This window comes from Hyaena hyaena, unplaced genomic scaffold (genome assembly GCF_003009895.1).
Source record: "Hyaena hyaena isolate Hyena2069 unplaced genomic scaffold, ASM300989v1 scaffold_584, whole genome shotgun sequence".
NCBI classification, from domain to species: domain Eukaryota; kingdom Metazoa; phylum Chordata; class Mammalia; order Carnivora; family Hyaenidae; genus Hyaena; species Hyaena hyaena.
Window position 1 is genome coordinate 968281 of NW_024081205.1, and position 142064 is coordinate 1110344.

Below are 142064 nucleotides of genomic sequence, written 5' to 3' on the forward strand. Positions count from 1 at the left end.
AAGGACACGCATGGGCACGTGTCCATGAGAAGCTCTTTGCAAACATTTCTTAAGATGGCCGTTCTCAGAAGACAAGGATGAGGTAGCCAGGTCCTGCTTAGTTCCCAGAAATGGTCTTCTTATGATAAATGCTCCTTATACGGTTCTCCCTGGGGCATGACTGTGACAGGGATTGTGGTCACCACCTGATTCTGAAACACAAATCTTTTGATTCTTTCGAAAACCCAGAGGAAGATAAGCAGGATGCTGACATACTGGATCCAGGCAAACTTAATCATTTCCCAGAACCCTGGTAGATAAGTACAGACAGTTAAGGAGTCACAGATGATCTTTTCTAAGTGGAAGTTAAACTAAAGGTTTCGTTTAGACAGGAAATGGCCAAAATGTTTCAAATACCCTTATGATAAAAGGGACGACAGAAGAATATTAAGACATACATATGAATGATTCTGGCCTGAAGAATTGCCCAGAAAGAGATATGAAGAGGAAATGAGGTGGTTTTTTTTTTTGTTTTTTTGTTTTTTTTCTTTTCTGCATGAACAAGCAGATGGAATCATTTAAGCACTTTCCAATCTGAGGCTTCCCATATCTGTTCCTTCTTGGGACAAGGGAGTCACCTTCCTTTTTTTTGAAACTGAGCTATTACGGCTCTTTCACAGAAAGGATATGAAATGACCTCCACTGGGTACCGGACGACAGCGTCAATCACAAATGGGGCTCCGGCAGCCCTTCCCACCAGCCAGATGGGGTGGGGGTCCATCAGGACGGTGGTCACTGCAGTACAAGCAGGGGTTAATCAGTCCGCGAATGCTCTCTCGATAACATAAGAAGGGCTATCCAAGTACTCTTTGACCCCTCATGCAGATTCTGCGCACCAGAACTCTTTCCAAAGAAAAATGACTCAAAAGGAAAGGGAATTGAATATGCAAAGCTGCTCACAAATTATTTGTTAAAACACTTGTCAAAACATTTATGTTAAAAACTCGGAACAATCTGTGTGTTCTTCAACTGTTGGATGGCGGAGCAAAGGAATACTATGCTACCACTCAAAATAATACCAATTAAAACTCTGTAGCAGCGTGGGGAAATATTTACATTACGAAGTACAAAAAAAAAAAAAAAAAGAATCCTAAAATGTTTTCTGAGCTATGATAAGAGCTGTGTGAAAAAAAAATCTGCATATGGACAAAGGCTGGAAGGAATAAAGAAAGAAAAGCTGTAGATGAGTGTTTTTGTTTTAAAATTCCTCTGGCTTGGGAATAATGTCACCAGTGTGTTACAAAACTTCAGGAAGAAATACTGAAATTGTAGCCCTCCCTCTTGATAAATGTGTGTGGATAGTATCTCTGATGTCCAGCTGCCAGGTGATGCTTCGGATGCCTTTAGGGAAAACCTCAGACCGCCAACCAGACCAATGTGCTGAGCCAAGCACACGCGCTGGCCTCAGAGCCTTTCCTCCGTAAGGGATGGATACACTTTGCCCTCCAGCGAGAACGCTGGGCCCTCTGTTCTTCAACCGCTCATAGGGGGTAAGTCACTCCCATTCCCTACTTCTATCTGAAAACCAGGGATAGCAATTTGTCTTTGGCTTCTTTTACAGGTGTGGTGTGGGGAGCAACTCAATTAGGCGTTTACATAAAAGAAGAAATCCATCAAGCGAGTAATCAATAAATATGGCACATAAATGTGCACTCACCTGCTGGACCATAAGAGTAGTGGGGGTGTGGGTGGGGTGTGGGTCTTCAGATCAGGAGGAAAAGGAGAGATTCTGGGTAGCCTGTTCCCCTCCCATCACTGAGTAGCCACTGCTTTGGACATTTTTACCATGACAAGGTCTCCAGTTCTGGTTTTGTCCAAGGTTCCCACTAACCCGGAAGGTCCCTGAGAAGCGGCTGAATGGACTGTACCCATCACTCACCATTCCTGTCCTGGTAAGCGGCAACGATGTGGGTGAGGTCATAGTCACGGGCAAAAGGGCTGGTCCCGTTGATTACAGACACCTGGGATATGACAGGAGGATGTGGGTGAGCCCCAGCCCCCTTTCCACTCAGCCTTTCCTCCTCCCACCCACCCGGGGCTGAGACCGCCCTCTTGGGCCTGGTGGCCTACTCAGTCATCAGTAACCTTTTCTTCAAGGATGGATGACCCCTCACCCTGCAACAATTTTTTTTAATGGTTATTTATTTTGAGAGAGAGAACACGCAGGAGGGGCAGAGAGAGAGGGAGTCACAGAATCTGAAGCAGGCTTGAACTCACGGACCGCGAGATCATGACCTGAGCCAAAGTTGGCCGCTTAACCAACTTAGCCACCCAGGCGCCCCAGTGATTGAAATTATCTATGTTCAATCTTCCCATTTGAAGGGATAGAAAAAGGGGTCAATATCCACCTTTCACAGGTGGATACCCCTCTCTATTCCAGGGGGAGCAATAATTCCTTAAAAATTTTTTGAGACCATACTTTCAACCCTTTTGTCTTTTATTTGCTCTTCCTTGGATGCTCTGTAATTCACTGCTTTTAAGTGTAGAAATGGAAGTAGGATAAAGTACAAATAATAAGCATATGATCCTTTGAAGAAGGAAATGATCTCCTGCCTTCTAATATCACATTCCTGTTGATATAATCTACTATATAAACCTGCATATAAAATGGTTATATCTTGGGGTGCCTGGGCGGCTCAGTCAGTTGAGGGTCAGACTTCAGCTCACGTCTTCAGCCCCGTGTCGGGCTCCGTGCTGAGGTGACATTGCCAAGCGTGCTTGGGATTCTCTCCCTCTCACTCTGCTCCTCCCTGCTCATGTGTGTCTGCTCTCTCTCTCTCTCAAAACAAATAAACTTAAAAAAAAAAAAGGTTTATATCTTACAGTCCCCTTCCTCTTAAAAAAAAAAACAACTTATATTGATTATAATTAAAGTGACCATAAATACGTTTATCTGGACCAGTCCTAATTATGCCTGTAATAACTGATAACATTGAATTTCATTTTCTTTTTTTTTTTTAATTTTTAAAAATCTTTATTTATTTTTTGAGAGAGAGAGAGACAGCGTGAGCAGGGGAGGGTTGGAGAGAGAGGGAGACACAGAATCTGAAGCAGGCTCCAGGCTCTGAGCTGTCAGCACAGAGCCCAATGCGAACCCACAAATGGTGAGATCATGACCTGAGTTGAAGTCGGATGCTTAACCGACTGAGCCACCCAGGTGCCCCTGAATTTTATTTTCAAAAGTAGCCCAGCCCAACTTATATGGGCCCCCCATGTGATAAAAGAAAGGTTAGTAATGAGTGATCATATGCATGAATTCCAGCTCCAGCCAGCCAGTTCATGATTCTGTTATTTACAAGCACCAGGATTTGGGGAAAATAGATTAATCTCTTTCTGCCTCAGTTTCCTCATGTGTAAAAGGAGAGTTCAGTCTTTCAACAAATCTGTCTGAGTGCTCACAGTGTGCCAGGCCCCGTTTTAGGTACTGGAGTGACTGTATAGAAGATGTCACTGCTTTTACCGCTGGGGGAAAACAGCTAGCAAAGAACTGAAAACGTATCTTCGCTATTTCCTGCGGGAGTAAGGAAGATACATCTGGGTGAGGGATGATGGGCAGGGTGGAGAATGCTCTTAGAAAGGAGTGTCAGGGAAGGACCGTGCTCAGGACATTTCAGCAGGGACCCGAATGCAGTAGCAGAGCATGCTGTGTGGACACTTGGCAGAGGGAAAGGCCAAGTGCAAAAACTGGGGGGGGAGTGGCGGGCAGGGGGGCAGGAACTGCTTTGCAGGCTTGAGGAACAGCAAAAGTGCCGGTGTGGCTGGAAAGCAGCAAGGGAGGCTGTGACAGGACCAGAGGCTGGAGAGCTGGGAACTGACAGGGCCAGGCGACTCATGAGGCTGCGGTCATGACCCATGAGATGATATATTTAAACCTTTTAACTCAGGCGCCTGGGTGGCTCAGTCGGTTAAGCGTCTGACTTTGGCTCAGGTCATGATCTCACGGTTCGTGGGTTCGAGCCCCAAGTCGGGCTCTGTGCTGATGGCTCAGAGCCTGGAGTCTGTTTCAGATTCTGTGTCTCCCTCCATCTCTGACGCTCCCCTGCTCATGCTCTCTCTCTCTCTCTCTCTCACTCAGGAAAAAAAAAAATTAAAAACCTCTTAACTCAGGGCTGGCATGTTACATGCTTAAAAAACGGTGGTTAGTATGATTCCCCCCGAGTTTTCCATGAACTGCCAAAGACCGCTTGCGACATGCCTGTGAGTGCACAGATACTCAAAAATAACAGTTTAGTTCTTTTTTTTTTTTTTTAATGTTTTATTTATTTCTAGGAGAGAGAGAGAGAGAGAGAGAGAGAGACAGCGTGAGCAGGGGAGGGTCAGAGAGAGAGAGGGAGTCACAGACTGAAACAGGCTCCAGGCTCTGAGCTGGCAGTCAGCACAGAGCCCGACGCGGGGCTCGGACCCACAAACCGCGAGATCATGACCTAAGCGAAAGTCGGACGCTTAACTGACTAAGCCACCCAGGAGCCCCAAACAGTTTAGTTCTTAAAGACAGATGTCCCCCGCTCTTTTTAGATGTAAATACCGGTGTATCTGTCTCTATATTTTGAAAGAATTCCCGCAAGAATTCTTCAGAAATCATCTTCTGCGTCCCCCACAGGAAAAATGCTATTTCTAACTTCCATGTCTCCCTCTTCCAAGAACTTGATAAACAGTAACAGAGAGAAACAAAAGAGAGGGACAGTAAAAAGTATCCTTACGTTGTACCGAACATCGAGGCCACCACAGCTCAGGGGATGCTTCTGCTGCAGCCTCAGTTCTCCGTTCACATAGAGCTGGGACCCTGGAACAGCGAAGGAGGATTGGAGGAACGCCATGCTCTGCATCACGAATGTCGACATCCTCTGAAATCATTCCATGGAGAGACAATACCAATTTCAGGCGGATCGGAAGGCTCTGGGTTCCCAGCATCCCTGTGTGTGGTTGCAGCCAGTAGTCTCTTAAACACCAGGGTGAGCCATGCAGGAAGCCCCCTGCGCAGAAAACCCTCTGAGCTCTTAATATCTCACATACATTAATAGGGCCTCGATGAGAAGCATTCCATTTGCCTCAATTAAAACCCAAACTACACCTCAGAATAGAGCCTTCTGCAGCATGGATTTTCCTACAAATCAGAAAGAGAGCTCAGTTCTATTAAAAGACAAAAGGGGAGGGATGGGCTTTCGTAAGGAATCGACTCACGTGCAATTGGTAGGAGAAAGTCAAGATGAGCTGCACACCAAGAACATGTTCTGTGGATTGCAGAGGAAGCTCCAGTTTAAAATGCAGCACATCCATCTTCCCATCCTGGTTCTTGTCTTCTTCTCTAGTCTAGGAAACCCAAAGAGGGCCAGTGACCCTGGTCCTTAATAAGTCCAGGAAGAACACGCTGTTGTACACGTGACCCATTCCTTTGCTATACACAGGATTTATCTCCCCCACCGAAAGAAAAAAAAAGAATAAATTGCTATAAGTGGATCGATATCAGGGAAAGAGACACGATGTATGTGGCCCTGACCTTTCATACCAGCGCTTCTCAGTCAAGAGCCACACTGAACCGGAACTTGAAGTGGCAAGATCAACAACACCTGGGTGGCATTTTTCTTTTCTCATTGTCTCCTTCAATCTTTTTTGTTTGCTGTGTTGCTGGTGTTCTCTTTTTTCTTTGGAAACACATCTGAGTTTATATGGAATATTTAAATAGCACATTAGAATCGCCTTCTACTTCTCTAGAAGTCAGCTTTTTAAAATAGAAAAAAGGGGTGCCTGGGTGGCTCAGTCGGTTGAGCACCAACTTCGGCTCAGGTCACGATCTCACAGTTCGTGAGTCTGAGTCCCGCATTGGGCCCTCTGCTGTCAGCGCGGAACCTGCCTCTGATCCTCTGTTTCCCTCTCTCTCTGCCCCTCCCCTGCTTGTGCTCTTGCTCTCTCTCTCTCAAAAATAAACATTTAAATAATTTTTTAATAGAAAAGAAATGAATCCTACTCATTATGTATTCTCCCAAACAGACTCAGAAGAAAAGCACCAAGCTCTATTTATACTTTATTTAAACACAAGTGTCTTTGCTTCAGACTATCGATACTGGACCTCATTCTCATCATTGATGTCGGGGCTTGAAAGCCGAGTGCATATTTTAGTACCAATCAATACAATGAAAAAGGAAGCTATGTAAAATCAGCAAGGCATTAAAACTACACAGATGATTTACAAATTATGGACATGAAAGTAGGGAACACAGAGCTCTACAGAAGGAAAATGGCAAATGATAGCTCATAGAAAACACCAGAATCCAGTCTCACCTCCCATAGTCCGACCCCATACTGACCCTAAAATGAGTAACAGGGAAGATGGTCACTGAAATAAGATCACTGTGACATGATTCCTTGGGACAGCTCTGGATCCTGTTGCTACAACTGACCCTTTCCCCTGTAGGTTCTCAAAGGATTCTACTACGGTATATCACCGTTCCCATCTGCATGCTCTGTGAACAGATTCATTTTGCTTTCCGCCATTACTACTACGCAAGGAAGAGATTCTTTGTTCTTTTTCAGGCTACTAAGGTTGTTCAAGATGGAGCGATCTCAGTTTTCAGGACCTTTCAATCATGTCCTTCCTTCTAGACAATAATGTCCTTATCCTAGGCCTTGTTATAGAGGAACCAACCCCCGCTCTCCTGCCGGATTTTGTTTTCTCTGTCCTGTTCCATCAGCTTCACAGGTGTAGGGGAGGGATATCTGTTACAGGGTTGGCGATCAAGTTCCTGAGGCAATTAGGTATTAGCAGTTTTGAGTAGAATGGAAAACAGGCTGCCTTGTCTTCCTGTGAATTTTCTTCGGTTGGGAAGACTTGCAAGACAAAGTTGGGTTAACTCTCTGTAGTGGACCCATGCCTTCTGGATCTTTCGGGTTGGACAGGAAGACAAAGATCAAATGTATGTCTCCACTTGCAGGACAGGATAGTGGTTGGGGGGAATTGCCAGAAGAATCCAGACCCCAACACAGTGTGGGAGGGAGAGAAATGTATTTTTTCATTTGATCTTTACAATAAAGCCTGAGGTAAGCAGAGCGAGTATTATCCCCACTGTTTAGATGAGAAAATTGAGGTTCAGGGAGATGGAGGGATTTGTCGTGTGTGGCTAGTAATGGTAAAGACTGAAATCACATCTTTGACTTCAAATCTCACTCTCTTTCCAGGACTAAAACGTCCAGACTTAAAAACCAAACCCCCCAGGGGAAGGTGTTAGGTAGGACAAATCTTTTTGAAAAACGCCAGCATCAGAGTTTGTAAGTCTGTATTCTGTCTGTGCACACACTTTTACTTCAAGTTCACACAAGATAGGAATTTGACACAGCAACATAATTTAGTGTCTGCCTGTTAAATTCTCACATTACTCTGTCAAGTATTTTTTTAGGGGCCTACTAGGTGCCAGGCACTGTCGGGTGTTGGACACATATAACGGCAAACAAAACAGACGAACTCCATACCCTAATGGGGCTTATGTTCCAGTCCAGGAAGGCAGAAAATAAATCAATACACAAATAAATGTGGTAAGTGCCACAAAGAGAGATGAAGCAGGCTTAAATGAAAGAATGACAAGGTAGGATTTCACAGCCACTTTTTACAGGAAATATTCAGGAAGATCTGACTGTGGGAGGCTGGAATCAAGTGAGGTGGCGAGGCACAGAAATATCTATGGGAAGAGTGATCCCTGCTGACAAAGTTCACTGGCTCCGAGCTGTGCGCAAAGTGGGTCAGTGCTTAAGGGAGCGAGGAGGCCGGTGCAGCCGAGGGGGTGAGGAGGCAGGTGGAAGCTGAGGCCAAGGCAGCCGTGGGGTGAACGAATGATGCAGGCACTGCATCTCCCGCAAGCGCCCATCGCCAGGTCTGGCTTTCATGCCCACAGGGCTGGCAGGGTGGCTGCGTTTCCGTGCCAGCACTTGGCCCACTGACAACACCCACCATTTCATCCCACTGAGTTCAAATCAAGCTTAACGCATGTGCAACAGCTCTAAAGGCAGGCATTCAGAGAGCTAATACTTCTTTAACACAAGTTCAAGGTTAGTACCTAAAACCCCATTGGTGTGTTTGGCTAAGAGAATTCATAAATTACACCGGCACCTTATTTTCATAAGGCATATGTGCAGCTCGAAGCAGCTTGTATATCCATTGATTGTCCCATCTGATTCCCCTGCATATATCAGTTATAGTAATAATTAGCAATAATTAAAAAGCTCTTTACAGTGTTACATTGAGGCTCTAAGAGAGGGTACGGGACCCAGTGACAGAACTGGGGCTAGGACTTAGGTTTGCAGGCTCTATCCAGTGCTCCTTCTACCAGAGCCTACAAGAACCCTAATTTCAAAGATTTCTGGTGGCTAAAGCAGGATAATCCTTTAGGAAATGTTAAATCAATATGAATATACTAGATGAGATAAATGCAGGCATTGGTAGGTTTAGTCAATTCTCTTCAGGGTGCCTGGATCCTTCGGGGGCCAATCAGGGAGGCAGAAACAAAAATAAACAATAACTTTAACAGAGGGAGTTTAGTATAGGGGACAATTAGTAACGAAGGCGTCAGAGGACCAGAAGGGCAGGAGGGGAGCACTGAGGTAGGATACAGAGGGTGAGAGCAGAGAGCGGCGCCGCCTAGGGCTGGAGAAGGAAGGGGAGAGGCTGGCGTTACCTCAAGGAGCTGGGATCCAGACCTCAGGAGCCTGGAGGAAGGAACCCACCAGAGGGAATCAATAGGCCTGGAGGAGACATCCCCCTTCCGTCTGCTTCACCCGGACAATGGTTCTTTCCTCTGGCTGCGGTTTCCAGTTTTCTCCCACTCCGAGAACTGGGCTCATCATGCCTCCTACAGGCAGAGCCTCACAGAGACGCAGAGGGCAAGGGAGGATGTGGTTTTCAGCAACTCAGCATGAGCAGGACAAAGCAGGGTGCGGAAGGACGGGTTTGGGACGGGAACAAGGCCCACTAATCTGCACACCACCTGTGAGAGTTGCTGTAAATTTAATCACTGCCATTATTTCTGGCTGCACCGACTTGTAACATTTCCCCCATCAGGGATTCTACAGTATTTGATGGTTTGTTGGAATTTTGTTAGGCTCCTGTTTGTTTTCATACCTTTTAATTCTTTCATATCATAGTCTTTTATCAAAGGTTAATTTCTTAATTTTTTCAAAAGATTTTATGTTTAAGTAATTCTATACCCAATGTGTGGCTCAAACTCAAGATCCAGAGTTGCATGGTCTACCAACTGAGCCAGCCAGGCACCCCAAGGTTAATTTTTTTTTCTTACGAATAGTTTATTGTCAAGTTGGTTTCCATGTAACACCCAGTGCTCATCCCCACAAGTGCCCTCCTCCATACCCATCTCCCCCCTCCCCCCCCCACATCCATCAGTCCCCAGTTTGTTTCTCAGCATTCAAGAGTCTCTCATGGTTTGCCTCTCTCCCTTTCCCCCACCATTTCCACCCTTCTTCTCCCCCATGATCCTCAGTAAAGTTCCTCCTAATCCTCCTATACGTGCAAACATATGATATTTGTCCTTCTCTGCCTGACTTATTTCGCTCAGCATAACACCCTCAAGGTCCATCCATGTTGCGACACATGGCCAGAATTCATTGTTTCTCATTGCCATGTAGTATTCCATCGTATAGATAAACCACATCTTCTTGATCCATTTGTCCCTTGATGGACCCTTAGGCTCTTTCCATGTTTTAGCTATTGTTTAGAGTGCTGCTATGAACATTGGGGTACATGTGCTCCTAGGCCTCAGCATTTCCGTATCCCCCAAGGTTAATTTCTTAGTGCATACCAGTGTCCATCATACCATATTCTTGTCATCGTGGGGTGTTTCATATTTTTCTTTTAATGTTGAAAGCATTCTTTGGCACCAGTCTCTCGGTCTCCAGCAAAGTAGGGAACAATACTTTATGGCTCCTAGACTCATCAAATTCTTGCTACTTGTATTTCAATGAGTCTAAGATACCATCAATTATAAAATGCACCATTACTTTATATACCAGCACCTTTTATATGAGCACCTGGATGGTTTGGTCAGCGGAGTGGCTGACTTGATTTCGGCTCAGGTCATGATCCCAGGGTTGTGGAAATGAGGCCCATGTCAGGCTCGGTGCTGAGCATGAAGCCTGCTTAAGATACTCTCCCTCTCTCTCTCTCTCTCTGCTCCTATCCCCTGCTAACACACTCTCTCTCAAATAAAACTATACACACACACACACACACACACACACACACACACTATAAACAAAATAAATTGATCTAGGGATTCCTAAAACTTCTTTACATTTTGATATATTTGCATCACTTCGTGACTCCATGATAGCCGTACCTTTCTATGTAATTTTGTCCTTTGTACCTCAAGCACATTGGTGATAAAATATTTTTTAAAAACCCATAAAGGGACTAAAATCCACTGGTCTGGGCTCTTAGGCAGGCTGTAAACTAACCATTGGCACCTTTGCACATGGGTAGGCAATGAGGACTATGCCAAGCCTGTTTCCCGGCAGCAGCTGTTGTAAGATACCATAGAGAGGACACCGTTTGATTTCAGAGCTGTGAAAAAAAATGGGTATCTCAGATGCATGATGCTCCCCACTCACCTTCCTGCATCCCCTTATAGCTTCAGCCCCCATATTCTGTGGGTCCACACACGCCTTAAAAAGCTAAGTCAGGCTTATTGAAGAGAGAGGTCACCCTGTGCTTTTTTTTTTTCTTCTGTCATTAACAACAATAGCAACAAGAAACTCAGACTGGGAAAGCATTAAAAGCATAGGAACTTCAGAGACGCTGTCCAAGGTGAGCTGAGCAAAGGAGAAGCAAGACCATTTCTGACTTCTGAGGCATTTCCCCAAATTAGCAACCACAGAGCCGCTCCCCTGCATTTGGTCAAAACTTGACCTAAAACCACGGCTTCCTTGGCTTCCTGGGCAGTTTCTCAGGCGGTAGTTAGTCCAGCTTTATGTAGGGAGTTCAGGGGAAGAAAGTATTTTGCTGCGATAAGGGTTCAGAGGATACAACATAGAACGAGAAACCCTTGGGTTGTAGTCCTGACTGTTCCCTTGAGAACAAGGCAAATTATGTCACTCCTCTGAGTCTGGGTTTCTTTACCTGTAAAACAGGGGTATAAACCTCTACATCACAAGGTTAATGTGAGGGTTAAAGACATAATATATGTAAAAAAAATCGGGGTGCCTGCGTGGCTCAGTCAGCTAAGTGTCCAACTTCAGCTCAGGTCATGATCTCGCAGTTTGTGAGTTTGGGCCCCAGGTCGGGATCTGCGCTGACAGCTCAGAGCCTGGAGCCTGGAGCCTGCTTTGGATTCTGTGTCTTCCTCTCTCTCTGCCCCTCCCCGATTCATGCTCTGTCACTCTTTCTCAAAAACGAAAACATTAAAGAATATATATGTAAAAAATTAATACTTAATAATGAGTGAATATCACAGCCCAAGTACTACGTAAAGGGCTTTAAATATATTATTTAATGACAAAATGCTAAGCATATATTTCAGACATAGTAAACCAACAGTAATTTTTTTTTTAAGTTTATTTATTTACTTTGAGAGAGAGAGCATGAGCAGGGGAGGGGCAGAGAGAGGGAGAGAATCCCAAGCAGGCTCCATGCTGTCAGAGCACAGCCCAACACAGGGCTTGATTTTACGAACCATGAAATCATGAACTGAACTGAAATCAAGAATCGAACATTTAGCCAACTGAGGCATCCAGGCATCCCAACAGTAATTTTTATTACTATGGCTTGCAAGTGAATCACCAGAAGATCACCCGCCTGCTTTAAAACAAACCTGAGGGGCGCGTGGGTGGCTTAGTTGGTTAAGTGTCCAACTTTTGCTTAGGTCATGATCTCGCGGTTCGTGGGTTCGAGCCCCGCGTTGGGCTCTGTGCTGACTGCCAGCTCAGAGCCTGGAGGCAGCCTATTTCAGAGTTGTGACTCCCTCTCTCTAGATCCCTACAGCGCACACACGGTCTCCCTCTCTCTCTGTCTCCTAGAAATAAATAAAACATTAAAAAATTAAAAAAAAACAACAAACCTGAGACTTAATTCACGTATCCAATTACGTATAATTCACATGTATCATTCACTAGATTTTAGGATATTCAAAAGTTGTGCAATTATGTCACTATCTAAATTCCAATTTCAAAACATTTTCTTCATCTGGAAAAGGAACCCTGTGTCCATTAATCACTACCCATCTCTCCCCTCCAATTCCCCAACCCCCTGTAACTCATAATCTAATTTCTGTCTGTATGGATTTGTCTATTCTGAACATTTAATATGAATAGAATCATACACTGTGCTGCTTTGTGTTTGGATTCTTTCACTCAGCATGTTTTGAAGGTTCATCCATGCTGTAGCACATATCATGACTCCATTCCTTTCTGTGGTTGAATAATTTTCCGTTATATGGTTATAACACAATTCGTTTATCCATTCATTTTTTTTTAATGTTTTATTTATTTCTGAGAGAGAGACAGCGTAAGCAGGGGAGGCTCAGAGAGAGGGGGAGATACAGAATCTGAAACAGGCTCCAGGCTGAGCTAGCTGTCAGCACAGAACCTGACGCGGGGCTCGAACCCACGAACCGTGAGATCATGACCTGAGCCAAAGTCGGATGCTTAACCGACTGAGACGCCCAGGTGCCCCATCCATTCATTTGTTGATGGACGTTTGGGTTGGGTTTTTTGCTATCAGGAATAAAGCCTCTATGAACATTTGCGCATGAGATTTTGTGTAGATATAGGTCTTCAATTCTCTTGGGTACACATATACCTAGGCATGGAGGTGCCAGAAAATATGGTAATTCTAGTTTAACTTTTTGAGAACTGCAAACTATTTTCCAAAGCAGCTATGTCACTTTATATACTTAGCAGCTGTTAATTGTTTTTGGTTTGTTTTTGCCTTACTTGGGCACTTTCTAATTTTTTTTCCTTTAAAAATTGTCATTATAGTCCAAAAGTCTTTTTTTTTTTTTTATTTCTAGGAGAGAGAGAGAGAGACAGCGTGAGCAGGGGACAGTCAGAGAGAGAGAGGGAGACACAGACTCTGAAATAGGCTCCAGGCTCTGAGCTGGCAGTCAGCATAGTGCCCAACGTGGGGCTCAAAACCACGAACTGGGAGATCATGACCTAAGCGAAAGTCGGACGCTTAACCGACTAAGCCACCCAGGTGCCCCAGTCCAAAAATCCTGAATATGTATTATACTCTTATGGCACAGAATTTAAAAGGTAAAAGGATGTATAGCAAAAAAATATATAGTAAAAAATTTCTCTCTCACTCTAACCTTAGCTACCTAATTCCTTCCCCAGAGCAATCAGTGTTGTCAGTATCTTTTGAATCCTCCCAGAGAAAGAACATGCATGTATGTATATGTATACACAACCACACACACATATGTTGCTATTTTTTCTATTATTTTTATATGAATAGAAGCTTACAATATACAATTTTTGGTTTTTGTACTTATCAATTTCTCTTGGAGGTAATTCAATATATAGAGATCCACTTCATTAAAAAAAAATAGCTAGGGGCAACTGGGTGGCTCAGCTGGCTAAGCGTCTGACTCAGGCCATGATCTCACAGGTTGTCGGTTTGAGCCCCGCATCAAACACACTTCAGCGCAGAGCTTGCTTGGGATTCTCTTTCTCCCTCTTTCTCTGTCCCTCCCCAACCTGTGAGTGTACATGCACGTACTCTCTCCCTCCCTCCCTCTGTAATAAAAATTTTAAAAAAAAAAAAAAAAAAAAAAAACCTATGCCAGGCACATGGGTGGCTCAGTTGGTTAAGACAGACTCTTGATTTTGGCTCAGGTCAGGATCTCATGGTTCATGAGATTGAGCCCAGGACGGAGTCTGCTTGGGATTCTCTCTCTGCCCTTCCCCCACTTGCACACGAACTCTCTCTCACTCAAAATAAATAAACTTAAAAACAAAAAAAGCTATGCGACTCTCCACTGGGCAGGTGTGCCACAATTTCTTTGCTGAGTCTTCTTTGCTACACGGGTTGTTTACGTTATTACAAACAATGCTGCAATAGGGAACTTTCTATATACGTCATGTCTTCATGTCTAATGTGTGCACAAACCTTAGGGTACCTCACTTGAAGTGGAAGCAGGCATGAAGCAGGCCTGTACATCTGTAATTCTGATAAATATGGACGTGTATTCCTTCAAAGAAGTTGTTCCAATCTACATTCCCATCAGTGACATACAGGAATGCTCACACGTTTCCCTACATCTTGACCATGGTGTTGTCAACTTCAATTTTTGCTTATTTGATAGATTAAAAAATGGCACTCAATATATTCTTTGCATTTCTCCAATCATTCTCGTGATTTCATATATTTAAGAGTCAAATGTGTTTCCTTTTCTCTGAACTGTTTACCTTCTTTGCTTGTTTTTCTAGCGGGTGGTTGGTTTTTTCATTATAGATCTATAGGCACTTTATGTTAGGAAAAGGAGCTTTTGACAAGTGATGCAAATAATAAAACACTTTCCTAGTAGTCATTTGTGTTTTGATTGTGCTTATGGTATTACCATGCCAATAGTTTTAAACAATTATTTTTAATTTTATAGATGAATTTACCAAAAATGTTTCTTTTATGGATTCTAGATTTCATGTCATACTTCAAATAACCTTTCCTATTCCAAGATATAAAAGCTTTCACCCACCATTTGTTTCATTACCCTTATTATTTCATATTTAAAATTTTTTCATGTTTATTTTTGACAGAGAAAGAGTGCGAGTGGGGGAGGGGCAGAGAGAGAGAGGGAGACACAGCATCCGAAGCAGGCTCCAGGCTCTGAGCTGTCGGCACAGAGCCTGACACGGGGCTTCAACTCATCGAGATCATGACCTGAGCTGAAGTTGGATGCTTAACCAACTGAGCCACCCAGGAGCCCCTTATTTCAAATCTTGAATTGAATTTTTATCTATCTGGACTTTAATTCTGGTGTACAGTCTGGGCCCTGGCTCCATCTTAACTTTTTCCAGATGGCTTCCCCTTTGTCCCTGCACCATTTTATTCTATAAGTCAGCTTTTGTCGCTGATTTAAAATGCCACCTCTATCATATTTGAGTCCTTTTCTATACTTTTTATGTAAGTTCTTGAAACCACATTGCTTTGCTAGTTATGTCTTTAAGGTATAGTTTATATCTGGTAGAGCTATTCTCCTTGTATGACCCTTCTATTTCTCCTAGAGGTTTTCCTTCTTTTTCCATATATCTGTCTGTCCCTCCAAACTGTCCTGTTTTCATTGAGAATACATTGAAATTATAGATTAATCAAGGGAGAAGAGATATATTTATGATGTTGAATTTTCCTATCCAAGAATATGAAGAGACAGGGAGACACAGGGAGATAAAGAATCTGAAGCAGGCTCCAGACTCTGAGCTAGCCGTCAGCACAGAGCCCGACGCGGGGCTCGAACCCACGAATCATGTGATCATGACCTGAGCCGAAGTTGGACGCTCAACCGACTGAGCCACCCAGGCGCCCCAACATTACCATTTTTTTAATCTCTTGTGTCATTCGTCAGTCTCTTTATTTATATAGATCATGTACATTTTTTGTTAAGCTTATTCCTAATGAGTTTATTTTAGGGGTTCCTGTTGAGATCTGTACTTGCACTATACCTTCTAACGCATTTACTTATACCTTATGATTGGAAACTATTCTTAAACCAAGAGCCCAGCTAGGAACAAAGCAAATCATTTACTGAGAAAGAACACAGATGACATAGTCATAGATTGCTTATAGACACTGGCCTAGAATGGAGGGAAAAGAAAGACTAGGAAAAAAGAGCTTTGGCTTTGTATTTCATAGTGTAAAATTACCCAGTATTAAAAAGGATTAATAGTTCTGGGCACCATAAAAATAAGAGGTTGTTTTGGTTTTGTGGATCAAAAACGGGCACACATACATTAGAAGTAGGGGAACATGGGCAGTGCTCTTGAGGGAGTAGTTTCTGGCTACAGAGGTAATAGCCTAGCTAACTAGCAGTCCAACTCGGGGGACAGTCAGTTGGTGGATGAACAAATGAAAAGAACAAATGAATAAAATCGAATGCTATATCCTTGTTTTCATGATTACTTTATGTTTTCATAATTATTTCTTAGACTCAAGTAACCAGGGACCATGGTAGAGAGGAATACACAAAGGTGAAGAAAAAAACCTTGTACAAAACTTAAAAGACAGGGAGTACTAATCTAAAGTAAAATGAGCAAGTTAATTTTTTTTGTTTGGAATAAAAAAATCCTTTTGCTTCCACTGTTGGACAGTAAACACATGCACGTGGAACACGAGAACGATAGGGGGTATAGAGGGAAAAGTAAGCATACGCGGGGCTCGAACCCATGAACCGTGAGATCATGACCTGAGTCGAGGTCAGACGCTTAACTGATTGAGCCACCCAGGCGCCCCTCCAGTTCTATGTTTTAAAATCAATTTAAAAGACATGATCATTTGAAGAATCAAAGGAATTCAACAATGTTTGTTACAAAACGCAGCAGACTTCCAGCCCCATGGCAAATATTTTCATCTCATTTACCTGATTATGTAGAAATGAATCTCCAGGTCTTTAAACAGCATTGGCCCAGGCACTTCTGGATTTCTCAGAGTTGGGCATTCTCTGAGGACTCTCCACAAGGAGAGATGAAGGGTTAGTTTTCTGCCCTCCACTCCTCAACTGAGTTTAACTCTCATTTTGGTTAGTCAATCAATATTCAGTGTTCCCACAATTATGACTATGTAAATCCTTTTCCTTTCTCCCTCTGAAGAGCCTGAAATTAAGGCCTCCATTAAGAGAAACCTCGGGCTGCACATAGCCCCAGTCCCAGTCCCAGGAAAAGCCTCAGATTGTTCAACGCTAAAGCCATCCTCGGACGGCCCTCAGATCAGCTAAACAAAGATCATTCCTATGGTCTGAGTCAAGGCTGGGAACTGCAGACAGTTATTTTATACAAACCAGCCAATTTCTCACCGCTTGCCTGACCCTCACGTGGACCCTCTGAACTCACGTCATTTTTGGTCATTTTCAAAGGATTCTCAAAAGTTATGATTGGGTCCCACCAAAAGTAATGAACACCTCACGGATACTGAATGGTCGAAATTGTTACCATGGGTGCTGTACAATTGTAATTGGTGCTTATGTGATGATGCTACACATACTGTAACACCCCCAACCCTTACTCCTTAAAAACCCTGTTCGCTATTGTTCTTCGCTTCACCTTGCTGCCAGGGCACTGGTAGGCAGGCGGGTGAGCCCCTGCTCGAGCTTGTAATAAAGACCCTTTTGTATTGGCATCGGTGCCGGCTCCTTGGAGGTCTCTGGGACTCGCGATTCGGGCACAACACCTCTTCCTTACTTCTTATTTCGCTGGATTTAATAATTATTTGCTTGCTTAGTTTTCTGTTTACTGATATAATTTCAACCAACAGTTTATAATTCCTCACAATTTGATGTTTAAAGGTGCAAGATTTACTCAAAATCTGGTTCCCTGCAGAATTCTAACAGTGAGAAAGTAAAAGCACATCAAACATCCACCAACAGAGAACTGTTAAATAAATCCATTACAGTTTTTCCATATCGTGAAATACTATGCAGATTTTAAAGAGAAAAAGGTTAATTAACAAGTATACATATATCAGACATGTACTCTAATTTTGTCATTATATATGCTTTACTATTTTACAATGAGCATGCATTTTTATAATCAGAAAAAAAAGTTAAAGGAATCAGAAAAAAGCAATCTGAATCCTATTTTGTTGTTATTCATACGTCCAATCAGATTAAAAAATGTTTGTGTGTGTAAAGAGATTCAACTTTGGAAGAAGAAAAAACAGAATTTTTACACTTCCAAAGGAAAATATTTTCAGAAAATGAGCAGAAAGGGGGTGAATACAGAGGAAACACCCATCCTGAACCAAATACTAAATTACAGACAGTAAAATGTTTCCTTTTCATCCTGGACAGCTGCAAAATGGAGCAGCATCCACCGTTACAAATCCAGGGCGGCAGGACAGGGCCCCTAGCACTTTCTGGGGATGTGGCTTGACCAATGAGCACCTCGGCTTCCACGTGTTAGGTCTGCGTAAAAATGCATGCTTGTGCGGGTCTCTGGGGCGATGCACAAATGCAGCGACACAGTGGGGTAATTAATAAGAACACTTTTCGGCCTTTGTGATTCATAAAGTAATTTTAGCGACCACCCATCCATCAGGCCGGGCCCACGGAAATGACGGGGACGAGAGACAGGCTCCCCAGGCCTCGGGTTTCTGTGTTGGACACATGCTGACAGCAGTGGCTAACTTTCTTGGGGTTGGGGACTGCTTGGAGAAGTCAAATGAGTCAAGAGAGTCACCTCCCGGGAAATTCAACATAGGCCAATGCGCTTGTGTACACAATTTTCGTGGGTTCACGACCCTTAAGACCCAAGCTGGGCTTCCCCAGGCGGGGCCTGCTCACCCTCCCCCCCCCCCCCCCCCCCCCCCCCCCCCCCCCGGCACCCCTAGCCACCCTCTTCCAGTCCCGGTGGCCTCTAGGCCCGAGGGAGAACCACCTACCGATACCAGCGGGACGCGCAGGTGATCCCCCTGGAGCCGGTTGAAGGCGGGGAACGTGCTCCAGGCCAGGAACCCGCCGGGATCGGGTCCTAGCAAGGCCACGAGCAGCACCTGGTGCTGGAAGCGCACAGTCGGCTGCTCTTCGTAGCTGCTCCGCTTCAGCCAAAACCCTAGAGATAGAGAGGGCGATGTCAGGAAGGCGGGCACCAGCACAGCGGGCTGCGGGGAGCAGTGCGCGCAGCGGCCGCGGGCAGGCTCACCGTGGCTCCGGAAGGCCACCAGCAGCGGCGGGATGTACGTGAGCACGGCGGCCAGCAGCAAGAAGAGCGCGGCCTTGGAGCAGAGCCCCGCGCGGTAACCGCGCTCGACAGGGTGAGAGAAAAGCTCGTAGAGCGCCATGAACCCGGCGCGGAGTCCAGCCCCTTGTCCTGGAGCGCTCCGCGGTTCGGGAGGAAGGACCAAGTTTGGCTTCTCCTGGTTGCCATAGCCTTGGTCTCCACGGCAACTGACGGCGCAGGGAAAGGAACCAATAGCAAGGACGCGAGGCCCTGGTAGGGGTGGGGCTCAGAGGGGGCGGTGCCCACTGGTGGGCGTTAGACCCAGCCTTCCGCTTTACGTGCTTTTTCCAAACGCTAAGTGGAAATACGATGTTTCGCTGCCCAGAATCGTCGCCATCTCCTGTGTTAATATTTGTGCAAAATAAGATTTCCGAAAAGTTGACTTGAAGTAACTGCCTGCTTATGTGTCAACTGTTAATCCCCAACGTTGTTCATACTTAAGTCCTACCGGACACAGCACACCATACATTACGGGAAAACACAAATGTGGCTGTAGTTCTGGCGGTGGCCGGGCTAAGACCAAAGTCAGGTCCCTTTGTCTCCTAAATTTGTTGCTTTCACTATACTCTGTAACAGGACAGACAAATCTGTCGGCACTTCTCGACACAAATCTCTGAGATCTTGGAGGAATAAAGGATAATCAGCACATGGTTCTCTACTATACTTCATTACCTTATACTGGACACAAGGTTGGCCACCGGTTTTAAGGGAAGTTGTGGTCCTTCTCAGAGACGACACTGGCTCATCACTTAATTGAATGCTTCCACCACAATCACCACCGCCCCCCCCCCGCCCCCCCCAGTATTTCATGGCAGGAGGCCCTGAAGGATCACACTGCAGTGCCAAAAGGTAGTGTAAGGTTTGTGCTCAGAGCAGAATCCAGTAGTTGCTGCCTCTGTTTTGAAGGCAACCTAGAAATGGCTTTTAGATGAAGAGAACAGCTGAGATCCTAACAGCACAGTCACCTGAGAGGTCAAGACCTGACCTTTTGGGAAAACTATCCAGGGTCCAACTATCCCCACAGTCCAAGATGACAATTCATATCAGCCATAAGATTTTGACATATCTAGTCTGGTACTACTCATCCTTGCTTTAAAGCTTTTCTGAGCAGTCCCTATCAAAATAACACCAACATTCTTCATAGAGATGGAACAAAAATTTGTATGGAACCAGAAAAGACCTCAAATAGCCAAAGCAATCCTGAAAAAGAAAACCAAAGCTGGAGGCATCACAATTCCAGACTTTAAGCTATATTACAAAGCTGTAATCATCAAGACAGTATGATACTGGCACAACAACAGACACAGTGGAACAGAAGAGAGAACCCAGAAATGGACTCACAAATGTATGGCCAACGAATCTTTGACAAACAGGGAAAGAATATTCAATGGAAAAAAGACAGTCTCTTTATTTTCCCCAAATAATGTTGGGGAAACCGGACTGCAACATGCAGAGGAATGAACTTGGATCACTTTCTTACACCATATACAAAAATAAACTCAAAATAGATGAAAGACCTAAATGTTAGACAGGAAGCCATTAAAACCCTAATGAAGAAAACAGGCAACAACTTCTTTGATCTTGGTTGCACAAACTTCATGACATGTCTCCAGAGGCAAGGGAAACAAAAGCAAAAATGAACTATTTGGACCTCATTAAGTTAAAAAGCTTCTGCACAGCAAAGGAAACAATCAGTAAAACTAAAAGGCAACCAGTGGAAAGGGAGAAGATATTTGCAAATGACATATCTGATTAAGAGTTAGTATCCAAAATCTATGAAGAACTTAATGAAACTCAGCACCCAAAACACAAATAATCCAGTGAAGAAATGGGCAAAAGACATAAATAGACACTTTTCCAAAGAAGATACCCAGACGGCTTACAGACACATGAAAAAATGCTCAACACCACTCATCACCAGGGATATACAAATCAAAACCACAGTGAGATACCACCTCACACCTGCTAGAATGACTAAAATTAAAAACTCAGGCATCAACGGATGTTGGTGCGGATGCAGAAAAAGAGGAATCTTTTGCTGGTGGGAATGCAAATTGGTGCAGCCACTCTGGAAAACAGTGTGGAAATTCCTCAAAAAAAAAAAAAATAGAACTACACTACAACCTAACAATTGCACTAGTTGATATTTATCCAAAGGATACAGGAGTGCTGATTCAAAGGGGCACATGCACCCCAATGTTTATAGCAGCACTATCGACAATAGCCAAAGTATGTAGAGTCCAAATGTCCATTGACTGATAAATGGATAAAGAAGATGTAGTGCATATGTACAATGTAATATTACTTGATGATCTGAAAGAATTAACTCTTGCCATTTATAACAGCATGGATGGAACTAGAGTGTATTAGGCCAAGTAAAATAAGTCAGAGAAAGATAAGTATCATATGATTTCACTCATATCTGGAATTTGAGATACAAAGCAAATGGACATAAGGGAAGGGAAGCAAAAATAACATAAAAACAGAAAGGAAAACAAACCATAAGAGACTCAAATACAGAGAACAAACAGGGTTGCTGGTGGTGTAGTGGGTCGGGGGATGGGCTAAATGAGTGAGGGGCATTAGGAGGCCACTTGTTGGGATGAGCACTAGGTGTTATGTGTAAGTGATGAATCACTAAATTCTATTCCTGAAATTATTATCACACTATATGTTAACTAATTTGGATTTAAAATTAAAAAAAACTTTTCTGGGGTGTTAACTCAGCTCTTAAATACACAATTGTAAGGCTTAAATCTATATTATGATTCCGATTTTATACTGTATCTGTGATTTAAGTGAATGACTTTCATTTATTTAAATAACTATTAAAGCCATATGATTTCACTCATGTGGAATTTAAGAAACAAGACAAAAGATCAACGGGGGATAAAGAGACATACTAAAAAACAGACTTTTAACTTTTAATAGAACAAACAGGTGGTTACCAGAGGGGAGGTGGGTGGATGGGTGAAAGAGGTGAAGGGAACTAAGAGTGCCCTTACCTGGATGAGCACTAAGTAATATATGGAATTGTTGAATCGCTATATTGCACACCTGAAACTAATATAACACTGTATGTTAACATCGCTGAAATAAATAAATAATCACTAAAATAAGATTCCAGAATAGATGGTGCTAGTGTCAGCTCCTGAGGGGGAGTCTACACTGAGGAAGGAGGTGTTTGACTTCTAAGTTCCTTCTTTCAACAGAAGGAAACACAAACTGTCAGCTCAGTCACTGCAGAAACACAGAGAGGTGACGGCTGAGAATCAAGGTGTTTGAAGTGCCTCCCCTGAGATGCCATGAACTTTGCAAAAGTATTTAATAATAATGGATACAACGGACGCCTGGGTGGCTCAGTCGGTTAAACTTACGATTTAAGCTCAGGTCATGATCTCACGGCTCGTGAGTTTGAGCCCCATATCAGGCTCTGTGCTGACAGCTCAGGGCCTGGAGCCTGCTTTAGATTCTGTGTCTCCCTCTCTCTCTGCCCCTCCCCCGCTCATTCTCTGACTCTCTCAAAAATAAATAAACATTAAAAATGAAAAAAAAATTAATGGATACAAATATTTACTCTTTGATTCCATGATTTGAACAAGGTGGTTTTTGTGATTTTGATTCTTTAAGAGGGAATATTAGTTTTTTAAAATGCTGAAGGTCTGTGTATATTGTGCCATTTTCATATATCTGTAACTGAGAACGGACTTCTCAGTTTCCATTTCCCTAATTGTCTCACGTTTCATACACTTTACCCTTAAGGACAAAGAGGGTTGTTCACTTAAAACGACACATTTTGACCATGTTCTAAGCTTTTCTAGAAGCTCCCATTCAGGATTATCTTGAAACAGTTTAGAATGCCTAAATGTTTGCTTCAAGGCTTTCCAACATTTCTTTCAGCAGTATTTATCCATATTGCTTCCCAATTCCCTCTTTCAACCCCAGCCTTTGTTTCTATCTATTAAGGGAAGTTTACCCTTTGGAAAATGTACCCTTCTCCCTGAAACATAAGATTCACATTCTCTGTGAAGTCTTTCTTAATAACCTGACTTGGTTTTGTGTCAGCCCCCATTGCATTAGGCATCTCTCAGCATCTATGTTCACATATCTCTCCATTATTTGAAACTTATTCTGCATGTTTTAGAAGTCTGTTAATATGTAATTGCAAATTTTCCTTATCCTATTTTTTCTTTTGACTCACCTTTTCGAGTCGTCACCCCCTCAGTGAAGGCATTCAGTATCTTTAGAACATTAAATAAGCTAAATATAATGACCTGATAGGTAAAGAAGGTGATGTGTATCATTATGGCAGATCGAAGAAGCCAATTAGAATAGTGAAATGTAAAAGGACATGATCAAGAAAGTAGGTAAAATAGAAGACAGAAAGACAGCACACATTAGTGAGACCATCAGGTTACATGCTTATAAGTTGGTGAGTGATGGGCTCTTTCCCTTGAGAAGTACACCAAGGTCTTCCAGGTGCAATGTAGTATACACACACCTTGGATTAGGACACAATGACCCGCTCTGTAAAAGGAAGCAGGGGTCTTCAGTCTAATTTCCAACTCCACCACTTATTCCCTATCAGATGGTGAACATTCACTTTCATTTCATTCCTCAGTGTTTAATTCTATTTGTAAAATAGTTTTTTTTTTTTTTGCTTACTCTCTAGATGATCTCATCTAGTTCAATAGCTTTAAATACTTTTTCTCTTGAACTTGAGAGACTCATTGATCTCTTCACCTACTCCACAACTTCACTTGGATGCATCTCTTGGGCATCTCAGACTCAATGTAGCCAAAACTGAACCTTGATTTTCACCTCTCCCCCACCCCACCAAGTGGGCTCCACCTTATTTCAGTAAATGACAATTCCATCCTTGCAAAATCCTTGACTTTGACTTGTTCCTCACACTTCATATACAATCTATAATCAAGCTATACCTTCAGAATATATCTAGAATACAACTGCTTCCCACCGCCTCCACAGACACCATCTTGGTTTAGGCCAACATCATCTTCTACCTGGATTACCACAATAGCCTCTTAACTGTTCCCCTGGCTTCCATTCTCAACCTCTTATAGTCTAAAAAGAAGCTAGCCCGATTACTTAAAAAAAAAAAAAAAAAAAGCCATAAAATGTCACACCTCTGCTAAAACACCTCCCCTGACTTTTTGTTAAATTAAAAAAAAATGTTGTTTTGAGCACTGAGTGTTATGTGGAAACTAATTTGACAATAAACTATTTGTAAAAAAAAAAAAAGTTGTTTTTCATGTTTATGTGAGAGAGAGACAGAGAGAGAACAGGCGCGGGGGAGGAGCAGAGAGAGACACACACAGAATCCAAAGCCCACTCCAGGCTCTGAGCTGTCAGCACAGAGTCCGAGGCAGGGCTCAAACTCACGAACTGCAAGATTATGACATGAGCCGAAGTCAGACACTTAACTGAGTCACCCAGGCGGCCCCTTCCACTGACTTCTCACTTCATTCTAAATAAGATCCAAAATTCTTCACAAGGAATTCACAGCTCAGCAGTTTTGTTATAGATCTCTTTGATCTCATTTTCTAACACACTCCCCCTTGTTTATTCAGCTCCAGCCACAAGGGCTTCCTGTTGCTAGAATATGCCAACCACTTCACCTATTTACATTTTATTCTACCATCACTCTTACCACCAATCCTGCTTTATTTTCTAAACAGCACCTACCATTACCTGACACATTTATTTTTTGTCTTGTCCCACTAGAATGCAAACTCCCTGGGAGCAGAGGTGTTTTCAGTTCTGTTCACTGCTTTCCCCTAACACCTAGAACAGTGCTCCTGTTTGCAACAGTAATAACTTCTAGGTATGAAATTCAAAGGATTTTTCACTTCAATTGAAGCAAGCAAGCAAACAAAAATCTGTCTTGGTTGCTCAGACATACAATCTTAAAATAACTAAAATACTTCTAGAATGAAGCTAGATTCCACAGCATCCATCAGGAATTACAACTGTAGGAAATGATGAATGACAATGTTCAAACATACAAGCCTTTCAGATGCATCAGAATCACAAGCACATGGCAAGGATCATGTGCCCAATTAAATGAATATTCTTATTACACATTCACCAGCTCATAAACAGATGTTGACCCAGAGCAGACTGTCCTGATGACTCTGCTAGGAAGAAAGGAGTGACATCATTGGAGAATCTCAAGTCATACGCTCAGGCAGGTCACACACACACACACACACACACACACACACACACACACACACACAGACACACACACACACAGCCCAAGCTGTGATTGCTGAACTGCCAAAGAAACCTGTCTTATGACCAACCCTCGTGGGAATTCTCCCAGCCTCACAATCACCTCTAACTCCTCTGCAGTTAAGGTTAAGGGGTTCCTCTGTGATCAGAGCGATGTTACCTTCAAATGCCTAATGTTTCCTCAAACATTTATTCATGAATAAAGGAAGGAAATGGAATCTCTTTAAAATCAATTTCTTGGTCCAAGACAACCCATTAGGGTTCTCCAATACTGAACACGCAGCTTGTCATCAGTACCTCTCCCCACTCAATCCCCTCAAACTAGTCACACTTCCTGTATTGAGTCCCCCTAACCTGTTACCACTCCAAACAATACTCCCCAGACTGTCAGTGCCATAAATAGGCTCCCCTCCCTGCCACCACCAACCACCACTCTCCTCTTCTGGCATTCATACCTCCAAAATCCCTCCCCTTGTCATCAATGAGACTTCCCTCATGAAAAGTCCTCTATAAGAGCCCTATCCTATCAGCCAGACCCCCAAACTCCTTCTTGTGAACGTCCACCGAGACTCCACTCTTGTTACCAGTTCCAGACATCAACTCCTTCCCAATCACCAAAACCCCTCAAAAACGGCCCTGTAGCCACCGTCGTCATCCCCACTTCCCCCGGCAGCCCCCAGCAGATCCATCTCCTGCCCCGCCTCCTCGAGTGCGGCGGGGCTCGGTGGCTCGGCGTCCAGGCGAGGAGCGCCGGAAGCCCCGCCCCCGGGTGGTTGCTAGGCTCCGGCAGCCGGAAGTCCCGCCTGCCGTGTAGTCGCCGCCGCTGCTGCCACTGCCGTCGTTGTTGTTGTGGTTGGTGCGCTGAGCTCCGCGGCTCCGAGAGCCGGCTGCATCCCTTTCCCGCCGCCGCCATGAAGTGGATGTTCAAGGAGGACCACTCGCTGGGTAAGGGCTCCGTCAGAAGCCGGGGGTGGGGGTCGGGGCGGCGGGTGGGACCCCTCCCCCACTCGGGCCGCCTTGGGCTGGGCCGGGCGGGGCGGAGGCCGCGCTCTGGACTCGGGTCGCCGAGGCCCGGGTGCCCCCGGCGGCTGTCCATGGACCCTGTGCCGCCTTTCGCCCCTTTTCCGGGAGGCTGGGTACGGAGCACCGAGGCCGCCGGGACGCCGGAACAAGGGCCCCGGGCGTACGCAGGTCGCTAGGGGAGGAGGACCGGGGGCCCGGGAACCGGCCGACGGGCAGGCGCGACCGTCCGCCGGGTGTGTGTCTCCCACAGAACACAGATGTGTGGAATCTGCGAAGATCCGAGCGAAATATCCCGACCGGGTTCCGGTGAGTGCACTCTCCCCCCCCCCCCACCTCCCCTGCTCCCCCTCAAGACTGCTCTCTCATGAGTGCTCTCTCATTTTCTCACTCGCCCAGTTGCGCGCCCACACGCACATACACACGCGACAGCCCACACTGGGTTAGGGGACTTCTGGGGCCCGGACGTGAGGGGTCTTGAATTGGTGCTGTTCAGGGCGCCTCGGTGCTGAATCTTCGATCTAGGCCAGCGAGCTGCCTGCAGCCTCTCGGCTCCCTCGCCAATTATGTAAGGAACGATGTTCTAGGACAGGGCAACAGGTCACTGCCACTTTTGGGAACAGTGGTGGAGGGAGACTGTCACTTTGGTCTTCGAAGTGGTACTTGAGTCGCAGGACACTCATCTTTAACTTTGAGCCTCCATCTTTACCTGCCTTTTAGCTGCCTTTCTTCACCTTGACCCTGCCGTCCTTTCCTTTCCTGACCAGAAAATCTGAGAAGTGTCTGAGAACTCCTTCTTCCCTGGTTTCTCCTTAATCAGTAATAAATATGTTCCTATATTCCATGGTACGGGATAAAGTTTCTGTAATCCTTACTGATTTTTTAAAGGACATGCATGTCTTACTGTAGCACTTTGTTTGAACAGTTCCTTTTAGGGAGAGGTCAGGAGGGACACATTTGAACCCTAGTTGAGACTGAAGCAACAGGCCAAATGAGGAGCTTGGTTCTTGGCTGGCTGGGATTGCCACTCATTCCCATTAGTCCATCCGTTCCGGTTTCCCGTGTTCCTTGGGATCTTACTTCCCCTGTAGTGCGAAGGCAGATCCATTCTGAGGTCCTGGAGTAACTGGCTGTAGAGGAAACCCTCAGCAGATATTCTCAGCTCTACTCAGACAAAATGTGGAAAAGCTTTGAAGTAAGGGCTGTGTTTCTCTCATGCATGCTGAGATCCAGGATTGTAAATCTAATGACCACAGAAAAGCACTTACTGTTTGCCTATCACATTTATATCAGTTCTTAACCTCCAGAGTTAAAAGTTTGTGGTTTATTAAATCAGGGGAATATTTTCCAGTGTTGTACCGTTTCCCTACCCACTTCTTTCCCACATACTATTCATCAGCTCTCTGACAGGCCAAGGCTAGATCCTCACTTTAGAAACCCAATCCTGACCTCTCTTTGCTTCCCCAGGTGATTGTGGAAAAAGTCTCAGGCTCTCAGATTGTTGACATTGACAAACGGAAGTATCTGGTTCCATCTGACATCACTGTGGCTCAGTTCATGTGGATCATCAGGAAAAGGATCCAGCTTCCTTCTGAAAAGGCAATCTTCCTGTTTGTGGATAAGACAGTCCCACAGTCCAGGTAAGAGGTGTTTACTGGCATTGGCTATCTGCTTGGCTCCTTATAGAACTCAAAACTTTGAAGGTCAGAAAACTCTTAGGGGTCCTGACTGGAAATCTGGATTTTGTGTCCCCTGACATGAGAAGCTGAAGGAAAATAAGAAAGAGCTGCAATATACAGGAATGTACTTTGGGTTAAGAAAATCGAACAAAGTTGAACTTAAAAAAAGAAAAGAAATGCAGCCTCAGACCCTCATGAATCCTTTAACACAGTTGAGGACTTAGGCTTAAGCCATCAGTCGAACTGAAGCCTAAATTTAGTGAGGTTTTCTTCAAATGATCCATGAAATAAGTCCTGGCATTCTCCACTGGGAGCTTGTGGGCCCTCCTGAGGCTCAGCTTTGGTTAATCACTCTGCTGCTTTGCTCTACAGACTTATTTTGGTGCCACTGTCAGAGTGTGTGGCTGCCTGATCCTCAGGTATGCTAAAATGGCTGCTGTCCAGCAAAAGCTCTGAGGTCTCTTTCCAGACCTCCTCCCTTATAGCACCTGCTCTGACAGAGTAACCGCCCCCTAGCTTCTGCTCTCGTGCTGCCTGGAAGCATTCTTTGGGATAACTTGGGGCCTGAATCAAGGCAGGGGCATTACACTACCCTTCTTCTGTGTAGTTGACAGCCCAGCTTTAGTTGCCTGTGGAAAGAAGAAAATGGACTCATTCTAAATTCCTGATCAGTCCTTTGCCATTACTGTTTGAGTACTTCTAGACCCTGAGCCACATGCTAGTTCCTCTCCTCTTGAGTGTGGGTTCCTGGCTACATCTCATACTAGAGTCCCAAACTAAGTCTCATTTGTTACCCCTAAAAGTAGTACTTCTAAAAGCTACGGCTTTCAGAAGCCCTGGGATCTAGCCTAGTGTGGCCAAAGTATGTTCCCAGTGAAAATCCTTGGAAGGTCCAGAAAGGACCTAAGCCAAACCCCAGTCCTTTTCCTATAAAAGGTAGAGAGCTCTGGCTACCTTTTGGTCTGAAGTTTTGCTTTCCCAGCCTCCACTGCCTCCATTTCCTGTGTTTGGCAGAGAAGCAGGATAGGGGAGAAATGAAAAGTTCTTCAGTGAGGCCAGTTCTTGCCTGAGAAGGTAGGCCGAGCCCGGCCGGCTGGGTGCTTTTGGTGTCCCGCAGCCGTAGTTCGGGAAAGGCAGTCTTGCCACCTGGTGGGCTCTTCCACCCTCTCTTCCCAGGCCTCTCGGTAGTGTGGTGCTGGGTGTACTTTTCATCAGGGCGGAAGCCCTCGGCATCTGTGGTCTTATTCAGCTTCCCTTAAGGCCGTGGGGGAGGTAAATCTTTACTCCTACCACCTGCAGCTTCTGTAGAGCTTTAGTGACCCTGTGTTTCCTCCTTCCTGGAGGTGGCTTCTTAGGTGGAGGAAGTAGATGACGAAGACCCGTGGTATTGTATTTATTTTACTCAATTCTGATCCTCTGATATTTCCTGAAGGAAGTGAAGTAGGCTTCTGGAAACATTGTTACTCTGACGGCTCCATGTTAATCTAGCAATTAAAACGGCTGCAGATTAGCAATTGCCCCCTCCCTCCATTATCCCTGAGATATAAATAGAACTGGAAATGAAGAGTGATTCTCAGGGCAGCAGAGGCTGCTTCATTTTCTCTCCAAGTCCCATTTGCCTTTCCAACCTGCTAAGAATCTGCCCTAAAGCAGATGATGCAGCAGCGACCCAAGTCTGGATTTTAGAGTCACTAACCAGGCTTCCTCTGCCCGGGCCTGTGGCCCTAGTTGAAGGCTTTCTGCTTCAGGTTTAATGTAGCAGTTCTCTGCTAGGGGGGTTTATTAAGAAAAGTTGCTTGTACGGTACCTGGGTGGCTCAGTTGGTTGAGCCTCTGGCTCTTGATTTCGGCTGTGGTTATGATCTCATGGTTTGTAAATTCAAGCCCTGCTTTGGGCTCTGTGCTGACAGGGCAGAGCCTACTTGGGATTCTCTCTCTCCCTCAGGCTCTGCCCCTTCTTCTCTTGTACTCTCTCTCTCAAAATAAATAAATAAACTTAAAAAAAATTGTTTCTAAACCAAGAGGTCTGTGACATTGTTGGGCTTTATGCAGATGGTAATCACCTGAAGGTAGCACACACCAAATTGCCACTGGGTCTTCCCCTAAAGCTTGTGTGTGACCTAGCTTTGCTGTCTCCTTCTTGAGGCATTTTAGCAGCAGCCTCTTCCTCAGCTCCTTCCAGCCTCCTTAGGGAAGCACAGGGCCCTTAACCTTCTGCCAGTGCTTGCAGGCTTCAGAGAGTGGCTGGAGAAATAGTTGGGAAAGGATGAATCCAGGCCGACAGGAGACCTCCCCCTCCCCCGACAGATCTGCGTGAGGCTCCCTGGGGGAGCGGGAGGTGGAGCAGGAGCAACTTCAGTTACTCTTGCCTCAGAGTGGAACTTTGGGAGAGTGTTGTAGAACACATCTGAAAATTGTGGTCCTAAAAATGTGGTCATTGTTTAGAGTAGTTAGTATTAAATATTGATTCTAGAAATAGAGACCAAGGCAAGTCCCTGAGAGTTTTACTTCCTAAATTCTTTGAGTTCTGTTTTTTTTTTTTTAAAGCAGGGCAGAGTGGGTAGGATTTCCACTCCCTTTTCTCATTTAGCTTGGGAAAGTTAAATTCTCTGCCTACGGGCCTGCATCCAGAATCAGGCCAAAAATGAAAGAAGTGTGCCTTGATGCAGACAGAACTCGAGAAAGAGTATCCGTGTGCACGCTTCCCAGTCATGGCCTTAGAGGGGAGCCCAGACCTGGCGATGGCACCTACCTTTTGGTCTTTGTTTAGAACACAGAGTCTTGTTAATCTCTGTTTAAAATAGAAACAGCAGTGTATTATTAAGTAAAATATCTCTAAGATGTTATAATTTAGGAATGTTACATTTGGAAACCTGTGTTTAAGATTGTGGTGCTTAGTTGCTTCTTTGCTCTTAAAGAGATACTGAGTAAAAGGAAGCTGTGAGATCTTACAGTCCATTCATCCTTTATTTATTTATTTATTTTTATTTATTTTTTATTATTATTATTATTTTTTTTACATTCATCCTTTATTTAGAAATGTACTTAAATTAAGCACTTTTGATCATTTCTAGGTAAACACTTCTTCAAGAACAGGGTTTATTCCAGCAGTAATGGAATTTATATCAGAGAAAAATCTGATACAAGGAATAGCCAGTAGTTAATTCTTATGTTTTAGAATGTCAGGGAGCCTTCATGGCTAAATCAACTTTCCCTTTGAGCTGGTTGCCTTTCCAGGATCCACAGCAGTGGCCACTGTCCTCCCACCTCACCCCATCCACCCTCCCCTGCTGGAAAAGAGAGAAATCCAGGTCCAGTGGAAGCACGTGGGCTCCAAGGCAGATGGGTGACCAGGTGTGTGCCCATCTGTCCAGCCGGTTCATGAGTCAAGCTGGATCCCGCAGCCTTCATGACCTGCCCTTGCTTGGCCCTTACCCGTTGGTGGAGGTTCCGCAAGGATCAGGCACCCACACAGTTCTAGGTCAGCCTCCCCCAGTGCAGAGGCTCTTGAGTAGCTTAAATCTAACATTTGCCCTCAGCAACCCGGCTGTTTCTGGACGTGGATCCTTATGAAAAGTACTCTTATGAAAGGTGCCGTTATGAAAAGCTGGTTTGTCTGGATCTGTGTGACTCTGAATGGAGGGGTAGATGACAGAGTTTTAGGGATGATTTTAGGTTTGTTAGACTTAGTACTTGAGGGTCCCACCCTTAGATTGGCTTCGTGGCTTACAATCTGCCATTGGCTTTTCCCATTTCTTTCCTTGTGAGCCTGAAGAGTTTGGAAGGCAGCACCGCCCCTGGAGCTTGGCAGCACCCTTCTGGGATGAGTGCATGTATGCAGTAGTTGATGCCATAGCGGTGTGCTTTAGTGTCAGGGACTGGAGGTCATCTGTGGGTGTGACAGCGGTGTGCTTTAGTGTCAGGGACTGGAGGTCATCTGAGGGTGTGACAGCGGTGTGCTTTAGTGTCAGGGACTGGAGGTCATCTGAGGGTGTGACAGCGGTGTGCTTTAGTGTCAGGGACTGGAGGTCATCTGAGGGTGTGACAGCGGTGTGCTTTAGTGTCAGGGACTGGAGGTCATCTGAGGGTGTGACAGCGGTGTGCTTTAGTGTCAGGGACTGGAGGTCATCTGAGGGTGTGACAGCGGTGTGCTTTAGTGTCAGGGACTGGAGGTCATCTGAGGGTGTGACAGCGGTGTGCTTTAGTGTCAGGGACTGGAGGTCATCTGAGGGTGTGACAGCGGTGTGCTTTAGTGTCAGGGACTGGAGGTCATCTGAGGGTGTGACAGCGGTGTGCTTTAGTGTCAGGGACTGGAGGTCATCTGAGGGTGTGACAGCGGTGTGCTTTAGTGTCAGGGACTGGAGGTCATCTGAGGGTGTGACAGCGGTGTGCTTTAGTGTCAGGGACTGGAGGTCATCTGAGGGTGTGACAGCGGTGTGCTTTAGTGTCAGGGACTGGAGGTCATCTGAGGGTGTGACAGCGGGTGTGCTTTAGTGTCAGGGACTGGAGGTCATCTGTGGGTGTGACAGCGGGTGTGCTTTAGTGTCAGGGACTGCAGGTGGTGGTCTGTAGGTGTCTTCCCCAGCCAGTGACTTAGGCAGGAGGCCTTGGACTTGTAGTGTTGCCTGTAAGTGATCAGGCCACTCAGCAAGTCTGTGTGGCTTAGCCTGACAGGAGCGTGCGTGTTATAGTCCTCTGGGCTTTCTGGCAGCAGCCTGCCCGGCGCTGTGTGGCTCTGGCTCTGTGACCTCTGAGAGGGAAGCGCATCTTCTCAGAGGCTTCTGGAACTTGTCCCAAACCGATGTGCCAGCCTCCTGCTGTTTTATTCCTCTCCCTTCCATTTAACTCTTTTTTTTTTTTTTTTTTTTTTTATGGACTTAAAATTTAAACTGTTTGTGGCCTAGCTCTCTGGGGCTCCAGGCCAAATTATTTTGACTTTGTATGTGTGTTACCCAATCCCATAAGTGCTATTTGAAATCATACTGAAGAGATGTGTCAGTTGTCTTTCACGGCGCTCAGTGATACCTCGAAACCCAGCATTCGCTCACAGGCTGCTGAAGGGAGTGTTCAACTCCCAGCACTGCGTTTCGTCACTTTCCAAGTTCCTGCCCAAGGGGTGTCCTTAGCAGTGCTGCCTTCAGCTACATAAAGTTTCCACACGAGGCTCTGTGACAGAAGAGGAGGACAGGAAACGACTCTTAGAATCATTAGGCACAACAGTTGTCACGTTACAGGATCTGAAGGAGAGACTCTGTGTGACGCAGAGGCTGGCAGTGGCGGCCTTACCTGGGAAGGTGTTACAAATGTGGAACCTCAGGCCCCACTCCAGCCTCCTGAATCCAGCTGGGCACTTGACCCGGAGTGCGAGTGATTTCGTATGCGCGTTTGTGTGCGTGAGAAGTGCTGTTCTCGGAGAGCTCTGCCAGAGCTACAAGATGCTTCCAGTTCAGCCAGTAGAACAGATCTGTGTACTCACTCGGAGGCAGCCGGGCTCAGTGGTAAAGTGTGTCCCAGCTGTGTGATCTGGCGTGTCACTTAACTTCTCTGGGGCTCACTTTTATTATTATCTCTAAGCTTGTGCTGGCTCATAAAATTGTTGTTAGGATGAAAAGAGTTAATATAAACATTTAGAACAGTGCTTGGTACATAGGTGCTATTATAATTAGGAGTTTTATGATCACCCTCTGTAGCTGCTGGGGCACTGGTTTAAACAGATTTATAAATGCAGGTTTTACTTAGAAGACGATGGAATTTTTTTTTTTTTTAATTTCTGAGAGAGAGAGAGAAAGAGAGAGGCAGCGTGAGCAGGGGAGGATCAGAGAGAGAGGGAGACACAGAATCCGAGAACAGGCTCCAGGCTCTGAGCTGGCTGTCAGCACAGAGCCTGACACAGGGCTCAAAGCCACAAACTGGGAGATCATGACTTGAGCTGAAGTCAGACACCTAACCGACTGAGCCACCCAGGCGCCCCAAGACGATGGAATCTAAAGCCAGGAAGGAACAAGAGCCACATGATGATGAGCCTCTGTGTTCAGAGTCTCAGAGCCTACCTTAGACAGCAGTGACTCCGGTGGTCATTGGTCACGGCAGGCAGAGTCCCGGGTTGGCTGCCGGTATTTATGAGCTCCTCGAGTATTTCTAACCCAGCAGTGGGATTTAGAGTCATTGCACTGGGGCTGCTAGCTTGCTAGAAAAAGAGCACACTTAGTCTTCAGACGGAGCCAGACTTGACATTGGCATCAAGGGGTGGCCGCCTTTGAAATGCACAGGGTCTTTTACTTCTGCCTCTAAATCCCTCTGGTACTGGCAGTGGGGAGAGGGGAGGGCAGGTGCTCGTCATGGTCATCCTGGATACTAGGACGAAGTGGGGCTGAGAGAGTTGTGGCAATAGCTGTAGCTGTTTTCCCTGCAGCCTCATTCCGAGGAGGCTCAGAGGAAAGCAGGGTTCCTTGGGGCATTCCCACCACCACGGTAAGAATCTTCCTGAGAGACGCAGCTACACGTCAAGCCTTTCGCTAGCCACTAGCTCCTCACTCCACTTCCAGGGCACATGGCTCTTTAAGTGAGCATCTCAAACAAGCAAAGACCAGCATCTGTCTGCCTGGCAGACAGACCGTTTCTCAACCTAGCTGCACCTGGAATCATCTTGGGCATTTTATTTATTTTTTTTTTTTTTAAAGAAATCTTTTTTTTTTTTTTTTTTTAATGTTTTATTTATTTCTAGGAGAGAGAGACAGAGACAGCGTGAGCAGGGGAGGGTCAGAGAGAGAGGGAGTCACAGACTGAAACAGGCTCCAGGCTCTGAGCTGGCAGCCAGCACAGAGCCCGATGCGGGGCTCGAACCCACGAACCGCGAGATCATGACCTAAGCGAAAGTCGGACGCTTAACCGACTAAGCCACCCAGGCGCCCCCATCTTGGGCATTTTAAAACACACTGATGCCTGGCTCCTACCTCCAGAATTCTGATTTTGTTGGTCTGAGGTGGGCCTTGGGCATGGAGAGGTTTTAAAGCTCCACAGCGATTATGCTGTGTAGCTGAGGTTGAGACCCACCACTCTAGGGGTCCCCATGAGGGGGTTCCTCCGTCTCCCCACCGTCCCTCAAGTCCTCACGTGTTCCCAGGGCAGTGCTGTCGAGAAGTGGCATGTACAAAGTAAATTACAAATGTAATTTAAAATGTTCTAGTACATTTAAAGAGAAATAGATGAGATTAATTTTAATAATTTGTTTATCCAGTATATCTAAAATGCCATTTCAACACGTAATAAAAATTGAGATTTTACATCCTTTTTGTCATACAGGTCTTGAAATTGTATGTATGTTTCACACTTAGAGTACATCCCAATTCAGACAAGCCTTATTTCAAGTGCTGAATGTAGCCAGTGGCTACTGTATGGGACGGCAAAAATACAGGACGTTTCTATCATAGCAGAAATAGCGCTAGTGGATAGGGCCATTCCAGGAATTCCTCATACAAGTGTCAAGTTAGGAGATGCTCACAGGGAGCACTGTTTACCGGGTGTTGTTGACAGGTCATTTGTATTCATACTCATCCACCCCCGTGTTGTTACTTAAGAATTCTCATCTGCCCACATAGCCAACCAGGTTGACCTTGCAATTGGGCAGGAAGAAGAGAAAAGGAAAAAAACTCCCCCTATATAAATGCAGCCTGTACCCCTGTTTATATGGAGGTCCCACGAGGCCTGCTAGGAACACAGCAGCAGGGTGGGGCTGTGATTGTTTCCCCAGCTTGAGGCCTTGGACCCCTCTATCCCCCGCCCCCCGCCCCAGTTTTACTGAGTCCTGCATGTAAACATCTCTTGTGACTTGTCCAGCTAGTGACTTCTGGTGTCTTCGTCTGGCTCTCAGACTGGTATCTTCCTGCTGGTTCTGGTTGGCCCCACGTGTGTGGTCACACTGATGTTTAGCACGTCTGTGCCTCCTGTTCATCTCGCCTAGTACAGTCATGTGGCCGGAGTGTGCCCGGGCTTCCCCGTGTTACTAGTCTTAGCCGAGCCAGTATAGCTTGGTTTCATGGCAGAGAACTAGATTAGGTCGCCTGTACCGCAGTCTGTTTTATGGCTTAGGGAAAACCAGCTTTCCCACCCACACATGTTTAAACAATATCTATTTCTGGAGGGTTCTTAGGAAGGTTGGGCAGAGTTTCTTTGGATTCCAGATACAATCTGAGAACTTTTTGCATTACGTGTGAGGAAAATAACTTCTCTTTGATCGCACTGATGCTGGTCTCTGGGGTACAGGGTGTTTGGTGGGGGAGCTTCTACAAGAATGAACCCACTTTGGGGCGCCTGGGTGGCTTAGTCGGTTGAGCGTCCGACTTTCGCTTAGGTCATGATCTCGCGGTTCGTGGGTTCGGGCCCCGCGTCGGGCTCTGTGCTGACTGCCAGCTCAGAGCCTGGAGCCTGTTTCAGTCTGTGACTCCCTCTCTCTCTGACCCTCCCCTGCTCACGCTGTCTCTCTCTCCTGGAAATAAATAAAACATTAAAAAAAAAAAAAAAAAAGAATGAACCCACTTGTACTTACCACGTTAGGTACAAATGATAAACCTACAAATAAGCTTGAAGGAGAAGCACGCTCCATGTACACTTCCTCACCTTGGCCCTCCAGCCGCCAGGGATGGGCTGCTTGGGCTTTTAATTCTGCTTAGTTTTTTGTTTTGCCCTTGGAGTCCAGAAAGCATTCGAGTACTCACCAGAGCTGGCCTCTGAAGGAATAACTTGATGTGACGGTGGGTTAAATGGCCTTGCCTCAGGGCAGGAGGAGGATATTTGATTCTAGTCTTGTCTACTGATTGCCAGAGGCCTAATTTTCCTGGCTCCATTTCCCCTCTCTAAAGCTGGAGTGTTGGCACACAGCAGTGCTGAGATTGGAGTTACTTTTCTTGTCTGCCACCGAAAGTACAGTAGAGCAGTTAGGTTGTTTTTTTTTAATTTTTAAATTTTTTAAAATTGTTTAATGTTTTTTATTTTTGAGAGAGAGAAAGCGAGCAGTGGAGGGGCAGAGAGAGAGGGAGGCACAGAATCTGAAGCAGGCTCCAGGCTCCGAGCTGTTAGCACAGAGCCCAACATGGGGCTTGAACCCATAAGCCATGAGATCATGACCTTGAGCCCAAGTCAGGCACTTAACCGACTGAGCCACGCAGGTGCCCCAGGACTTTTTAATGTTTATTTTTGAGAGAGAGAGCGAGCACATATGAGTTGGGGAGGGGAGAGAGAGAGGGAGATACAGAATTCCAAACAGGATCTAGGCTCTGAGCTCTCAGCACAGAGCCTGACGTGGGGCTCAAACCCATGAATGGTAAGATCATGACCTGAGCCAAAGTCAGATGCTTAACTGACTGAGCCCCCCCAGGCGCCCCAGGCAGCTGGTGTCAGTAGTCAAGTCCCTTCTCCTCAAAACCCGACTTTCTCCCAGCACCTAGACTCAGTGACCAAACCCAGTTTTCAATGTTGTTTTTTGTTTTTCTCTTTCAAGCCTAACTATGGGACAGCTTTACGAGAAGGAAAAAGACGAAGATGGATTCTTGTATGTGGCCTACAGTGGAGAGAACACTTTTGGCTTCTGAGGGCCAATGCTGGGCTAGGTGCACCGTTCCTGCTTGTGTATCTTGTAAATAGCCGGCCATTTTCAGTTACCAGACCTCTTCACATAGACCTCTTAGTGCATTTGTAACTGGATTTATTTCTTAATATATTGGAAGGTTTTGTTTCCTTAGACTAGTAAATTATCATACAGAGTTTTATTTTGAGTTTTCCTTTTTGTGCACTGTCCTCATGGCTATATTCCAGGGATCTTGTTCCTCTGGGGATCATATTTAATGAAGATATTTCCATATTAAAATGAGGTAGGTGGGGTATTAAAGTGAAAAGGAGGGAGATGATGCATTTCTTCTGGATTATGTTTGAAGTGTTAAAGATGGCTAAGTATTAAAAGCACCCAAATTAAATCCTTAGCAATCAGAACACCTGCTTCACTAGATTTCGCCAACTGCCAATCATGTTGGACTGAGCTAATCTGTTCCTCTTTCTGAAAATATTAAGGTAAATAATTAACAATAAAACTTCCTCTTATAAAGGCATTGCAGTGTGACGATGTCCTTTATTTGCTTCTTCCAGGTGGGCCAGAGCAGTAGCCCTGTGTCTGCTGGGCCGGCAGGAGGCTTTGGGGCCCATAGCACAGCCTGGGATAGAAAGGAGGGGTCCGTGTCATAAGAGGGGCTTTTTTTTCAGTGGTTAACATATCCACATGGTTCAGCTTTAAGCATAGGAAGGTAGACATTGAGAAGTCCTGCTCCCACTACTGTTTTCTGACTCCCTAACCTTCCGCCTTGTGGGAAACTACGTTTACTTCTTGTTTCTTACTTATTTTTGGAAGTACAATCGAATGTGAATGTACGTCCTTTTCTTCTACGAAAGAAACCATATATATTTATGTACGTTGTTTTTTTCTCATTTAACAATATATCCTGGTGACCTTTCCATATCAGTTCATAGGGAGCCTTTTTGTTCATTATCACAGCCAGAGTATTGCGCTGTGTGAATATACCATTATTACGTGGTTGTTTATAGGCTTTCACTCTTACGTACGGTGTTGGGACAATAACCGTACACTGTAATGCTCTCTTAGATGTACTTGCTCTCTTCATGGTGCTGCTCTCCAGTCCCTTCTTCCTAAAAGTCACAATTAGATTTCCTGTGTCCGTGAATGTCATGATTTCTCACAAATTAGTATAAATCTGGAGGTTTGCCACAACACACTTGCATCTAAGAGGAACACTTGGTTACTTTCCCAAATTTTCTTTAGATTGATTGTGTTGGAGGCTAGAGCCCTACATAGATAATGAGAATAAAGCAACTAGGTATCAGCCCACGATCTGGGAACGTGTCGTTCAAATGACTGCCTTCAACCTTCTACAGGGGAAATAGAATTTTACCAAGTTATATAAGCAAAGCTATCTACTGGTCTCAGCTCCCCAGGTGGGATCAGAAGAAACACTTGTCGTTAAGCATTGTGTTGGTCTTTCCGAAACCTGACCCAATAAAATCTGCAGTCTCTTTGCTGGTAGTTTTAAACTAGAAGCAGGGAGAACCTGACCTCTGAGTGGGCAAGGAAAAAGGAAGGAACAAGTTCTGTGTTAAAAGGAATCTTGTTTGCAGTGTCATACACCCAGCTCAAACTGGCTTAAGCTCCAAAAAGGCAATTGATTATTTCAGTTATTGTACAGGGATGGTTCACTGGCTTCAGACATAGCTCGAACCAGAGAAGAAATGGTAACATCAAAGCCCCTTCCTCTTGGTTTTGTTTCCCTCTGTGTTGACTTCATTTTCCAGCAGATTCCTCTCGTGTCATGGCAAAGTGGCCCCATCAGCATTTCTTCTGAGGACAATGTTAAATGTCCCCACAGGATTCTGGCCTCACTTGAATTACCAACTGGCCTCTCGCCCAGCCCCGCCTGAGGCAGGAACTGGTGGGAAGGAGTGGTAAGACCCTCCTTAACCATATGAACAGAGCAGTGGAGGAAGGATAGCTTTCCAAAAGCTTCCTTCTGATCCAAAAGCTGCTTCAGATTCTGTCTTCCTCTCTCTCTGCCCCTTCCCTGCTTGTGCTCTGTCTCTCAAAAATAAACATTAAAGAAATTTTTAAAAATAAAACTTAAAGTAATTTACAGGGGTGCCTGGCTGGCTGAGTTGGTAGAGCATGCCACTCTTGACCTTGGGTTGTGAGTTCAAGCCTCACGGGCATAGAGATTACTTAAACAAATATTTTTTAATCTAAAAAAAAGTACTTTATAACTTTTATTAAACACTCGCTGGATACTGGATGATTTACATACACTATCGTGGCTAGTCTTCAGAAAGCACTTACGAGACAGGTAGTGTAAATCTCAGAGCTACACTGCTATCAAGTGGCAGAGCTGACGAGATTTAAAACTTCAGATTCAAGAGGAAAGACAGTTGGCAATGTGAAATCATTTCATAATGCTTTTTTTTTTTTTTTTTCTATTTACAATATGCCTCACACTGCTGGACACTGAGGCACAAACAGGAATAAAACATTACTCCATCTTTCAGAAACTTACATTTTGGGGATAAACCTATACATATAAATCAATCTATATATAAATAAGTAATTACAAAGCTAGATTAGAAAGTATTCTTGGAACAGAGAAAGGAGTAGCTATGATCTATAAAACAAACTATTGAAGAAAACAGCTTTATTTGTAATACTAATAAAAAATGGATTTGTCAATCTTGCCTTTAATTAATTTAATTAATTTAATCTTGCATCTGAATAAAGGTTTGAAAAGTTACAAAAAGTAGCATCCAGTTTTGCCCAATTAAAAGACACTAGCAAGATTTTACAGATGAATTTTATCAAACTGTGTAAGGAATCCTTAACCCTTTCTTAAACTTGCAGAGATTAGAAAGAGGGAATAATTACAGATTCATTTTGAGAATTAAAATCTCAATGCCCAAAACTTTGTGAGAGAGAAAAATTACCAACTGATGTCATTTATCAACAGAGAAAAATCCTAAATAAATACTAGTAAAGAAAATTTAGTAGTGTACTAAAACAATCATGACCAGGTAGAGCTTAGCTCACAAATGGGTTATATAGTCCATCAATGTGTCTATGAATAAAATATTCCAAACTGGGGTGCCTGGGTGGCTCAGTCAGTTAAGCATCCGACTCTTGATTTTGGCTCAAGGTCATGATCTCATGGTTGGTGGGATCCAGCCTCATGTCCTTGGACTCTCTGCTGTCAGTGCAGAGCCTGCTTGGGACTCTCTCTCTCTCTCTCTCTCTCTCTCTCTCTCTCTCCCTCCCTCCCTCCCTCCCTCTCCCTCTCCTCCATTCACATACATGCTTGCTCGCTCTTTTTTTTAAGGTTTAAAAAATGTTTATTTAAAAACATTTTTAATTAAAATTTTTTTTTAATTTTTAAAGTTTATTTATTTTGAGAGAGAGACAGAGAGACAGCAAGCAGAGGAAGGGCAAAGAGAGGGAGACACAGAATCCCAAGCAGGCTCTGTGCCGCACAGAGCCTGATGCAGGGCTTGAACTCATGAAACCAGGAGATCATGACCTTAGCTGAAACCAAGAGTCAGATGCTTAACTGACTGAGCCACTCAAGTTCCCGTTTATTTATTGTTATTTTAAAAATTTTTTTGTTTAATGTTTTATTTATTTCTGAGAGAGAGACAGCATGAGCAGGGGAGGGTCAGAGAGAGAGGGAGACACAGAATCTGAAATAGGCTCCAGGCTCTGAGCTAGCTGTCAGCACAGAGCCCGACATGGGGCTCGAACCCACGAACTGTGAGATCATGACCTGGGCTGAAGTCGGATGCCTAACCAACTGAGCCACCCGGGTGCCCCTCCCCTGTTTATTTTTGAGAGCAAGAAAGAGAGACAGCACTAGTGGTGGAGGGACAGAGAGAAAGGGAGATAGAATCCGAAGCAGGCTTCAGGCTCTGAGCTGTCAGCGCAGAGCCCGTGGGGCTTGAACTCAAAAACCGTGAGATCCATGACCTGAGCCAAAGTCAGACGCTTAACCAACTGAGCTACTGAGGTGCCTCCCTCTCACTCTTAAAATAATAGATAAGCTTTTAAAAAAAATACACCAAATTAATTGGAGAAAAACTATATGATCATCTCATAGATGAAGAAAAATACCAGAAATAACTCAAATCCATTCATAATTTAAAAAAACCCTCTTAGCAAGTTAAGAGTAAAAGGGCACTTCTTTTTTTTTTCCTTTCATAGTTTATTGTCAAGTTGGTTTCCATACTTCTTTAACTTGATAAAGGGAACCCATAAAAAATCTACAACAAAAATGACTGTTATTATTTTTTAAATGTTTATTTTGAGAGAGAGGGTGCACACACATACATGCTCTGGTGGGAGAGAGAGAGAGAAAGAGGGTGAGAGAGAATCCCAAGCGGGCTCTGTGCTGTCAGTTCAAGGCTCAAACTCATAAATGGTGAGATCATGACCTGAGCTGAAATCAAGAGTCAGATGCTTAACCAACTGATCTACCCGGGCGCCCCTACAGCAAATATTTAAATCTATGGTAAATAAGGTAACATGATAGGTACTGATACTGGATAGACAAATACACTAGTGGAACAGAATCCAGAAATAGATCTGTATATAAAACATATGTCAGAGGTGGCATGACAAATCAGTAGTGAAATGAAGAACCAGTCAACACATAGAAGTGGTACTGCGAAGTCTGAAGGGTGAGCTTTATCTCAATATTCTCAATTAAGGCTGTTAAAAAAGATTGCTATCACTGCTCTGCTTCTACTCACGTTATTTTGGCATAAAACCAATACAATAAGAGAGGAAAAGTAAACGAGAGGCATAAAAATCAGAAAGGAAGACTAAACTGTTCTTAAATGTAGACGGTGATAGTCTACACAGAAAAATCCAAGAGAATCTGTAAGAGAACAAATAAGAAAGTTCACCATGGTTGCTGGATACCAGATGAGTTACAAATAAACAAATACAAATATCAGCTATAAACAATTAGAGAATATAATAGGGAAAAAGATCTCCTTCTCAATAGAAGCAAAAGTCTGTAAGTGCAAAGGAATACATTTAATGTGATATGCAAGACCTTCATGGAGAAAATGACACAAAAGAAGATCTAAACAAAAGAAGAGATACACCAATATACCATATTTGAGGATGAGAACACCCAATATTGTAAAGATGTGTATTGCCCCAGATTAGCCTATAATACAATTCCAATAAAAATCCCAGCCAGTTTTTTTGTTTGTTTCTTTGTGGAATCTGACAACTGATGCTAAATCCACCTAGAAGAGCAAAAGGCCGAGAATAACCAAGAAGTGATCAGAAAAACAAGCTGGGGAGACTAATCTCAGCAGTAGTCAAGTCATTAAGACTGCACCATATGGTGATAAAGACAAGCCAGGGAACACAACAGTAACCCAGAGGCAGGCCTGTGTTTAAAATATAACAATGACGGGGGCACCTGGGTGGCCCAGTCGGTTAAGCATCCGACTTTGGCTCAGGTCATGCTCTCATGGTTCATGGGTTTGAGCCCCATGTCAGGCTCAGTGCTGATGGTGTAGAGCCTGTTTGGGATTCTTGCTTGCTCCTCTCTGTCTGCCCCGTCCCCACTCACACTTTCTCTCACTCTCCTAATAAAATAAATAAACTTAAGAATTTTTATAACAATGATGGCATGAAAACAAAGGGAAAATTATAGGTTAGTTAATTATATTCTATATTGGCTGTATATGGAAAAAATAGATCCTGGGGCACCTGGCTATCTCAATTGGAAGAGTATGCAACTCTTGATCTTGGATTTGTGAGTTCGAGCCTCACGTTGGGTGTAGACAGAGATTACTTAAATAAGTAAATACTTTTAAAAAATCCCCATATTACATCACGCAACAAATAACTTTAAGAGTAATTAAAGATCTAAATGTGGAAAAGCAAAACTTAAATTTAGAATATCTATGACCTAGGACTAGGGAAGGAGTTCTTAGTCAAGATACAAAAATACAAATGAAAAAGGGAAAAATTGATAACTTTAAGTACATTACAATTTTTACTTAAAAAATGACTTTCGTACAAGAAAAAAAGTACTGTAACAGAATAGGAGCCACAGAGCGATCACGTTTGCAACAGATACAAATTTTAAAAATTCACATCCAGAATAAATTAAAAAAACCTCTTCCAGTTAATAAGCTATAACAGCCCAATTAGACCAACAGGCAAAAGAGAACAACAGAAAATCCTTAACTTTACTCCAGGCCACTGTATCTGCAGCACATTTGCACCAGCTCTAGAGTGTGCTTTTCGCAGATTACAGCGTGAACAGAGCCCCCTCGAGTTGTGCAGTGCACAAGCTGTCTACTAAAAGATAAACCTTGCACTATATGGTTGGTGGCACTGTGAAAATGCAAAGGAAAGCCAACTAGGGGATATCACTGCACCCTCCTCAAATTGGCCAAATTACGTTGCAACATATAAAAATGGTGGGTTGGATGTGACACATCTGGAATTCTCATAAACTGCTCCTATGAGTGTAAACTGGTACCATCACACTGGAAAGCAATTTCACAATATCCAGTGAAATTAGAAATGCAGAGAACCCATGACCTAGTAAATTCCACATCTAGGTATATAGCCTAGAAACATCCCCACCGGTGTACAGTGTTCATCAACAGGAGAAGGGAGGGGATAATACGTGGTATATTCATATAAAGGAAACTACCACAGCAGTAAAAATGCATTGGAGCCACATGTGTCAACACAAACAGATCTCCGAAGTGGTGCTGATGAGGGAGAAAAGCGAGATGCAGAAATACAGTCAGCATATCATCTCCATAAAATTTAAAAACGTGAAATAATCGTAGGCGTTACTTACAGGTGCAGACTTCTGTCATGGAACTGAGGAGGGTGGCTACCTAACAGAGGGAGGGGGACAGCCTCAGGGAGGTAAATGTGGGATCTCAAATACAACTAGTCTTATTTCTCCACAAAATAAAAACGTGAAGCAAATACGGCAAGACGTTTACCACTGATTGTGTGGTGGGTGTTATTCTTTTTATTGTTAGGTTTGAAGTATTTCATAACTTTTTGTTTCTGAGTTACATCAGCAAGAAGAGAGACCAGGTCCTTCTCAGGGAAAGCGCACATGGGGGCCTGCATCTCTCACTTCCCCTTCCCTCCTCAGCCCAGGAGACGCTGGCTCGTACTTCCCCGACCCTGCACTTTCCAGGGATGCCAAAAATAACCTTGTCCCCCAGTGGGGGAGGAAATTATTCCCCCCTTGAAACTACTAACTGGCTGGTCACACTGTTTTCTGTGCTTCGCTTTCTCCTGAGCTCTCCATCACCTCCAGGGCTCAAGCCAGGGTCCCCGTTTCTTCTCATTCCACCCACATTCTCTCTTTACCTGAACTCACATCTTCACGGGCTTCCTAGAAATAGATGGCCCCCAGCCTCCATCTGCAGTCCCTCTCTCTCTCCTGGGCCTCAAACCAGTCCCTGCGAGTGCCTGCCCCCGGTCCTCATCCCGAGGTAGCACTGAGCTCACGGACCCCGGCCTGCAGCTCCTCTTCCTGGGTGCCCTTCCCTGATCCGCGGCGCCACATTCCGTCCTGTCACCCAGCAGTAACCTGGGAGCATCCTCAGGCCTCCCCCCTCCCCATCCCCTACCTGCAGCCAGCCAGTCAGCCTCGCCGGCTGCTGTGTCTTCCTTCCTCAGGTTGGCCTCTCCGTCTGACTCCGAACACCAGCACTGTCTGGGCTTCATCATTTCTGACTACTCCAGTTACCCCCCAGCTGGGGTCTCGCCACCGCCATCCCTGCCCCCGCCATTCTAGCGTCCCTGGCGCGGAGGAGCGCGCGCTTTCTCAAATGCAGCTTCCATCCCAGCACCTTTTCTCATAATCCCTCAAGTGCTGAGGCCTCAGGAGAAAACCCCAAGTCCTCCCCGCCTCCTCGCCCTCCGCGGCCGGCCAGCCGTGCCCTGCTCTCCTCGCTGGCCTCTGTATGTGCTGATTCGGCCTCAGATCTTTTCTCAAACTGTCCCGCAGGCGCCACCACCTCTCTTTGCCCGCTAACCCGTGGTCCTACCTTCTGCCTTGCGCCCCTCTCCCAGATGGGTGCTAGGTCTCTACCGCGGCCACGGCCACACTCACGTCGCACCGTGAAGGCACCGGCCCGTCTTCCCTCTCCGTCAAGGAGGAATAAGAGGACTGTCCCCTCCCTGTGCCTCCCGCGCACAGCATCATGCCTGGCCCGCTGCTGGTGTTCCGAAGGCATCTGGGGCTGGTCGAGCTGGGGCCGAGAGCCCATGTGACAAGCACTAACGCGTCTTGATTTTGCAGCAGTGGCGGAAACACACAGTGGCCACATGGAGGGCAGGGGCAGTTTAGGGCACCCAGGCACCAGTCCCAAAGGTGGCCCAAGGATCTCCAAGGAGAATCTGGAAGGAGGCAATATCAATTTTCTTATTCTCAGAAGGCTTGCTCCTCATTAGAGCAAATGCCGGAATGCTTTAAAAAGTGCAGTTGGTTCCCCTTTTCATCTTTATTTCCTTAGGGAGAAAAAGCCCAATCCTGGTGGTTGACATCATGGAGGCAGAGCCTCAGAGTTAGTGGGAGGATCTATAGATACCTCCATGATCAACAGCTTTGCTTCCTCGCCCCCTTGGCAGCCGGGGAGAGGCCGCTGCTTCTTTTTTTTTTTTTAATGTTTTATTTATTTCTGGGAGAGAGAGGGAGAGAGACAGCGTGAGCAGGGGAGGGTCAGAGAGAGAGGAGTCACAGACTGAAACAGGCTTCAGGCTCTGAGCTGGCAGTCAGCACAGAGCCCGACGCGGGGCTCGAACCCACGAACCGTGAGATCATGACCTAAGNAGCTGGCAGTCAGCACAGAGCCCGACGCGGGGCTCGAACCCACGAACCGTGAGATCATGACCTAAGCAAAAGTCGGACGCTTAACCGACTAAGCCACCCAGGCGCCCCGAGGCCACTGCTTCTTGATGCAGAGTGGGGATGGTCCACGCTGGCAAAAGTGCGTGCCTGGTGTGCAGCAAGAGGCTCTGCAAACAAGTGCCCCGCGGGCCTCTCCCAAGGACGGTCTCTTATGTTCATTAGCAAAAGCTCTGGAAATCAGGATTCGCAAGCTGAAGAGTCACTTGTGAGCTGAAATACCAAGGCTGGAGTTTCCTGTGTGCCTGGTAGACAGCCCTCCTCATGGCTGTTCTACAAGATCTCATCTTTTTTTAATTTTTTGTTAACATTTATTCATTTTTGACAGAGACAGTGTGAGTGGGGGAGGGGCAGAGAGAGAGGGAGACACAGAATCCGAAGCAGGCTCCAGGCTCTGAGCTGTCAGCACAGAGCCCGACACGGGGCTCTAACTCACAAACCACGAGATTGTGACCTGAGCTGAAGTCAGACACTTAACGGACTAAGCCGCCCAGGTGCCCCTACATGATCTCTTCTTATCCCTGAGACCCTGTTGCTGCGGGCGGCGTTGCCCTGCTTCAAAGAGGACAGTGACACTCTGAGAATGTACTGACCAATCCAAGATCACACAACCAGCATGTCCTGGAGGCGCAGTTCAAAGTCTGGTCTATGGCCACAAGCCAGCCTTGTCCTGCTACGATATGCATTGAAGGTCTCTGTGTCTATGCAGCCCCTAGACATTAAAGTAAACATCACACTTTCTTGCTTCTCCTGAAAAAATTCTGAACTTCTGACAACAATCAGCTGGAATAAAATAATGGCGCCTCATTGGATAAGGAATACTCTTCTCAGCTCACTGCACCCACTTTCTTTAAGAAAGTTTCCTACTCCTGGAAATATATGGGTTTGCAACCACTGCACCATAGTTTATGCAACATCCTTATTTAATTAAAGTGTATTTATTTTGAGAGAGACAGAGGCAGCGCGAGCAGGAGAGGGGCAGGGAGAGGAAGAGAGAACCCCAGACAGGCTTCGCACTGTCAGCAGAGGCTCAGACTTGGGAACCATGAAGTCTTGCCCTGAGCTGAAACCAAGAGTCTGACGTGTAACTGACCGAACTGCCCAGGCGCCCCACCATCCTTCATTTGAGGAACAGAATTCCTCCAAAGTTTATGCAAGCAAAAGACTAAGCAGTGTTGGCCCTCATCTTTCGTGAAGGAGGCACAGAGGTGGGATGCATGGTCTGGTCTGCCCCTGTCCACACAGGCAAGTGAATGCTGTCATCTGGAGCTGTCCCCTCTATCACCCCGAAGCCTGGTTTCTCCCAGGTTCTCCCTGGTTCTCAGCCTGGCGGCTACTGATAGGCCAGGACGGAAGGGTGTTCACAGTGGCACTAGGTAACGAAGAACAGAAAGTACAGCATGGAAGCATCACCTGAGGGGCGCCTGGCTGGCTCAGCTGGTAGAGCATGTGACTCTTGATCTTGGGGCCATGAGTTCGAGCTCCATGTGGTCCTAGAGACTGCTTCGGGAAATAAAAAAATTACACACACACACAAAACCCAGCAGAAAAGGGACTTGCTTTTTATGGAGACCAAAACAATCCATAAGGAGTAGGAATAAAAAAGGAATCTGGTGAAATCTTGGTGGGGACGAGGGAATGTACATCGAGAAGAGCTCTTTTCTCTCAAATAACAGAATCTAATTCAACCGGGACAGGGGTGCCCTGGATTGAGCGTGCACCTACTGCTGAGCCAAGCTGGGGTTGCCCACGGTGTAATTTCTCAGAGATCTCCTGAGGTTGCACAGAAAGGTCTTGTTGTTGAGCTGAAGGAGGATGCCGGGAGGGGCACCGTTATCCTGCACCCAGGGGCCCAGCGTACCTCCCCCCGTGGAGACGTTGCTGAGTTTCAATGCGCTTTTCATCCCCCTGGCTGCCCGAGCAAACAGCCATCACTGTTTCCATTGTGAGCTCTTCTCCTTTTGGAGCCAAGCCCAAGTTCAGGGAACATGTGCTTGAGACCAACATTTGGCAGCCTGGGTCCCCACTTGGAGTGACTCTGTCTTTGCCTTTTTCCGATTAAGACATTTTGCTGAATCTGGAGATTGAAAGGCAGTGCTGAATGCGCTTAGTTCTAAAAGCTGGTTCCCCTGCTGGCTCATTAGCAGACGAGACAAAAAATCCACACCCAAATTCAGAACCCAAGTTACTAGGTGAAGACACGAATTATTTTCATCCCTCTCTAGTTACTAACGTGATGGAGGCCATATGTACCTGAAAGTGCCAATGGGCTCAGTTTCCTGGAGAAAATTCCTCTTTGCATTATTAAGAATTTTTAGGAGAAATCCTACCTCACATTTGAAAAAATTGAGCGTCCTAACTGCTGGGATCCCATATGGTACAACAGGTGACAGGTTAGAAGGCAGAGATTAAATATTTTCCCCACATCCGCACAGAAGTAATGGCAGAGTTGGTACTAGAACATAATTAGTTGGTTAAGTGACTCTTTTGATTTCAGCTCAGGTCATGATCGCACAGTGAGTTTGAGCTCCCGCTATCAGCGCAGAGCCTGCTTGAGATTCTCTCTCCCTCTCACTTAGCCCCCCGCCCCTCCCCCTCATGTACAACACACATGTGCACTCTCTCTCAAAATAAATGTCTAAAAAAAGATTTTAAAAAATGAAAAATAAAAAAGAACATAATTACTTAAATATCCAGATCAAAGTTTATTCTACTATTGCAAATGAAAGGACTAGGTTTTGGGGGTTTTTTGTTTGTTTGTTTACACTTTCAAGTTGAGGTGTAATTACACATAATAAAATGCACAGAGTAGAGTTTAATACATTTTGACAACTGTTTACACCCACGTAATCAACACTTCAATCCAAATAGATTATTTCCATAATCCCAGAAAGTCCCCTTAGGCCTTTTCTCCCTGAACTCCCCCTCCCTCCCATCTTCCCCCACCAGGCAACAACCACTCTTTGATTTCTGTCCCCTTTCATTAGTTTTGGGGCTCCAGTTTTAAGAAAAATTGAATGCATGCAGCTTTGCCTGCAGCCCTGAAGTGTGTCTGCACATTTTCCTCCTGTCGGATCACAAGTACTACTTAAGATTTGTTTTGGATCCGTGCCTTCCAGGAAGTCAGTCTTAACCCCAGTGCATTTAGGTTTAAAGGGATTCACGTTTGCGAGATGTGAAGGCCAATTACGAGTCCTCAGTATGCAGGACAAAAAGAACTTTCGGGAAAGTAAAGTTTTTCTTCACAGTATCTGCTTTCTTGGCTCTTTTCTGTATCCCACCTCTTCTTCAGATAGCTGCCTTTGTGTCTGTGGGAAGACCTGCTTGAGCCCTGGAAAGTGAGCACACATGCACATCTTCCTACTTCGAAGCCGCTCCCTGGTTTGGGTGACCCTCCTGCCACACTGGGCCTCCTCTCACCAGCTCATCTGGCTTCCCCACATGGCATCACAAGAGGACTGTGGTAGTTGAAGATGTTAGCGTTGTCCTAAACCACTTAACTAGCTAGCAAGGGAACAGGGGTTTAGAAACTGGAAAACTCTGGCTAGGGCTTGCTCCGAACACTGTCTTTACGCCAGCAAGTATTGCCAAGGTCCAGGTGGAGGCGGCTTTCCACCGGCCACAGCCACGGCCCGATCAGACGGGGCCTGCTTTTCTTCCAAGCTGAGCTGGCAGCCAGGGTGGGCCATTTGCTCCGTAGCTGCTTCGTTGCCCCAGACAGTGAGCTAATGCTTGGCAATGGCGGCAAACTCCATAAAACAAGGCATTTCACCCCATACTTTAAGGCAGAAATGACTACATGGAATACAAACACACAATTATTTAAATCAAGCCACATTTTAAAAATTCTAAAGAAAGATAATTAAAAATTATGCAAACAGGCACATTAGAATCCACTTGTGAACAAGAACAAAGGAGTGACACTGGAATGTAAACTTCCCAAGGGCCAAATTTCAGAAGATGTTTTGTTAGACAGTTCTCTGGAATTATAAGCAGAGCTGCCTAAAATATGTTGGGAGAGTCCCTCTTCCATATACAATGCCACTTCTGAGGACTTTCTGCTGTTTCGACAGTTTAAAATACAGAAAGGATTTTCTGTTTTTTTTTTTTAATGTTTTTTTATTTATTTCTAGGAGAGAGAGAAAGAGACAGCGTGAGCAGGGGAGGGTCAGAGAGAGAGGAAGTCACAGACTGAAACAGGCTCCAGGCTCTGAGCTGGCAGTCAGCACAGAGCCCGACGCGGGGCTTGAACCCACGAACCGTGAGATCATGACCTAAGTGAAAGTCGGACGCTTAACCGACTAAGCCACCCAGGCGCCCCATGGATTTTCTGTTTTTTAAAAATGTTTATTTTTGAAAGAGAGAGAGAGAGTGTACAAGCAGGGGAGGGGCAGAGAGAGAAGGGGACAGAGGATCCAAAGTAGGCTCTGTGCTGACAGCAGAGAGCCTGATGCAGGGCTTGAACTGACGAACCATGAGATCATGACCTGAGCTGAAGTCAGACGCTTAAACCACTGAGCCACCCAGGCGCCCCCGCATAGTTTTTAAAAAAGCACTGACCCCCGCCCCCAACAAAAGAAAAGAAAAGTGAAACAAAGTTAACTGTGTATAGATTTGGAGCAATAACTACAACAGGAACGGTTTCATGAGACCTGGAAACTCCATCTGTACATCAGGGTTTCTCAGACTGAACACTCCTGATATTTTGGGCCAGATAATCTTTTGTTATCGGTTTGTCCTGTGCACTGCGGCATGTCAGCAGCACCCAAGGTTGGCAACACTTGGCGCATCCTGTCACACACCATTGCTGGGGGAAGTAAGTGCTGCATGTGCGACTCCACTGGGAGACAGTTTTAAAATGTAGGAGGCAAGGATGTTCCAGGCCACAAGGAGTCACTGGAGAGGGACCAGGGTTGGTCAGGAGGCAGAGGCAGTGAGGACATGTGCGCAAGAGCCATTATTGTAAAGGGGAAGGAAATGATGGGGCAGGGTAGGCTGACTTGGGACCGGCTAGTTGGACTCATTTCAGTGGTCTCTGAGGCACAAGAGGTGTCCCTGGTTTTCTAGTACCTGGACCAGGGCGGGGAGTGGGCTCAACTGTTGTAGGTGGAGTGTGGCCGAGTGGGAGAGCCCTATAAAGCAGGTGGCTGGGGTATGAGCTCTGGAGGCCTTAGTTTCTTTACTTTGTGTGTGTGTGTGTATGTGTGTGTGTGTGTGTGTGTGTATTAGAGATAGAGAGAGAGACAGACAGACAGTGGGCGAGCAGGGAAGGGGCAGAGAGAGATAGAGACAGAATCTGAAGCAGGCATCAGGCTCTGAGCTGTCAGCACAGAACCTGACGTGGGGCTTGAACTCACAAGCTGTGAGATCATGACCTGGGCTGACGTCGGACACTTAACTGGCTGTGCCACCCAGGTGTCCCTGGAGGCTTAGTTTCCATCTTTTACTATCTCTGGGAGTTGGCTACCCTCTCCGGGCAGTCTCTCCAGGGCGAGTAAGGCCCCGGATGTCAAAGCAGCAGAAGCACACGGCTGATAAGGGAGGACAACCAGAGTCTTGCACCTGGACTGCGCCCACGTGCATTTTCTCTCGGCCGCGTTTAACCTGTATCCTTTCAGGGGCACGTGGGAGGCTCGGCAGGTTAAACATCCGACTTTGGCTTGCAGTTTGTGAGTTTGAGCCCACAGTGTGAGGCTGTGAGAGCAGAGCCTGCTTCGGATTCTCTGTCTCTCTCTCTGTGTCCCTTCCCTGCTTGCTTGCGTGCATGCGCATGCTCTCTAGAAATAAACATCCGGAGCACTTGGGTGGCTCAATCTGTTGAGAGTCTGACTTTGGCTCAGGTCATGATCTCACGGTTCACGATTAGGAGCCCCACATAGGCTTGGTGCTGTGAGCCTGTCAATGCAGAGCCCCCTTCAGATCCTCTGTCCCCTTCTGTCTGCCCCTCCCCCACTTGCGCTCTCCCAAAAATAAATATTAAAAAAAAAAGATTAAAAAAAATATGTATCCTTTTGCTGAGTGAAACAGTAACTACAATAGCTTTGCTGAATTCCAGGAGTCTGTCCAGTGAATCTTTAAACCTAAAGGTGGTCTTGGGGGGTCCCTGACCGCTGCTAAAACCATGAGGTGAAAGGGTGATTGGGAACTTCCTAACGGAATAGATAAGACTGAGCCCACGGAGCCCACTGCTCACTCACTGACAGTAGGACAGCCATATGTTCTGTCCCTCTTGAAGGATGCGACAGAAGTGCAGAATCACCTAAGAAGCTTTCTCGGCAAATCAGCAGAAACTGAATCTAATCAAGCATCTACACGAACTGCAAATTTATAGGAAATATGGGAATAGAGGAACCTGTTAAACAACACTGGCAGGGAATAAGTGGCTGAATTCAGAATGTGAGCTTTTACACAGGACAAATGACCCATTTGTTAAACACATAAAAAGGAATATGAACTGTTAGAGATTTAGTGAGACAAAGACAAATCAATCACATACACAGTGTGGAACTTTTTTTGGGTCTTAATGTGAACAAATCAGTAGTGAAAAAACATTTTTGAAACAACAGGGGAAAACTAAACACAGCCTGAATATTAGATATTAAGGAGCTAGTGTTAATTTTATTGGGTGACATACAATGGCTAGGATTTGCTTTAGAAAGCTCCAAGCGCCTGGGCGGCTCGGTTGGTTAAGCCTCCGACTCTTCGTTTCAGCTCAGCCCATGGTCTCATGGTTCTTGAGTTTGAGCCCTGTGTCAGGCTCTGTGGTGACAGTGTGGAGCCTGCTTGGGATTCTCTCTCTCCCCTCTCTCTCTGCCCCTCCCTGCCTCTCTCTCTCTCAACATAAAAAAATAAACTTAGAAAAAAAAAAAGCTCTAAGGGAAAAAACTGGAGGAGTCAGGGGAAGAGCAGCTCAGGTAACAACAGCACAGGCTGGTGGTTAAGTCTTGCAGATGAGTACACGGGGTCCACTGCCCTGTTCAATTTTTGTGTCCATTTAACATTTTCAAAAACCCATTTTAGAAGAGTTAGGAGAAAAATAAAGTTAAAAATTAGAAGCAGTTATCAGTGAAAAATGGGTTAAGAAACATTAAAAATGCATGACCTAATGAAATGTAGGAAATTTGAGAGCCTGCCACTATTTCAGAGATGTGATTTTAAGGCATAGGTGAGATCATAAGGGTTTTAGGAGGCGAAAGTGAAATGCAGGAAGTTGGATGTCAAAGTGCCACTTTTAGCTCTTGAGAAGACAGTTAGTAAAGAGCTGCCTTTTGTCCGTAGCCTTCGGGGTTCTCCCAGTTTCTATTCTGAAGTCCAAATGTACGGGTGGTTTTTGCATTTAGTTTTTTTTGCTACTGATTTGACAAATTTACCGTAAAATTTAAGAGTAAAAACACATCGTCTCTTTCCATTCTCATACAAATCTTTACCCTTTATTTCTTTTTAACTTTTTAAAAAATGTTTATTATTTTTGAGAAACAGAAAGAGAGACAGAGAGCAAGCGGGGGGAGGTCAGAGAGAGAGGGAGACACAGAATCCGAGGCAGCTCCAGGCTCACGGCTGTCAGCACAGAGCCTGACGTGGGGCTCGAACCCACGAACCGTGAGATCATGACCTGAGCCGAAGTCGGACGTGTAGCTGACTGAGCCACCCAAGCGCCCCCAAATCTTTATCCTTTGAATAGCATCACATAAGAGAGAGGTTACGACCTGTGGATAAAAGCTCCCGCTAGTTGCTACACTAACTGCTGTCATAAACGTGAGGCTTGGGGTGAAGTAAAGAATCTCTCTGATTACAGCAGCATATGGGAGAGCCTGGCCTCCAGGTAGTGGTGTTTTTGCCTTTCTTTTCTGCTATCTGAAAAGACTTCTTATGGAAAAACACTCAAGGATAATTTGTTATGACAAGACTTGTACTACTTCTGTAATTAAAAGAAAATTAAGAACGTATGCTCACATACAACCTTGTACAGGAATGTTCACAGCAGCACTACTCACAATAGCCAAAAAGTGGAAACAACCTATGAATGGCTAAATAGGACATATGGGATAAATGCTGTTTTTATCCCATAAAAAAGAATAAAGTACAGGTGGCTTCTAAGCATCTGACTGCGGCTCAGGTCATGATCTCATGGTTCGTGAGTTCAAGCCCTGCACTGGGCTCGCTGCTGTCAGCACAGAGCCCACTTTGGATCCCACTTTGTTTTTTTTTTTAAATGTTTTTTTATTTATTTCTAGGAGAGAGAGAGAGAGAGAGAGAGACAGCGTGAGCAGGGGAGGGTCAGAGAGAGAGGCAGTCACAGACTCTGAAGCAGGCGCCAGGCTCTGAGCTGGCAGTCAGCACAGAGCCCGACGCGGGGCTCGAACCCATGAACCGCGAGACCATGACCTAAGCGAAAGTCGGACGCTCAACCGACTAAGCCACCCAGGCGCCCCTGGATCCCACTTTGGATCCTCTGTCCCCTTCTCTCTCTGTGTCTCTCCCGCTCATGCTCTGTCAAAAATAAATAAAACATTTAAAAAAAAAAAAAAAGGACTAAAGTACTGATTCGTGCTTGTGCTACTGTTTCATGCTGTTAACATCATGAATCTTGAAAACATTATGTTAAGCGAAAGAAGCCAGTCACAAAAGACCATGTATTATATGATCCCAGTTAAGTGAAATGTTGAGAACAGGCAAATCCTATAGACAGAAAGTAGAACCTGGTTGCCCTGGGGCTGGGGTGAGGGTGGGGCTGACTGGAAACGGGGAGCACCTGCTAAGGGGTACCATACTGGATTGATGAGGGTCCCCCCACCTCGAATATAGAACAAAATATTCTAAAATTATGGTGATGGTTGTGCAACTCTGTGGATATACTAAAAGCCACTAAATTGTATACTTTCAATGGGTAAATTTTATGGAATATAAATTAGATCCCAACAAAGCTGTTATTAAAAAACATTTAAAGCTATACAAGAATGAGAGGAGCCTGGCTGGCTCAGTCAGTGCAGTGTGTGACTCTTGGGGTCATGAGTTCAAGCCCTATACTGGGTGTAGAGACTACTTAAAAATAAAATCTTAAAAAAAAAAAAAAGCTATACCAAGATGCTAAAGAACTTTGAGAAGGGCTTTGGGTAATCCTGACGTGAAGATCTTCCCTTTCCATCAATAATTTAAGGAGCAGAGAGGTTGAGAGTTAAATATTAGATGTTGGTTAAAACAGGATTGGTGACTAGGTCTGCTGCTGATTTGCTATATGGCCTTTTGGACAGAACTGTTTGATTTGAAAGCCATTGACAACCTACTCAAACAGGCTTAACCAAAACAGTCATAGGAATTTATCTCACATACTTGGAAGTCCAGGGTGGGCACTGGCTTCAGGCATCCAAACAAGGTCATGGGAGCTGACTCTTTTGGTGGTTTCCTGTTTTACTGCCTTCGTTCTCAAGCTGGCTGCCTCTGTGTGGCGGCAAAGGCAGGCACAGACAGACAGTCCCACGATGCTGTGGCCCGTAGAGCTCCTGAACCGAGAGGAGAGAGCATCTGTCCTGCTCGCTCTCACAGTGGTGCCAGGATTGTACGGGGCTGCCTCACAACCTGAGAGCCGGGGAGTGAGGTCTGCTTCAACCAAGCCCCGTGGAAAGAGCAGGAAAGGATGGCCATCCAAGGGAAGAAGTGGCATTTGTCCACTATGCCAAGGGAGCCCTAAAACTTGCAGAGGTTCGAACACCATCTCAGCCCAAGAAATACTTGCCAGATCAATGCAAGAACGCACAAAGTGGAGCTACTGCAGAGTACCTTTAAGCGTCACAGTCCAAATTCTTATTCCATATTTTAGAGAAGCAATAACACACAAGTCAGGACAGATGCCAAGGGCATCAGCAAGATGAGGTTTTAGCAGAGAGAGATGTCAGTCAAGTATAGATAGTTCTGTGTTCCAGAATTCTGTCCATATTACACAGAAGAGATATGTCACTCTGGCAGATGGCAGACTTTTTTTCCTGACTCAGCCACAAGAAAAGCTAAGTCTTGTCCAGCACAAAGGAAGAAGCCGTCCAGTACAAGCAGCGGGAAAACACTCTGCTACCAGTGTTTGCAGTTTGCCCTTCTTATTTAAACTGGTGGTAGTCCGGTGGGTTTCTGATCCAGGATCCAAAGGCCTGCTTCCGGAGCACCCTCCAGGCTTCCTGGTAAGTAGACGCAGCCTCCTTGTACTCGTGGTACGTCTCCAGCGTCTGCGCCCTAATGCACACACACCAGCAAGCACACAGGTTCTCACTAATCAGCTCAACATGGGGGCCCACAGAGCGATCAGCTGGACAGACGTCTCACCAGAGACTAGGAACAGACCTAGGAACGGGAGATTTCGGTAGGCTTTCCGACAGCTACTCTCTCTCCAGTGTAGGAAATTCACTAGAAAGCAACATGGAGGGGCGCCTGGGTGGCTCAGTTGGTTAAGTGTCCGACTTCAGCTCGGGTCATGATCTTGTGGTCCGTGGGTTCGAGCCCCGCATCGGGCTCTGTGCTGACAGCTCAGAGCCTAGAGCCTGTTTCAGATTCTGTGTCTCCCTCTCTCTCTGCCCCTCCCCAGCTTGCGCTCTGTCTCCCTCTGTCTCAAAAATAAACGTTAAAAAAAATTTAAAAAGAAAAAAAAGAAAGCTATATGGATTGAAACAGGTGAGTAAAGGGGGCACCTGGGTGGCTTAGTTGGTTAAGTGTCCGATTCTTTTGCCTCAGGTCATGATTTCCTGGTTCATGAAATGGAGCCCCACACGGGGCTCTATACACTGACCATGTGGTCCCTACTTGGGATTCTCTCTATCTGCCCCTCCTCTGCTTGCACGCCAACTCTCTCAAAATAAATAAACATTAAAAAAAAAACCAGGTGAGAATAAACAATGCTAGTCTTGTCTGGTCCTCTCGGAATCAGGTAAAACAAGAATAACTACATTTTGGTTTATAGAGTTCTGGGAAATGGCTTCCTGCACAGTCCGTTTCCCTGTAAGGCTCAGATAAGGTTCACGGATGTCCCCTTGGTTTACCTATGATAGACCCTCAAACTCCCATTCTCTGTCTCATAATGACTAGCTGAACTCTTTCCACGCACACACCAATCTCGACAAAATTCTTGCTTCCCTGACCAACATTAGATACGCTTCTGTCCTTCCCCCAGACCCTGGGCTTTGACCCACCCGCAGCCTGGGCCAGCGTCACAATATGCAGTGACCTATTCTTAAAGGCCCCTCCTGACAACTGATCTCAAGAAAAGATGTTCCGTCTACTTGTCCCATCGCACCAGCTGCGCATCCCAGGCCCCCGTCCTCTTCTTTCCGGCTCTGCTCACCGCTGCCCCCGAAAGGCATACTCCCTCCGCCTGCCCTGGAGGCTTACAGACCTTAGGACTGGAGTGTCCTCACTGTCATCAGTCCTGCTGCTGCTGGTAACAGCCCCTGCAATGATCCTTTTGAGTAAAATCTCTCTTGACCTTAGTCCACGTTTGTTTTCACTGACACACAAAATGTACGGAAACCCCCTGGTTAGTGTGATTCATTTTTCCAGACAAAAAAAAGCAAGCAAAGTGACTACTGACCAAACTGACTGGAGCTCATCATTACCAACTGCAGTACGCAGGACGGCCACAACAAGCGGCCAGCCTCTTCAAATAGCCTCTTCTAGCAACGCCTTGGCTTCCCCCCTGCTGTACAATAAAGAATTTGGCTGGTCTTGTTGCCGGTTCCTGGGAGGCAACCTTCAAAGACTCAGGATTTCCCAAGGGACAGGAATGTCTTTGTTATTCGTGGCAGACCCCTCTGATCACACCTGAGTTTATACTTAGTGAGGTGACTCCTGGTGGGCCCTAGATAGATCAGGAAGGGGCTGGCCATGCCAGAAAGACTAACCACAGAGTAGACTTGGGTCTGTGATACCCGTCTGACCCTCCTGATGGGAGGCGGAGATGGAGAATGAGTTCAGTCACGTCATGTGGCCAGCGAGTCATTCAGGTGTATGTAATGAAACCACAGTGAAGGCGCTGGACACTGAAGCTTGGGTCCCCCTTCTGGTTGGTGATACACAGTAATGTGCTGGGAGGGTGACACATCCTGAGGACATAGACGCATTGTGTTTGGTACCCCCTCAGACCCTGCCCTGTGTGTCCCTTCTTTTAGCTGGTCCTGATCTATATTCTCCACAATAAAAAGTAACTGTAGGTACAGTGCACTCCTGAAGTTGAGCTGTTCCAGTGAATTAGTGAACCTAAGGGCGTAGCAGGAACCCGAGTGTGCAGTCAGTGGTCACAAGCGTAACTGGCTTGGGGGCCCTGGAGCTTGCATCTGGTGTACGAAGTGAGGGCACTGACCGTGAGTAGTTAAGTGCCTGAACTACCCACCCACCTGCCCCTGGAGTGGTTTTATACTTCTCTCCATTCCTGTCTGGGAGCAATTTCAGTCGTAAAGCTGCAGCAGAGAAACAGAGGAGTGATGTTCCTAACAGACTCTATTGCTCTCTAAGCACTCACACGTCCGCCCTGCTCTCTGCCTGGAGTGGGGAGAAGGGAGGGCCCGGAACAGGCTGAGCCCTAATCCCCCCTCAGTCTTCTGTAACCCTGCACCACCCATCCCGCACACCTCAGATCTGCATCTTTGGTCAGAGCCCAGGGGACAGAGGCACATGCGGGTAGCAACTAAGTGCCCACTGGCCTGTTAAGCCACCACTACTGCCAAAGCTTCCTGCCACTTGTAAACCAGAATTAAACCACAAGTCACCCTAAAAATGAAAAAAAAAATGGGTCAACAGCATCACCTGAGGGAGTCTGGCCACTGGTCCTCTGAAATGCTGCTTAGCAGTTTCTGAAATGATCTAAAGAGTTCCACTTTGCTGATTCGGGATCTGTTTGGAAAGAGAAGACAAAGATTTATCATGAGTGTTTGATATGTACCAGACCCCTGTCACAGACACCGGGATTCACGTGGTATCTTTTTTAAGTCTGAATGTGTAGGAACCCGCCTCCCATTTGTACCTGTTCTTTACATGAAGAAAATGTAGACCAGATTGGGGTGAGGTTAAAAAAACCTCATCTTCAGAAATGTCATCAGTAGTGAAATCATGAAGGTGACAGGCTCAAATGGGGTGATGACAGAGGTGAGATTACTAAATCTCACAGGACACAGGTCTCAGGACACCTGCCAGCCATGCTGGGCTACCTCCTCCTAAGGGAGCTGGCCTCGTGGGTGATGCCGCTCACAATGACACTGTGGTCACACAGACTCTAGGTTATCAAGTCCCCTTGGACAAGCACCCGAGACAGAGCCTCCAGACTCCCCCAGGGGCACTGTGGGCCTTCCTTTGCTTCTGACATGAAGCTTTGTGCAGGCCACAGCTCGGAACCATGAAGGAAGCGAGTGCGGATTCCTCACTGGCCCACCTGGGCCTTCCTGATTCGGCGCATCCGTGCTGCTGTGATCTGGACCATGTGTGCCTCTTCCTTTCCTTCCTGTACACAGTTCACAAGCTGATTCAGGGTAGGGAGATGTGTGTGCCAACAGGTGCTGTCTCATCTTTACACACCGTACCCTTCACCGTCCTCACAAACTGTCCACCTGAGCTTTCCATCAGCTCGGACCCCCGGGGGCCATAGCAGGTATATGTGTACTAGGGAAGTGTACAGTCTGTCAGAAAGTTCCTTCAGCTGGTGGGCACCTAGGCTATACTACAGCAATCACTGCTTCGTGGGGCCCTCCCGCTCTCCCTGGGCTTGAATGGGGCCTGTGTGGCTGCTGGCGCTTGGGAAAATAAGGTTCCTTTAATGTTAAAAAGAAAGTCCAAAGCCAAGAAACTAATGAAACTTAACTCACTAACAGATTAAAACAGAAATGCAATATAATTATGAGGAAAAAATATGCAGAGACGCATTTGTTAGAATTCAACATCCACAGAATGATTTAAAACCTCTTAGCAAACAAGGACTAGGAAAGATAGCATTTACGTTCATAAAGGGTGTCTATAAAGACCTATAGCAAATTCATGTCCTTAAAATCAAGAATAAAACAAGGGCATTGCTTTCACAGCTTCTGGAGACCAGATCTGTAAATGTTTCCAGCATTCTTCCCTCTGGAGGAACAAGCAGCACTTTCTCTTATGAATGTTTTTGGCCTAAGTCAATGGCCTTGTGAGAGACGCTACAGTATTATAGCTATAAAGACAGACGGGGGATGCTGGGAACCTCTCCTCTGCTGACCAAGAGCCACCTCCAGAGAAGAAAGACCTTTCTCAAGACCTAGTCAACAGGAGAACAGAGTGGCCATCCAAGTAATTCCTCTGTCAACGAGACCTACTCACTAATAACCGCTCACATCATCTATGGGGCACAACGATTCTCCTGAGGGCTGCGAGCTACAGCTTTCCAAGGAGCCCCAGTTCCCTGCAGCAGCAAGGATCGCGTTCTTGGATATCGGGTTCTTCCTGGTCAGTTGGTTGACACTGCTGGTTGGGGCATCAGAGAGCTCGGAAAACTGTACATACATAGACAATTTCTTTTTTTTTTTTTTTTTTTAATGGTTTTTTAAAATTTATTTCTAGGAGAGAGAGAGACAGCGTGAGCAGGGGAGGGTCAGAGGGAGACGGAGTCACAGACTCTGAAACAGGCTCCAGGCTCTGAGCTGGCAGTCAGCACAGAGCCCGACGCGGGGCTCGAACCCACGATCCGCGAGATCATGACCTAAGCGAAAGTCGGATGCTTAACCGACTAAGCCACCCAGATGCCCCAACCCAGTCCTATCTTTTAACATACTTAGGCACACAGGTTTTTTTTTTTTTTTTTAATCCCTCCCCCTTTTCTTTTTATAATTTAGTGAGCCATGTAATGATCTCTCCAGGATGCTCTGGGTTGGGGGTGAGGGGATGAGGATTTGCCACTTCAGGGAAAAGAGCGAAATAAAGCTTCTTAAGAATGAGGGTCTTTTACCTGGTGTCTGTTATCATCGTGTTGTTTGTAAAAGAACACGATGACTTAGGTGAAGTGTTTTCTTCTCGTCTTGTGTTAGTATATGAAATGTCTCTAACATCCCAGTCTGCGTTCATATGTCCCGCAGTTGTAAAGAAGGTGGTCTTAAGATGCCAGGGTGTGGGAATGAGCAGTGGGAAAACCTGCTCTCTCTCCAGCAGCTGTAAGTTGTTAGAATAAAAGAAATCCTGACTCTTCTGCACATAACATGAAGCTTCACTGGGCAACTGAAGGGGAAACCAATCTTAACAAGGAGTTTGCTGCGAGCTTGCACACATATGCTTTTTAAAAATTTTTTCTTAATGTTTACTTATTTCTGAGCGACAGAGCACGAGCAAGGGAGGGGCAGAGAGAGAGGGAGACACAGAACCTGAAGCAGGCTCCAGGCTCTGAGCTGTCAGCACAGAGCCCAGTGCAGGGCTTGAACCCACGAACTGTGAGATCATGACCTGAGCTGAAGTCGGACGCTTAAACCACTGAGCTAGCTAAGCGCCCCACATTTGCTTTCACATCTCACCATGTTCCTGGGTGATACATACTCCTAGTTACCCTTGCTTTGCTGTTGGGGAAACAGAGGCTCAGAGAAGTAAAATAATTCGCCCAAGATGTCACACACTGGGGAGAAAGGGAACGAGGAATTAAACATCAGTCTCTTGGACTGCAAAGCTTCTGCTCTTTCCCCCATACACTTCCTCCCTGCATGGAGTCTGCCTCCTAAATGGAGAGACATCTACAACACGGCAGGGACCTCAGATCATCTATTCCAATATCCCCATCTTACAGATATGGACACACGGAAGCCTGGAATGCAACCGGACATGTTCAAAGTCATGCGGGTAACTGGAGCCAAAGCGAGCTTGGGAATGCGAGGTACTCTCCATCAACAGAGAGCACTGACATATTGGGATAAGCTGGAGAATCAGCACTACAGGAATTTGAAGAGAGGATGGGAATTGTGAGTCAGAAGGCAGTGGTGGCTAAGCTGAGCCTTCAAGCTAAAAGAGGGTGTGGATTCCTAGGAAAGAAGAGCATTCAGACCTGAGCAGAGCACAAACAGGAGCCACAGTCAGGTGGGTGGGGCCAGGACAAGCTGCTGCTGACCTGTCACTACGGCAGAGCAGAGCCAGAACTGCAGGAAATGTGGTCCCTGTGAAGGCAGGACGTGCTCTGCTCACACACCCTGGTCTGTGGCTAAGGGCTGGTCCCCTGAGAGATGTAAACAGCGGCCTGAAGCTAGGAGGCCCCCAGGGAAAAACTGGCCCCAAAATCTCCACCCTGAACAAGTTTATTAATTTCACTCCATTCAACAGCCTGGGCTATCAGGACAGGGTCTGGGTCTGCAGACTGGGCCATCCGGACCCTGCTGAGTGGCTGCAAAGAACAAAACTTTCTTTTTTAAAGTCTAAAACTATGTAAGTTGTTATTGTTGTCTGTGTTGAGGCTGGCAAATTAAGCATATTAAAAAGAACAAACAAATCCACCTGTGAACTTTAATTACAATTTTTTTTTAAGGGAATAGTAAAGAAACGGAAAAGCAACTCAAGAGTGAAAAGTACAACAGTTGATCCTTGATTAACATGGGTTTGGACTGTGCGGGGTCCATGGACACAAGGATTTTTTTCAATAAATACAGTATTGTAAATGTCTTTTCCTTATGATTTCCTTAATAACTTTTTTTTTCTGGTTTGCTTTACGGTAAGAATCCAGTATATAATACCTACAACATATGAAATACATGCTATTCAACTGTTTGTGTTATCAGTAAGTCTTCTAGTCAACAGCAAGATATTAGTGGTTAAGTTTTTGAGAAATCAAAGTTATACATGGAATTTTCAATGGTAAGGGGGGGGTCAGAACCCACAAACTCCCCATTGTTCAAGGGTTAACTATACCGTAAATGGTGGAAATCCTACCAGAGTCACTCAGTGGCAGCTCAGTCCATCTAAGATGTAAATGCCTTTGGTGGAGAGGCTGTTTCCCTGGACCCCATCCCACGCACAGGCTATTGAAGACTACAGTGGCTCACTGGGAGGGAAAAGGAGAGTGGGATCTGCTGAGCATTTAGAAGAAGAAAAACCAGTAAGGCGGATGCATGAACCTTCAAACACACATGGAGTCTCAGGTCTAGCAGACTACATGTTCTACGTTTCAGTAGAAGCCAATATGAAGACACAAAGTCCTGCTTTCATGGTTCCCTTTCTGCCAGTCCAATCACTGTGGAGCTTCAGAAATGATTCTTGGCTTCCAAGCTTGACCTATGAAACCAGAATGCCTAGTGGTAAAGTCCAAGAATGTGTTGTTTTCAAAATCTTCCAGTGGAAAGAACAGTGTTTAAAAAAAAAAAAAAAGGTGGCAGGACAACTGGATATCCCCATTCAAAAGAGTGAGGGTGGACCCCTACCTCACACCTTACAGAAAAATTAACTCAACAGGGATCAAAGTCATCAACCTAATAGCTAAAGCTATAAACTGTGAGAAGAAAACAAAGCTAATCTTTGTGACGTTGAATCAGGCAGTGGTTTCTTACCCAAGACACTAAAAGCACAAACCATCCACGATACAAAGAGATAAAATTTGACTTCATCAGAATTTAAAGGACAATTTCAAAAAGTGAAAAGACAAGCCACAGAATTGAAGAAAAATATGTTAAAATACATCTGTGATAAAGGACAAGTATCCAGAATATATCAAGAAATCTTGCAACTCAATAATAAAAAGATAAATAAAACCAAGTTAAAAAATGGGCAAAGGATCAGAATAGATATTTCTCCAAAGAAGATATACAAAGGACAAATAAGTACACGATAAGATGCTCAACAGCAAAAGCAGCTCAAACAATTAGGGAAATGCACAGCAGAACCACAACGAGATAGCACTTCACACCCACAATGACTACAATTGGAGGCAGAGCCTCCAATTCTGCTGCTGTCTCCAGTTCCTGGCAGCTGCGTGTAGGGGGGCCCATAGGTGGGGACCGAAGTGGGACCAGGCATGAGCTATCTGAGTGCAACCTTGGATCTGACAGCCCAGAGAAGGGCTGGAGTAGGAAGGATGGGGCCATGGGTTGAGACCAAAAGTGGACCTTGTGTGAACCCTTAACCCCAGCCTGCTCACCTTGGAGAAGCCCCCAAAACCCCAGGCTATATCAAACTGCGCAAGATGCGGGCAGCCCAGAACATCTCCAAGACGACCGCCAAATCACAGCACCGTATCTATCTCACTGCTGACAACCTTGTCCCGAACCTACAGGATGTAAGGTTTACCCAGGCCAGTGACAGCCTCATCAAGGGTAGGAAATGTGCCTGGTGACCAGGAACCCCACCACCAGAGAAGTGGATCTGTCTCTCTCCTGGTTTTTGAGGAGCCATCTCGGGGTCCATTCCCCATCCTCCTCCCCAGTATCATACGATGGTCCCTTCTGCATCTGGCCTCCCAGCCCTTCTTGGATGAACAAATCCTGACCAATTTTGGGGGGAATGGTTTTGCTCCTCCCTGTGCTGGCTAGAGGCGTGGGAACAGTGTGATTTCTGAGTGATTTCCTACGGTGTTTGTTCCTCCCTCCAGGTCGGGAGGCTATAACTACTATCCCAGGAATTCTCAGTAAATTTTTATTTCTTAAGCTGGAAAAAAAAAGACAATAACGAGTGTTGTAAAGAGATGTAGAATAATTGAAACCCATACATTGCTGGTAGGAGTTTAAAATAGTGCAGCTACTGTGGGAAACAGTTTAGCAGTTCCTCAAAAAAGCAAAAGCCAAAAAAACCCCCAAAACTCCCAAGGTTATCCTATGACCTAGAAATTCTATTCCACCGTATACCCAAGAGAACTGAAAACATATGTCCTTCTCAAAGGTTCTATAAATGTTTGCAGCAGCATTATTCCCATAGCCCCAAAGTGAAATGACCCAAATGTCTATTGATGGAAGAATGGAGAAACAAAAAGTGGTCAGATCCAGACAATGGAATGTAGGAATGAAGGATGGATACACGTTATAACATGGATGAGCCTTGAAAACTTAGGCTAAGTAAAATAAGTCATATACTGTATGATTTCATGTAGTGAAATGTCCAGAACAGACAAATCCACATAGACATAAAGGAGATTCATGGGGTTGAAGAAGGGCATGGGGAATGACAGCCAGTGGGTGCAGGGTTTCTTTCTGGAGTGAATGAAACGTTCTGGAATTAGGTAGTGCTAACACTATCTAATGACTGCACAGCCACCATCTCCTTCTGCCCCAATATGCTGTACCTGGCCTGAAGGCACCTGATTCCTTTCTTTGTTGTTCCCTGTGGAAAGCCATTGGCAGTGACATCCAGTGGCTGCTCAGGAACTGCACTCCAGCTGATGGCTGTGAAAAGACAAGATTTTGAAGTTAAGACAGTTTAGTTTCCTGCGAACATCAGAGGGGTTTAACAAAAATATTTCCCTGCCTCTGCAGATTCATGAGAGTTGGATAGGACATCGGTCAATGGTTGCCACTCTGATGGATGGCCTCCAGAATATGGTATATAAAGTGGCTTGTGTTTCATCATCATCATCATCATCATCATTATAAAATCTAATAACCATTAAGCATTCATCATATACTGGACACACAGTAAATGCTTGAAATAGTATTTCTCATTTAATCTTGATAAAGCCCAATAAGGAAGGATAGATTTTTCCTTCACTCTTTAATCCCCATCACCTACTTTCCCCATCCTCCCTCAAGCCTCCCCTCTGGTAACCATCAGTTAACTCTATAGTTAAGAGTCATTTGTGGCTTGTGTCTATCTTTTTTCCCTTTATCGTTTGTTTCTTAATTCCACATGAATGAGATCATATGGTATCTGTCTTTCTCTGACTTATTTCACTTAGCATAATATTCTCTAGCTCCATCCATGCTGTTGAAAATGGCGAGATGTCATTTTCTTTTATGACTGAATAGTATTTCATTGTATATATACACCACCTCTTCTTTATCCATGCACCTGCCAGTGCATAATTTGGCTATTGTAGATAATGCTGCAATAAACACAGGAGTGCATGCAACCCTCTGAATTAGTGTTTTTGTACTTCTAGGTAAATACCCAGTAGTGTGATCAGTGGATCATGGGGTAGGTTTTATTTTAAATTTTTTTAGATTTTTTTTTAATGTTTATTTATTTTTGAGAGAGAGAGAGGAGGCAAAAAGGGAGATAGAGGATCCAAAGTGGGCTCTGCACTGACAGCAGAGAGCCTGATGTGGCGCTCAAACTCACAAACCATGAGATCACGACCTGAGCTGAAGTCAGATGCTTAACCGAATGAGCCACCCAGATGTCCCTATTCTTAAGTTTTTTGAGGAACTTCCATACTGTTTTTCATAATGGCCACACCAGTCTGCATTCCCACTAACAACAAGGTGGTTCCTTTTTCTCTACATCCTCGCCAACACCTGTTTCTTGTATTGTTGATTTTAGCCATTCTGACAGGTCTGAGGTGATAGCTCACTGTAGTTTTGATTTGCATTTCCCTAATGATGAATGACGTTGAGAATCTTTTCAGGTGTCTGTTGGCCATCTGGATGCCTTCTTTAGAAACATGTCTATTCATGTCTTCTATGCATTTTTAATTGGATTCCTTGTTTAAGAAATGATATTCTTGGGGCACCTGGGTGGCTCAGTCAGTTAAGTGTTGGACTTTGGTTCAGGTCATGATCTCACGGTTCGTGGGTTCGAGCCCCACGTTGGGCTCTGTGCTGACAGCTCAGAGCCTGGAGCCTGTTTCAGATCTGTGTCTCCCTCTCTCTCTGACCCTCCCCTGCTCACGCTGTCTCTCTCTCTCTCTCTCAGAGATAAATAAAACATTAAAAAATTAAAAAAAAAAAAAAAGAAATGATATTCTTATCTGAACACGCAGAACTTGGGGCTAAGACAGGACATAAGTTGCCCAGGGTCAAGGACAGCATGAAGCTGGCTCCCAAGCCCACACTATTGACCACTCAGGTAATAAACTGCCTGCCCAGGCTGGGTGGACATAGGCCCTCCCAGGCCAGCCCGTGGTCTGGGGAAAAGTCACTCCAGAGCAAGGGGAACGAGGACACCTTACCTGCGCCACAAGGGACAAGCCGGCCTGGGCTGTCAGCCCTTTTTGCCTGCACTGCGCTGCGGCTCTGTTCAAACAGTAAACCCGACTGCTGTATTGTCACTTCTTGCACTCCAAAGCCTTCAGGTAAAGCTGAGACGTTCTGACACCTGAATGTGAGGGAAAATGCATTCGGTTTAGGCCTTCTATTCGAAGAAGAGAGTATGAAGGACCGTGGACCACATCACCCCTGAGTCTTGGTGAGAGGGTGTAACAGAACAGAATCTAGATCATATGAACCTCATGGCTGGAGGAAGATCTCTTACCATCACTTTGAAGTGAAAACGGTGAACTGAGTCACCACTCCTTAGTGACTTTAGGGACTCTGAACTCTACTCCTGGTACCGGCTTTGAAGATTTGAAAAGCTTAAACAGAAATATTAACTTGTGGCATCTGCTTCCTAGGGAATCCTTCAAACACACCAGAAACCAAAACTATCCTATAATATAAAAGCTTCATTTTTACTTCTTGTATCTTTCACACAATCTACATGCCAACATGATGCTGCTTTGGAACTGAGCAGAGAGCAACTTTAAGGTCTCAGAATAGGGAAAGCATGGGAAACTCAGAAAATATCTTGCACACAGCGCCCAGAGTTGCCTTTTTTAAAGTTTATATATTTCTTTTGAGAGAGAGAGGGTGTGCATGCATGTGAGCATGAGTGGGGGAGGGGCAGAGAGAGAGGGAGGGAAAGAATCCCAAGCAGACTCCATGCTGTCAGTGCAGAGCCCGACGTGGGCCTTCAACTCATGAACTGTGAGATCATGACCTGAGCAGAAATCAAGAGTCTGATGCCTAAGTGACTGGGCCACTCAGCTGCTTCGGGTTTTCTCCCTCTGCCCTTCTTCCTGGCTTGAGCATGTTCTTTCTGTAAACTAAAATTAAATTTTAAAAAATCTTATTGGGGTATAATTTACATACCATAAAATTCATCCATTTACAGTATAAAATTTGGGGTGAGGGGCGCTTAGGTGGCTCAGTTGGTTGAGCGTCTGACTTCAGCTCAGGTCATGATCTCACGGCTCATGGGTTGGAGCCCTGCATTGGGCTCCGTGCTGACAGCTCAGAGCCTGGAGCCTGCTTCGGATTCTGTGTCTCCTTGTCTTTCTGCCCGTCCCCTGCTCATACTCTGTGTGTCTCTCTCTCAAAAATAAACATTAGAAAAATAAAGTGTAAAATTCAACATTTTTTTAAAGGATATTCACAGAATTGTGCCAATGTCACCACAGCCTAAGTTTACAACATTTCACCCCTTCAGTAAGAAACCCTGCACCTGTTGGCAATCACTCCACATCCCCTTCTCCAACCCCTGGCACCCACGAATCTACTTCTAGATTTACCCGTTTAGGACATTTCATTACATAAAATCATACACTCTGTGGCTCCTCTTAGCATGAAGTTTTCAAGCTCACCTGTGTTGCAGCTTGTATCTGGCCTTCACTTCTCTTTGGGGCTAATATTCCACCATAACTGTCTACCCCCTTTTGTTTATCTGGCTGACATACATTTGGGCTGTTTCACGCTTTGGCTACTGTGACCTACCTTGCTATGAACATTCATGTACAAGTTCTTATGTGGATGCATGTTTTCATTTCTCCTGGGTACGTACCTAGGAGTGGAATTAGTGGGTCACACCCTGCGGCTGCACCTTGGGCTCAGCCTCGGGGGGGCAGTACATCTGACACGACCGGCCTCCCCTCCAGCCATGGCCTCACCCTGCCCTCAGTTACCATAGCCATAATTAGGTCTGGCTGCCCTTCTTTAGGGAGGCTACACTTCAGTGATCATCCTGTGTCTTTAATCTTTTAAAAAATTAACACTGATGTTGACGGTTTTGAAAAATTATAATAGCAATATATATATGTACTGTAGAGAAATTAGAAAATAGAGTAATTGCAAAGAAGAAAAAAACACCCATAATATCACAACTCAGAGGTAATCATTCTAACAATTTGGTATATATTCGTCCACAATTTTTTTGTATGTGTATATATACTTTAAGACCAGGGATGCCTGGGTGGCTGAGTCGGTTAAGTGTCCGACTCTTGATTTTGGCTCAGGTTGTGATCTCACATCACAGTTTGTGGGTTTGAGCCCTGAGAAGAGCTCTGTGCTGACAGCATGAAGCCTGCTTGGGATTCTCTCTCTCTCTCTCTCTCTCTCTGCCCCTTCCCTGCTCATGTGTGCTCTCTCTTTCAAAATAAATAAACAAACTTCAGTAACCGTGAGATCATGACTTGAGGTAAAATCAAGGGTGGGACACCTAACTGCCTGAGCCACCCGGGGGCCCCAGTACGGATATCTTGGAGGCTCAACTGCCTGAGCCACCCAGGCACCCCCATACGGATGCCTTGAAGGCTCTCTGGACAGACATACTCCCAGACTGCTTCTCAGAAAGACTGTTCCACTTGAGCCCTCCCTGCCTGCCCGCTCACCTCCCAGTCAGAGCTCTCCGCATGGCTTCCTGGCTGTACGGGCACCTCCCAATGACCACAGCTGACAGGTAGACGGGCTCTTCTAGAAGGTGCATCAACAGTGCCCCCTGGCAACCGAGGACATTCCACCGTGCCAACTTGTCACTGCAGGACATGGAGCAGGTCCTGTCTCCCCGGCCGGGCTTCACCCGCAGCAACCCCACCTGGTGATATGCTGCACCAGGCTTCCCCGAGTCTCCAGCTTCTCCCGGCACACATTTGGCTCCAGTTCTATAAATGTCCACCACTTTGGCACCACTGGGGGCCATTCCGGTGACAGTGGCCAGTTCCTGTGTGGTGAGATTAGAGCTGCTGACAGTTGGTGGGTCTGGACCACTTTCCTGATTGTCTAAACTCTGACAGTGAGCCGCACCATCAGGAATCCCAAGCCTCATCCTTTTGGTCACAGGACCACCCAGGTCTTCACATTTCTTTTCATTTTCAGAAGTTTCCAGGTTACTATTGGCTTCTTCTGATGGCTTCTGGGCCCAACGTCTACTGACGGGACAGCAGGGCTGATCTTCAAACTCAAGCATTGGAATGATGGAGGCATCCCCACCTGCAGGAGAAGGAACCCCTTAAAACCAGTGGTTCTCAAAGTAAAGCCCCCAGGTCAGCCACATCAGCATCCTTTAGGAACTTGTGAGAACTGCAAATTCTTGGGACCCACAGTGGACCTGCTGAATTGGAAACTCTGGAGGCGGCACCCAGCGATGTGTGTTTTAACAAGCTCTCTAGGTCATTCTGATGCAGGCTCAAGTTTAAGAACCACTGTCTTTTTCATTATTATTTTTTATTTTTTTGAAGAGAGAGAATAGGGGGTGCCTGGGTGGCTCAGTTGGTTAAGTGTCCGACTTCAGCCCAGGTCATGATCTCACAGTTCCTGAGTTCGAGCCCCGCATCAGGCTCTGTGCTGACAGCTCAGAGCCTAGACCCTGACTGTAATTCTGTGTCTCCCTCTGTCTCTGCCCCTCCCCTACTTGCACTCTATCTCTCTCTCAGAAATAAACAAACATTAAAAAATAAATAAATAAATAAAGAGAGAGAAAAGGGGATATGGGCAGAGGGAGACAGAGAGAGAATCTTAAGCAGGCTCCACACTCAGCACAGAGCCCAACGAGGGCTTCTATTCCAGGACCCTGGAATCATGACATGAGCTGAAGTCAAGAGTTGGAAGCTTAACCGACTGAGCCACCCAGAAGCCCCACCAAGAACCACTGTCTTAAATGGAGTTTAATTCTATCTTCCAGCTGACCTGAGATCAATTAGGAAGACTTGCCCAAACTTCCTGAGTAAGAATCCTTTGCGGCTCTATCCTACTGAGACCCAGTGAGTTAGAAACGCCAGGGTGGGGGGGGATCTGGAAAACTGAAAATGTTAAGAACCTTGGTTTACAATAAGCACAGTTTCCCGAGTATATTCTGTGGGATGTTATCCCGTAAGTTGGAAAACCAAAGTGGGAGGTTGATTTCATGCTTAAATATGTTTGGCAAAGGGGTACCTGGGTGGCTCAGTCAGTTGGGCGTCGGACTTCGGCTCAGGTCATGATCTCACGTTCGTGGGTTCAAGTCCTGCGTCAGGCTCTGTGCTGACAGCTCAGGGCCTGGAGCCTGCTTCAGACTCCATATCTCCCTGTCTCTCTGACCCTCCCCCTCTCATGCTCTCTCTCTGTCTCAAAAATAAATAAGACATTAAAAATTAAAAAAAATACGTTTGGCAAAAATGTTCACAATTTCCCCACCTTGGAGATTTATGGGCATGTCCTCACAGTAAAGACTGCGGTGAATTATACAGCTGGCGTTTCCCTGTGCTAAGTTACAGATTTCTGACCTAACTCTGTGCTTAAACAGAATCAAAGAAAACCAGAGGTTAGTTAAAAGCACAGCTTCCCCATGAGAAAGGAGCTCCTTCTTCAAACACTAACCTAAAGCATGTTGTTCTTCTAATGCATGTAAATAATACATTTGTAGTCTTTAGACCTAAGAGTGGAAAAGGCAAGAGAGGTAGATGTGGGCGTGTTGCCAGAAAGACTGGCTGGCAGGCTTCCAGAGGCCTCACAAGGTGACAGTGACTTTGGAGAATGAACTGGGGCCCACCTCCCACTCAGAAAGCTCGGAGATTTGATATGCACGGATGCCTAAACTCGAGAGGCTGACTCATGCTAATCAAACTCACAAGTAAGGGCCGGAAGTAGCTAACCCAGGCACCAAATTATCAACCAGCAGTGAGGAATAAAAGCCAAGGGAGCCGGACAGTCACATTCTCCAGGTAGTGTACTTTTCCTCTTGCAGACAAACCATGCACGGGTGGACATCACATTTGAAAAGATTACCCATGAGCCCAGGGCAGTTAGACCCATGGTTCTAGATTTTGATTTCATAGGCCAGTAAAATTTCCAACAGACTTTAAGATCAACAGATTACTTTGTATTCCATTAATTAAGATCTTTCAAAATCCTAATTACCACTATTAAAAATAAAATAAAAATCTCATAACCTTCACATAGAAAGAAATTAGCTTCCTGAAAAACTCATTATATAGTCCTGATGTTTCCCATCTGGCTACAGGGCAGCGTGTGGTTTATGTGGTTTGATTAGGCGGTCAGGCTAGCTGTGATCTGCAGAGGCTTCTCTCTCCATGATAAGGCTATGCCTGCCACTGGAGCAGCCAAGCCCTGGCTACTCAAAGTGTGGTCCACAGGCCAACACCACTGGCGTTGTGGGGATTTGGTTAGAAATGCAGACCCTCAGGCTTCATTCCAGAACTAACGAATTTCAATCCATGTTTTATTAAGATCCATGATTGGGGCACCTGGGTGGCTCACTTGGTTAAGCATCCGACTTTAGCTCAGGTCATGATCTTGCAGTTTGTGGGTTTCAGCCCCGCATTGGGCTCTGTGCTGACAGCTCAGAGCCTGGAGCCTGTATAAGACTCTGTGTTTCCCTCCCTCTCTGTCCCTCCCCTGCTCACGCTCTGTCTCTCCAAAATAAATAAACATTAAAAAAATTTTTTTAAATTAATATCCATGGGTGATTCATATGCATATTATTGTTTGAGAAGCACTGAGTTAGGAAACATCCTTTGGTTGGACCAGGGCATCCACAGCTAACAAGAAAGCATGGGTGAGGCCTGCCTACCTCACTCTGCATGTCATTTTTCTGGCCTTTGACTCAACTAATTCTTTTCTGATAGACTCATTCTTTCTTAAACTATATTACATTTTTGATTTGAATTGCTGTCTACAGAGGGTAGAAATTATTCTCAGTTTTCTAGACAAAAAAAGAGTGGCCACCCCCAGGTCATGTCTGGTTTTCCTAATAAAACCATAGCACCGGAACATCTCCTTATAACTCATCAAAATTTAACTTAACTAATCATGACTGTCTACATTCCCTAAAAGACTCTTTGAGGCTAAGCCAGGGGCCAGTCTTACTCACTGCTATATACCCAGTGTGTCATACTGTATGTCACAAGTAGTAGAAAACATCTGTTGAATGAATGAATGAATGAATAGAATGAGTTTCAGCATAAATCTCTATAGAACTCAAGGCTTTGGATTTCTAAGCCCTATTGCTGGTTTCAGACCTTGTGTGTTTTAGGCTTCACAATCCTGATTGGGAACTGAGAACTGAAATGCCTTTCCTTGGTAGAGAAGGGATTAGGCACAATGGCCTGTTCAGAAAAAGGCACTGTCCACTGGTTGTAGCTACACTTCAGCCAGAAGAGCTATTTTTTGAAATGTATGAATAAGACATGAATAAGACAAACATCAAGAAATATACAATATAACATTCATTCAAAGCCTTGAAGATACTTACAGGGTGTATGGCTGGAGAAAAACACAAACAAGAGGCCTGGTCTGAGTTTCCACAGCCCTCTCTGAGTTCCAGGGACAAAAATGCTATCCTCCTTCAGGGAGGCCGCCAAGTGGAGCTGATGGAGAAGGTACCTAACAGGGTGCAAGATGTTATCAGAATGAACAACCAATCACTGAGGTAAAGGGAAAGACTGGCTGGGTGATTTTCTAAGAAAGAAAGAGCTACTGCAGACCAATGGGACTGGCACTGGAATCTGGAATTACGAGAATGGTCTAGACCAGTGAGTCTCAAAATGTGGCCCTTGTACCAGCAGATCAGCATCGTCTGGAATTTGTTAGAAATCCAATCTGGACCTGCTGAATCAGAATCTCTAGGGGTGGGCCCGGTGATCTGGGTTTTCACAAACCTAGGTAATTCTGATGCACTTTGGGCATGAGAACCACTGCGTAGACCAGTACTATTCAAGGTGTAGTTCACAGACTGACAAGGTCAGTATTACTTGAGAGCTTATTAGAAATGCAAGTTCTGGGACCCCCCCCCCCACCGATGGCAGGCTGAATCGGATTGTCTGGGAAGGTGGCTTTACCTTTGGAAACTCCTCCTGGCTATGACCTCAGCATGGCTATCATTGAGGATGTCTCCTGTGACAAAGACAGGACACTAGTGAAGACATTTAGAGCCTGGCCCTGCCTCCTAGAAGCAGAACACAGCGATGTCCCCCAGCGGCCAGGATGGCCACAGAGCCCCTCAAGGACTCTGTCAAAGAGCACTGCAACGATGGCAGTGCAGGGTTTTCTCAACTCAGCACTACTGTACATTTTAGGTTAAAAAGTTCTTTGCTGTGGCGGTCTGTTCTGTGGAAATGTAGGATGCTTAGTAGCATTCCTGGCCTCTACCAGAGGCAGGTAGCACAGCATCCCCCTCCCCTAGTTTTGACAACTGAAAAGATCTCCAGCCATTGCCAAATGTCCTCTGGGGGCAAAATCTCCCCAGAGCCAGGAACTACTGATTTATAGGAAGACTGGAGGCCAAGTCTTTTGTACTCTGGTATCGCACTTGTTCTTGTGGTGATATGATTTCATCAGATTCAATCCATGTTGGTCCCGGAACACAGGAGGCAAGGCTAGGAAAATGGGGAAAGCAATCTTGAGAGGGAATCTGTTAACTGGAAGCAGAGGTGGAGATGCCAGATCTCTAAGGGATTTCCATAATCTTGTTGGTGCCCAAATCTCCATTTGATTGCTTGTGGAGGCTTCAGATATAATGTGGAGCTGCTAAGTCTGGGGAACTTTTGGTCTGAGCATGAACATACTGGCCAAATTTCAATCTACTCAGAAAGCAACGTTCCTGGAGGCCTTTGCTTTCACAGTTTATTTCATGCTTCAAATGAATTCTATGGGGCACCTGGGTGGCTCAGCCAGTTAAGCCGCTGATTCTTGATTTTGACTTAGGTCATGATCTCACGGTTCATGAGATCGAGCCCTGCATAGGGCTCCGTGCTGACAGTGGGGAGCCTGCTTGGGATTCTCTCTCTCTCCCTCTGCTCCTCTCCAACTCAGGCATACATTCTCTCTTTCTCTCTCTCAAAATAAATAAACTTAAAAACAAATGAGTTCTGTTCTTCCATCTGGAGTGATAGTCAGTGGGAACATAAAGGTCGGCCACCACAGCAGTATGGCCCCTTTGCGGAGAAGAGGAGAAGACAACATAGACGGGGGTTTCCAGACCCCACTCGGGCTTACCGCTCTTCCTCATTTTGGACTGGCCTATGCATTTCGTTCCTGTTCCCATCGAGACAACTTCCTTTGTCACTGAGGGGAAAAGAACGAATCATGAAGTGAGCTCTCATGATGTGAACGGTCCCCCATGCTCAGGTTTCGTGTCTGCACATTCCTCCAGAGCATTCGTGCAGGCTGACCCAGCCTAGGGCTGTGGTTCCAGCACAGCCATCTCCCACCATGGGAGGGACCGTGGCACCTGGTGGAGCGCAGGGGAGCATTCGCACCACTGCAGCTGACCCAGCCAGGACTGTCCCTGCATGGCCGGGAACAATTCTGCCATCTCTGACAGGGAGAGGGGCCATTCGGAGGTGGAAAGGTCTCACCTTGTACCGGTTTGTTAGCGCCATCACAGGCTTGCTCAGCGGCAGGCTGTATCTTCACCACAGCTGCTAGTAACGTCCACTCACGGCTGGGCTCGGGCTTCCCCTGCTTGGGCAGCCTGGTCCGGTAGTGCTCGTAACACAGCCGCGCAATCTCGTCTGCGGTCCACATGGTCTCGGTTAGCGCTGAGCCTGATCAAAAACCGCAACCATCAGAAGTACAGAAAGGATAACCAATACAAGGTGCTACAACTTGCCGGGGTGCTTCAACAGGCTTTCAGGGTGGCCCAGCCGCGTTCATGCTGAGGTTTCTCTATCTGCAACTTCAACGGTCACGTTCTACTACGTCCCTTTTTCATTTTTTTTTTTAAAGTTTATTTATTGAGAGAGAGGGAGACAGTGCACACCAGTGAAGGAGGGGCAGGCAGAGAAGGAGAGAGAGAACCCCAAGCAGGCTCCACACTTGAAGTGCAGAGACCAAAACGGGGCTTGAACTCAGGAACCATGAGCTCACAGCCTGAGCCAAAGTCAAGAGTTGAGCACTTAACCAACTGAGCCACCTAGGCGCCCGTTCCCTTTTCATGTTTAAGGAAAGATCAAAGAATCCCAAATCCCACCACCCCCAGAAGACACCCTATTTCTTAAAGCTGTTTTTTTTTAAATGTTGGATATCTGACATGAATCTATGAATCTGAACCTACTACTCAAAATAAAAGCACATGAGAGGGAAGCATTCTCATTACTCCAACTTTCATTTGGAAAGTAAAGTAGTTCGTTTGCACGTAAAATACTGCAGACCTTAGCTGGTGCTGGGAGCCGCACTGGCCTTGTTGGATAACACAGTCACAGAGCGGAAATGGCAGCGTTTGCACAGCTCCTGCCATGAGAAGCGAAAACCGGTATCTCCTTCTGCTACTACTGGCTCATGTTGGAAATGAGCCTGCTGGTATTGACCAGGCCTCACAATATTCCAGATCAGACCGATATTCCCCACACAGATACCTCATGAGAAAAGGCATATTCCTGCCCCTACAAAGGAGAATTTTAGATAAAAGTACTGTAGATATTTGTCAAAAGGCTCTTCCTATGGGCCTTGCAGATCCAAGACATACGTAATAAAGGGGGTTAAGAACACAAGAGTTACAATTAAATCTGGCCCGGAGACAAAGAATCTAATTTAGAGATAAAGAACAGATAAGGGCAGAACATAAGTTAATACATATGCCTTTGCTAATTGGTGATGTCCCTTCCCTAGGGCCTACATTCTACAAATACCTTCCCTTACACTGGCATCTATTATAAGAATGGGTAAGAGTAGTTAAAACATAAACCCAAATACTAAGGCTGACACATTTAGGGCCCCCATGGTGTTTACACATTCAGCATCAAGTAAAAAAGTTTGCACAGGCAACCTATTAACCAGCTCAAACACATTCTTCCTCTTGTGAGCCAGACAGAATGGCTCCTAGCCTATCTATATGCAACTTAACTTATGATTTCAACTTAGTGTACTGACTTAAACAAATGTGTATGTTATCCTGTTTTTCCCTGTTATTTTCTTAGTTGGAAGATTTACTCAACCTCATTATGATTGGGGTAGTTCTGCAAGAATCCTTCTGTGAAATCTGTTTCTGTACACTTTCCAAAGCATCTTATCACAGAGAATTATCCATCGTAAAAATTCCATTTTCTGATGTCATGTTATCACTTGACCTATAAATAAAGACACCAAAACCGACAGGACAGAGATGCCTGCCTGGTGATTAGAAAAAATCTTGGGGCTCTCTCATCACTCTTTCGCCGACACCGTCCATCCTTCAGGGACCCCTGGACTGGCTAGAGCTGGAATCCGGCAAGCTGGCAGAGGTTTATCTTTCTGGGCAGATGTTCTTTTCCACCCTCTTTCTCAGACATTTTATTTTTCTTTTCTCTGCCTTCTCCCCACCTCCCAGCAGAATGACTCTTCCTCCCTCTAGTAAATCTCCAATGATGCCCCCATCAAGAAAACAACTCTTTAATTTCTTCTATAATGTTTTATGAGGCAGAAGGGAGAAGTGACAAAGCCCAGAGCTTTCTAACCAGTCAAGTATTCTCCTTGTAGGAGTATGTGCTAGAGTGTGGACTTTGGAGTTACCCTTCTTGGGTTCTAATCCTAGCTTTGCTACCAGTTGTGTGATATTAGGTAGAGGACTTAATCTGTTTATCTGTTAAAACAGAGATAACAGTAGAATTTAATCTATGGGCTATTTTGAGGATTAATTTTTATAAAAACCAATTGCTGGGGTGCCTGGGTGGCTCAGTCCATTGGCTTCCAACTTCAGCTCAGGTCATGATCTCACAGTTTGTGAGTTCAAGCCCCATGTTGGGCTCTGCAGATGGCTCAGAGCCTGGAGCCTGCTTTAGATTCTGTGTCCCCCTCTCACTCTGCCCCTCCCCCACTCATTCTCTCTCTCTCTCTCTCTCTCTCAATAATAAACATTAAAAAATTTTAAAAAATCAATTGCTACAATATTTCTTTTTTCGTTTGTTTGTTTACTTTTGAGAGAGAGAGACAGAGCATGAGTGGGGAGGGGCAGAGAAAGGGAGACACAATCCAAAGCAGGCTCCAGGCTCCGAGCTGTCAGCACAGAGCCCGACGCGGGGCTTGAACCCACAAACTGTGAGGTCCTGACCTGAGCTGAAGTCGGATGCTTAACCAACTGAGCCACCTAGGTGCCCCTCAATTGCTACAATATTAAGCATAATTAATGTCAACTGTGATTAATATTCCAAAAAGGAACATTTCATGTTGCTAAATGATTTGTCCTAAGCTCCTTGGGGTGCACTGCTGTAACAACAATGTAAAGCCATGAATAAAAAAAAAAAATCATTAAGCTGATTAGATTTGAGAGGCTACTTTGGACTTAAATGTATGAAAAGCTTCTTAGCAGAAAATGAGATCATATGGTGACGGATATAGCTAACCATGAAAAAAAGGGTTTGAGTCCCAATGCATGCAACTTCTGAAAATTATGAGTTCCCTGCATTGGGTCAAATTAATTAAACAAGGAGGCTATTAGATTGATGTGGCTGTGGTGGTCTATTTAAGCAAACCATGCTCTAAGTGTGTACATGCTTCTAGATTACAAAAGCAAAATGCTAAAGAAAACCAACGACTAACAGCCACCTATAAATATAGCCACCTTTAAATAGCCACCTTTAAAATATAGCCAATCCTAGTATCCAAAATCTATAAGGAACTCAGCAAACTCCACACCCGAAAAACAAATAATCCAGTGAAGAAATGGGCAGAAGACATGAACAAACACTTCTCCAAAGAGGACATCCAGATGGCCAACAGACACATGAAATGATGCTCAGCATCCCTCATCATCAGGGAAATACAAATCAAAACAACACTGAGATACCACCTCATGCCGGTCAGAGTGGCTAAAATGAACAAATCAGTAGACTAGATGCTGGCGAGGATGTGGAGAAATGAGCACCCACCTATACTGCTGGTGGGAATGTAAACTGGTGCAGGCTCTCTGGAAAACAGTGTGGAGATTCCTAAAAAAATGAACAATAGAACTCCCCTATGACCCAGCAGTAGCACTGCTAGGAATCTACCCAAGGGATCCAGGAGTGCTAATGCCTAGGGGCACATGGACCCCAATATTCATAGCAGCACTCTCCACAATAGCCAAAGCATGGAAAGAACCTAGGTGTCCATCAACTGAGAAATGGATCAAGATGTGGTTTATCTACACAATGGAATACTACACGGCAATGAGAAAGAACGCAATCTGGCCATGTGTAGCAACATGGATGGAACCAGAGGGTGTTATGCTGAGTGAAATAAGTCAGGCAGAGAAGGACAGATACCATATATTTGCACGTATAGGTGGATTAGGAGGAAGCTAATGGAGGACCATGAGGGAGAAGGGGAAAAATAGTGGGGGAAAGGGAGGGAGGCAAACCATGGGGGACTCTTGAATGCTGAGAGAACAAACAGGGCTGATTGGGTGGGGGAGAGGGGAAGGGGGGAGATGGGCATGGAGGAGGGCACTTGTTGGGATGAACACTGGGTGTTATATGGAAACCAAGTTGACAATAAACTAAGAAAAAAATACAGCCAATCAAACACTTTCCTTTCTTGCTGCACTTTATTATGTCTCTCTTCTAGTTCTGATCTGCTGAGTGCTCCTAACCATTTTTGGTTTGGTTCTAACTGGAATTGATTTTTGTTCAAAAACTCTAAAAGTTTTAATACGCTTGTTTATCTTTTAAGAGTTACAATGTGGAGGCCTGCTGCTGCTATAAAAAGTCATGGTAAATCAGACCACAGTGATTTGAAAAAACAATTTGGCAGGGACATAAATTGTGCCTTTTAAGTAAGAGAACCAGCACGTCATGTATGTTCTGAAGGAAAAGAAAAGCATGGGAGATCCCAGAATCCTCCATTTGGAAGGAACTTTTTCCCTCTCATTTCGGGGGGAAGTTGGGATGGGGGGGGATAACGGCCATCACAAGGCAATCAACCTGAAATTAAACAAGAGGCACATACCACCAACCATAATAGCCAGGGAAAGCCAGAACTTGCCAGAAGTAACATCGACTCCCTAAGATGATGCAGCCCAGAACTGTAGCATCATCTCAATCACGAGGTTGTATGAATGAACGTGCACAGCAGTTGAAATGAATAAAAGTTTTGCTAAACTTGGTCCACTAAAATTCAAATACATTCTCCTGTATCTTGAGTAACTTCATAGGAAACAATAGCTCAGTTAAACAGGCATTTCTTTGCCCACAAGATCGCACATTACAACAGTTCCAAGTAGCGTTAAGAATTCTCAAGAAAAGTTAAAGCAGGTCGGTTGCCAGGGGAGAAACGGCTTTCGCCTTCGGCTCCCCCTCCTCGGTCTGCTCTAGAACCGGGGTGGCACCCATTGTGCAAGTTACGGGAGAGGTTCTGGGCCTGAGAAGCAGAGACAATGCGCACGCCTGCCTCCTCTTGTGGTGTGGACGCTCCCGCGAGGCCACACACCCGACGCCCACCCACAGCGGACACGGGCACTTCCGGGAAACCAGCCGCTCTTTCCACGTGACGCGCGCCACGGGAAGAACGATCCTCACGACCGCTTCGGACCCAACATGGGCGGGGGAAGTCAGACCGAGGGCAGCTCACCCAGCAGGCTTGGGGCCCCTCTTCCCCCACATTTGCGCGCCCTCCACCCTGCTACCCTACCACCTCCCAAATGCTCCCCTCCCACCTCCAAGGTGAGCGCCCAGGGAGGGCGCGAGGAGAAGAGCTCGGCGTAGCGGACGTGACGTCACAAAAACCCGCTCTTCTAGACCCCACCCCTAAAGGCACGCAGTGCACACTGGCCATTGTAGTCCCGCTGGGTTGGAGCCGGAGACTGTTGAACAGAGGCTTAGGAATCCAGCCTGTTGGAGCGTAGGTACCGGTGAAATGGTCTGATGATGTGATGCAAGGAGTAGAATGATGCCGTATCATGGAACACTAGTCTGAATTTCTGTCTAAAATAGCGCTGTCCAACAGAAATATAATTTAAGCCAGATAGTGTAAAATTTTCTAATAGTTACGTTTAAAAAAGTAAAAACTAGGTGCAATTAATTGTAGGCATATATTTAGCCCAATATGTCCAAAGTATTATCATTTTAGCGTGTAATCAATATTTTAAAAAATCGAGATATTTTACAGTTTTTTTCATACCTAAGTTTAAAATATGTTAAGAAATCTGTCATTGGCTTGTTAAGAGTGCAGTTTACTTGACCCTGTCCTTCTCTCTCATTCAGAAAAGGGCCACAGGATCCCTCCAAGGCTGAGGACTCTGCTCTTCTTTCCTCCATCTCCAACATCTTTAATCTGCAACTGTCTCCCTCTTCTGTCTTTAAAGAAGCACTGATCATGCGGGGCGTGGGGGAGTGGGGATTGGGGAGAATCATCAATCTCAGGGATTAGTACCACCATCAATCTAGTTGTATAAATTGAAAAGTGAGTCACTCCCCTTGTCATTTTCCTTCCTGTAACCCCCACAATATAATTCACTGCCAGCTCCTGGTGATTTTACTTCCTGTCTCTTGAATCCATCCACTTCTGTCCACTTCCATGGCAACAGCCCAGTCTGTCTCCCTCTTGGATTGCTATGCTAACCTCTAGACTTTCACTTTTCCTTTCCCAACACTGGTTCTTTTTCAGAGAGTAGCCAGAGTGATGTTTTATTTTTTTTTTATTTAAAAATTTTTTTTTAACATTTTATTTTTGAAAGGGAGGAGGGGCAGAGAGAGAGAGAGAGGGAGTCACAGAACCCAAAGCAGGCTCCAGGTTCTAAGCTGTTGGCACAGAGCCCTATGCGAGGTCTCAAACTCACTAACTGTAAGATCATACCCTGAGCCTAAGTCAAAGTTTAACCGACTGAACCACCCAGGTGCCCCAAATTGATGTTTTAAAAACACAAATGTGTTGTTACAGCCCTGCTTTAATACTTCACTGGCTTAAAACAAAATCCCATAGTAGGGCTCAGAGATTACACTAAATGCCATCATAATAGGCCTTATACCCCTGTATGACCTGCCTCCTACTTCAGCTGGTAGCTTATTTTCACAGGCTTCTGTCCTCTATCTTGTGTCATTGGCCTTTTCTATGCTCTTTCCTACCTCAGGGCCCTTGCACTTGTTGCTACATCATGGAAAACCCTCTTTCTTTGACTAGTTAATGCTCTATCTTCTTTCTGCTCTCAGATTCTCATGTCCTCGGGGAAACCTTCCTTAACTAGGTCTGTTAGAGTTTCTCATACTCCACAAACCTCTCTCCTTCAAAGCATTTATCAGAGTTGCCATGAAGTTTGGGACCATGCCTTTCTGTTCACCCCAGTATGGCAGACAGTACATTGAGCCTTCAACTGTTTTAAGAAAGTAATGAGGACTTTATAATTACAATCCTTCTGTCCCTTCTAGCTTACATCCTGTTTGTCATTTTTCCTGTTAAATCCCACAGACAAGTTGTCTACTGCTTCAGTTCATCTCTATCTTGTCTTCTTGAGGTTAGAGACCTGGCTTCTCCCCACAACCTACTAAACAGCTCTTTAAAGGGCACTTGTGGGGGTACCTGGGTGGCTCAGTCGGTTAAACATCTGACTTCAGTTCAGGTCATGATCTCATGGTTTGTGGGTTCAAGTCCCGCGTCGGGCTCTGGGCTGATAGCTCAGAGGCTGGAGCCTGTTTTGGATTCTGTTTCTGTCTCTCTGATCCTTCCCTGCTCTCTCAAAAATAAATAAAACATTAAAAAAAAAGTCACTTGTGACCTCATTGTTCTTGTTGCTTTTTCCAATGGTAGTGTTGCCTGAAGTCTAGTACCATTGTCTTGACCCTATACTCTCTCCTTTGGGGAGTGATGGTTTTCACTTAACACCAACTTGGTGAGGGAGGTGCCATATGGAAGGGTTTCTTCTGAAATTACACCTGGTCATCTACCAGTACTGCTGAGTGCTCCTAGAGCCTGTGTTTAAACACCAAGGTTGAAGATGCTCAAAACTCTCTGAAGTAATTCCCAGGGAGGTAATTCTGCATGTTCTGATCACTGTACCAGCTACTCAAGTGAAACCTTGCTCTGTGAAGACTTAAACTGGGCTGTTTGCAGTCTTTGCTAAGAGGCAAAAGACAAGTCCTTTGTGGTAGGGCTCATTGGAAGGTTTCCCCCAGCTGCCTCATGCATCAAGGGTCAGGGACTCCATTATACCAGCATGCCCTGTGTCATTCCCGGTCCAGATAAAAGGAGCTCAAAGTAATGAGAAAACTCGACTCCCATTCACCATCGTACTTACTGTTCCCACCTGATGTCAAATCATGCCTAAAACCCAACACTACTTTTCCTCTCAAACTGCACTTCCCGTTGCTTCCATTTCAGTAAAGGACAACTCTTCTGTTGTTTAGACCCCAAACCTTGAAGTCATCTTTGACTCTTCTCCTGACCTACATCCCATCACCAAATTCTATCGACTTGAGGAATAGGCAGAGTCCAGTCACCTGTAAGCATCTCCATTAATGTCAAACCATCATTGGCCGTCCTCTCCTTCACCGTTGCCCTCTGTGCTAACCAGAATAGTATTTTGAAAGCACTCTGCTCAAAACCCTCCAATGGGATCCCACATCACTTATGTTAAAACACACTCCTTGGCATGGCTTACAGGGAACTTTCCTTACTCCTCCAACCACACCAGACCCTTTGCTGTTCCTTGAAAACGCAGTCCTCCAGTCTAGATAGTCCTTTCCCTTAGATGTGTCTCCAGTTCTCTACTTAAATGTCACCTAGAAGAGTCCTCACTGATCACATATTTAAAATAGCACTGTCCTCAACCACTTCTTTCTAGAATAGCACCTCTGTCCCCTTACCCCCTTTTCTTCTTAGTATGTAGCAGAAATATGTATTTATCTAGTTGCCCTCAACCCCTAAAAAATGATTAAATGTTCCACAAAAGCAGGGACTTGCCTTTTGTCCACCGCTGTGTCCCTAATCCCTTAGAAAAATGCCTGGTACGGAGCAGATATTAACATAAACTGGTTGAATGAATAAAGTGATATAATGCTAACCATGCACCATGCCAGCTGTCTGAGTAAAAGCTGACATTCCACGGTAAATAGTCAGGAGACAAGAGTAGAGACAAATGGTTTATTTGGGAACAATGAGTAAAAAGGAATTCTTAATTCCTTTTTTCTCTTCTGGCAGCCCAACTGAACAGTGATCGTCAAATGGACAGCAACACACAAAAATTCCCCTGCAGTCCTTGATCTTGTGCAGAAATGCAGAGAGGCCTGAGTTACACAACATAATAATGGGATTTTTCTAGACAGCAGTGCCAGCTGTTGTGCTTTCCGATGTATCCGTCGTGGCTCCACTCTCTTTCTTGTCTTCAGGTTTCATGGCAGGAAACAGAAGTACTTCCTACAGGAGAGAACATCGCTTTGAAGGAAGCAGCACGCTGTTTTTCACAGCCATCCACCCATTCCGTTTGCTTCTGGTTATTGTTGCCACCCTAATCCAGAGATCTGTGCTTTTATTTCAACTCACAAGACAGAAAAGAATGAGTGAACACAGAATTCTCTTAAAATACAATTTCCCTATCTACAAAAAGGGGTAACACGTGTATCTTATAGGGCTGACTTAAGTGAAGTGAGATAATGGGTGCAAGAGGGCCTGGTGTTCTTTGGATCCTCAAAAAATGCAAACAATGAGTATTCCTTCTGCCTCAGGCAGAGAAACCCCAAATCCCATAATGTCAGATCCTCTGATGGGCCTCCTGTGGAGTCACGTGTAACTCCTCTGCCTGCCCCGCCTTCCAGCCCAAAGCCCTTCCTTTGCTCTCCGGGGTCCACCATGCCCCGCCTCCGAGGGCAGGGCTCCTGCAGGGCAGGGGGCACGGGGGGCCACTCTACCTTGATGTTATTGGAATCTGTGAGAAACATGGTGACGCGATCGATGCCCATGCCCCAGCCAGCCGTGGGGGGCAGCCCATATTCCAAGGCAGTGCAGAAGTTCTCATCTATGAACATGGCCTCATCGTCGCCAGCGGCCTTGGCCTAGGAGAGAACCAAACAGCGACACTGTTCCAGGCGGTGCTGTCTCTCAGTGTCTGAGTGAGCGTAACATGTTCAGTGCGATGACCGTTCCAGGAATGCTCTGGAAACCAAGCATTTATTAGGAATTGGTTTCCTAGTAACTTCAGGATGGACCCATTTCTTTCAAAGACCTGGTCAAGGCTGGCAATCCCCACTTCAGAACACAAGCGACTTTCTCTGTGAAATGAAAATACCTCCACTGCCCCAGACGACTTTGTGAGTGCATGGAGACTGATTTCATACTGAGGATTCCCAAGTCTTTCCCTCATTTCCTGAAACCAGCCATCCGTGGCAGCGCTGGCACAGGCAGCTTGTGAGGGCTCTGTCTTCATCTGCCTCTTATCCCCAACCCATCTTAATAAATGCACCATCTAAGAAGAAAAATTATGTTCTTGTAGACAAATGCATTTTCAAGGCAAATACTGGGCTCCCACACAGACACTATCACGTCTAAGCTCCTTTACATGGAAATTCCAAGGTCCAAACTCGTCAAATTCTCCATCTTGAAATATGACCTCCTCCAATGAAGCCTGTGGCTTTATTCTTCATTTCTGTTAAAGTCACCAAGAGATGCAGACAGTGACACAGACCAGAGTTAAGACTGATATTTTCTAGTGAGTGGGCACAGGATGAGGTATGTGCCTTTGCCTCGCACGCTCCTTCCTTACCTTGGCCTGTTCTTCAAAGAGCTGCCGCTGCCGCACAGGGTCGTTCAGCTCAGTGTAGGCATTGCAGATTTCCTTTTTCATGACAAACAGCTCAAAGCGCTCAGTCAGACCCTCTTTAGAGCGGTGCCTGGAGAGAGGAGACCAAAGGCGAGGCTGAATATACAGGTTCTCTAATAACATCTGGTACGAACACAAGAGTGCCTGAATTCTAGTTGACTCCAAAGCGTTACAGATGAGACCCGAAGCCTGTATGCACTCTAGCGCCACATCATTTGGTACAACAGTGAGGAGGGTTCGACACAGGGAAGCTTTAATCATCCTCACAACACATCTGGGTGGTAAATGTTTACACTGAACCATACCTCCTGTACTCATGGCCTTCTGTGCCTTGTCGCACTGACTCAGGGCTGCCCATATGACTTGCTTTGGCCAATGGGACATGAGCAGAGGCTTGATGTGCATTTGCACACTGGGGTTTATTCTTTAGGAATCCTTCCTCTCGGGAAGCCGCCCACTATGTAATAAGAAAGCCCAGGCTACACTGCCAGACAGAGGCTAGCTGCACTGAGAGGCTCTGGAGGAATGAGGACCCACGTGGAGGAGAAACAGGGTGCCTGAGTTCCCAGTTACAGCCGCCTGAGTTCCCCTAGCTACTACCTTGTAGAGCAGAAAGACTTCCCAGTGAACCAACAAAATCTTGAGAACAGGTTGTTTTATGCTCCTGAACTCTGAGGTGGTTATGTAGCCAACAAGTAACTGAAAAACCATGTGTTATCTTACCACTTAGCCAAGGGGCTCATTATCTGCGGGTGATCACAGATGAACGTAGGATTGATGCACGTTGTTTCCAGGAACTCCCCGACAAGCTTAAGGAGAAAGCAGAGCAGAGCTAGAGACCCCTTCTGAATGGCGTTCTGACTGCCCCAGTCTTGGTGGAAGGACTCCGCTCGTACCCACTACCAGATGCTACAGGGGTTTATCCTAAGGCTCTCCATGACTGGTAAGGTTTGACCGACATTATGTAGCTACCGGGTACAGAGCTTAGTACAGCAGTTCAAAACTAGTTAATTCTCTTATTTTTCTCCTTAGGGCTTTCCTGTGAGGCTGTGTAAGTTAGTTCTCTACAGAGGAGTTCACCTTCCCAGGGAGCAGGGGGCTGGTTACCACTGAATGAGGGCGTGTACTCCGAAGAGCACGGTCTGTCACCTTATCAAGAAGTCTGGCCGTGGTCCGAGGTGGAGGGCATTCAACGGCTTTTGCCACACAGATATCATCAAGAATTTTACGAGTTTCTGTAATACAAATGTACAAGTTAGGACAGAAGAATCATATCACCCCAGTAAAAAAGTGTATAAAAAGAATAGTGTGGTAAATTCTAGCCCCGACCTCCCCCAATTCAAAGCTAAAAAGAAAGGAGGGCCATTTAGTGGAGGAGTGCATCACTTTACCTTCAGTTTCAAAGAGCCTGGTTTCTGGCAGCTTCACCCCCAAGGCCTTCTCAAGTTCTTCAACCATGCTGATTCTCCGGAAGGGTGGGGTGAAGTCAATCTCATAGGCTTGGCCCTCTGGGCCATCTGGATGGTAGGTGATCTTGTAACTGCCTGTAATGTGCTTCACCATCCCTGGGAAAGAAATCTATCATTTGAAAAGGACCAACAGGAAGTCCTCCTACAAGCAGTACACTAGCTCTTCAGACACATGTGAAACACAAAAGGGATTAAGAGAGGTCACCTGAAAGCATCTTCTCCGTGATTTCCATGAGATCATGATAGTCTGCATACGCCATGTAGAACTCGCAGGTGGTGAATTCAGGATTGTGAGTCAAATCAATTCCTTCATTCCGGAACTGACGTCCAATTTCATAAACCCGGTCAATGCCACCAACCACCAGTATCTAACAACACATGGCCAAGGTCATGGCAGCTAATCTCAATGACTCTGGCAAGTTTCTGTCTACAAAAACTAATTTGGTTTCCATAGCTGAGCCATGTTTTCAGGTCTCTACCCAAATGCCAAATGCCCTACTCTCTTTAGACCTTTATAGTGGAGAGATATCATTCGTTTTGGATGCCCAGGACCTCTGAATACTCTTACTTTGTCAGGACAGCACCCCATCTTGTGAGTGTGAGCCTCCCCAAGAAAGAGGCCTCTCTTGGGGTTAGGAAGCAGGCATGTGACTCAAGCTCCCAACCAGTTAGACATGCCCATGGAACTTCTGAATGCTACTGAAAGAAGATGTAGGTATTGCAGAATTCCTCCTGGTGAAGGGGGCCAGAGATATCTAGCTTTTAGAGGTAGTAACTGCAGAGGTCCTAGCGGTACAGAGCTGGGATTGTGAGCTATGTTAGTTGTCCCTAGTAGAAAAATCTGGGCTCTCCATGGGAACAGCCCAGATAGGCCTGAGAATCATTCCTAGTCCTGTGGTCTCCAAGCTGGATTCTCTGATCCTCCTGGGAACTGTGAGCCTACTTACATATTTAAATACATTTTTCTTGTGGCTACACTAGTTATACCAGGTGCTGTTGTCTGTAACTAAGAACCCTGAATGACAGTCTTTGATATTTACTCTGGTGACTTATAGATACTTATTTCCAACTTTTAGACATATATCGAGCTTTCTATAAAAGACTAAAATCAGACCTAATCTAAAGAAGACTATAAACTTAAAATATTACAAGGATCAAAGCAGGTTAGGAGGAGCTGTACACCTAAGAAAGACAATCCCTGTGCCCTCTGACCTGCAATGCTCTACTGAACTTGTAGAGAATTTCCAGAAGTGTTAACACTCACAGGCCTGCCAAATGAGAACACTCTCTTGGCTGCTCTAGTCTCTTTGTTCCTTTTATCTCTAAGTGCACTATCTAGCCAATGAATTTCCAGCCTCTGCTTCCCCCAGGAACAGGGCATCTTCTTACTGATTACCTTATGGTAGAGTTCTGGAGCAATTCTCATGTATAAATTCATGTCCAGCTCATTGTGGTAGGTGATAAAAGGCTTGGCCACAGCTCCCCCTGGGATGACGTTCATCATGGGAGTTTCAATCTAAAAGACAGGGAGAAACACTGAGTCCTCAGAGGTCTGCAAACCAGAGGCCTTGGGGCTAGCTCCTGTTTTGCATGGATACAGTTTAGCTGGTTATATTCCTAAGTGAAATTTAAGTTTAATAGTAATGTGCAAGTGCTTGACAAAAGTAGAGATGGCCTGATTTTCTGCAAGTGTCTCAAATTCTATTAATACTAAATACCATTAACATAGAACCAAACTTTTATAAGCTATAAATTATATTTTAATAAACACTATAAATTGAACTGTTTATGCCCTTTGACTTAGACATGCAAAAGGCTCCAATGTCTATGGGAGGGGGGTAACACCAGGTCCATCATAATACATACAGTGTGACTTTATTTATGTTTAAAGCAAAAATTAAAACCCTTCCACAGTGTTTACACACGTACCTCATGTGCAACATGCTTAGGTTATGTAGGTATATATGCACAGCGACTGGTGTGGAATGATACTTATCAAACTCAAGTTTGGGGAAGAAAGTTGGGAGACACAAAAGGGGACCTTCAGTTTTGCTTCTGTTTCTCTGAATTTATTTTACATGTGTATTTCCCTTTCTTCATGTAATTAAAAAGTTTTTTTTTTTTAAATGCTACAAAAAAGCAAAATGAGTTGATAACTCCTGAACATATGGCATCATTAGTATGTGGAGAGCCCTACACTTTGTCCATGATCTTAAATTCAAATCCTGCCTTCCTAATCAGGACACTAAAAAAACAAGATGGGACAAAGACACTGGCAAGAAAGGAGACTGTTCATTATGCATGAGTGGTATGGACACAGGACATGGAAAAGGGAGGGGAAGGAATCGTAAGATATAGGCATAGCAGGGCAGCTAGCTCATGGTGAAAGGTAAGAGCTCTCTCACCTCTAGGAATCCTAGCTCATCCAAGAAACTCCTTATATAAGTGATGATCTTAGAGCGGATGATAAACTTCTGCCTCACAAAGTCATTCAGGATCAAGTCCAAGTATCTCTGACGATACCGTGTTTCCTAAAGCAAAAGCAACAGACAGAAATCACTACTAAGTCTAATTCGGTGCTATGACAAAGCACGGCAAAGAGGCCCCACAGCTTACCTTGTCTTTAAGGCCAAAGTGGAGGTGAGGTAACATATGCAAGCACGGTGACAGTAGTGTGATCTCATAGGGAATGATGCTCAGCTCACCCTTCTTGGTCTTCCCAGGATTCCCCTGAACTCCAATTATGTCTCCCCGACGCAGTTTGTTATTGATGTGGATAAATTCTTCTTCTGACTTATAATTCCTGAGTGAAAGAAAAATATACTTCAGTATACGATATTCCAAATTAAAACTGACCACTGGTTTCGTTTTTAAAACTGCCTTCTGGAATCCTAACTGCTGAAGCCCAGTGAGGGCGAGCCAGAGAAGAATCTGAGACTCTCCTGTCAGCTGCTGCTGAAGTGTTATCTTTTACCTGTAACTGCCACACAATCTTAGGGCACCTGTTATTCTCTAGGTGACTAAGTGGCCTTTTTATTCTCTTTTCAGCCTTACCCGACCTAACCTGCTTTTAACTTTAAATACCAAGAGGAAGACCACATGGGCTTCTGTCCCCAACCATGTTGCTTTGGGTCAACTGAGAAAGGCCTGCAATGGGCTATTTCTACATACCTGGAATTGGCCATGACTTGCAACTTGACCCCCTCTCCTCGAAGGTCATAGAAGATGAGCTTTCCCCCAGAAGCTCTTTTGGCATGTATTCTACCTAGAAACAGAACAACAAAAACACTGATAGAACCAGAAGCAGTTTCATGGCATCAGTGCTTGAAAAGTTCTCTCTGCACCATTTATGTCTAGATAGAATGTCCTATTAACATAGACCAGAAAAATTTGATTTTAGCCTATGACTTAAGCCCAGTCTTTTCCTTCATGACAAAAATCTTCATTAAACCAGTTAAAGAAGTGCAGGAAGACCTGACTTTAAAGATGCTTACTGGACTCCTGGAACATGGCAGCGTTGGGGGCAGCACAGTTTTTCAGATCTACCTCAATCCTCACATTAAAACAGAAAGCACAATAAGACAGGCAAGGCCAAAAAGCTGTGGACAACATTTACAACAAAATCACGTGGGAAGATACTCCCAGGAATCCCCAAACACACCCAGCGGGGCAAACCACCAAGAACCCTAAGACCCCATACAGGAGAAAGCTGTAGGGAGCAGAGGGGTGTCTGCTGGGTCTGAGAACTGGAAATCTCCAAAAACACACAGAAGTAGTCACTGGAAAATGTGGCAGCTAAGTGGGAGGCGGGAGCTGAACCCAGGAAGGAAATTGCCCACTGCCTCTGCATAAGGTGTAAAGGGACTGAAGCCTTTCCGCATAGCCTCAGGCACATGCTAAATTTAATAGCCAGGGCTCCCTTCTAGGACCAGGCCCCATAAAACTGGAAAAGACCAGGAAAACACGAAGGGTCTGACAACCTGGAAATTGTGGAAATCTCAGAAGACGGAGCTCAGTGAAGCTGGAAAAGCTATCTGAATCAAGCTTCCTTTAACATTGAGGAATACTAATCTCACATAAAACTAAGTGACATAAAAGTTCTGAGATCAAACACCACATGTTCAATAAAAAAGCACTCGGGAAGGACACACCGAGGAAAAAAGAAAATTCTATTTCATTGTAAGTTGAAAGACATTAAGAAAATGATGTGAAACAAAAATACCCACACATTAGAATCACTGAAACTAAGAAATGAGGTGACACATGAAAAAAATCAGAAATATAATAAAAAAATCACTTAAAGAATATGAATGAAAGGAGTCCCAAAAGAAAACCAAAGAAATAATATATTCAAGGGGTGCCTGAGTGACTCAGTTGGCTGAGTGTCCAAATCTTGATTTTGGCTCAGGTTATGATCCCAGGGTTCTGGGATTGAGCCCCATGTTGGGCTCCACACTCAGTGTGGAGCCTACTAGGGATATTCTTTCTCTCTCTCTTCTCCTTTCTCCTGCACCTGTGCTTGCTCTCTCTCCCAAATTAAAAAAATTATATTGAAGAAAAATTTCCTGAAAGACTTGAAAATACATTAAAAAAAATTTTTTTAACTTTTATTTATTTCTGAGAGACGGAGAGAGACAGCATGTGCTGGGGAGGGTCAGAGAGAGAAGGTGACACAGAATCTGAAACAGGCTCCAGGCTCTGAGCTGTCAGCACAGAGCCCAACGTGGGGCTCGAACCCACAAACCGTGAGATCATGACCTGAGCCGAAGTCGGACGCTAAACTGACTGAGCCACCCAGGTGCCCCGAAAATACATTTTTTTTTTTTAAATTTTTTTAATTTTTTTTTTTTATTTATTTCTAGGAGGGAGAGAGAGAGAGAGAGATAGCGTGAGCAGGGGAGGGTCAGAGAGAGAGGGAGTCACAGACTGAAATAGGCTCCAGGCTCTGAGCTGGCAGTCAGCACAGAGCCCGACGCGGGGCGCGAACCCACGAACCGCGAGATCATGACCTAAGCGAAAGTCGGACGCTTAAGCGACTAAGCCACCCAGGCGCCCCCCGAAAATACATTTTTAAAGGGCACTGTGTACCTGAGAATATAGACTCAGAGCAACTTAACATCAAGACCTATTTTAGTAGAATTACTGGACTTTAGCCTGTGGGCATTTAGGTATTGGCAGAGGTCCTCTAAGGGTGGTGGGATTATGGGTAATTCAACTCCTCTTTGCTTTGCAGAATGTCGTAAATCTTCCACAATTAATAGTTTTATTATTTTGGGGGGGGGGCAAATAAAGACATATTTTTTTAAAGTAATCTCTAAGTCCAATGTGGGGCTTGAACCCGTGATCCCGAGATCAAGAGTTGCATGCTCTATGGACTGAGCCAGTCAGGCCCCCACATTTTTTGTTTTTTTAAGTTAAGGAAAAGATCCCATGCAAGATACTGGAACTCCAAAAGAACAATGTTCTACAAATATAATCTCAGTGCAAAACTTCTTAGGCCAGAAGTGGGAATTTTTAGGAACATAGGGTCTTGGGCCCTATGACGTGGTAAGGGGATGTCCTGGTAAAGAACTATAAACTAGCAGCGGCATCAGGTCAGGGCCTCCCCTTAGAGAATGACCCCTCCTCTGCTGCATGACCTCATCTGAAACACAATCTCGTGTCTCAGGGCTGCTCTACTTCTTTCTGTGAATGGATATACTTGCACTGTCCCTCGTGAAGTAGAAGCCTCCGACTCGGGCTACTTGAAAGGAAGACCAACCTAGAACTTCCTTTGTGCCCCTGCTTTGGGAGCTCAGCATACTGCCAGGGAGTCCTCCTACCTGCCACCTTTAAGGTGATGTCAGTCAGGTGGTCCCCAGGCTGTAGGTGGCTGTATTCTTGGATGAAATGAGTGAGCGAGATGTCTACGTGAAACTTGTGTGGATACGGGTCTTCCCCATTGATCTTCAGCTGGTGGACTGCTTGGCTGCGGATCTTGAAGTATTGCTATTAAAAAAAAAAAAGGCTTTAGCCTTTGAGAAATCGAACCATCTAGCAGTGTTGTATTCTGCCCCAGAGTGGCTCCAATACATTGAGGTTTCATCTGAGTTCTCCATACCTTTGCAATCCCAAGATGGGAGTGAGATTTGCATTTAAATTTTGCACTGTAGCTAAATCCATAGGTGGAAATGAAGGCCAGAATTCCAAAATTCAAGATTCAGTAAGAAGGAAAATGGGAATTCCACCTAAAATACTAAGTTTAATTTGTATAGGTGGCCTTCATTGCCACTTCTGTGGATGCATCTGCACAGTGAGTTACTTTTTTCCTAATTTGCTACCCTTGGCTACACATCAAACTTTTCTCCAGGACAGGACTCTGGGGCCTGGAGGATGTAAAAAATAAAAAAGGAACACCTTTGCTGATGTAACCACTCAACTCTGCTATTGTAGTGTGAAAACCTTAGATATATGAAAAAAATTGGGCATGGTTGTGTTCCAATACAATTTTCAAAACCAGGAAGGAGGGATGAAATTAAAGGCAAGGAAAGGTGGATCTGGCTGATGGACTAGTTTGCTAATCTCTGGTCCAAAGTAAACCCTAGTCAATCTTTAGGGAGATACTTTCTCTGGATTTGTTATGAGGCCCAGCTAGTTTCAGGGAAGATTAATCAGTCACTTGGAAGTACTGGATTCTCCCAAATGCCTATTGGGAGTTGATTAGAAAAATGCTCATTGCCTGTGCCTTTAACCAGATAGAGTGGCGGCTCCACTGCTCAACCTCCCCCGCCCCATCCATTTGCAGCGACCCAGGGCTCACTGCTTGTTCCAGTTCCTATTCATCTTCTTAGTCACTGGTCCCAAGGAATTTGCCTTAGCCTCATCAGAAGCTTCCTTGTGCCCAGCCAGAGTGGTGGTCCAGGGGACTCACATTTGGGTCCAGACTCTCCTCCTCAGCACCCACACCATTGTCAGTGGTGTGGTTGGTGGCAGCAGTGGTGGCCTGGCTTAGCTGTTTTTCACTGAGCTCCTTCTGCTTGGCTTCCTTCTCTGCAATTTTCTTCTCAGCCTTCAGGCGTCTCTTTAGCTCACTGTTGGGAAGATGCAAATGTTCAATGTGACAGATGCCTGAAGATTCCTCTACTAATGTTCTGCCCCCAAACTAAAGATCAAAAATATGGACAGCCTTGGGGGAAATGCTCTTGCTTGGTTCTACACCTCCACTTCTAGTCTCTAAGTCAACTCTATACATGAATGAAACAAAGGAAATAAGCTTAGAATAAAGATGTGAAAGACCTTTTTCAGCCTTTGCTTTCTAACATGAGATCCCAAACTAAAATCAGGATACCCCAGGACAAAGAAAAACCAGAGGCAACGTGGTCCTCTGTTTGCCATCCTTCCCAACACCTCTCCAAGGAGTAGGTTAGTTTGGGGTAGGATGGGGTAGGGAGGGTGAGAGGTGGCTCCTCGAGTTCAAGGAGACACACCATTGACAATCCCTCCCTCAGCATTGGTCAATGTATTAACAGTGACCCTCAGTGTACAAATCAGCATAGAGTAGGGGATAATATAACATCCTTGGAGCCAGACTGCCCGGGACACAATCCTGACATACCTGTCTAGCAATTATATGACCTTGGACAAGTGACCTCCCCATTTGTAAAATGGAAATTGCAGAGGACACTCCCCTCCCCAAATGTGAGGATTGTAATAATGTATGCAAAGATATGACCTGCCCTTAGCATTTAGTAAACATGCACATGTGAGCTATTCTAGGTATTCTTCACTATCTTAAACCTTTCATTCTCTGTACCCAGGAAAGAAATCTTAGATTTCAATACATTGCTGGTCAAATCTCTCACTACGTACATTCTGATCTGAAATCTTGCTATCTGAACCCAGAAACCAAACAAATTTGTGTAGAGGATATCCTCAGTATTCAGATAGAATTGGTCATTCTTTCAAACCACCAATGTCAACTGAATATTCCATAATAACCATGGCAAATTATACCAAGTCATGCGTGCATATTACCTGGCTTTATGGCACATTCTTAATTTTCAGTATGAATTTAGAATGACTCAATTTAAAAAATAAATTGGTGATGTGAAATAATCATTTTTTAAAAAAACTGACTCTGAGGGCTTCAAAGTAGGTGTCTCTGGATGTAAGCTGTCTTTTAACAGTTGTCAATACAATTATTCCAGAATTGTGTGCTAGGCTTACTGTGCTGTAATCCAGTCAGTAGACATCAAATCTATTTGGTTCTTCCTGGCATTAACAGAAAAAACCTGTTTTCCACTTAACTAGGTGTTACTCTTTAAATCAAATTAATCTTAAGGGAAATCAAAAAAGATCCTAGAGATAGAACAAAGACTAGAAAGAAATCAAATTAATCTCAGGAGCAAACCAAGTTCAGAAAGACAGAAAAGGGAACGTTCTCAGCACTGTTCTAGAATAAGATCCACAAGTCATATCAAGAATGAGTGAGAATCTGAACTTATTGAAGAGAAAATGAGAAACTACTGGTTTTGGCAGTAGAGCTTTTTGTTTCCTTAGCAACAAGTGCAAGGTATCAGCCAGAGGCTTAACAAATAATAAGGACCTAAGTAAGGGAAGGATTTTTGCTCCCAGAGCAACAATGAAGGTAAGGGCACCAACCTTCTTTTATCAGAAAGTGGCTTGTCCTTGTGAAGCGATGTGAAAGGAGCGAGTTGATACAGTGGCAGCTCCCTCTGACCCCACCGTGCCCAGGAGGTTTGGCGCAGGGACCCCCTAACAAGCCTTACAGCCGCTTGCATCAACATGGCAGAACACCCCGGAACTAATGATTACCACCACCTAACAGGAAACAGAGATGTGGTGTCAGATGGGACAAAACAGTATATATATACACCCAACCAGCAGTCCTACTCTTATGGGTAGGGGGAGGTTGCATAAACTTTTAGTGTTCCACCGATGACCCTCTTAATTGAGGACAACCCTGTAACTCACTGTGCCGCAACTGTAACTGACAACGTTCTGTCCTTGCTACTGTAAAAAGGTGAGTATCTGTGTTAAAAACTCAGGAGCAAGGCAATCCATAGTTTAAAGGTAGAAATGATCACAAGAACCTAGAAAATAGGAGACAGGACCTGAGGCGATGTTTCTGAAGCCCCTGACATGTGGTTTTTCTCTTGGATTAAAAAACTGGCCACAAAGATGGCAATGGGAAGCACGTGAAATGTCACTATCAACTGCAACCTGTAGATGAAGCTAAAAGCAAGCCACACAAAAGCACCTCTGAGTCAAAGATAAGACTTGTTTGAGCTCTAGGAAGTGGGAGGAAGGAAGAATTTCAGAAAGGATCCTGGACTACATTAATCTGACCATAGGGAATCACCTGGCAGGCAGCCCATCTCATTTTAAACTTGAGGAAGACAACCGGCATAAAACGGTACTCACTAAAGATGCAGACCAACGAAGTCCCGAAAACAATTAAGATACAGAAGGAAACGTTAATCATTCAAAATAATTCTTTTAGCCCATGGTCACTAAAGGAATATACATTAACAGCAGATTTTCTTAGACAATGTGAGGAGGTAAGATGCAGGCAGTGTAAAGAGCAGGGGCTGTGGAGTTCTGGACTGGGCTTTTGATCTCTGCTCCAGAGCCTCAATCAGTGACAGACCACATTTTAGGTATGCACACTTTGGCAAGGTAGTCACTCAGAGCCTCAGTTTATTAATTTGAAAAATAGACATTAATATTTTCCTTGCAAAGTTATTGAGATTGTACAAAGTTTGTATGGCTCTAGTATAATTTCTGACACACAAGCTACTTTAAAAAGTAGTAGAGGTGGGGCACCTGGGTGGCTCAGTTAGTTGAGCGAGTGGGGGGAAAAACTTGAGAGAAAGGGAGACAGAGAATTCCAAGCAGGCTCTATGCTGTTAGTACAGAGCTCTAACTCCGGAACCATGAAATCATGACCTGAGCTGAAATCAAGAGTTGGGCACTTAACCAACTGAGCCATCCAGGCACCCATCTCTTATGGTTTTAAGAGACATCTTTTCCCTAACTTACTTAATTATAAGAATAAAGTATATAACATACATAACACATAAAACATGTGTTAACTGTGAAGGTCATTAATAAGGCTTCCAGTCAACAGCTGAATGTTAAGTTTTTGGGGAGCCAAAAGTTACACTCAAACTTTCCACTGTGTGGTGGGTCAGTGCCCCTAACCCCTGAGTTGCTCAAGGGTCAACTATATCGATGTAACAGATCAAAGTCGGACCAAATTTCCTAAAGGCAGAAGTCCAAGACTATGTTCCAAACATTTATAGAGATGCGTATCCTACCTTCAAAAGGATAACATACTGGGTGCCATCAAACCATACATTTAATGTTTTCTTTCTCATTTTTCTTGAATATTTGAAGCATAAATCCAAAGACACAAAAAGAAAATTAATTTTTACTGGTTAAGGGCCTATTCGATTAGGGTTCAGCAAAGAACTGAGCCCAATGCACTAAGGCAGCCATTATTAGTAATGAATTAACTTTTCTCCTATGCCTCTGGAAGTCTAGTTATGCGCCTCCTTGGGAGTACTGAGAAAATAAATCATAGCCGGTGTTCTGTGCTTCAGTTGAAGAACTCTGTTTCAGAGGGTATATCCAGGAATATAAAACGTAACCAGCTAAAGGGCGACTAGTCTTGATATATTTACATTTATCCTCACACTCCAAGGATTTGGGATCTATCCAGCGGTGCTCCAAAGTGCAGCCTAGTGTACCAGTGAAATCATATTCTAGTATTGGACATCGGTCACTCAATACTCAAAAATCCTTTAAATAATCCATACGCATAGGTGCACAGCACCGTTTTGGAAAAGATTCAGAACAGCCGAAGTAAGGCCAAGGAAAATGTCAAGGTCTTCCTAAAAGCTCGGGTATTTAACTTCCTCCCAATGGTAGCGAGGCGTGGCTCAGTAATAAAAGAAGGCATTTTTTTTTTTTAGAAGGAGGTAAAGGAGGGAGTAAACTTCGTTTTTCTCTAGTCAATTCTCATTTTTCCGTATTCCCTAACTCCAGGAATGCGACGACGGGACTCCGCCAGAGCCGGGCCCCGGAGCTACCTGGGGGATGTAGTTTCCCGGCTTAGAGGCTACGTCCGGCGTGTCCAGACCCACGAGAACCGGCAGGAAGACCACAGGCACAGCAGCCTCGGCCGGAGCCTCGAGGCGCTTCTTAGCCCGGACTGTCCGGCCGCAAAGACCTTACAAACTCACGGCGACACTTACTTTTTGCTCAGTTTTGGCTCGCCGCCGTCCACCTTCACCTCAGCCCCCTGCACCGCAGCCATCTTCCCCGAGGGCCCGACCTAAAAGAGACTGGGTCGCGCTGCAATTTCCAGGTCACGGCCGGAAGCTCCGCCTCTTCCGAGAGGAGGGGGCGGGCAATCTTCGCGCCCTGCTGCTGCGCAGGCGCAGGGCGGGGCTTCGCGGCCGGCTCGTCTGGAGCTGTAGTTCGTTCGGGTTAGCTCTGTGCGTCAGACGCTTGTTTGGGGACCGCTGTTTTAGTGCCTGGGGTCAGCTATGGCGGAGGCGATGGATTTGGGCAAAGACCCCAACGGGCCCACCCATTCCTCGACTCTCTTCGTGAGGGAAGATGGCAGTTCCATGTCCTTCTACGTGCGTCCCAGCCCGGCGAAGCGCCGGCTCTCGACGCTCATCCTTCACGGCGGCGGCACCCTGTGCCGGGTGCAGGAGCCCGGGGCCGTCCTGCTGGCCCAGGCAGGGGAGGCGGCGGCCGAGGCTTCAGGCGACTTCATATCCACGCAGTACATCCTGGACTGCGTGGAGCGCAACGAGAGGCTCGACCTGGAGGCCTACAGGCTGGGCTCGGCGGCCGCCCAGGCCCCCGAGACGAAGCCCGCGGCCCAGGCCGAGGGGGGCGCCGCCGCCGCGCAGCCCGAGCCGCAGCCGCACACGGGGCGCATCGTCTTCACGGACGCGGACGACGTGGCCATCTTGACGTACGTGAAGGAAAATGCCCGCTCGCCCAGCTCCGTCACCGGCACCGCCTTGTGGAAGGCGATGGAGAAAAGCTCGCTCACCCAGCACTCGTGGCAGTCCCTGAAGGACCGCTACCTCAAGCATCTGCGGGGCCAGGAGCATAAGTACCTGCTGGGGGACGCCCCAGTGAGCCCCTCCTCCCAGAAACTCAAGCGGAAGGCTGAGCAGGACCCCGAGGCCGCCGACAGTGGGGGTGAGGCCTCTGCCGCGAACGCTGGGGCTCGGCTGCACCTGTGCGGGCGGGGGCGGGGCTCCTTCCCCTTTCGCTCCGGCGTCCATGTTGGTGTCTCCGGTGGCGTCGCCCGGCCCTCCCCCCTTCCCCTTTAGACATCCGGGTAAAATTGCACCATTTTCTCTTCGCACTTCGATTTATTTTTTTCCGGAAGCTGACGTGGTTTGATACTCAAATGGTACAAAGAGGCTATGTAGAAATTCCACCTCATCTAGCAACCGGGTACCCAGTTTTCTTCCCCGGAGGCAATGTGTTGTTAAACCAGCTTGTAGGGTATCTGTTCCAGAGGCTCGTTTCGAAAAATACTTTACATTCAGGTAGATTCACTACAAGCTTTTTAAAAGGCGTGCCCGACCAGTGTATTTTCATGAAAGTTTTGGCGTCTGTGCGTATTCACAGAAGGTTCTCGTCAGTTGGAATGCTCATCCTGGTCTCGCTCAGGTGAAGTGCGTTTTTAATGCAGTTGAACTGTATGTTGGGATTCAGGTGTGGTTAAGGCTCAGTGCAAAGCTGTCAGGATGCTTTACTTTTGATGTAATCGGTATTGACAGCTTAACCTGACCCTTTTGTTTAAAGAAGCATGTCTCCCCCCTCCCCCCCCTTATGTGGCGATTCCATATAGCATTTCAAGATGGGAAGGTAAATCTATTTCTCCTTTCAGCATGCTTAGTAGGAATATTTGCTTTTGGTAAAAGTGACATTTCAGATTCATTCATTCAACAGATATTTGAGTGCCAGACACTGTTATCCTACTGGGATATAACAATAAATAAAAGTCCCTGCGGTCATGGAGCTTAACATACTAGCTGGGCAGTGGTAAGTGCTATAGAGAAAAATAAAATCAGGGTAAGGGCTGGGGAGGAGGTTGTTTTCTACAGGGTGATAAGGGAAGGTCACTATATAAGGTGATTTATGAGCAGAGACCCAAGGAAAGAGCAAGCCCCAGGGGGTTATCAGAGGGTGTTTCAGGCAGAGGGAATATTGAGTGCAAAGGCCTGGAGGTGGGATTATGGCCTGTGTGTTTTGGAGCAACAAAGACCCGTGTGGTTAAAATGGAGTAAGCAAGAGGGTGAGTTCTAGGAGAGAGGAGAAGGCAAGGCTGTGTGTATGGGGGAAGTAGATGACATAGGGCTTTACTTTGAAATCCAGTAGGATTGGGACTGTGGGCAAGCCATTTGGAGCCTTGGGGAAAATTCAGCTGGATTCACCCTACTCTAATATTTTGATGGTCAGAATTTATAAAAATTGAAATCCTAAAATGACTGAGACAGTATGGATGAGGGGCACCTGGCTGACTCAGCCAGTAGTGCATGTGACTCTTGATCTCAGAGTTGTAGCTGTAGGTTCAAGCGCTAAGTTAGGTGTAGAGATTACTTAATGTGGATGACTGTACTTTTATTTTTCAATTCTATTTATTGATCTTAAAAAATGGAAGTATGGTTGGCATACAGTATTAATTTCAAGTATACAACCTAGTGATTCTACATTTTTATACACTGCGAAATGATCACATTAAGTCTGGTTTCTTTCTGTCTCACAAGTTAATACGATATTACTGATCTTATTCCCTTATTCATTTTGCTGCCATGTCCCCCATGCTAACCCTCTTTCCTCCCTGTTCTCTTTTTCCTGTGAATTTGGGTTTGTTTGGTTGGTGTTTTAGATTCCACTTATCACATGGTATTTGTCTTTCTCTGTCTCAGACTTCTTTCGCTAACAATGTCCTCTGGGTCCATCCATGTTGTTGCAAGTGACAAGATTTTGTTGATTTTTTTTTTTTTGGGGGGGGTGGTAGTGGAGTATTCCAGTGTATATATATGCATACCAATCTATCCATTTATCTGCTGATGGATATTTGGGTTGTTGGTGTATCTTGGTTCTTCTAAATAATTCAGTAAATAATACTGCAGTGAACATAGGGCTACGTATATCTTTTCACATTAGCATTTTCATTTTCTTCAGATTAATACCCCAAAGTGGTATTGCTAGATCATACGGTAGTTCTATTTTTAATTTTTGAGGAACTTCCATACTGTTTTCTATAGTGGCTATGCCAGTTTACGTTCCCACCAACAGTGCTTAAGGGTTCCTTTTCTCCACATCTTGCCTAATACTTACTTCTTGTCTTTTTGATAAGTCATTTTGATAGGTGTGAGGTGATACTTCATTGTGGTTTTCATTTGTATTTTACTGATGATCAGTGATGTTGAGCATCTTTTCATGTGCCTGTTGGACATTTGTATATCTTCTTTGGGAATACATCTATTCAAATCATCTGCTTATTTTTAAATTAGAATTTTTTTGCTTGTTATGAGTTCTTTATTCTGTCAACCTTTTATTGGATAATTGGATATATGATTTGCAAGTATTTTCTCCCATTCAGCAGGTTACTTTGAATATATTTTTAATATGTGCATGGTGATACTCCTGAAACCAGGATTTTTTAAAAAGTTGCATATATGTGATTTATATATATATGCAGAAAGTTGCATATAACTGAAATTAAAAACCTCTCATCATAAAAGTCAGAGAGCAAACTGGAAAAATATTCCTAATACATTGGAAGACTTAGTTTCCTTAATGTCCAAAGACCTTGCAGAAGTCAGTAAAAGAAAAACTCCGGGAACAATGAACAAAAGAAACGGAATGAGAAGTTTCTAGGAAAGGAAATAAATGGCAAAAAAATAAATGCAGAATATTGTTACTAAATAAAAGTAAGTTAGGCTCTGAACAGAGGCTTAATCTAAGCCATGGACTTCTGACCAATGGAAAATGAAAAGAAACGTGTGCGGTGATGTTTTTCAGGAAAGTAAATCAGAACAAGGAAATGTACTTTATCAGGTTGGCAAAGATTAACAAAATGGGTAATATCTAGAGATACCTTATTGGGTAAAATATACATTATATAAAATTTGTCCTTTTAACTATTTTCAATTGTTCAGTTGGGTGGCACTAAGTACATTCACATTGGCATGGAACCATTACCACCATCTCTGTCCAGAACTTTTTCTTCTTCTAAAACTGAAAAACTGTACGTATTAAGTGTTGACTCCCTTTTGCTCCCTCCCCCAGCCCCTGATAACCATCGTTCTATTTTTTGTCTTTATGAATTTAGTCTCTTGCTCCCTCATGTAAGTGGAATCGTGTAATTGTCCTTTTGTGATTGGCTTATTTCACCTAGCACAGTGTTTTCAGGGTTCATCCATGTTGTAGCATGTGTCAGAATTTCCTTCCTTTATAAGGCTGAATGATACTCCTGCATGTATGTATCACGTTTTGTGTATGTGGTCACCCATTGTTGGACACTTAGGTTGTTTCTGTATTTTGGCCATTACAAATAATGCTGCTATGAATATAGGTGCACTGAGATCTGTTTGAGATCCTGGTTGAATTTCTCTTCAGTATACAGAAGTGGAATTGCTGGGTCATATGGTAGTTCCATGATTAGTATTTTGAGGGACCACCATAGTATTTTCCAGTTATGTGTTTTAGTGCCTGTGTGGTTTGTGTCACCACCATCTAAATCAGGATACAGAACAATTCCATTACAAAAACTTCCTCCTGCTGTCCCTTAGTAGTCAATTTTTGTTAAGTGGAAAAGAGCAGAGTTAAATCCTCAGAGAACAAAGAGTAAGAAAGAGGAGGATGCTTAGCTTTAGGAGGGCCTCCCTTCTGTTAGATGGTATGTGGTAGATTGTCGTGCATCCTCCACATCTATCTTCAGCAGCTGGGAGAGCTGCTTTGCCCAGTCTTGACATCTTAGGTTGGCTAGCATTTAGGGACTAATCTTGTGGAATTGTGCCATGGCTCCCTCACCCTAACACAGTTAATTCTGAAGGGACTTTCTAGTTCCAGACTTCCCCATGGTTTCAGCTGAGGCTTTGTTGGAACTCTTTCACAGCTCACCTTCCCTCTCTGCCCACTCTTGCTTTCTTCTCAACAGGGGTTTTCCCTGGAGCCCTCCCTACTAAACACGTTACCTGTAAATCTCCGTCTCACAGTCTGCTTCCTAGAGAATCCAGTTTCTATCAATTTTGTTAATTTGCATAATGCACAAATACAGAGCAAAAATGAATTATGCTTGAAGAGTATTTTTATTTTCTATATTGGAACCTAAGGAAAATATCACTGTTTGGATAGTACAGCTCTATAGAAGGAGTAGACAGTTTTGAGTATGTATGTTTTATGGTTTTCTAATCCTGGTCAAAAACTGATGTCTTCTAATAGAAAAAAAGTAGAGGCTCACTTTTGGCTCAGAGCTCACAGAGCATGCACTGTACTTTTGGTTTCTGCAAAAGATGCTAATTCTAATCTGGTACCGTTCTTCTCTTTAATAGAACCACAGAATAAGAGAACTCCGGATTTGCCTGAAGAAGAGTATGTAAAGGAAGAGATCAAGGAGAATCAGGAAGCAGTCAAAAAGATGCTTGTAGAAGCCACCCGGGAGTTTGAGGAGATTGTGGTATGTGGACTGGATTTAACTCTTATTTTCTCCACTTCCATTCTTTAAAATTGGTTATTGTATTTACTTTTTGTACACCTAAGGCCCTGAAAGGTAAGGTGGGAAGAGGGAGAATGGAAAGTGGGGCTGATCTTGGTTTTAGGCATGTGGCTTTGAGGGAAGGGCATTTTGGGCGGCTCAGTCCAGCTCAGTCTGACTCTTGATTCCACCTCAGGTCATGATTTGGTTGTCATATCCGAGCTCCCTCATCGGGCTCTGTGCTGGGCTTGAAGCCTGCTTGGAATTGTCTCTCTCTATCTCTCTCTCTCTCCCCCTTCCCTGCATATGTGTGCATATGTTTTCTCTGCCTCTCTTTAAGAAGAGGGGAGAAAAATTGGGGAGAATTATTTTTTCTTACTAAGATTTTTTTTAATGTTTATTTTTGAGAGAGAGAGAGACAGATTGTGAGTGGGGGAGGGGCAGAGAGAGAGGGAGACACAGAATCCCAAGCAGGCTCCAGGCTCTGAGCTGTCAGCACAGAGCCCTATACGGAGCTCGAACTCATGTGCTGTGAGATCATGACCCGAGCTGAAGTCAGGTGCTTAACCAACTGAGCCATCTAGGCGCTCCTGGGAAGAATTATTTTTAAACAGTAGAAAGCATCCTGTTTTGAATATTTTGATCTGATTCTAAGGTTTACAAAGTTAAGATTGTGGATTTATCTTCTGAAAATATTTTTGTCCTTCCCTGGAAAATAAATGCAATTTTTAAAGGAGTTTAATTTTCTTAAAAAGCAAGTTCAGCTTTTTGTGTACTTAGGGTGGTCTTGGGATCTTTTTATTTTTTGTTTTTAATATTTTTATTTATTTCTAGGAGAGAGAGAAAGAGAGACAGTGTGAGCAGGAGAGGATCAGAGAGAGAGGGAAACACAGAATCTGAAACAGGCTCCAGGCTCTGAGCTGGCAGTCAGCACAGAGCCGGATGCGGGGCTCGAACCCACGAACCGCGAGATCATGACCTAAGCGAAAGTCGGACGCTTAACCGACTAAGCCACCCAGGCGCCCCTGGTCTTGGGATCTTTTAACGCTTCCGTATTTGGTCTAGTTTCTGATACTCTGTTGGAATCCCATGTTTAATCATTGTTATAGGGACAAGCAGGAACTATAAAGTAGTGAGGAGTAATTGAAAAGAAAGTCTCAATTATATTTGCATGTATTCTCCAAGAAAAAGGATCTTGTAAATTAATATTTTTTATTAACATAAAGGAAAATGATCAGGCCTCATTGTAACGCAGGAAAATAAAGGCCTGTAATTGGTGAATGAAGAAATGCACGAGAATTGGCAGAATTTAGTAATGGTTGCCTTTTGAAGTCTGAGTTTTGTTTTATATTTGGTCTATTTTCCATGAACTTTCAGATGCAAACATAGTCTACATAGGTCTCTTCTCATATAGCATGCTTGGTACTATGCCTAAACGTAATATAGTTTTGAGTATTTATGTGAAGGCATTGGTACATGTACTGGGGATGTAAGTGATGAGCAAAAGAGATACAGTTCCTGTCCTTAGCTTACAAAATCTGACAGTGAAGTCAAACTTTTTTCCTTTATTTTTTATTATATTTATTTATTTGTTTTTTAACATTATTTTGAGAGACTGAGCATGAGCAGGGGAGGGGCAGAGAGAGAAGGGGACAGAGGATCTGAAGTGGGCTCAGAGCCCAGTGTGGGGCTTGAACTCAGGAACTGTGAGATGTGACCTAAGCCGAATCTGATGCTTAACTGACTGAGCTACCCAAGTGCCCCTTTTATTTTATTTTTTAAATGTTTTTATTTTTGAGAGAGTGCGAGTGTGAGTGGGGGAGGGGCAGAGGGGGGGTGCACAGAGGATTCCAAGTGGGCTCCATGTTGATGCCTTTGGCACTGACAACAGCTACCTGGATACAGGACTCAAACCCATAGGCTGTGAGCTCATGACCTGATCCAAAGTCGGATGCTCAACCAACTCAGCCACCCAAATGCTCCTGAAGTCAAACTTTATAAACAAATGATCTAATGAATATGTGTGTACACATGAACTTGTATGCACATACACTTATTTTTTAATTATCCTGGCTTCTAATCTTGTGTTGGAATACCATAGTCATATATATACGTGTACATACATGTAATGTACACATAAGCACACGTATATCCCCCCCGCACACACTCCCCCCCAATCCATTGTATACATAAACTTAATGTACACATATGCAACATGAGTAAATACAAGAAGGAACATAGCATATTGGAAGAACTGAAGGAAGTCTAGTGTGATTGGGATGTAAAGGGCAAGGTGGTGGTAGTTGGGAGAGACTAGGTATTGCAAGAGTAAGTGTTTGGGACTTGGCAGTTAGGAACTGGTCATATTTATCATTCTTTATAGGTTGACGAGAGCCCTGATTTTGAAATACACATAACAATGTGTGATGATGATCCACCCACACCTGAGGAAGACTCTGAAACACAGCCTGATGAGGATGAGGAAGAAGAAGAAGAAGAAAAAGTTTCTCCACCAGAGGTGGGAGCTGCCATTAAGATCATCAGGCAGTTGATGGAAAAGTTTAACTTGGATCTGTCAACAGTTACACAGGCATTCCTAAAAAATAGTGGTGAGCTGGAGGCTACTTCCTCCTTTTTAGAGTCTGGTCAGAGGGCTGATGGATATCCTATTTGGTCCCGACAGGATGACTTAGATTTGCAGAAAGATGATGAGGATGCCCGAGATGCATTGGTCAAAAAATTCGGTGCTCAGAATGTAGCTCGGAGGATTGAATTCCGAAAGAAATAATTGGCAAGATATTAAGAAAAGGAAAAAGAGTGGCAAGTGAGGTTAAAAAGTTTTTTTTGTGAACATTGAACTTCAGAGTTTGTTACCTTGGAACTGACGCTTGTCTTTTGACCAATGCTGCCATCGCTCTGTGAGTTTTAGATTTTGTAGCCAGGCAGAGTTGTGTAGGAGGATAAAAGTAAAAGACATTTGATACATTTATAGCTGTCCCTGGCAGTCTCAATGTGTTTATAAAAGGGAAATCTACACCAGACAGAGGTTGATCTTTGTAGTAGTAATCCTTTTCTGATTGGAACTCTTGCTATATTGGTTTCAGGAGCTAGTGACAAAGTCAGAGGAGGAAAATAAAGAGCCTCTGTCCTTTGGCAGAAGCTCCCCTAGATTGTGATAGATTCCAAATCAAGAATCTAGAAATGTGGAAAGATTTAATTATAAAGTCTTGAAATTGGACCATCCTAAACCCTTGCATCATCTAGTGAGCTCTAATTTCTAGACTGCTTTGAAAACCCCATGTTCCCTTTGCTAACTTAATATTTGGGGACCCTGCTCCTTGGCTGTTGTTTTCTTCCACTCTTTGTCAGTCATACTTGTAGCACGTGTTTCTTTACCTACCCCCAGTTTTGTTTAAAACGCACACAAAACCCTGGAGTCTTAAGAGCAGTCTTACTCAGTTATCAGTAATGTGTTTTTATTTATTCAAGACAATTTTGTGCTAAGGATTGTGTTAGATTTATATATTAGTTAGTGGATTGATTCCTCTTTGTTGTGTTACTTGTTGAAAATAAAAAGAACTTTGAATCTCCAAGTGTTTTCTTTGATTGTATTCATGAAACTTTTGATATAAAAACCATAAAGGAACTGACATTTCTTGGCTCTTAATTAGGTCCATAATGAACAAAATGGTTCCATGTTAGAACTGGTAGGCCCCTAGAAGAATGCTAGATTCTCTGGATGGAGCGGAGAGAAGATCTGAGTCGAGGACCGAGGGATGGGAGAACACCGTGAGCTGCTGAAAGCTGAAGGGTGAGAAGCCAGCCAGGAGCCATCAGGTGTGTAACGGGTGGCTGTGCCCTCCCCCTACCCCCTGGGCACTCAGCGTTCCTGCACATGCCACAGATAGGGGTCCTACTGCAAGCACCGGCTTGAGGTTTCCCCTCTCCTTGAAGTGCTGTGAAGTTCATGCTGCTGTGAGTGGCTTTCGGCTGATGGTGGATGAGAATTAGAGGATGCATTTCCAGCTTCCTTGCCATCCGGAGAAATGACCCAACTGAATATTTGAGAAGCAGTCCTTGAGTGGGATAATGGTTTCCATGCCCCCTTGAGTGGGATAAAGGTTTCCATGCCATCTTTTAACGGTACCCAGCAGAAACCAGCATAGTTGCCCACAGTGGTAGTTGTTTATGAATGCACTCTGCACAGGCTTCCTTCTCCTGTTTCACATGTGCATTTCTCTAATAAATGCAATTTGGAATCATCAGTTACACACAAATTCTTAGGGTCTGCTTCTGGCGGGACCCATTCTAAATCAAAATGCTTTACTTTGCCCTTCTCTTTAGTATGTTGAAAGGATAACTGTTCCCGGGAGTACCTAGCTCACTCCAGGAATAATTTTTAAGTGGATATTGGGAAGGGTTAGGTGGTAGGCATTTGTTTAAAATGTGTTATTCAATCAGGTATGACTCTAGGGTGGTTGAAAATACTTTATATGTGGAATGGAGATGTCATTTAGGATGTTTATACCTTAGTAAAGTTCCTATAGTTTTACAAGGTTAGAAACTTCGGTTTTGTCAGAGCATGTGCAAAAGGGTCTGAGTCATTATATCTAGAATCCCAAAAGATATTTAAATTAAAGCACCAGTGACTTCCAAATATCTGTTTTTGTCATTTCTCTGGAATTTCATTTTTTAGGCTGGGAGATAATATGAAGGAAAACAAATTATCAGAAGTATTTTTGGGAGCACAAATCTAAGGAAAATGAGTTGGATCTTAACGGTTAATGACATCGAGCTATGGCTGCATCTGCTCCATAGACCAGCTGTTCAAGTCCTAAAGTTAGGATACCTCGCCGTTAAGCTGCCAGATTCTTACTTGTTGGGTTTTCTTTTCTTGACTTCATGAGGCTTGTGCTCTGGGAAACATAATTTCTTACTCATTTTAGCCCATGAATTATGGGCCTTCCTCCCTATTTTCTACTAACCCCACAACTCAGCTTTTGAAATTCTTTAGGTCTTAAATAACTTGTATACCTTCATTAGTAGCAGAAACATTTCTGTCTCCTCTTTGCAAACTGCAGCAGTGGGCTATACTCCTGGTATTAAGTTTTCCTTTGTTCCCTATCCCTGTTAAGCAGGTGCAGTTAAAAGTTTAAGCTGTTGCTTGAATTGTTGAGATTTTCTCTAGTTTTTGGTCTAATACTCTTTGCTGGATCATATGCTCCCTTTGCCTATATCTAAAAGTTGTATTTAATTGTTTATAACAGAAAGCTTAAAATAAAGGACTTGAAACAATAAGGGAAACAAGGGGATTTATATCTTGTATGTATGAGAAGTCCCGATGTAGGTAGCTTCAGGGTTCTCTTTATTTTTCTACTTGGCTGTCCCTAGCTTGTCTTGTGGGCTGTTTCCTTTATGGTCGCAAGTTGAGTGCATCCTTTCTTGGAAGACCCTAGATTTCTCATTGGCCAGTATTTTGGCACACACGCCTTCCTAACTCTTTGTAAGTGAAATTGACTGGATTAACTTAAATCAATCAAGATATATTCTACTTGGACTGCAGATTGTGTTACCTTCCCTGAGAACGTGGCATGAAAGGGAAGGTGAATACCCAAATAAAAGTCTGCCGAAAACTTCGATTGTACAAGTTCTAGTCACCTTCTCTAGGAACAAGACTATCCATCCAGGGGTGGAATGTTACCACTGTTTATCATCAACCTGGACCTAGCCTTTTGAGTTTGTTTGAACAATGCAACTTGATAAAACTCAAAGATGTTTTTGTATTACCAAGGTAAACCCACATACACCTTCATACACCAAAGTCTGTTTTGAGATGTGCTTTCATTTCAGAAAGAGAAGACTGAAAATGAGAATGGTTATCCCAGTTTTAGATTAACATATTAGACTAAGTGCTTCTATGGTGTTACTACTGTATTTTCATTGTAATTTTTTGGTAACGTTTTAAGTAGTCAAAGGAAAAAAGTGCAAATGAAGAATACTCAGTATTGTGGATTTAACCTGATTCATTTAACCGTTCATTAAATGATTCATTTAATCATTAAATATCTACATTTAATATTTGTAGATATTTGTAGATATCACAAATCTACAGTATTTGTAGATACTGGGATAGTTTCTAGTTCCCACTTGAAATCCTTAAAATGTTGGGGAAAAGCTCACTTGTATGAATTCACATCATCAAGAAATATAGTATCCTTTCATTTTCTGTGTGACAAACTTAATTTCAAGTTTGCTTTCCCATCTTGCTAGGAGGAAAAGGAGTGCTGATGTGTCAGCAGGTAGATCTGTTCCTGCTTGGGTTTGGTTACAGTTCATGCATATTCTGGATTGGTGGACATGGTGATTAGAGAGGAGGTCATGTTTGTCAATAAAATGCTTTTGTTCAGAAGGATTCAGCAGGCCTGTGTGCTGGCCTGTGGTGCTTCCAGAGGCTGTGTGGAGCTTAGAAACCATCCTTTATTCGGTGAAGTGAGTATAGAAAATAACCACTGCCCACAAAACAGTTTTAACTTTCATTTGGGTTTCCAAGTGGTTTCTCCTTCCTGTTGCATTAATCTTGTCCCAAACAGGATGACTTCATTATCCACAGTCCTTTAAATTGCACTGATAGTGCATCAAAAGAAGAGAGGCCTGGACCAGGTTCTGAGAATGACTTCTTTCTCTGGAGGTTCAGACCCTGGTGAGCTTTGTAGGGTATGGAACGCAGCCTGAAAATCATCTTCACTGAAGCACAGTTGGGGTCCTGGAGGGTCCTCTTTCTGCGGGCCAGGACTTGGAAAAGTTACTTGTTCCTGAAAATCTGTGGGTAACAGTAGTTGACATAAAGGCTTGAGGTTTTTCCACATTGCTGGTGAGTTGGCCAAGGGAATAAGATGGTTTTCCAGCTGACTGTTCGGCAGGCATGTGTCTCAGTGTGTCCCTCCTCAAGGATCCCACTTCACAATCAGAGCCTGGCAGATCTCATCCCACCATTGCAGAATGTAATACATGTCCGCCTGCGCCAGATCCTGCAGTTGGTGGTTTTGGTGCTCAGGATGAGGCTGAGAGTAGTCCTTCAACTGCAGTACTCCTGTGTCATTCTTTGTGATTCTGGCACTTTTCTTGCTTTTGGGGCCAGAAAGGGGTCTGAGTATCCGAGACTCCCAGAGTCAATGATATTGGCAGGTAATTCCTGAGAGTAGAGAGAGATTTCTCTCTGCACAGTCTGTGTGGGCTGTACCATCATGTCTCTTGGTCTTTGGCTAACAAAAGGGACAGAGAACTCCTGGGATGGAAGAGGAGCTGGTAGCAATATTTGGCTCCTGCCGAAAAAATTGGAGAAAGCAAAATGATACCTGCCTGGAAGAGTTGCCAGATCAATTTGGTGGTGCTGAGATGTCAGATCTGGTCTTTTGTTTGGGCAGTCTGCCAAGGAATTCATTGACTCACTTCTCTGCCCTGGGTATAGAACCTTCCGTTCTGAAACCACGTTTTTGTGAAGAAAAAGGAGACAAGAATGTCATAAGACAAGTGATTCTGGCTCTGTTTCTCATATGGCATAAAGCAAAGGGACTATTAATACAGGCTCCATTATCACGGGGTGTGTGTGTGTGTGTATTTCATATGAAATAGAACTATTGCATATATGTCATTTCTCTCATTCGTGTGTTCAGTATGTGTATGTATGCATATATGTGTATGTATAAACGTGTATACACATACAAACACAAAGTGAGGTCCTAACACCACAGTCAACTATAGATGGATTGAAACTGGTTTAGAAGGCATTTGCTCTAGATTCTTCCCTTTAATTTCAGCAGTGGATCAGGAAATAAGTTTTCTTGACCAGGTTGACATTTATCTCTTTGTCAACATGTATATAAGAGAGGGGAAGGGGGGTGATGGGCATGGAGGAGGGCACTTGTTGGGATGAGCACTGGGTGTTATATGGAAACCAACTTGACAATAAACTATTAAAAAAAAATCCCAGTCTTACATACATGTGTATAAGTCTGATCAAGGATTAATGAACACAAGTCTTTTGAGGGTTTCTGTGCTGATAAAACTATGACTGTGCTTTCTAGGCATGAGCATTTAACATACACTAAACCACTGTCTTCATAACTTTAGAAGGTACCAGTGAGTGATTTTGTTCACTGGAGGACATGTGACTAAGTCTCTAAATGTTTTGGGCTGTCAGAAGTTGGAGGACGGGAGGTGAGCAGGGTGTCTAGTTGATAGAGGCCAGGAATGCTTAAAAATACCAATTAGGCACAGGACAACCTCATAAGAAAGGAATTATCTGGACCAAAATGACCAAGCTTTTAAAAAATCTGACAGGGAGTTCCTAAAATAGGTATTAACTTTCATATTCTCCCCCATTTTTGCTGCTGCAGATTCTAAATGGATAGAACATTGACAGAACTCTGCATTTTGCAGGAATCTGACTTGCAGTGCTAGCTGTTTACCAACCCATACTTTTGCTCTTGATGATTGTGATAATCTAAGATAGGTCAGAGTTTTTCAGCAGCCCATTAGGAGGAAATATAACATCACTTACAGGTAGAACATATTTGGTGCCACTGACAGAACTGACTTGAATTCTTGATTCCTGAATGCCTGTTATTTTAGCCAGTTTTTTCCTGGTTGTAATGTCAGGGAATTGGTTCCTGTCAAAAGTTTAAGTAGGATGTGTGATTGAGATCTTGTGATGGATGTCCAGTCTTATCTGGCTGCTTTTGGGAAGTACCCTAAAGGAGAACATGGAAACAGAGGGTGTCTTTTAGGACAGTTCTCATATTTGAACTGGAAACTTGAATCTAGGAAGATAATGCTGACACTCGCCCTAGATCCCCAAGGGTGACAGAACAGGATGCCACCCTGCTTAGAGCAGCAAGACAAAAGGCCCGGAGCCCTGCCGTGCTAAGAACCTGCCTGTCTCAGCCAGCTGTGGGACCTTGCTTTTATTCTAACACTAGGGTGCCCAGAACAAGGTGTAAGTGCCTCCTAAGATGATGATTTTTTTGTTGAGAATATGGACACAATGTGCAGAGCCTTTTTCACTTTCTCTGGGACCCACTGAAGAAATGCATTTGGACCAGTAGTTTCTTCCCTTGAGTCCAAGGCTGATGCTGGTTTTGTCCCTGGGTTTCACCGTTTGCTCGGGAGCATCCAATTCCAATTGTCTTTGTTTGGATCTGAGGTTTTTAAACCAAATCTGAGTGGGAGATGTTGAAGTCATGTAACTCAATCTGTGTTGTTCCAAATATCAAGGCAATTAAATGAAATTGATTTGATCAACTGCCATTGGGATAAGATCCATAAGAAAAAAAGTGATGTATTATCTTAGGAGTTATATTATTATTAGCATACATTTCAAGACAGCATTTCTTGTATGGTCATCTTCTTGGTGTCCCAAGTAAAAGTCCCTGATACAAGAGATACTGTTCTATCAATATTTATTTTTCTCTCTTTTCCCTCCTCCCACCTCTCAAAACAGAGCTTCTGTGTGAATGTCTTTTCTTGGTCCCATTTTATTATATATAATACATATGGAATTGATTGTGAAAAGAATTTCTTTAAGTGGGGAGTAAATTAGCCACGATCAAGAGCCTTACTAACATTGATCCACATTCCCTCTTACTCCATAATCAGCAGTAGGTAAGGAGACTCCTAGGACCCAGTACACCTTGCTGGGAAACTGTTGTCACTTATCTAGCCAGTAGAACTCTTTGCTGTTTCCTCATTACTGGAGTCACATTTGCAGTGTACTTTCTAATTGTTGGTTTTATTTTTGATAATTTGTGATAGGTAGGGTATCAAAGAACAACCAATATTTAACAAGCCGCTCTTTTATCCAGGCATTGTGCTAAAAGGTTATCTGTTCTCTAATTAATCAGAATATTTGCAGGTAAGCCTTAGGCACATTTCGCATAGTCCCACAGTATGTGCTTTTATTATTGGGGTTTGAATAAGCTGTCTCTTCACACCCAGAACTCCTGCATGAAGAATAAAAAATTTCTCTCCGACATCTCGGACTGAGGACCGTCTAGCCTATGGCTTATTGGTGGCTCTATACAGACACAAAAATAGGAACTCATTATTTCCCTCTAAAAGCACAATTTATTGAACTTCATTGTTTTAAATGCTGTTTCACTGGAATAATTGTTTACAGCTATCGAAGAAATCCAACTTAGTTTCATTTTTACATTAGGACCATTCAAAATAATACAATATGGGATTTTACTTCATATACTTAAAAAATTAAAATTATTTTTATTAACATTTTTTTTAGTTTATTTTGAGAGAGAGAGAAAGCACAAGCTGGGGAGGGGCAGAGAGAAGGAGAGACAGAATCCCAAGTGAAGAGTACCATGTGGGGCTCAAACTCACATACTTTGAGATCATGACCTGAGCTGAGATCAAGAGTCAGATGCTTAACCAGCTTTGCCACCCTAGTGCAACATTCATTGTTTAGTTTTGAGAAAGAGACAGAGTATGAACAGGGGAGGGGCAGAGAGAGGGAAGGGAGGGAGGGAGACACAGAATCTGAAGCAGGCTCCAGAGGGAGAGAGGGAGGGAGGGGGGAGAGGAGAGGGAGAGAGACAGAATCTGGAGCAGGCTCCAGGCTCTGAGCCGTCAGCACAGAGCCCAACGTGGGCCTCAAACTCATGAACCTTGAGATCATGACCTGAGCCAAAGTTGGACACTTAACTGACTGAGCCACCCAGGCGCCCCTAACCCCTACTTTATATACTTAAGTGTGTGAAAATCACATTTCAGGTATTAAAAAAGACCTAGCCTGAGAATTGGAAATTTATGTGAGTTCTTGCCCCACAGTTTCTCGTAATTACATATTAATCATCGTTATGCAGTATATATCAGAACTTTTTTAAAAAGATTTTTTATTTTTGTTTTTTTTAAAGATTTGTCTTAGAGGAAGTGTGAGTGGGGGAGGAGCAGACAGGGAGACAGAAAATCCCAAGCAGTCTCAGTGCTGTCAGTGCAGAGCCTGACATGGGGTTCGATCCCACAAGTTGAAATCATGACCTGAGCTGAAGTTAACTGAGCCCCAAAGATTTTTATTTTTAATCTCTACACCCGGTATAGGGCTTGAACTCACAACCCCAAATTCATTACATGTTTTAGTGACTGAGCCAGCCAGGTGCCCCAGTATATATCAATACTTAATGATGCCATATTATTATAGTGTTGTAATTTCCTGAATTGCGTAAATCTCAAAAATTGATGTATCTCCCATTGGGAGGCCCTGAGCCAGTATATTCTCCTCCTGTCAGTGAATATACCCAATCAGTATTTTCACAATTAGTAAAAGATACAAACACAGTTCTTGCTTTTAATATACAACAATAAAAACCTCCTGAGCAACATACCTGACATGTAAGAATTGCCTGAAAGTCCTGATCCCAACATTTCTGTCTACTTTGAATCTGACAGATAATGAAATAGAAACCTTATGCTTACCTGAATTTTACACTCTGGAATGCTATTTCTTTGGCCCATTGTTTCCTGGTAGCTTTACCAGGGTGAGGGCTTTGTTCAAACCATGCTTGGAGTATCCTTTTGACTCTGGTTGTAAACAGTCTTGCCTTGCCAGGTTTCTTTTTGTAGTATGCCTGATCAAGAGAAAATGGGAAGAGGAGTATGAAGGATATGTTTATGGATTAAGAACTCTGAATATTTTTTTTCTAGGCTGAAAGCCTGTAGGTTCAACAATGATTTTGTATTTTTACTTTAGGGATACAGCTAAGGTCATGTTAAATTGGAGAACTGTAAGTTGAATATGTATGTATAATAGAAAAAGTGACACTCATGGGGCGCCTGGGTGGCTTAGTCGGTTAAGCGTCTGACTTTCGCTTAGGTCACGATCTCGCGGTTCGTGGGTTCGAGCCCCGCGTCGGGCTCTGTGCTGACTGCCAGCTCAGAGCCTGGAGCCTATTTCAGAGTCTGTGACTCCCTCTCTCTCTGACCCTCCCCTGCTCTCTCTCTCTCTCTCCTAGAAATAAATAAAAAAAAAAGAAAAGAAAAAATGACACTCTGTGATCTGAGTTATCAAAGGAAAAAGTTACTGAAAATCCAGAAAATTACATGCAAAGAACATAGGAAGCAGTAGGAGCTAGGAAAGTTAGTGTACATAAACAAGTCAAACCTTAAAAAATTTAAATAAAATACACAGTGGGGTGTCTGCGTGGCTCAGTTGGTTAAGCTTCTGACTGTTTTGTTTTTTTAATTTGTTTTTCTTCTTTTAAAGTTTATTCATTTTGAGAGAGAGGGAAAGAGAATCCTAAGTGGGAGTTGCCCTGACAGTGTGGTACCCAACTCTGGGCTTGAACTCACAAGCTGTGAGATCATGATCTGAGCTGAAATCAAGAGTCAGATGCTTAACCAGCTGAGCCACCCAAGAGCTGCAGGTATCCAGCACTTGATTTCGACTCAGGTCATGATTTCATGGTTAGATTGAGCCCTAGTTCTTGAGATTGAGCCCTGCGTAGGGCTCTCTGCTGTCAGTGAGGAGCCTGCTTGGGATTTTCTCTCCCTCTCTCTTTGCCCCATCCCTCAGGCTTTCTCTCTCTTAAAAAAAAGAAAAAGGACACGCGGGTGCCCCATACATTTTAAAGGTAGGTATTCCATATATATATATATATATGTATATATATGTATATGCTTTTCTCCATTTACAGTGTCAACTTTAAAACTTTTGACAACCTATTGGGGCACCTGGGTGGCTCAGGCGGTTAAGCGTCCGACTTGGGCTCAGGTCATGATCTCAGTCTTTGGGTTCGAGCCCTGCGTCGGGCTCTGTGCTGACAGCTCAGAGCCTGGAGCCTGCTTCAGATTCTGTGTCTCCCACTCTCTCTGCCCCTCCCCCGCTTGCTCCCTGTCTCTTTCAAAATAAAATAAAACCATAAAAGAAATTAAAAAAAAAACCCACAAAACTTTTGACAACCTACAATCTACTTGTGGGACTCCTGGCTGTTAACCTTAAATTTGAAATTCCAGTCTCCAATTTTAAAGCACCCATCAGTCCTCTAACACAACTTACCAATGCAAAACACCTCCTGTTCCAACAATCTGTCCCTCTAATTATGATAGTGATTTAACTCTTATAAACTCTGGGAAACAAAGCATATGGCATTATGAAAGAAGAGAGCAAAATGCAGATGAAAATTTACCATTTGCAGTGCTGTTCAAATCCATCTTGGGAAGAGGTACCTGGACCCTGCAGAGGTGAGTGGGCAACTGAGCAGCTGTGGAAGACAACAGCCTTATCAACACCAAGGGTGACCCACCCATTTCTTATATACCCTTCTATTTAATCCTTCATTAATGTTCAACACTTTTAGAAAGAAACTTGAAGTAATCAGATTAAGAGGAAGTACAGATTCTACCAGGTAGTTTAAAGATATCCTAATATTTTTCCAAATATTTAGAATCTGTGCTCTCTCGTTTATGTACACATACATAGATACATTTACATATTAAAAACATTTTGTTCTCCATAATGTAGTACTCGCACATTTTAATTATTTTGGTTTGATGTTATTTATAATTTTGGAAAGATCTACCTACTTTATATTTTTCTTTGTTTTTATTTGAAATAAAAATTTTTTTAATGTTTATTTTTGAGAGAGACGAGAGCACAAGTGGAGGAGGGGCAGAGGGAGAGGGAGACAATCCAAAGCATGCTCTAGGCTCTGAGCTGTCAGCACAGAGCCCAATGCGGTGCTCGAACTCACCAGCTGTGAGATGATGACTTGAGCTCAAGCCAGACACTTAACCGACTGAGTCACCCAAATGCTCCTCCTTTTTCTTTCTTCCTTTTTTTCTTTCTTTCTCTTACTCTCTTTCTTTTCTTTTGTGTGTAACCTGATGTGGGGCTTGAACTCAAGCATCGGTTAAGTCAGTTGCTTAATGGACTGAGCCACTCACACACCCTATGTTTTTCTTTTTTTAATGTTTATTTTTGAGAGAAAGCAAGAGCACAAGCCAGGTAGGGGCAGAGAGAGAGGGAGGCACAGAATCTGAAGCAGGCTGCAGGCTCTGAGCTGTCAGCACAGAACCTGACATGGGGCTTGAACTCACAAACCATGAGATTATGACCTGAGCCAAAGTTGGGTGCTTAACAGATTGAACCACCCATGTGCCTATATATGTGTGTGTGTGTATGTATATATTTAAGTTTATTTATTTATTTTTGAGAGAGAGGGAAAGAAAATCCCAAGCAGGCCTTGTGCTGTCAGCTCAGAGCCAGACTCAGGGCTTGATCCCACAAACCCTGAGATGACCACCTGAGCCAAAATCAAGGGTTGGATGCTTAATTGACTGAGCCATCCAGGTACCCTTCACTTCATATTTTCCCCGTTTTCCTCAGCTCTTACTGAAACATTTTTTCCCCATCATTGATCATAAAATTTATATGTCATCTTTGCTAACCTATACTCCATGGTTGTTCAAAAACATACTGAGGTAGGTTTTTAGGTTGTTGACCTGAAGGTATTCTGTAGATTGATTGAGTTATATAATCAGTTGGATTTAAGTAAAGGAGATTATCCTTGATCTGGTGAGGCTGAGAAAATCATGGGAAAGTGTTAAGAGCAAAGCTGGGCATTCTTGGAGGAAAAGAAATCAGATCCGTGGACAGCATCTTCATCTGTGAGACAAGTTTCAGCCTGACCTTCCAGAGAGTCTGCCCCAGAAATCTCATTTTTTTAAAAAAAATGTCTATTTTGAGAGAAAGGGTGCACGTGAGCGTGGGAGGGGCAGAGAGAGGGAGAATCCCAAGCAGGCTCTGCACTGTACCACAACCATGAGATCATGGCCTGAGCTGAAACCAAGAGTCAGACACTTAACTGAGCCACCCAGTCACCTCCAAGAAATCTCATTCTTGCCTATCCAGATGCCATAGTTGTATAAGTCAATTCTTTATAACAAATGTCTTTATGTGTGCGTATAATTTCACTAGTTTCCTATGAGTTCAGAATGCTACTGATCCTCTTTCTCTGTTTGAGACTAAATGATACAGAGGTTAGTACTGGAGGTCATTCTATAAGAACAGACTTTTAGAGATACATTTGTATATATTACATGTAATTAAAAAATATATAAATATATTCAGGTCACCTGACCAGGCAAAGAATCAAAACCATGTGAGGTAGTTGCTGAGGTCAAAGGAAATACGAATTGGTAATGGAAGAAAATAGTTAACAAAGCTAGCTACTACCTTTGACCATTTGCAGAAATGAGGACATATTAGTTAGAATTTTGCTATGAATCTGTACATTTATTAAAATATTTGTTTTCTTCTCATATTCCCTAATGATCCAATATAAGGTGCATTAATAATAGTTGACTTTATTAATATTTTAAGTAGGCTTTACAGCCAACTTGGGGCTTGAACTCACCACCCTGAGATCAAGAGTCACATGTTCTACCCACTGAGCTAGTCAGGTGTCCCAATAATAGTTAACTTTACATCATCATATGTAGGGAGCATCAAAAGAGAAGGATGCATATCACCCAAGGATGTTCCATCTTCTTTTGGAAAAAGAATTAGCATGTTTCCATTCTTGGCAGGATAGTTGTGCCGTATTAGGCAGAAATATCACATTATTTTTTGTATTTGGAAATCATTTATTCTAGGAGAGGTGTATAGTTTACAGTTAGACAAGGCAAGGTGTAGCCAGAGTGGTGACTTTTATTTATTTTTTGTTTTTTTATAATACAGTTTATTGTCAAGTTGGTTTCCATATAACACCCAGTGCTCATCCCAACAAGTGCCCTCCTCCATGCCCATCACCCATTTTTCTCTCTCCCCCACCCCCATCAACCCTCAGTTTGTTCTCAGTATTTAAGAGTCTCTTGTGGTTTGCCTCCCTCCCTCTCCTTAACTATTTTTTCCCCTTCTCCTCCCTTATGGTCCTCTGTTAAGTTTCTCCTGTTCCACGTATGAGTGAAAACATATGGTATCTGTCCTTCTCTGCCTGACTTATTTCACTTAGCTTAGTAAGAATGATGACTTAAAAAAAAATTTTTTTTTTTAGTGTTTTCATTTATTTCTGAGAGAGAGGGAAAGAGAGAGAGAGAGCATGAGCAGGGGAGGGTCAGAGAGAGAGGGAGACACAGAATCTGAAGCGGGCTCCAGGCTCTGAGCTGTCAGCACAGAACCCGATGCGAGGCTCGAACCCACGAACTGTTGAGATCATGACCTGGGTCAAAGTTGGATGCTTAACCGACTGAGCCACCCAGGCGCCCCCATGAATGATGACTTTTAAATGTCAGCATAGCTAAGCTACAGAACTTAGTTTTTCACTCATCTAGGTGTTTCTGTGTTAGTATTTTGTAGATGTGATTAAAGTCCACAGTCACTTGACTTTAAGGGAGATTAATCCTATATAATCTGGCTGAGCCTAAATCAATCAACTGAAAGGCCAAAAGGTCAGAGTGGAGGCTTCCCTTCAAAGACAATCTTCCTGTTGATAGATGCCCATGCTCAAGAGTTCAGCCCTACTATGAGTTTTGGAATTGCTTAGTGAGTTTCTATAGTCACATAAGCCAGTTCCTTGCAATTGATCACTATATGTACTGATTCTGTTTCTGTGGTTGAATAGTTGAACTCTGCCTGATACAATCACCAAATTGTTTCTTTCTTTTTTTTTTTTTAATGTTTGTTTATTTTGAGAGAGACCAAGAAAGAACTTGAGTAGGGGAAGGGCAGAGAGAGAGGGAGAGAGAGAATCCCAAGCAGGCTCCACACTCATCATGGGGCTCGATATCACGGTCTGTGAGCCAAAATCAAGAGTAGGATGCTTAGCCAACTGAGCCACCCAAGCACCCCACAGATGGTTTCTTTTTGAAATGACATTTAACAGGAGAAAAGTGTGTATATGGATTTGTCATGGAGACAAGCCACCAGTGATAGAAAACTTGATTGAATCCTAGAAAGAAGGTTACTCATGTTATGCCATCATAAAGTTTTTGGTAAAGCTACATTAGCTGTGGGGTCACTTGGGTGGCTCAGTTGGTTAAGCTTCTGATTTCAGCTCAGGTCATGATCTCACGGTTTGTGAGTTTGAGCCCTGCATCCGGCTTTGTGCTGACAGCTTGGAGCCTGGAGCCTCCTTCAGATCCTGTGTCTCCCTGTCTTTCTCTCTGCGCCTCCTTCCACTTGCGCTCTGTTTCTCTCTCTCTCAAAAATAAATACACATGGAGGGGCGCCTGGGTGGCTTAGTCGGTTAAGCGTCCGACTTTCACTTAGGTCATGATCTCGCGGTTTGTGGGTTCGAGCCCCACGTCGGGCTCTGTGCTGACTGCCAGCTCAGAGCCTGGAGCCTATTTCAGAGTCTGTCTCCCTCTCTCTCTGACCCATCCCCTGCTCACGCTGTCTCTCTCTCTCTCTCCTAGAAATAAATAAAAATTAAAAAAAAATACACATGAAAAAATTTAAAAATCCTTATAGAAAGAAAAAAAGCTCTGTTACCTGTGAAAGCCTAGAAGGCAGAAAATGGGCGAATCTCTCTTGTGCTTTGAATTATGGATAACAAAATATTTCTGTCATGTTTCATATGCTTTTGGCCATTATTGCCTGGGAACATCTAGAAAGAAACGAGCTCAGAAAGAAATGTGTTAATAAAGGTACATTCTATTACTATTGAAAAAAAAAGGAATATGTTGTTCAGCGGGAAAAAGGGTAGGAGATAGAAAGGATGCATGAAGTTCAAAGTAAGGAGTACAGGTAGATTTATACTCATTGAAATGACGAAATTAATTTCAAAAATTCAAGAAAAAAAGCTTGGAGACACACTTTCTAACAAAAATTTTATGCTTAGTTAAGAAACTCAAAAATCAGACCTAGGTCATGATTTGAAATTTGGTTTATGGCAATTAAAACTTCCACCAGTAAATCTTTCTTCAATTAAGTATGCTTGTAAATTGCTACAGAAAAAAAAATGAAGCGTGCTTTTGCAACAGACAACTGATACGCTAAAGATATTTTAGTTGAGAGAAAAATTGGGTGTAATGAATTGGGGGATGGGTTAATTACACCTGGAAATAAATGGAATCAGGTTAATTGGTTTGTATTTGTATGTGTTTTCCTTTGTGTTTTTCTTTACTACAGTCTCTAGGGTCCCTACATATGAGGCCAAACAAGATAAGGGACATTCAAAGATCTGGTCTGGGGACTTCAGCCAGGAAGCAGAAATAGATCTCATGCTCAGTTAGAAGTCTGCCCCAAACATCTTCCCAACTGAATCTTATTACTGCTCTGTTTCAATGCGTGCAGTCTTCTTTATATATAAGAGAATGTTTTCTACATGGGTCCAGTCCCTACTCCCAACTGGCTCATAGCATGGGGTGTTTTGATATCTTTTTTTTTTAATATCTTTTTTAAAGTTTATTTATTTATTTTGAGAGATTGAGAATCCCCAGCAGGCTCTGCATGATCAGCATGGAGCTGGTGTAGGGCTTGAACTCACGATCAGTAAGATCATGACCTGAGTCGGACATTTAACTGACTGAACCACCCAAGTGTCTCTGCTCTTTGATATCTTGATGAAGGAGTTGTATTGGGATCTTCAAATTGGTTTGAGTATCAGTGAAGGGTTTTGGTTTGGAGAGTACTTCAGATTGTGTCTGGTGGAGAAGAATAAGATAATTTTGTATACTTTCAGGATGGAAGCTAATTTTGACCAAATAAATGAACCACCATATATTAAAAAGGGCCACTTATTTCATGCCCACCCACACGGCACCAGCCCAGTCAGGTCATGTCTTCCAAGGGAATTATACTCCACAAATTGATTTTTGCCTTTGCCCTGTGATTTCTTTCAACCAGTGAGATATGAGTGGGCCTAATGAAGCAATCTATACCATCTCTGAGCAGAATTCTCCCAGCTTTTTGGGCCATTGCTCTTCTGTCACTAATGTGAGCCTGTCCTAGATAATGATGATCTCATTAACCTGAATCCCAGTAGGATGAGAAATAGATTTTTGTTGAGGTAAGCCACTAGTGTTTTGAGGTCATTTATTACCATGACATAATTGAGACTAAAGTGGATATACAGATTTGGTTGTTGTATCTTAAGCTCTATGATCAGGGTTAAGTCTTCATTTTCATTTACTTTAATTTTTGAATGTTTATTTTTTGAGAAAGTGAGGGAGAGCAAGCTAGGGCAGGGCAGAGAGAAAAGAGAGAGAAATCCCAAGCAGCCTCTGTGCTGTCAGCGCAGAGCCCAACTCGGGCCCAAACTCAACTCTGAGATCATGACCTGAGTAGAAACCAAGAGAGCTGGATGCTATACTGATTAAGCCACCCAGGCTCCCCCCCAAGTCTTCATTTTTAAATAATTATCTGAATATTCCCAGAAACTTATTTGTTATAGCCCCCCCCTTTTAACTGCAGTAAATTTTCATGAAATTTAGAAGGGCACGAGACCCATTTTCTAAACAAAAAGTTCCAAGAGACTTCTTATCTCAGGTGTGAACCTAAGAGAGTACTAGTAGGACAGGATCCATTCTGTTGAAGATCATGTGAAGTTATGTGCTCAGGTGGGCATGTGACATGCAGAAAACAAGGAATGTCCCTGGACTTAAGACTCTGAGTGTTGCCTACATGAAATGAGTGTTTCCTTCATCCTGGAGAAGATGTTTATTTGTGCTTTCGCAAGAAAGGACACAAAGAGGTAAAACAAAGACCTCTCTGGATTAGGTTATCCAGTTATCCTAATCTGTTTCTTTTTTTTTTTTTTTTTAAGCTGGATTTTTTTTTTTAAATTTATGTCAAGGAGAGAGAGAGAGAGAGAGAGAGAGACAGCGTGAGCAGGGGAGGGTCAGAGAGAGAGGGAGTGACAGACTCTGAAACAGGCTCCAGGCTCTGAGCTGGCAGTCAGCACAGAGCCAGAAGCGGGGCTCGAACCCACGAACCGCAAGATCATGACCTAAGCGAAAGTCGGACACTTAACTGACTAAGCCATCCAGGTGCCCCTATCCTAATCTGTTTCTTAAAACATGGAGACAAGGGGCTCCTGGGTGGCTTAGTTGGATTTTGTGCCCCCCTCTCTGTCTGCCCATCGCCTGATCATGCACTCTCTTTCTGTCTCAAAAATAAATAAATATTAAAACAAAAGAGAAGAAAAAAAAAGTGGATACAAATCCGTAGTTTCAGGGTCAATATAAGGGGGACTTACTTCGATTTGGAAAATTAACTGAGATAGCAAAGATTTGGGCCTTGTCAGAGAGGGGTGAGGTACTCCCACCATGGTAGCAGATGGGACAAGGGGATGTCAAGACAAGATTTTTCCTGACAGTGAGTAGAGTGTGTGAGAAACAAAGGCTGTCTTTCCCAGGGCTGCACCTGTAATCACAGAGGTGGTGTATTGCACTTTTCCAGAGCGACAACCTCTTCCACTGGAGACAGTGGCCCTATGGTTTACATTTAAGTCAAATCACCAAGCCCCACCAGGGTGAACTAATGACACACTTTCTTGACACCCCACATTTCTATTTCTTATATGCATATAATTCTTTTTTTTGAAATATAATTTATTGTCACATTAGCTAACATACAGTGTCTACAGAGTGCTCTTGGCTTCAGGAGTAGATTCCCATGATTCATCACTTACATAAAACACTCAGTGCTCATCTCAACAAGTGCCCTCCTCAGTGCCCATCACCCATTTTCCCCTCTCCCCCCCTCCCCAATCAACCCTCAGTTTGTCCTCTGTATTTAAGAGTCTTTTATGGTTTGTGTCCCTCTCTGTTTGAAACTACTTTTTCCCCTTCCCTTCCTCCATGGTTTTCTGTTACATTTCTCAAATTCTACATATAAGTGAAAACAAATATGCATATAAATCTTATGTCATTGATGTCCGCAAGCACACCATGCAATTGTTACTTGACTACAGATTTGTTGTAGGATCCTAACTATTTCATTTAACTTCTCTAATGCTCATTTTATTCCCTCATCTGCTTTCATTTCATAGCAGCAGTAGCCCCGAGGGTCTCAATCCTAATGGGGTGCCAGGTAAGCAGGAAAATCCACCTGTATGGATAGTGTGGTCCGAAAAACCTTAGATGGATGGGGGAATGGAGTCCAGCCCTGCTCCCCTAATGAGGGTGACCAGGAGCCTGCGTGGCCCGGCCCCTACAGGAGGGGGAGGGGAGGGGAGGGACATCTTCCCAGCCGGCATTTTCCTGATAGCTTACTCCAGTCTGCAGTGGCTGAAGGGATTGTTCTGACCCTTCCCAGGGGCCACATTCAAACACTGTTTCTGGTCCTGCTTATTCCTTGCTGATCCCCCCTCCCCCACAATCCTCCGTGGTTTGGCCATTGTTGCCTTGGCAGAAGGACCTTATAGGATTTCCACTTATGCTGGGTGATTGTGGGGTGAGTTTACAGAAAAAGACATTTTCTCTGGATTTTGTGCTGCCACGAAATACTGGTTCTATGATTAGTATTTTAATAAATCTTATCTGTAGGGAGGGAAGCTTGGGCAAGGCTGCTGCCATAATTGTGAAGGAACAGCAGTCACTCGTGTTGGTCAGGAGAGAGCAGTTGGTGTTTTGTGGCGTAGACAGTGTTGCAGTTTGTCTGTGGTCAGACAGGGTCATAAGGTGATCTTGTTTGTGTCTTGATCCATCACGGCCACAGAGTGGACGAGTCTGATGTCCATAGTCTGTAAAAACATTTATGTTCTGCAGAAGAACACCAGGACATGCTGAGGGTACGAGGCCCAGTCCTGGCTATCAGGTGTGGCTTTGCTCTTTCTCATATGTTGCTTTGAGAAGAGCGGGCAGGAGGTGAGCTGGAGACATGCAGCCCAGCTGCTGGATCCATTATGGTGTCTGCTCTCAAATACGGGTCTGGGGTAAAGATAGAAGGAAAAGAAAAGCATTGTCAGAAAATAATGGAGCCATGAGGAGTCCGACTGAGGGAGGAGAGGAGCCTGCGCTGGTGGCATCCTGAACCTGCTGCAAAGGGAAGGGCCCGGTACCCAGGCAGCCAGGGTCCCCTGGGGCCTTCCCTGGAGGACCACCTCCTTTCCATTCTCTCCAGATGTCTGACCCCTTTCTACCCTCCCCTCTCTCCAACTTACTTCCGTCTATTGCCACCCCCTGCCACCCTCACATCAGCCATCTCAGTCCCAGAAAATGCTTAAAGGATATTTCCAGAGGGCTTAGGGCTTCCCTCACTGCCAGATGCCATCTTGGAGGGGGAATAGAAGAGGCTGTACAGTGACTCCCATTTGAGCACCATGTCCTACAGCACATCTGGAAATATTCCAAAGAGATAATGGAACTGATACAAAATAGAAATTTCTATTATGGAAAGCATTTTGCATAAAATATTCACAGCGCTGAAAAAGTACTTCAATTCAGGGAAAAAATTTAGCTCTTCCTCTGAAAATGTTTAAGCCATTCATGACTTTAGAGAATAAAATGGCGCTCTGTACACTGGATCCAATATGTATGTGTGGGCGTGTGTGTGTCTGTGTGCACACATATTCCTTGGATAAATGTTGGGTGCCACGTTGACTACTGAGTCATTCTCACTGGGCGCGTTGGACAGACTCTCTTGGAAACAAATTTCCTCATGGGTTTATAGTGCATCTGTGTAAAAAAAAGTCTTACCCATTTTTGGGAGGGAGCTGAGGACTTTTTTGCATCCTCTGAGAGAGCACACCTTTCTCTTTCCCGGATTTTATTCTCAAACTCTTTACTTAAGAAGAATAATGAGGAAAGATGTTGGTAATTACTGAATGTTAGTGTATGAGATGTCCTTTTTTTTTTTTTTTTTTACAAATAGTTTATTGTCAAGTTGGTTTCCATATAACACCCAGTGCTTATCATCCCAAGAAGTGCCCTCCTCCATGCTCATCTCCACCCCTCCCCCCACACCCATCAGTCCTCAGTTTGTTCTCATCATTCAAGAGTCTCTCATGGTTTGCCTCTCTCCCACTATTTCCCCCCTTCTTCTCCCCCATGGTCCTCCGTTAAGTTCCTCCTAATCCTATACGTGCAAACATATGGTATTTGTCCTCTGCCTGACTTATTTCGCTCAGCATAACACCCTCTAGGTCCATCCATGTTGCTACACATGACCAGATTTCATTCTTTCTCATTGCCATGTAGTAGTCCATGGTATCGATAAACCACATCTTCTTGATCCATTCATCTGTTGATGGACACTTAGGCTCTTTCCATGTTTTAGCTATTGTGGAGAGTGCTGCTATGAACATTGGGATACATGTGCTCCAATGCATCAGCATTTCTGCATCCCTTGGGTAAATTCCTAGCAGTGCTATTGCTGGGTCATAGGGGAGTTCTATTGTTAATTTTTTGAGGAACCTCCATACTGTTTTCCAGAGGGGCTGCACCAGTTTACATTCCCACCAACAGTGTAGGAGGGTGCCCGTTTCTCCACATCCTCGCCAGCATCTAGAGTCCTCTGATTTGTTCATTTTAGCTACTCTGACTGGTGTGAAGTGGTATCTCAGTGTGGTTTTGATTTGTATTTCCCTGATGAGGAGGGATGCTGAGCAACGTTTCATGTGTCTGTTGGCCATGAGATGTCCTTTAACTGATGAATGGATAAATAAAATGTGGCATACTTTATAATGCAATATTATTCACACATGTAAATTAATGAAATACATGCTGTTAACATGGGTGAATCTTGCAAACATGCTGAGTCAAAGAAGTCAGACATGGAAGGCCACTATTGTTTGATTCCATTCATATTGAAATGTCTAGAATAGACGAATCCATAGACACAGAAAGTAGATTAGTAGTTTCCACCAACTATTAAGGGAGGATGGAGAATGGCACTGAGTGCTGACTGATAGAGGATTTCTCTTTAAAGTTGATGAAGGTTTTCTAAAATTAGCTAATGTTGATAGTTGCATAACTCTTCCAATATACTAACACCCACCGGATTGCACACCGTAAAAAGATATGCGTTTTTATGGTGAATGAATTATATCTCAATAAAACTGTTACAAAAAAGAGAATTAACTTATAAAAAGACAGTATAATGGAAAGGGTCATGAAATGTTTACCACTCGAGTAAGTGCATGTGCAGAGGAAACTCCAAAAACAATTCGCATTGAAAAATTGCTTCAAGGGGTGCCTGGGTGGCTTAGTCGGTTAAGCGTCCGACTTTCGCTTAGGTCATGATCTCGCAGTTCGTGGGTTCGAGCCCCGTGTCGGGCTCTGTGCTGACTGCCAGCTCAGAGCCTGGAGACTGTTTCAGAGTCTGTGTCTCCCGCTCTGACCCTCCCCTGCTCATGCTGTCTCTCTCCTAGAAATAAATTTTAAAAAAAATTAAAAAAAAAAAGAAAAATTGCTTCAAATGAACATGTAAATAAAAGAATCACACACTATTGTGAAATCTAAGGTCTGTGCTATTAAAGCTTGCCAACGTATTGTTTTGACAGACCACGTATTTTAGATTAAAATTGTCTGACTCACTGTAACTTGAATATTTATGTAATGTATCTTTGATCGGAAAAAAATATTTTAAAGTATGCATTTAATTGTGTGGATGGACTTCAAATTTTCAAATGAAGATATTAACAAATATTGGAAATTTTAAAAGCGTGGCATGAATAATATGATCTGATTATGTTGACAATGAAAGAACATTAAAACATAATGCAAAAGCATCTGTTCATCTCCAGTGATTCACTTTCCTTCTTCAAATAGAAAATAACATCAATATAAGGAATGTCACTTTATTTGCCAAGAGATATTACATATGATTCTGTATAAGTATTAATGGTAAACTTAGAAAAGTATTGCCCTAAAAAATTATGAAAACATACTATTTTATCAATCACTAATATTGGTAATAATTGTATTCAAAATTAAGTTTCTGTTAATATTTTAATAGTTAATAATAACATAATTATGATGTTGATAAACTATAGTTATTCTATCAATAATTATTTCATAACCCAATATCAATAATGAGCCCAGATGATATAAATTGTTAACAAAGTTGGAATTTACAATATGTTTACTATTAGAACACTCAACTATAATTGATGTTTAATATTTTTGTTAATTATTCTCTCTTAAGTTATAGTTATTACTGTATCATTTAGAGTTACCCTTTCATTTTATCTGCTTTCACATTATTCTGGTATTCTAAGATATTCATGCCATTTTTCTCTTGGATCCCAGACTTGATAAAATTCAGCATTATCACTGAATCTTACTGTTCTAAAATTCGAAGCCCCTTGCTGTCTGGGTGCTACAAGAAGAAATGTAAATAAGTTTTAGTATCAGTCATATTTTATTTCCAGTATTCAAGTTAAGTTCAAAATAGGGGCACCTGGGTGACTCAATTGGTTAAGCGTCTGACTTCAGCTTAGGTCATGATCTCATGGTTCATGGGTTAGAGTCTCCCCCCCACCCCCACTGACTTCGTGGAGCCTGCTTGGGATTCTCTCTCTTTCTCTTTCTCTGCCTCTCCCAAAGTCATGCTTTCTCTCTCTCAGAATAATAAACAAACTTTAAAAAGTTCAAAATAAAAAGTCAAATTCCCAAGAATGTAACTTTTATTACATATAAAGGAAATGGGTACATACGAAATGTATTTCTTCTCATTCAATCCTAGGATCCTTTTCAGAGATATTTTACATGCATATAGTCATAAGGAACCAGTGGTAGTTCTCTGTGAATACACTGATTAAGCTGTCATGGCTGCGATGCTAATGACATGGGAGACGGTGTGAGACCCTGGGAACCTGACATAAGTAGCCAGAAATTTCATAATGTTATCAGACCTTAAGATTTCCTTTACACCAATTTTATGTCATAACACATCTTCTTCCCTCTAATTTTGCACTCATCATAGCATATACTTCATTTTTTATTGCTAATAATCTAGTGTAGCCCTTTCTTCATATTCCTTAGAACATAACACATTCTATATGTGAATATGAATAAATATAAATGCATATATATTTCTAGAATAAATATATTTATAATATATTCATGCACTTAAATATTCTGATAATATTCTTCTGTTATTATTTTATATTATTCTGTTATTTTGTCTAAAGAAAAAACCTGTTGAAGGGGCACCTGGGTGGCTCAGTCAGAGAAGCATCTGACTCTTAGTTTCATCTCAAGTCATGATCTCATGGTTGTGAGTTCGAGATCCACATCAAGCTCAGTGGTGACAGTGCGGAGCCTGCTTGGGATTCTCTCTCTCCCTCTCTCTCTGCTCCCCACCCCACATTCTCTCTCTCAAAATAAATAAATAAACTTAAAAAAAGAAACAAAACAGTGGCCTTTCTGAAACCTGAAATGTCCCAAATATTCTGTCAATTCTATAAATTAGATATGCTAATTGATAATATTCTATCAATTAGAAGAAATATAAAATGAATAGTCTAACCAAATAATCAGGCCTTAATTCTAGAATCTTTCCTCTGTTCTAATTTTGTTTTTCTTAATTATTTACATATCTCTCAGTCCACTTAGGGAGTACAAAGTGTTATTAAAGAAAATGCTCCTATCTGCTGAAACTCAGATTCCATTATTTTGTTTTAAGGAGCCATGGTTAATGCAGTTATTTAACAGCACATACCATGAAATCATGGTTTCAATTTACCATGGAATGCATATTCATTTGCTACATGCCTTTCCTCCCAAGATCCAATTCTAAGACATCCTTAGGTTGGATCCAAATCATAATCAAAAATCATAAACTTAAACAAAATTCATAACATCAAGAGAAATAAAAACTGAAATTCTAAAGAAAGGCATAATTGGAAATAGGATTACAATGAGATTGGTGGACATGGTGCCCAGTAGGGTGTGCTAACAAACAGATCTTTGCTGCAAGGTGATTTGCCTGGACCTGTATTGGGCTTGTCTTGGATACTATTAGATCACTGAGGCACATTTGATATTGAGGAACACTTCAAGTAAATCAATACTCAGTGATGTGTCCAGGGGTCAGGTCTCACCTTAGCTCATGGTGGTACAGAGCATCAGGCCCAGCCTACATGGGCAACCTGTTTAGGGTCAGGCTGTATTGGGAAGCCTCAAGGCAAAGGAGTTCTAGAGCATCGCTTAGGATGAAAATACATTAACCGATGGAGACCCAATATACTTGCTTTAATTGGGGACAGATCTGACAATCTCCAAAGCATTCATAATTCAATATGATCAAAGAAAACCTAAAGTCGTATGATCAAGAAAAATGTCATGAGGGGCGCCTGGGTGGCTTAGTCGGTTAAGCATCCGACTTTCGCTTAGGTCACGATCTCGCAGTTCGTGGGTTCGAGCCCCGCGTCGGGCTCTGTGCTGACTGCCAGCTCAGAGCCTGGAGCCTGTTTATCTGTGACTCCCTCTCTCTCTGACCCTCCCCTGCTCACGCTGTCTCTCTCTCTCTCTCCTAGAAATAAATAAAACATTAAAAAAAAAAAAAAAAAGAAAAATGTCATGATATAGCCAAAAACTCACAATACTTCTTTGGTTGTAGAAGGAGGGTTCTTTTTCTGGGCTACTATTTGCCTCCAAATAACAACTTGGTAATTTGTCTTCAGAAACTAACTGAGTACAAGACACTTTTTAAAATAATAGTCTCATTCATTTGTGGCCAAGGTCAGAGATGTGCACTACTGCATCCTTTATGCCCATCTCCACAAGACTGGGAAGTCGTCTGTATTTTGTTAACTTGAGCAACAGTATACATTTACTCCTGGACCCCCACCTCATTAAGATCAGCCCTTCTCAAGGACCTCAGGGTCATCAGGAAAGTGACTTGCTGTAGCCCAGCTTGTGTGTAGATGGTTATTTCTGCTTGTGATTTGCTATGACCTACGCACCGACAATACTGTGAGGGTTGACGGGCAGCCGTGTGCCTATAGCCTTGTGTAAGTGTCCTAGCAGTCCTGCGGTAGTAAGAGGAAAATGATCCCAGGAGACACAGGGGTTCCTAAGGTCCAATTGTGGTGGGCTGGTCCTTAGCAGGGATCAGTGCCTCTTGGGCCACATGCCCTTGCTCTGTCCTGGTGGAAGACAGAGCTCTAAACTGTCTGTGCAGGTCATCTCCACCTGTCACCAGGTTGGCCAGGCCATGGCTGAGGATGGAGGTGTCAGTCTGGGAGCAGGGGAGGGTAGACAGCTCTGCTGAGGTCTTTTTCATTCCCAGGATAGGCCTTGTGATAGGGAGGGAGAGGTGAAGGACATTAGAACAGAGAAGGGAATTAGGGGTCCCAAAAAGTGTTTTCACCATCATACTTTGGCCTTGGGCTGGCCCTGGTAGAAGAACACTGAGCTGAAGTGTTAGCCTGAGGAGGGTGAAGCACTTTGTGGCCTCCGGTTAAATCTGAGTACAGATTCCCTCTTATGCACCCCAGGGACTCTACTTTACCAAATTCTCAGTCACTGAAGTATGCACTCTGACAGGCTGTTTCTGAGGGATGGTAGTCAAGGCCAGTGGGGTCAGCAGGGATGGAGTAGGATGCTGTAGGAAAAAAAATTGTGAAATTGGGTTGCCTCTGAAGGAAAACTCGCTCTCTGTGTTGGTTAGTCCTTCTGCGGAGTTGGATTTTGAGGCTGGAGGCTGAAGGCATCCGAATCCACAGGCTGGTCTCCTTGGAGCTGTTAGTACACTTAAATACGTGATGGATACAGAAGGAAGTGATGCTTGGCCTACAGAAGTTTCACAGACTACTTTCTTTCAAAAATTACTTATCAGTTAGCTATACCAGTCTTTATAAGTAGCATAAACTCAAGATAAACTCTTTATTATGTGACCTTAAGAAACAACCATCTCCAAGATACTGCCCTTACACAGTCTAGGACAAAGAAACACGGCCTCACCAAATTTACTTCCAAATGAGGTCCCTTTATGAAGCACTATCTTCGAAACAGTAATTCTTTTGAGCTTCAGTTTTGAGCAACTGTACAATTACTTAGCAATAGTAGTGAAAACAATTACAAGAAAGTCCAAACTGACATCAGAAGAGGAGAAAAGTATTCCTGTTGTCATTCGATAGTAATGACAAAAGTATAATTCATATTTTGTATAATGAACATTTATTTAAAAAACTACCCTAAAAATTATAATCTTGTTAGTTCTCCATTTGAGATATTGTACAATCACTTAAATAAAGCAGAAAAACAAAGAGTAATAAATCAAAATTATTTCAAAAGAAAGAATATTCTTGCTGTGTTTCCGATGATTTTAGTGGACCTGTTAATTAACAAGAACAACGAAACTGTCATTATACCACCTACAAATAGAACAACATGGAAACACTGAATTTTGAGAGTCACATTGAAAAAACCTACATCTCTAGAAATATTATCTAAGAATTACAGTCCTATTAAGTTTGCACACGTCGCAATGAGTGGTCTGTGTAAAAGCTCTGCAGGTCGCCAGTGGCCAGGAGTGAGGCAGAGACCTTGCCACACTCTGAATGTAAAAACAGGCTCAGACTCAAGTGCTGGAGGTACCAGATGGAAACACAAATTAGATGCGAGTGCTCAGAGCAGGGCAGAGGGAATATTTCCTGGGTTTCAGCTGTTCCTCTTGCCGAGAAGCACTCATGAGTTTATTTCCGATGTTCCTTTATGGGTTATCTCACATTTGTTCCCATAGTTATCTCCGAAATGTTTTTGCTGCTTCCAGAAAGACCCTCCCCACCCCCTGTTCTAACTGGGACTGCATCTGCCAGTTTCATTTCCACTGTTTCTTACCCACTCACAGTGAGCCTAGGATGACCGGCCCATCTTCCCTTGATCTTTCTCAGGTCCAGGGATTATTTCTGCGATCTGCACTCAAGGCTGAGCCCCTTTCCCACCTGCACCTTTGATGTTCGGCTTGGCCCTTGGGGGAGTGTGCTCAAATGCTTCCACTCTGCACACACCTGCCCAAGCATATGCAAGTTCAATCTCTAGGGGCACCTCCTCCTGAGTAAGTGACCATTTCCTTCCACGAGAGGTTCTCATAGTGTGTTTAGGTGCAGTCTGCTAGTCAATAAAAGCTTGAACAGGCAAAGGAGCTAGCTTTTCAGAGAATGGAAAATGAATGGGATTTGGGGATGGATGTCCCAGATGCAATGCCAGTTATGTCAATAACTTAGGCTTATGATTGTAAAAATAGCAACTTATTTGACCATGTGCTAAGAGTTTTCCATAAACTCATCTCATTTAGCCCATACAACTCTGTCAGAGGTGAGAGGTTTGAGGGACCAGGTCTAGGTGATGTGCCCAAAGATACCCTGCAGAGGGGAGCCTGGTCCCTGGGCTTCAGAGGACGAGCTAACCACCACCTCTCAAAGTTGTATAACTTGCAGCTTGTTTGAACTTTGGTCTCCTCATTTCTGCATGTAACCCTTGCTCTAGAGGGGAGCCATCAGTGAATTTTGAGGGGGATGAAGTGGAGAATAGCATGGAGTTCCTGTGAAGGTCTGTGCTTTGTTGAGTTCTATGCCTCACAAATATTCACCATGACTTCTAGGGAGGAGCTGAGTGTTGAGTGCTTGCAAGTCCCTCCTTGCTAGGGACTGTCCAAACCAGTGGAAAATCTGGACCTTGAAGTCCAGTGGATTTTCTTTTACCATAAAAGTGCATGAGCTCCTTCCTGCTCAACACTTAGTATGGGAGGCAGTGGCCACCCCACCAAGTCTCTTTCCTTAACATTGCTTCCTCTTTCTCTGCAACCTTGAGCTTTCTCTACCCTCTTCATCAACTGCATTAATGTGGAGCCTTTGGCCTGAAACCCAGACATGAGCCGTTTCTAAGATAAAGCCTGTGTTCTTTAGGGAACATTTAGCCAGTGGGAGCAGCTGGGTCGAGGTTTGGCTCCAAGGAGGCACTGCATGTTTGTGGGAGACCCACCATTACTGTTTGGGCAGTTCTGAGGTTTCAGAGTTGTCTTCCCACTGGATTCACTTGTTCATTTCTTGCTCAATTTCTGAAACCCTTGAGTGTCTTTCATGTGCTAGAGGAGAGAGGGCTCAGCAGGAATAGATAATCCCTGTTCTACTTGCTCTTATAGGGCAGAGGGTAATACAGAAAATACATGTGAATAAGCACGGAAATAAGGTGATTTCAGAAAAGATGAGTGCTATTAGGCCACAAATAGGGTGAAGGGATAGAGAGGGAGGAGTGAGCATATCCGCTAGTCTGTGGTGGTCAGGAAAGGGCACTTGAAGAAGACAGGACCAGAGTGGGTGTTGAAATGAAGGCGGCAGCACCCACCCATCTGGGGAAAGGTATTCCTGGCAGAGGAAATGACACGAGTGAGCCTGAGATGCTTGTTGGACAGAAGGATGGTCAGTGGTTGTGTAGGAGGGGCTTGGGTATGTGCATATCTGGACCAGGACATCCAACATCCTCATGGGTCATTGGAGCATGGATTTGTGTTTTTGTTGTTGTCGTTTTCTTTTATAGTTTATTGTCAAGTTGGTTTCCGTATAACACCCAGTGCTCATCCCAAGAAATGCCCTCCTTCATGCCCATCACCTCTTTCCCCCTCTCCCCCACTCCCATCAACCCTCAGTTTGTTCTCAGTATTTAAGAGTCTCTTATGGTTTGCCTCCCTCCCCCTCTTTAACTATTTTTCCCCTTCCCCTCCCCCATGGTCCTCTGTTAAGTTTCTCCTGTTCCACATATGAGTGAAAATGTACGGTATCTGTCCTTCTCACTGGAGCATGGATTTGAATCTCCATGTGATTTGGAGGCATTGTTGAGCTTTGAGCATTATGGCCTCATGGTCTCATTTAGGGTTTTAAACTGTTTCCATTAACTGTACACTTGTAAAGGTGAGAGACAGTTCAGTTCAGGGAAGGCAGGGGTAGGAGTTGACTGCTGGGCTCTGAGGTCCTCTCCATCCCTAAATCCGTGCTTGTGATGGGGCAGGGTAGTACAGGTCACAAGACGGAAGGGAGTTGGGGTCCTAGAAAGGCATTTTCACCTTCATAATTTTGTCTGGGGCACGTCCTAGGTGAAGAGTTGCTGGGCTTGACCTATGAACCTAGTCAGGGCTCCCCTGGGGCACCTTTCAGAGTCCAGGTTAAGGTTGCCTTCCAGTCAATACCCCAAGGAGTGCAGGTTGAGTGGGGTGAAGCCAGGTGGCCTCAGGGTTAAATCTCACTCACATTCACATCAGGAACAAAATAATCCACAGTCCTCAATGTTGTAATTCAATCAGGTCTCCCACTGAGATGTTGTGTAATCAGTTTATACAACGGCAATAAAACCAGAAAGAGAATTATAAAAATTATTTTAAGAGAAAGGCAAAATGAAATACTGGTTTCCTGGATTATTTTAGAAGTTTTCCTAAAAACAACAAAAAACTGTAATTATGCTGTTTGCAAATAGAATAAAATGAAGCAATTAACTTAGTGTCACATTGAAATAATCTATAACTATAGAACATTATCTACAAAGTATGACCCCATGTGGTTTTCATTTTAGACATTACATAATCATTTAATAGCAATAAAACTAGAATAGTATTAGAAAATGATTTTAGTGGAGAGAATAAGAACATTTTGCTCTGGTTCTGGTTTTATAATTGTAGGATCAACGGAAAGTGGGGTCAACTGGGTGGTGATTCACTTCTGTTTCAAGCGGTGTGGACAGCCTTTGGAGCAGAGACATTTCCTGTGGCTGATAGAGGATAGAGAGGAAGTGCAGGGCCAGTGAAGCCCCTCGTCGGAGAAGATTCCTAGGCTATTTCTTCGGAATTTCTGGAATGGGGGAAAGACCGGAGAGTCCTGTTTCCCCTGCGCTGTCCCCTTAAGCTTTTCTAAAACATCTGAAGTCTGACAAGGGACAAATGGGAGAACCAGAGTCGAGGCCGATGAAATTCTGATCCTGTGATTTGTTGTATCAAAAGAGAAGTCCCAAGCTGGACACCCTGGCTATCTTGAGATTGAGAAAGATCTGCTGTGTCCAGATGGAGCCGACCTGCCTAAGGGATCTTTCCCTTGGGTTTCTGATCCATGGAGGGACCCTGGATCCTCAACCAACCACAGCTTAGTGCTGCTCCTGCCTTGGGGATCTGGACATCCAGAGGGTACCCTGGCAGTCTCTGCCCTCTGCCAAATGTCCTATTTGCAACATCAGGGACATAAGGATATTTTTGGAGATCTTACATTCTTTCTCAGTTTTTTTTCCTCCCTCAGGTATGCACTTTCTTTCTTTTTAAAAAAAAAAATTAAATTATTTCTTTTTGAGGGGGAGAGGCAGAGGGAGAGGAGACACAGAATCCGAAGCAGGCTCCAGGCTCTGAGCTGTCAGCACAGAGCCCGATGTGGGGCTAAAACTCATGAATGATGAGATCATGACCTGAGCTGAAGTCGGACCCCCCACCGACTGAGCCACCCAAGTGCTCCTGCACTATCTTTTCTTAACCTATGGAGGTGTTGCTAAGCCACAGAGCTCCTAACTCATTGTCATGGGCTCTTTTAAAAATAGGATTCAATACCATATGTTTGCACATATAGGAGGATTAGGAGGAACTTAACGGAGGACCCTGGGGGAGAAGAAGGGGGGAAATAGTGGGGGAGAGTGAGGGAGGCAAACCATGAGAGACTCTTGAATGCTGAGAACAAACTGAGGACTGATGGAGGTGGGGGGGAAGGGGGGAGATGGGCATGGAAGAGGGCACTTGTGGGGATGAGTACTGGGTGTTATATGGAAACCAACTTGACAATAAACTATTAAAAAAAATAGGATTCAATAATAACACAAGGTTGTTTAGAATTCACCTGAAAGAATTTTGACATGTATGTTGTATGTGTCCAGCTCTTTGCATTACTGGCTGGTCTCGTCATCTGCTTTTGAAGAATTCTCCTACATCTCTGCAGGGTACATCCTCTCTAAATTAGGCATTTGGTGAAAATGATTTTTATGTTGATACACTTCAGGGAGGATGGGAAGTTTCCACTGGAGCTGAGGTATCTCCCTTACCTACTGTGCTTGCTTGCCTTCTTTTCTCATTGCAGTGAAGCATTCTTGGTTTTGAGACATTTCCGGTGATCTTTCAAGACACTGATTATGTCATATTCTTCAGTGCACTTAGTATGCAACTGGTTTCTTTTTTCTTCAAGAGTTTTAAAGTGAGTGTTTAAGCTCAAACCACATCGATCATTGTCTTCCCTTTGGTTTATTTTCCACGTGGCCTCTGTTTTCTGGGGAACTTGTTTCATCTGATTCCACGCTCCCCCCCAGCCATGTCTTCTCCAGGAGCAGCGGCCCTACCCCCATCTTCTGCAGTGTTTACCCAGAAGCTTGACCTGACTTTTAAAAAAGTTTTGTAATATTCTTGTATTCTGTGTAACAAATGTTTTCTCTCTCTTGTTTATTCATTTAGCTGCCTTTGAAAACAGAGTCAGGCTTCCTTGAAGTCGAGAAGTTTTGTCCAGAGCATCTCTGAGAGCTCCCTGAAGTTTTTTCTTCATTTTCCTGATGGATTTTGCAGATGTTAATAGCGACAGTGACTTGATTTGGGGACTCTGATGTTGTTTGTAAAGACTGGGTAATGTCAGCCATTGGTTTGACTTGTTTTAGATCTTGAGATTTGCCCTCTTTGGGTAGTTTGGAATGTCTACTCTGCAGGTCTTTATTCATGGTCTCCAGCTTCTTATTACTGGTTCTGCTGAACCCTTTTGACTCAGGCCCTTGAAATTCATTTTCAACTAGTCATACCTTCTCAAAAATGTATTTTTTTCCCCCCAGAAGGACAGAATCTCCAGTGTTCACTTTGTCCCTATAGGAGGTTGGATAGAATATATTTTGAGTCAGATCTCGATAACAATGAATCTGACCATGACTTTCACAACTGCCACTGCACACCGCGATGAGTGGGGAGCTGGGTCTGGCCTAGGGCCCCTGGAAGTGCTGCGGGACCAGCAGAACACCGATCATCCTGAAACTGGCACACCCGCCAGAGGCCACCGTGGAGTCACCTCACATCCAGGGTATCATTAGTCAACGACAGATTCAGAGAGCGTTGAAAGCATTGTGCCCGGAACCCAACCAGTGCTGGGCAACCAGGCAGCCTCAGCCCAGGTTGGGGAGAGGGATGAATACAGTCAACCCTGACCAATGCTGTTTTTACAAACAGCTTTATTTAGGTACATTTTACATATAAAAATGTATCCCTACCAAACGCATGATTCATTGATTTTGGTAACTTTACTCACTGGTGTCATAATCAGCATTAACATGCTTTAGAACATTGTTATCACCACGGTAGGAGCCCTCATGTGCAATAATGCTTTGTCCTTCATGTCCTCTGTTTCTGACTTTGTCAGAACCTGTCCTTCCAGGGGAAGAAGACTTCAGGCAGAGTCAGGAATAAGGGAAGTGGGAGCACAGCCAGGGCCCGGACCAAGGCTGATGACAAAGTCAAGCTCTCTTGGCATCGTCTGGTGCCACTGACTCCACACTCGTTGTCTCCACACAGGAGTGAACTTTGTCTTTACCTGGGACGTGGCTTTGTGTGCGGCCAGGCTGGTTGCAACACTCAAATTAGGTTCCTGATCTGGTTGTGTGGCAGAACGGAGCTGGTCCCAGGCAAGGCATGTGGAAATCCATGCGACATTAAACCTCTTGCACCCAGGGGCCTAGCCAAGGGTGAGTGGCCCTGTGCCAAGGACGTGATGCCCCAGATGCACCAGTGATACACAGTGAGTGTGAGTGCTGTGGACACTTGCCTGACCCACATCCACAAAGAAGCAAACAGAAGCCCTGGGCAAGTGGGCATGGAGGCAGGTGATGGATTCCACCCTCTGCTCCACTGGAGGACGCTAGTGGCAGGGGCGAGGTTGCCCCAGTGCAGTCTGTGAATGAAAGGGCAGGGGTGGGGCTTTCAGGATCTTGGGCTGCTGGGCACATCCCTGCCAGCCCCACCTTCATCCCTCACTGGGCATCAGACTACAGTGTTTTATTGGAGACCTTTTTCTAGCAGTGCAAAATGCCTCTGAATGAAATGAAATTTATTAAGCAAGTTAAAAAAATTTTAAATTTTTTAAAAAATGTTTATTTATTTTTGAGAGACAGAGATAGAGTGCGAGTAGGGAGGGGCAGAGAGAGAGGGAGACACAGAATCCGAAGCAGGTTCCCGGCTCTGAGCTGTCAGCACAGACCCCGACGCAGGGCTTGAACTTATGAACTGTGAGATCATGACCTGAGCTGAAATCAGATGCTTAACCAACTGAGCCTCCCAGGTGCCCATCAAAAAATTTTTTTAAATGTTTATTCATTTTGAGAGAGAGACAGGGACAAAGTGTGAGAGGGGAGGGGCAGAGAGAGAGGGAGACACAGAATCTGAAGCAGGCTCCAGGCTCAAGCTGTCAGCACAGAGCCTGATGTGGGGCTCAAACCCATGAACCATGAAATCATGACCTGACCTGAAGTCAGACACTCAGTCAACTGAGCCACCCAGTTGCCTCTGAAGTGAAATTTATTAAATTAAAAAATATTTTGCTCTCTTTGTGTTATATTTGATCAACTTTTTTATCCCCAGGATCATTAAGATTTTCTCTTAAGTTTTCTCCTAGAATGTTTATAGATTTAGCTCCTGAAATTGTCCTATGATACAGCCTTAGTTAGGTTTTGTATGTGGTGTGAGGTAAGGGTAAAGGTTTATACATATATTTTATTGTTTCAGTACAATTTATTGAGAGATTATCCTTTTCCCATCAAATGGCCTTGGTGCTTTGGTGGAAAATCATTCACATGTATAAGTCTATTTCTGTATTCCTTACTCTATTCCATTGGTCTGTTTGTCTGCCTTTCTGGCAGTTGCACTGTTTCAGTCACCATGGCTTTATATTAAGTCTTGAAATCAGGTAGTTTAAGTCTTCTACCCTTGTTCTTCTTTTTCAGAACTATCTGGATATTTTTCGTCAGCATCGCTCAGCCTTGGCTCTATTGACATGTTGTAAAGGATCATTCTCCATGGGAGCTGTCCTAGACAGTATGAGATGTCTAGCAGTATCCCTGTTCTCTGTCCCACTAAATGGCAGTAGGATCCTTCCCCAACATGACAATCAAAAGTATCTCTAGGATGTCAGCATGATAGCCGTGTAAGATGTACCTGTTTTGGCAGCCCCCACCCCGCAATTTGGCATTCATCCACAGACAAAAGCACCTTTGTGGGAGCTGTTGGATCCAGCACCATATGCCAAGGGGCCCAGGCGGAGTCTCACCCACCTGTCCATTGGGTAATAGGCATAGAGATCTAGGTCCTGGCTGTGGACCCTGCAGTGGCCCGTGAGCCCACGGCTGCTAGTCTAGGAGCCCCTGGAAAACACTGATGAGAGAACTTTGTGGAAGTTTGACTTTCCAGAGGAGAATTCCCATCACACTGTTGGAGCAAAAATAAAAGTTTGGACACATAGGAGTCAATTAGAGGAATAGCTTGACATTCAACACACCTTTCCCAAGGCTGCTTGGGGGAAAGGGAGAGCATACAAGTGAGCACCTGCTTTCTTAGCTGTGTGGGTCGCTGCCAAAAAGGCTCATTTCTCTCTTGCTCCATCCCCAGGATGAAATCATGAGCTTTATGTCTAGAGGAGTGAGGGGCTGGGGGTTGGGAAGATCCTGGGAGCAGCAGA

General features: G+C 44.3%; 6 protein-coding genes and 1 non-coding gene across 10 annotated transcripts in view; 3 read left to right on the forward strand and 4 right to left on the reverse strand.

The window, feature by feature from the left end:
• The window catches only part of TMEM231 (transmembrane protein 231), a 20926-nt gene extending 1618 nt beyond the window's left edge, over positions 1–19308 (reverse strand). The window contains exons 1-7 of the mRNA XM_039256470.1: positions 18883–19308; positions 18623–18792; positions 5221–5349; positions 4740–4883; positions 1919–2000; positions 669–774; positions 1–300 (exon numbers count right to left, since the gene is read on the reverse strand). The exon at positions 1–300 is cut by the window's left edge and continues 1618 nt beyond it. Of these exons, the coding sequence (XP_039112401.1) occupies positions 120–300; positions 669–774; positions 1919–2000; positions 4740–4883; positions 5221–5349; positions 18623–18792; positions 18883–19021 (951 nt within the window). The 5' untranslated portion in view covers positions 19022–19308 and the 3' untranslated portion in view covers positions 1–119. The remainder of the gene's footprint in view (positions 301–668; positions 775–1918; positions 2001–4739; positions 4884–5220; positions 5350–18622; positions 18793–18882) is intronic.
• A 6702-nt stretch (positions 19309–26010) lies between these two features.
• On the forward strand, positions 26011–38013 carry GABARAPL2 (GABA type A receptor associated protein like 2). The gene is made up of 4 exons (XM_039256464.1): positions 26011–26160; positions 26489–26544; positions 27703–27875; positions 37410–38013. Exons 1-4 carry the CDS (start codon positions 26127–26129, stop codon positions 37498–37500), a joined length of 354 nt encoding a protein of 117 aa, XP_039112395.1. The 5' UTR covers positions 26011–26126; the 3' UTR covers positions 37501–38013.
• Positions 38014–55477: 17464 nt separating this feature from the next.
• On the reverse strand, positions 55478–81159 carry ADAT1 (adenosine deaminase tRNA specific 1). 3 transcript variants are annotated; one of them, XM_039256422.1, is made up of 10 exons: positions 81145–81159; positions 75896–76084; positions 75534–75602; positions 74378–74432; positions 73792–73922; positions 69935–70532; positions 67463–67608; positions 65642–65741; positions 59191–59277; positions 55478–55910 (listed from the first exon to the last, which is right to left on the reverse strand). In XM_039256422.1, the coding sequence occupies exons 2-10, from the start codon at positions 76062–76064 to the stop codon at positions 55733–55735; spliced, it is 1533 nt and encodes a 510-aa protein (XP_039112353.1). In that variant the 5' UTR covers positions 76065–76084; positions 81145–81159; the 3' UTR covers positions 55478–55732. The 3 variants fall into 3 exon arrangements, with proteins under 3 accessions (XP_039112353.1, XP_039112354.1, XP_039112355.1); XM_039256423.1 differs by having other exon boundaries at positions 55842–56631; XM_039256424.1 differs by lacking the exon at positions 55478–55910 and adding an exon at positions 58136–58844.
• LOC120248220 lies at positions 64191–64414 on the forward strand. Its single transcript, XR_005532527.1, has one exon. It is a non-coding gene; the product is annotated as a small nucleolar RNA U89 (small nucleolar RNA).
• Positions 81160–84549: 3390 nt separating the features above from the next.
• KARS1 (lysyl-tRNA synthetase 1) lies at positions 84550–99067 on the reverse strand. 2 transcript variants are annotated; one of them, XM_039256459.1, is made up of 15 exons: positions 98963–99049; positions 96345–96524; positions 94615–94774; positions 93527–93692; positions 90876–90969; positions 90321–90507; positions 90110–90235; positions 89101–89220; positions 87910–88072; positions 87627–87800; positions 87385–87470; positions 86959–87044; positions 86179–86305; positions 85328–85471; positions 84550–84836 (listed from the first exon to the last, which is right to left on the reverse strand). In XM_039256459.1, exons 2-15 carry the CDS (start codon positions 96488–96490, stop codon positions 84738–84740), a joined length of 1878 nt encoding a protein of 625 aa, XP_039112390.1. In that variant the 5' UTR covers positions 96491–96524; positions 98963–99049; the 3' UTR covers positions 84550–84737. The 2 variants fall into 2 exon arrangements, with proteins under 2 accessions (XP_039112390.1, XP_039112391.1); XM_039256460.1 differs by lacking the exon at positions 96345–96524 and having other exon boundaries at positions 98963–99067.
• A 78-nt stretch (positions 99068–99145) lies between these two features.
• Positions 99146–107972, forward strand: LOC120248212 (TERF2 interacting protein). Its single transcript, XM_039256465.1, has 3 exons — positions 99146–99929; positions 104306–104430; positions 106832–107972. The coding sequence occupies exons 1-3, from the start codon at positions 99257–99259 to the stop codon at positions 107234–107236; spliced, it is 1203 nt and encodes a 400-aa protein (XP_039112396.1). The 5' UTR covers positions 99146–99256; the 3' UTR covers positions 107237–107972.
• Positions 107973–111377: 3405 nt separating this feature from the next.
• DUXB (double homeobox B) overlaps positions 111378–142064 on the reverse strand; it is a 66726-nt gene continuing 36039 nt past the window's right edge. The window contains 9 exon segments of the mRNA XM_039256427.1: positions 111378–111546; positions 111548–111664; positions 111666–111733; positions 113009–113127; positions 113130–113171; positions 113512–113665; positions 115933–115955; positions 115958–116025; positions 116027–116084. Of these exon segments, the coding sequence (XP_039112358.1) occupies positions 111378–111546; positions 111548–111664; positions 111666–111733; positions 113009–113127; positions 113130–113171; positions 113512–113665; positions 115933–115955; positions 115958–116025; positions 116027–116084 (818 nt within the window).

Excerpts from the sequence above, each read along its gene's own strand:
- GABARAPL2 (XM_039256464.1), top strand. The coding sequence starts at position 26,127 with ATGAAGTGGATGTTCAAGGAGGACCACTCGCTGG. Across the intron at positions 26,161-26,488 it reads CAAGGAGGACCACTCGCTGG|AACACAGATGTGTGGAATCT; the intron begins GTAAGGGCTCCG and ends TGTCTCCCACAG. Across the intron at positions 27,876-37,409 it reads AAGACAGTCCCACAGTCCAG|CCTAACTATGGGACAGCTTT; the intron begins GTAAGAGGTGTT and ends TTCTCTTTCAAG.
- ADAT1 (XM_039256422.1), bottom strand. The coding sequence starts at position 76,064 with ATGTGGACCGCAGACGAGATTGCGCGGCTGTGTTACGAGCACTACCGG. Across the intron at positions 75,603-75,895 it reads CGCTAACAAACCGGTACAAG|TGACAAAGGAAGTTGTCTCG; the intron begins GTGAGACCTTTC and ends TTTTCCCCTCAG. Across the intron at positions 67,609-69,934 it reads CGGAGAGCTCTGACTGGGAG|GTGTCAGAACGTCTCAGCTT; the intron begins GTGAGCGGGCAG and ends CCTCACATTCAG.
- KARS1 (XM_039256459.1), bottom strand. The coding sequence starts at position 96,490 with ATGTTGATGCAAGCGGCTGTAAGGCTTGTTAGGGGGTCCCTGCGCCAA. Across the intron at positions 87,471-87,626 it reads CAGGCTCTTTGAAACTGAAG|AAACTCGTAAAATTCTTGAT; the intron begins GTAAAGTGATGC and ends TTTGTATTACAG. Across the intron at positions 85,472-86,178 it reads TCTTTGAAGAACAGGCCAAG|GCCAAGGCCGCTGGCGACGA; the intron begins GTAAGGAAGGAG and ends GTTCTCTCCTAG.
- LOC120248212 (XM_039256465.1), top strand. The coding sequence starts at position 99,257 with ATGGCGGAGGCGATGGATTTGGGCAAAGACCCCAACGGGCCCACCCAT. Across the intron at positions 99,930-104,305 it reads CGAGGCCGCCGACAGTGGGG|AACCACAGAATAAGAGAACT; the intron begins GTGAGGCCTCTG and ends TCTCTTTAATAG. Across the intron at positions 104,431-106,831 it reads GGGAGTTTGAGGAGATTGTG|GTTGACGAGAGCCCTGATTT; the intron begins GTATGTGGACTG and ends CATTCTTTATAG.